General features: G+C 41.6%; 2 protein-coding genes, 1 long non-coding RNA gene and 1 other non-coding gene across 4 annotated transcripts; 2 read left to right on the forward strand and 2 right to left on the reverse strand.

The window, feature by feature from the left end:
• Positions 1-20,233: 20,233 nt before the first annotated feature.
• On the forward strand, positions 20,234-20,772 carry LOC133059194 (mitochondrial import receptor subunit TOM6 homolog). Its single transcript, XM_061146216.1, has one exon. It carries the CDS (start codon positions 20,239-20,241, stop codon positions 20,461-20,463), a length of 225 nt encoding a protein of 74 aa, XP_061002199.1. The 5' UTR covers positions 20,234-20,238; the 3' UTR covers positions 20,464-20,772.
• Positions 20,773-22,191: 1,419 nt separating this feature from the next.
• LOC133059893 (uncharacterized) lies at positions 22,192-26,775 on the reverse strand. The gene is made up of 3 exons (XR_009693642.1): positions 25,513-26,775; positions 24,436-24,590; positions 22,192-24,257 (listed from the first exon to the last, which is right to left on the reverse strand). It is a non-coding gene; the product is annotated as an uncharacterized LOC133059893 (long non-coding RNA).
• On the forward strand, positions 22,565-22,636 carry TRNAC-ACA (transfer RNA cysteine (anticodon ACA)). Its single transcript has one exon. It is a non-coding gene; the product is annotated as a tRNA-Cys (tRNA).
• Positions 26,776-28,697: 1,922 nt separating the features above from the next.
• Positions 28,698-49,361, reverse strand: MYLIP (myosin regulatory light chain interacting protein). Its single transcript, XM_061147583.1, has 7 exons — positions 49,064-49,361; positions 47,809-47,999; positions 36,659-36,844; positions 35,182-35,379; positions 34,544-34,708; positions 33,211-33,631; positions 28,698-30,276 (listed from the first exon to the last, which is right to left on the reverse strand). The coding sequence occupies exons 1-7, from the start codon at positions 49,148-49,150 to the stop codon at positions 30,187-30,189; spliced, it is 1,338 nt and encodes a 445-aa protein (XP_061003566.1). The 5' UTR covers positions 49,151-49,361; the 3' UTR covers positions 28,698-30,186.
• Between the last annotated feature and the right edge of the window lie 94,818 nt (positions 49,362-144,179).

Here is a 144,179-nt window from a genome sequence, read left to right on the forward strand (position 1 = left end):
CCCCGTCCCTGGAATTCTCCAGGCAAGAACACTGGAGTGGGTTGCCATTTCCTTCTCCAGTGCATGAAAGTGAAAAGTGAAAGTGAAGTCGCTCAGTCGTGTCCGACTCTTAGCGACCCCATGGACTGCAGCCCATCAGGCTCCTCTGTCCATGGGATTTTCCAGGCAAGAGGACTAAATGCCTGCTAACAATTTTCTGGTATGTTGTTCATTTGTGTCACTGCAGCAAAAGGAGCATGGACTTTGGAACTGGCACACTGGAGTTGGACTGCTGATTAAGCTGCCTACTAACCTACTGACCTCAGGCAAGTTGCTCTTGGACATAGGATTCCTTGGCTGAAATATGGGATTCTTACCACAATCTAATTCCATACTGTTGTATGAAGAATCGAGTGCTTAAGAGGCATTCAATTTTGTTTTTATTTCCTTTTGCTGATGAGGAAATAGAGGATGTGTTATAGGTTCCATATGTATGTTTTATACAACCAATCTACAGCTCTAATGAGACTACATAAACTAAATGGTAGATTGCAACCATTACAGTAAACTCGATCCCAACATATTTCTACTTTCATGGAAATAAACTTGGGTTAGTTCCCTTCTCCCCTATTTGCTTGAAGGGTGCAACTTTACATATCCTCAGGTTTGGACTGGCTCCTTCTCAAAGATGGGTCCTTTGGAGAGTTAACTTGTTTTTTCCCCTGGAGAAAACCAGGTACAGTTATCCCAATTCAAGCCATAAGATTTTGATATTGCCATTTGTTATATGAAAGATTCATTTGCCTAGGAAAATTAGCTGAAAGCATTAAACATCTATTTTAAGTTGTCTTTATGGCAATATGTCAACTAGAGTATTTTTTCTTTCTGGCTCATGTGTAATTTTTAAAGACTCCAAAAAGTAGGCATGCGGTATGAATTCAACTTTTGAGAGGTAAATGTGCCCAAAGTAGGAAAGGTCATAAATAGCAGAGGTAGAATTTGATTTCAGGTTTTTAAGATTCCAGATCACCATTGTACTGTGTGAGGCGTTAACACAGTACAAAAGTAGTCAGGGCTTTTGATCACAAAGGTCTTGGAATCCCAAGCACAAGAGGGCAGGCTAGAGTGGGGATCACACCCCTCACTGAATAATTCCCCTGAACTAGCAGATCTTAGTAGAAACCCATTTCTTTTATCTCCCCTATTCTAATTCAAGAGCTGCTCTCTGTTTTAGAAGAAACACCAGGGGGACAGGTTTCTTGACCAGCTACTATTTTCCTTCAACTAACCAGGAATCTTTCATCCAAAGTGCAGCCCAGTGGGGAGGGAGAGTAGAGACAATGGGTGTTGAGGAAGGTGGGGAGGAAGAGGGCACAGAAGCCCCCAGGTGGGGCTCCTTGGAGAGGATGTAGTTAAGCCTGCTTTGCAGTGGGCATAACTAAAGGCTATGCCAAGTGCTCTAGAAAAGCTCCTCTTCCAGCCAGACCCAGGAAGAAAAAAATCATTCCCTGGAGTTTGAGAGAACTGAACTGATGATAATCAGTCTGTAATGAAACAGGAAACCTCAGGTGCTTGGACGGCAGTCCTAATTTTTTGAGGTCAGTGTTCTATCAGGTCAGGGAGTGTAGAACAGGTATCTGAATCAAATCTCAAGTTGGGAAAGAGCTCGGCATTTCCTTCTCAACAGTGCTGGTCCACTGCTTTTCCACGAAACCATTTGGGGATTGAGGGGCAGATGGGACAGGAAGGGAAAGGAAAAGAGAGGCATGGAGTCTGGAAGGAGCCTGTTGTGCTGTTTTAAAATCAACATTGCAGGTTGTTTGTGTTAAGTTTGTGTGATGTAACTAAAATGGACTCAGGTGGCAACATACTAAATATTTCAACTTTTTTTTCTCTCCTTCCCCCCCCCACCCCCTTTGTGTCTGGATGGATGGCAAGCAGTAGAGGGGTGGAGGAGTTAAAACAGGTTATTTTAAAAAACCAAATGCTGCCATAAAGAAGAGTACACTTTGTGTAGACAAATGCTGATTGCTTGAAACTCAGGACCTGAGTGCTTCTATTTAAAACTCTGGAAAATAAATAGATTTGCTTGTGTTCTGGGATTTACTGCTCTCCTTTCAACCCTCCAGGCAAATTAAGGGATGACCTGGTAGACCGGTGGGGTCTGTGGGAAAAAAGTGAAACAGTTTTTCAAAACTGAAAGTGGCTCAGTTGTGTCTCTTTGCGATCCCAAGGACTGTATAGTCCATGGAATTCTCCAGGCCAGAATACTGTAGTGGGTAGCCTTTCCCTTCTCCAGGGGATCTTCCCAACCCAGGAATCGAATTGGGGTCTCCTGCATTGCAGGCAGGTTCTTTACCAGCTGAGCTACCAAGGAAGCCCTGCCTTTTTCAAAAGGAGAACGTATTCAGTGCAATCTGTTGTCCTTGAGTTTAAGCTCAAAAGCTTTACTTCACTGAATCCAAGTTAAAAGAGAAGAAACAGGTATGTGGGGGTTGGGGGGCGTAGGGGTGGGAAGTCTGCAAGGGGAAGGAGTAAAACGTTAAATAATGTCAGGATGTAGACAGCAAAATCTAGACTGTAGAAAAATTCCAGCTAGTCCAGACTGCGAAGAAATGATCAGGTTTCACTTAGAAAAAAAAAGTTGTGCCCAGTGCAAGAGAGGTACAAAGAGAGAATTTTGTACATCAGAGAGACTGGAGACATACCAAACAATTGCAAAGTATAGATCTTATCCTGATCCAGATTAAAATAAATGAGTTAAATAATTAAAAAAATACTTATGAGGCAATGGGCAAAAGTGAGCACTGACAGGATATGTGATCGTATTAAGGAATTACTGTCCATGTGTGAGATGTGATAGCAGAATAGTGGTTATGCTGTGAAAAAGAGCCCTACTCTTTCTAGAAGAGATTACAGTCTAGGATTTGCTTCAGAATACTGGGGCAGGTGGAGAGGGAGGGAGGCTTTCAGGGAGTGGTATATGTTCAATGAGATTGGCCTTAAGAGCATAACTGTTGAGGTTGGGGGTTCTTTATAGGTACAGCTTCCAAAAGGACAGGAGAGCTTTACCTCTATGTTGGCCAGGATAACAGCACAATCAAAACATACATATTTTTGTATATATTTGAAATATTCCATAATAAAATATTAATGGCAAAACCCCGTTATATCATGCTGTGATCTTCTGAACACCAGAGCCATCCTCTCTAAAAGCCTGATGGTATTGGGTAGGTATCCCCAAAGACTAAGAGAACGTTCCCCTTCTAACATCATTTTTGTGTTAACTCAAACAAATTCCCTGTCTCACTCCAGAATCAAACCACAAACAGTCCTCTTTTTTTATTCTATGATAAGAAGGAACTGAATGGAATCTGAATGCAAAGGAAAGGGAACCAAACTACAGTAAGGATATTCTAGGGCCAAGGTTAATATCCGCAGGGGACTGAAATGTACAGCTGGCCTGGGCAGCCGGCTATGCCCCAGGCCCCACAGCTGTCTGGACAACAGCGGTCGTGGGTGATGTCTAGACCTGCCTCATGTTTGTATCTTTTCCCTTGTGTACTTTGATATGTCACAAAACTCAAGATAGGTTTGCTTCCTAGTTAAAATAATGAACTCCTTTGCAATGGATTTTGTCCCAGGTTTCCTGAACAAGCACCATATACCTAAATGGCTATTAGAGCAAAAGTGGCTTGTGTGTCTTTGAAATGCGTCTGAGGAATTGGGCCTGGTTCCTCTTTATGGATATCTTGAGGAAGATGCAGTTACATCTTCTGGGTAGTGACTCCAGCTGCTTCCAAAAGAACAAGAGAGCTTTATCTCCATGTTGGGCAGGATAGAAGGACAATCAGAACTAAGGGTCTTGGAGAATACTAACTCAGAGATCACGGTTAAGGACTGACTGTTTTCTAGGACAGACTGTGGAAAACAAGAGTCAATGATAAACAGGAACGCAGAAAGTGTGTCATGACCTGAAGCCACCAGACTGGCCTCAAGGCAGGCTTCCACATTCTCATGATCATGAGCTAGCAAGTCCTGGAGGGGGACTGTTTCTGTTTTACTTTGCAGGTTTGACCCAACAAGTCCCCAGAATGAAAAAAGAAAGGAGCAGCAGAAAAGGATCAGAGGAAAGAAAAGAGAGAGGGCTGTTGATCAACAAATTCTTGTAAAAGGAAGGAAACGAGTCTGTCCCTCCTGGGACTCTGATTCTGCATTTTGATTTTCTTCCAAATAAACCACTTCCCCATTTCACTCCACCCACCATTCGTCTTCACCATAACAAGCCTAAATTTACTTCTGAGTGAAAAAGCAAACTGCAAATTGAGCTGACACTAGTAAGTAGTTTGAAAAATCTTGTAGAGAATTGGAGAATATGATTCTACATTTTTCCAGGTTTTTTTTAGATATAATGCACATATAAAGCTGTATATGTTTAAGGCATACCACATAATGGTTTGATACCTGTGCATATTGCAAAGTAGTCACTACAGGAAGGCTAGTTAACATCCATTGCTTCACCTGGTGGCCGATTTTCTTATCTTGTGATGAGAACTTTTAAGATGTATCCTCTCAATAACTTTCAAAAATACAAAACAGTATTATTAATTGTAGTCAACAAACTGTACTTTACATCCCTAGAACTTATTTACTTTATGACCGGAAGTTTGTACCTTGTGACCACCTGTATCCATTTCTCTTACCCCAGTCTCCTGCCTCTCCAATCACTAATCTGTTATCTGCTTTGATTCGTTTTTGTTTTTGTTTTTTTTAAGATTCCATATACAAGCAATGTCATTTATTTTGCCTTTCTCTGTCTGGCTTATTTCACTTAGCACATTGCTCTCAAGGTCCATCCATGTTGTTGCAAATGGTAGGATTTCCTTCTTTGTCATGGCTGAATAATAGTCCATTATACAATGGAATATTGCTTCTATGAATATAGAAGTGCAGATACTGCTTTGAGATTTTGTTTTAATTTCCTTTGGATATATAACCCGAAGTGGAATTGCTGGATCATATGGTAATTCTGTCTTTAATTTTTGGAGGAACTTCCTACTGTTATCCATAGTAGCTACACTAATTTGCATTCCTTTTCTCTACATCCTCATCAACATTTATCATTTGTCTTTCTAATGATGGCTGTTCTAAGAGGTGTGAGGCAATATCTCATTGTGGCTTTGATTTGCATTTCCCTGATGATTAGTGATGAGCACCTCTGCATGTACCTGTTGGTCTAATTCTGTACTTTTTGGGCATCAGGAGAAAAGGCACACCTATATTATATTTTAAGCTCCTTTAACCTTAAAAAAATACACTTTTAACTTTAGAATAGTTTTAGCTTTACAGAAAAATTGTGATGACGGTACAGAAAGTTATACATCACACTCATTTTCTTCTATTATTAACATCTTACATTTTTATATCACATTTGTCACAATTAGTGAAGCAATAATATTGTTATTAAATAGAGCCCATAATTTACATGTTTTCTCAGTTTTTACCTAATGTCTTTTTTCTGTTCCCGTAACCCATCTAGGTCACATTTAGTCTTCAGTACTCCTTAGGTACCTCTTGGCTGTAAGAGTGTCTCAGACTTTCCATGTTTCTGATGACTTTGACAGTTTTGAGGAGCGTTGGTCAGGAATTTTGTAGACTGTCCCATAATTAGGATTCAACTGATGCTTTACTTATGTTTAGACTGGGGTTATGGGTTTGGGGGAGGCAGCTCTTTAACTTTGTCATCTTAACTTCTGAACATCAGATGGTTGTTTCTTTAACTCTCTTCAACACCAAACTGTTTTACACAGCAAGAAACTTACCCAGAGCAGCTGCCGATCTGTGCCCTGAACATTTATGATTATTTGCCTTCCAGCACTTTTTGCTGTTTACTCAGCTAAAGAATAAAAGCAGTTTTAGAAATTGGGGATGTGCTTGGTGATAGCTGTTAAAAAAAAAAAAAAGGTGTGTATAGAACTCAGTTCTAATTATAGTTGCTGTGCAGGGAGAGTTAAAAACTTTAAAGTAGCATTGGATTATTTTAGTCACAAACATGAATGGTATATAAATTCTCTTTCCTTGTCAAATATCGGATATGGATTTTTTTCTGAAATAATTTGTGTCATTTTCCATTTTTAATTTTAATTGCTACAGGAATCAGGTTTCATCTTTAACACTGTTTCCCAGTACTGTTTTTGTATCTTCCAGATCTGGAAAGACTATACTAATAAGTACACTAGATTGCATCAAAAAGAAAACTCCAGACCAATATCACTTATGAATATCATAGGAAAAAATCTTAAATGAAATATTAAAACACACAATATATCAGCTCATTAAAAATATATAACAAGCAACTGGGATTTATTCTGAGAAAGCAGGGGTGATTCATTATTAGAAAATTCAATAATATAATTCTTTATCTTAAGAGACCTAAAAAGAAAGATTATATAAAATCATCTCCACAGAGGTAGATAAGGCATCTGATTATGTGAAATTTCACTCCTGTTAAAAGTATTCAATAGAATAGAAATTGATGACTACTTCCTTTTTATGATAGAAAGCCAAAATTTTAGTAATGTGGTAACACTAAAAACTTTTCAATAACATGATTAACAAGACAAGGAGGCATTATCTTTACTACTATTTTACATTGGGATGGCGGTACTAGCCTATACAATCAGATAAGAAAAAGCAGTCAGAAGGGTAAAAATTGGAAAGGAAGAGGCAAAACTCTCTGCAGGTGATGATTTTACCTATGTGCAAATTCCAAAGATCCAGTGAAAAACTACCCTAAACAATAAAAATAGAGTTTCAGGTTATAAAATTAACATATAAAACCAATAACCACCTCATATGCTAATTAAAATCCAATATAAGACACAATGGAAGAGAGAACACTATTTTTGACAGTAAAAAGACAAAAAGAACTAGGTATGAACCTACAGTTAGAACTTATGTGAGGTCATCTCTAAACCTCTGCTCAGGATATAAAAGAAGACCTGAAAAAGTAGAAAGGCACACTATGGTCTTGGGTGGGAAGACTCAACAGCATAAACATGCTAATTTTCCCTAAGTTAGTTTATAAATTTAATGTAATCCCAATAAAGTTAACATTAGGGCTTTCCCCTAGAACAAGACAACTTGCTTATAAATTCATCTAGAAGGGGAAAAATACAAAAACAAGAATAGTAGGCAAACCTCATAATGCAGAGCATGGGGCTAGCCCTTTCAGAAATAACTATTATGAAGCTTCTGTCTTAAAGCAATGTGATATTGCACAAGAATGGACAGATAGACCAGTGGAAGAAAATAGAAAATATAGAAATAGACCTAATTGCATACACAAATGTAGGATGTAATGAGGGTGGCCTCTCAAATCAGAGAAGAAAAGTTGGATTTTTTATTGGTGGTACTGGGATAATTGAATGACTACTTAGAAAGAGTTAATGTCTTTTTCATACCACATATCTGGATATATTCCAACTGAATCAAAGATCTAAATGTAAAAAGTGAAATCATACAGGTACTAGAAGCAAAAACGGATAAATATCTTTATAGCTTGGGGGTGGGGAAATTTTCCTTTGCTATGATTCAGAATCCAGAGCATTTAAAATTATTTTTTACTTCTTAGAAATACAGACTTGCATAGTGAAAAAGATGACTTTGGTAAAGTAAAATGGAAAATGACGAACTGGGGAAAATATCAGCAACTGAAATCACAAAATGTAATCAATACCTTCCAGCCAGAGACCACCAAACACACACCTGCAGATGAATGAGTTAGGATTTAAGCCCCTTGTAACAATGGAGACTGTATGCCAGGGGCCACCACAGTGGGATTCAGGAAGACTGTCTTCAAAGTGACTTTTTGTAGGAGTTGGGCTTTGGTTAGGCACCTTTGGAGAACATTCAAGAAAGTGGAGCTTTGCTCTGCATTGGATCCTGTCAGGAAACAGTAGCAAATCTATTATTGAATATCCTATTAAACCTTATCTCTAGGACAGGAGAAATGAATCAAGGCTAAAGCCATAATTGTTAGAGAAGCAGCAGTTACTCGTGTTAGCCAGTATAGGAAGATGTCCATGGGTTTTGGTTTTTGTTTTGTTTCTGTGGTTTACACAGGAATTGTGTTTTTGTCTGTGCTTAAACAAGATTCTCAAATGGTGTTTTGTTTTGGTTTGCTTTGTCTGTCGTGGTTGCAAAGTGACCCTATCTGATGCTAATGTTCTTTGTGATTTTTATATCCAATAGGGGGGACACCCATCTAGCCATCAGTACCAGGCAAACTCCTGGTAACTCTGAGGTCCAGCTGTGGCAGGCCACTTCTCAAATGTCAGGGACTGCTTCTCTTTCTTATAGAACTAATACCCCTAAAGTCTTCTTTTTATCGTTACAATTTTAGTATATGTGCTGCCTAGGCGAGCACGCTTGCTCCTTGGAAGAAAAGCTATGACAAATCTAGACAGCATATTAAAAAGCAGAGATATCACTTTGCCGACAAAGGTCTGTATAATCAAAGCTATGGTTTTTCTAGTAGTCATGTACGTATGTGAGAGATGGACCATAAAGACAGCTGAGCACTGAAGAACTGATGCTTTCAAATTGTGGTGCTGGAGAAGACTCTCGAGAGTCCCTTGGACAGCAAGATCAAGCCAGTCAATTCTAAAGGAAATCAACCCTGAATATTCATTGGAAGGACTGATGCTGAAGTTGACACTCCAATGCCTTGGACATCTGATGCTAACAGCTGACTCATTGGAAAAGACCCTGATGCTGGGAAAGATTGAGAGCAAGGGAAGAAGGGGGCGATAGAAGATGAGATGGTTGGATGGCATCACTGACTCAAATGGACATGAGTTTGAGCAAACTCCGGGAGACAGTGAAGGACAGGGAAGCCTGGTTTGGTGCAGTCCAAGGGGTCGCAAACAGTTGGACGCAACTGAACAACAACAATCTCTGGAGAGTCATATCACATGAATTTATGTGGGAGGGTGCAGCAGCATTAAGGAAGGCATATTGTATGTTACTTTCAGTTGTTAATTACTCTTCAATATTCATATGCTTTTGAAATAAACACTTAAAAAAGTGATGACTAAAAGGCCAAATTTCTAAAGGGAAGATAAGTGTGTTTCAGAATCAGACCAAGCACATTTATTAAGCATTCATTCATTTATTCATTAAAAATATATATATATTTAAAGCACCTACTATGTTTCTAATTGTGCTATCAGGTTCTATCCTAAGATTACCCAAAGGACAAGGTAGCCACTTATAAGGAGAGACATTGTGTTAGAATATGCTCAGTTTTGCCTTCACTAAATTAAATTAAAAACCCATTGTTATTTAAACATTGATATAATTACAGGCAGTCATTATCCTGGTTGTTTTCCAAAGGCCAAGTCTGACTCAGCGTGCCTTTGATTACTGGCAGAAGGCACTGCAGCAATATGAAACGTCTCTGCAGAACAAAGCACGCTGAAGAAGCTATCACACAGGGGGTTTAGCTCGGGAGAAAGGAACAGAGAAACAACTCCCCGTACAAAGCTCTTTATCTCGGTTTCCAAAGTGCAGTGGTTTAACATTTAAAAAGGCTGCTTTGGGGAACATCTTCTCCTGAAGGTTTCTTTCACACATTTACAGTCAGGAAGTACAATAGAACCGTGAACCTCTTCCACTCTCTGGCGAGGATTTTCCTGCTTTTACTTATGTGTTAGATTAAAATAGCGTTTTACTTCCTTTCAAGCCTGAAGACAGGATTACGTTTGAGTCTAGGTCGTCTGATTCAAAATGTGAATTGTTAGCCAGGAGATAATAAGACCTGACTTTTAACCGGGAGGTCCTGACTGTTGTTGAGTATTGGCATCTGCTGTCCATAAAGTTCCCGGAGGTAAAATGAGCACGAGAGGTCTGTAAATAGCAACATTGTTCCCTCCTCCCCTGCCCACACTGACCCCTGCACTGACAAACATTTAATGGTGGTTTTTCCGGATCAGAAACAGCTGCCTTAAGAAATTTGAATGTTTATCTCTTCACTTATTTTTCTCCTGAGTTTTCTGAACTTTTTTATCCCTTAAAATAACAGAGCAAGCGGAAGTAGACAAGATCAGAACCCCTTTAGACAGGTCTCTGGTTTAGTTAGTTGACAATCCAAACCCCAAAGGAAGACATATCCCCAGTATTGGGTATCTTGCCAATATGCCTGAATCCTGTTTTCTATGTCATGAAAATGCTAGGGTAGTACCAACTTGTCATTACACAGTTTACAAAACAAAGTGATCGCAAAGATAAAGTCATTAAAAGAGTATTGGCCACTTAGATTTCTGATACTGAAAAAGTAATGAGATGGATTTCTTGTGTGTGTTCTGTGGGAACAAAGTGTTATTATTTCAGAGCTGCAAATAGGCTCTGGATGATCCAGGCTCCTTATTTTGCTATCATGGGACCAGAGAATATCATATCACTAGACTTCAGTCTTTCTATTCCTTGCTGCAAGATACTTGTAATAGAAACAAAAGAAGGGATTATCAAAAGAGTGTCCAAAAAACAAGAAATCTCTTAAAATCAGGCCTTAGTTCAAACGGCACCTCTTTAGAGAGGCCATCGCTCCATTCCTTACTCAGCCTCATTTATCCGAAAAGAACAGGGCACTTCATGAGTTTATGGTTGTGTTACATTCTACTGTCTCCAAAACTAGAATGTAAGCTCCAGTGGTGCTGGGGTTCCGTCTATTCTCTTCACTGTTATATACTCAGCACCCAGAACTGTGATTAGTCCCCCAGGTGATGCACAAAAATAATTGTTGAATGAATGGACAAAAATGAATGAATGAAATGAAATCCAGCTGCCATCAGAGGTAAGAAGGAATAAAAACCAAGAGATGAAAAGGCTATATGATATTGTTAGGTAGTTAGAATAGGGAAAAAGAGTCCAAAATGGCGGTGGCTAAAAGACCTGGAAGGAAAAGCCCGCGAAAATAGAACAAAGGAAGGTCCGAGGACCAGAGTGAGAACCTCAGGTAAAACAAACAACGCTCCTGCCTAAGCCCAATTTACATAAGGCAGGCCCAGGGACAGAGAAACATATAAAAAGAGGAGCCAAAGCCCTCTTCTCCCCTTTTTTTGCTCCCTCCCTCTCCCCCCGCGCGATGGGGTGATCGTCTTTTCGAGTCTTTGGATCAACGTGCCCTCATGCCTCAAAGATGGATTTTCCTGCTATTATCTAAATAAATAGAGCTGTAACACTGAGCTGTAACACTGGTTTATTTAAGAGCTATAACACGGTCTGTCCTCCGAGAGCTGTAACCCGCCAAGGGGCTTTAATGTCCGTCACTCCAAACTTTTGTTGTAACGAGACAAAGAGCCGAGGAACATACACTCACGTGACAATATCATATTGCAATAACAAAATATAATAAACTGAGTCAACATTTTGAGAACCTTCATACAAATTTCATCCTGCCTCCTTCCACATGAAGACTAAGATCCTAGGTATTGCAATTCCAACATTTGCAAACCTTTACTATTAGGGTCAAACTCCTGGCATCTAACTAATTAATTTATACATTCTAGATATTTTATAATAATTAAAAAAAATAATTTTTACTACTTTTTGGCTGTACCACATGGCATGTGGGATCTTCGTTTTCCAACCAGAGATCAAACCTGTGACCCCTGTAGTGGAAGCACGAAGTCTTAACCGGTGGGCCACCAGGGAAGTCCAGATGATATTTTAAATATTAGAATAAAATGTGCTAGAGGTGTCAGCAACAGAAGGTGAAGTAACTAGAACTAGATAATTCACATCATAAATATTCAGACCTTGATGGTCCTGAATTGCTTGAATTATATTGGGGTCTCAAGATGCTGCCAGGGTTGAGATCCTTTTACTATGCGTTCCAAAACAGCCAAAATTCACGCGTGTTGTTTGTCATCTAGTAGTGACTATAAACATTCAACTTTGTTTTATTAAAAAAATTTAAGTTATTGAGCATCTACTCAACAAATTATTACACTAGGCATTTTATGGAGAGATATATGAAATAGTTCTGATGAAATAGTTCTGAGTTCTGATGAAAAATCCTGGCTGCCTGATGAATCGCTTGCTTGGCACACTGCTTGAAAGACGCCAGCAGCAGATAATTTTTTATCTTGCAATTGTGGAGCTGGAAGGATATGGGAGGAACCCTTTCTGCTGGATTAATAAGGCAATCATCAAATCTGAGTTAATTAAGGACAAAGGTGTCAAATCTGAAAGAGTTCAAGAGGAATAAAAAGGCTTCCTGGATGATAAACATTTTCAACCAAGAGAAGAATATGAAAAACAAAAATAATGTGATGAATAAAGTGGTTTTAAAAAAGACATCAAGGATTTAAAGACTGCTTTCTTCACATTATTCTTAAACATTACTTTCAGTGGACAACCTTGATTTTATGTAAAGTTGAGAAAAGAGGGAAAGGAAGAATATAGAATTTTTAGATTAATGAATGCTAAAGAAAGATGAAGCTTTAGACAGAAGACAACAAAAAGTCCTCAGAAAGTCTCATTAAGAGCAGACTCACAGCCACTATGGAGAACAGTATGGAGATTTCTTAAAAAACTGGAAATAGAACTGCCATATGACCCAGCAATCCCACTTCTGGGCATACACACTGAGGAAACCAGATCTGAAAGAGACACGTGCACCCCAATGTTCATCGCAGCACTGTTTATAATAGCCAGGACATGGAAGCAACCTAGATGCCCATCAGCAGACGAATGGATAAGGAAGCTGTGGTACATATACACCATGGAATATTACTCAGCCGTTAAAAAGAATTCATTTGAACCAGTTCTAATGAGATGGATGAAACTGGAGCCCATTATACAGAGTGAAGTAAGCCAGAAAGATAAAGAACATTACAGCATACTAACACATATATATGGAATTTAGAAAGATGGTAACGACAACCCTATATGCAAAACAGAAAAAGACACACAGAAGTACAGAACAGACTTTTGAACTCTGTGGGAGAAGGTGAGGGTGGGATGTTGCGAAAGAACAGCATGTATATTATCTATGGTGAAACAGATCACCAGCCCAGGTGGGATGCATGAGACAAGTACTCGGGCCTGGTGCACTGGGAAGACCCAGAGGAATCGGGTGGAGAGGGAGGTGGGAGGGGGGATCGGGATGGGGAATACGTGTAAATCTATTGCTGATTCATGTCAATGTATGACAAAACCCACTGAAAAAAAAAAATATATCAATAAATGAAAAACATAAAAAAAAAAAAAGAGCAGACTCAGTCAGACACTGTGCATGTGAAGGGCTGAAAATGCTCTATCCAGCAGGAAAGAGCCCCAAAAAAAGAAGAAAAAGATCATCATAGAAATGAAGACAAATTTCGACAGCTTTAAAGGTGATTTTGGCTTTAGTTTCTAGCATTTGTCATTGGTTGAATTAGGTTACAAGTGGCTCCTTAGGTAGCAGAAGTCAACTTGTAATCAAGAGACAATTCTGCAACAAAACAAACAAGGCATCTTGGCGATGGTGTAATAGACACCTGACGTGTGTATATTGTTGGATACAACCCACAGGAGAACTCCTGACCCATTTCTAGCAGCATGGCACCAGTGTATTAATCATTATGTTTTTGGCTGTAGGTAACAGAAAAACCAAATAAAGCAGCTTTAACAATAAGAAAAAAAAATGTATTACTTTCCATAGTGGTTAAGTCAGGGGGCAGTAGGGGTGGGCTGGGTCTCAGGAGCAGTGAACTCAACTGCTCAGTGCTGTCAGATGGACCTAGATTCTTTCCATCTGTCCGATTTGCCATCCTTTGCCTGTGTGCTAGTTCTCCTCATCTTCACAGGATTGCAGTAGCAGCTCCAGACATCACATCCTCACACAACTGGAAGTCACAAAAGAAGAGGGTACAGGACCCTAAACCCCTTTTTAAAGAAAAGGCAGAACTCAAGCAGAAGCTTAGAGCTTCACGTATTAGATTGGTAAGAATTATGTCAAATGCCACAGTATTTTCCTTTCTCTGTCTGGTTTATTTCACTTAGCATATTGCTCTCAAGGTCCATCCATGTTGTCACAAATAGCAAGATATTATTCTTTTTTATGGCGGAACTCATCTTCTTCGTCCATTCATCTGTTGCTGGACACTTAGGCTGCTCCCATGTCTAGGCCATCGTAAATAATGCTGCAGTAAATGTGGAGGTGCAAATATCTCTTTGACATAGTGTTTTCATTCTCAAAGGTCATTCTTAAACCAACAAATGACAAGAGGAATTAGATTCCCAGTTGTTTTAGGTTAATCACAATTTATCTCCAAGGGAGGTTGGGAGGGTCCAGTCTCCCCTAAATCCAATAGATACCTGAATACAATCAGGGTATTTTAGTAAGGGAAGCCTGGAGTGCTGCAGTCCATGGGGCCTCAAAGAGTCAGACACGACTGAGAGACTGAATAACAAAATTAGTAAGGGAGCAGGGCGTGGGAGAAAGGTTACTGGGTAGGCAACAATGGTGTCTGTCATCACCTCTCCTCATTTACACACAGTAACAGTCATTCTTTGTGATGTACAGTTCAATGGGTTTTCACAAGTGCATCGAGTTGTGTAACCAGCACCATGACAATCAAGGTATAGAAAAGTGCATTAGAAAAGTGGGTTGACCAACCAGCATGGACTTGCTCTCGTGGTAGCAGCAAGGAGAAGGAGGAGTCATGGTTCTTCCCACCTTTGTCCTTCGTGAACACACTTCCAAGAAGATGACCAGGCCATGTACAAGTCTGATATAAGGAGGTACAAATAGCGTGTCATGGGGGCTTAAAGAAGGGAGAGACTCCTGGTTCTGGAGCTATAGCCTGTCCTGTCCTTGTGACTTTCTGATTCCCAGGACACCTTGCTCAGGTAGCCACTCAGAAGGCCATCTCTGGTTGCTGCCCTGTGGTTGTCCTGAGGGTTAACTTTGCTTCCCAGAACTCACAACCCTTGTTTAATTTTGCCCATCCTTCTTGTCATTTATGGATGTGAGAGTTGGACTATAAAGAAAGCTGAGTGCAGAAAAATTGATGCTTTTGAACTGTGGTGTTGGAGAAGACTCTTGAGAGTCCCTTGGGCTGCAAGGAGATCCAACCAGTCCATCCTAAAGGAGATCAGTCCTGGGTGTTCATTGGAAGGCCTGATGTTGAAGCTGAAACTCCAATACTTTGACTACCTGATGTAAAGAGCTGACTCTTTTGAAAAGACCCTAATGCTGGGAAAGATTGAGGGCAGGAGGAGAAGGGGACAACAGAGGATGAGATGGTTGGATGGCATCACCGACTCAATGGACAACTCCAGGAGCTGGTGATGGACAGGGAGGCCTGGCGTGCTGTGGTTCACGGGGTTGCAAAGAGTCAGACATGACTGAGTGACTGAACTGAACTGAACTTGTCATCAACCAGTAAGGCAGCTGGGGGTAGTTCAAGTACTCTGTCCAGACTCAGGACCTGTTTTCAGCTCAAAGAGGGAAGTGGATCTGCAGAGGGTATGATTCCAGGGAGGAATGGCTGGTTTCAGGACAACATGATGCCGACTTGGGTTTGCCTTTTGATCTTCAATATGGCAGGTAGATGATGCTGGCAGACTATTTTAGAAGAGAAGCATGGCCTCTGTGATGAATTTGAACATAATAAATCACACAGTAAGATGCTATGATGATTATAATAAGGACAGCAAACACAGTAGCTAACATTTACAAACCAAATGACTAACCAGCAAGAGCAGCTTTTCAGCTCTTCTCAACAATACTTACAGTGTTTAGAGTCCTGTGAATGAGCCCAACTGTGGCTAAAACCAGTCATCTAACCCGGCTTGCTTTCATCCAGGGAGCTGGCGCCACTGCTTGTCTCTACTATCCAGGGCCAGCCCTTGTCCCTACAGTGCCTTTGTGCAAAGTAGAAAAAGTCTCCTCTTCCTCACAATACTTCCCCATCTATTAGAAAAGCACTGTAATATGCAGTAAACTTGTAACAGTCAATATACAAATCCTTGGGGTGTGAACCTTGAATGGTGTCCCTTAAGTTACCAGTAGCACAGCTGTAAAGAGAAGCCTTGGGATCTACTTGGTTTGGGATATGAGAATAAGTCTTGTTTCAGAAACAAAGCAGGTCTGGATCAGTGGTTTGAAGGATACCTGGAAGTTTATTAATTTATTCATTCAGCTCTAATGGACCAGTTACTATATTCCAGGTGCAGTGCTAAGTGCTATATGAGTGTCATCTCATTTAATCTTTGCAGAAAAACTGTGAACAGGTATTATTTTTATCCCTGCTTTACATATGACAAACTCAGAGTTATTGCTTGCCCTAATTCATACCATTAGTGATAAAGCTTAGCTAGAGTCTTGATGGAGCTGATATCAAGGTTACCATTCTGCTTCTGACTACATATATTTACATAAAATAATTCTGTTGGAATTGATGTTGGTAATTCTTACATTCATCTAATCTTATCTCTTTATTTTAATGTATTTCCATTGGATTTCTCAGGAAAAAAGGAATAGAGTCTGTGATTCTTAAGGTGCTACAGAAGATGAGGATATAAACACTATACTTGCAAATATTAAGGGGGGAAAAAATCTGTCTTTTCAGACCAGTGACTGAAGAAGACAAATTACTGTTTTAGCAATAGAGGTGAATTGCATGGGGCTTCTGTGTTGCCTGCTTCAGTGGAGATGGGTGTGATTGTGACCAATTAGGAGGATTAGTTCTTCAAATGGGAAGCATGCTGGCAGAGACTCAACCATGAGAGCCTTGGCTTTCACAGTGATAATCCTTTCGATCTTAGGAGAGGCGACATGGCAGCTTCCTCCTGAGCACATGCCAAAGAGGAATCTGGTGACCAAAGGCCAGGTTTTCTTTTCTTCTTAGTTTCTGTAGTCATGAGAGCATAGTTTTTGGGCCAATAAAATCCTCTTGCAGAAGTCCTGCTGTCTTGCCATCTTCTCTGAGGAAGCTCATTGACGTGAACGAGGAATGAAAAATTTTGCCCAACAGCTTATTTGGTTCTCTTACATGAAGGATTCTTAATTTAACTGATTTCCTCTTCCTAATTAGATTTTGCAATTAGGGTTGCCCATTAACCTAGAATTTTCCTATAAAAGACTCGTCCTCCATCGTGTTTGCCTGCCTCATGGCACCACAGCTGTATAATTGCAGTTAAATCCACATCCTCTCTTCAAAGCAGAGGAGATATACATAGCCAGATCCAGGTGGCTGGCTCTTGAATGCAGTTGGATTTGAGAAGCATGTGCAAAGCACTTTGCCAGCCACTCTGAGGTGACAGAAAGATGAGGGCACTCTGGGACCTCTAGTCTCCCATGAGTCATTCCCTTATTAACTTAATAAATGTTTATTGAGCACCTACTACCTGTTAGGCCCTGTTCAGGCAATGGGGACACATCATTTTAAAAAGCCAATAAAGTCCCAGTACTTTCTGGTGATGCAGACAAAATATATAGCATGCTAGATAATGATAAGTACAAAGGAGGAACTATTGTAATCCAGGCGTTTATACTGGAAAGCAACCAAAACCCCCTGATGCTATGTGTTGGTGCACAGTGCTCTCAATTACAATGGAAGAAGAAATTCACTTTGACAGAGGAGGGGAGAATTGTGGAAGATTTTGTGCAAGTAAGGAGATCTAAGCTGGACTCAGAAGAAAGTTTGGATCAGGTGAATATAGCCACAATGCAAACAGGCAAGAAGAAAAAGCTTTCAGACATTATGAAACATTTCAGCAAAGGTCCAGGAGTGAGAAGACAGGGGATGCAAACCACATTCAGAAGAGCTGAATAGTTTAGTCCAGTCTCCGCACTGGTGGGATAATAGGTGGGACAGGAACGCAGTCTGGAAAGGTATGTAGAGGCCAAGTGATGAAGCATTTTGACTTTCAGGGAGTATAGGTGGAGCTCTGCTGGCAGTGGAGAGTACCCCGAGCTAATATGTTTATAGATAGCAATGTGTCAGGCAGTGATATATCAGCTAGATGCACTGACCAGGTGCAGGAGACCTGGGCTGGTGCCTGCCGGGTGGCTGATACCCAGTAACATTGAAATAAGCAGTCTTTGTTGTTTAGTTGCTAAGTCGTGTCTGATTCTTTGCAACTCCATGGACTGTAGACCACCAGGATCTTCTCATGGGATTTCCCAGGCAAGCATACTGGAGTGGGTTGCCATTTTCTTCTCCAGGGAATCTTCCCCACCCAGGAATCGAACCCATATCTCCTGCATTGGCAAGCAGATTATTTACCACTGAGCCACCAGGGAAGCACAAGCAGTCTTTGGTTTTCCTTAAAAAACAGATGACATTATCTTATGACTCAGATGGTTCAGGATAACAAGTTAGACATTTACATTCAAACATGATCTTTCCTTCATTCCTAAGCCACGGATATTCAAGTTTAAGGGAAGTACACACTGAGGCCCTGACAGATTCACAGCTTCTTCTTTTAAAGGGCAGTTGAGCATCTAGGGAGCTGAAAAGCTGAGATCTACTGATAGCCTACTGATTTCTTACACCAAGCCTCTGAGGTGGCCTGCAATAAAAGGTGTGGCTTCTCTTGACAAACTGCATATACAGTCAGTTCTCTGTATCTGTGGGTTCCGTATTCGTAAGATTCAACCAACTGTGAATCAAAAATATTTGCTATGTGGCAGCCTGGATGGGAAGGGAGTTTGGGGGGAAATGTATATACGTATATGTATGGCTGAGTCCCTTTGCCGTTCACCTGAAACTATCACATTGTTAATTGGCTATACTCCCAATATAAAACATTTAAAAATTTTGAAAAAAAAATTCCAGGAAACTCCAAAGAGTAAAATTGAAATTTGTTGTATGCTGACAACTATTTACATGACATTTACATCATATTAGGTATTATAAGTATCTAGAGAGGATTTAAAGCACACAGGAAGGTGTGCTTAAAAGTGAAGGTGGCTCAGTTGCACCCGACTCTTTGCAACCCCATGGACTATAGCCTGCCAGGCTCCTCTGTCCATGGAATTCTCGAGGCAAGAATACTGGAGTGGGTAGCCATTCCCTTCTTTGGGATCTTCCCAAACCCAGGGATCAAACCCGGGTCTCCTGCATTGCAGGCAGATTCTTTACCATCTGAGCCACCATAACAAACATGAGTATGTGCAGACTTTGGAATCTGTGGAGGGTCCTGGAACCAATTCCTGTGGATACTGAGGGATGGCTGTCGATGGTCAGAGACATATGATAAGGAGTGAATTCTACCATCTTTCCTCTCCTGACATTGCACTTGACCCTCATGGTTCATAAGTAATAAGGAGCCCTAAAGAGAAGAGAGGGCTTCCCAGGTGGTGCTAGAGGTAAAGGACCTGCCTGCCAATGCAGGAGCCATAAGAGACTCAGAGTCAGACATGACTGAAGTGACTTAGCACGCGCGCGCACGAACAGAAGGAACCAGTACTTCCATTTCATAAGCTTATGTCACTATCACCCGCCCCGCAGCTGACTCTCCTTTGCTAACTCAGACAAACAAATATATTTGGTTCACCTGAGTTTAAAGAAAAATATTTTTCATTTCTTTGTTCTTTCCTCTTCCACAGTTTCCTTCCCTAAATTTATGAGGCTCATTTTCTTGCTTCCTCTCTTTGTTGCTGTTTATGGTATAACGATTGCATGAGGGTTTGTAGACGTTTTTGCCACACTGTATATGTGATGAGAGTCTTTTTCCATTTTTCCTCAGTCTTGAGGGACGTATCCATTTCTCAGGAATGCTTTGTGGAGTTGGCTCTAGTATGCTGGCTTTTTTCCTGGTGGGTGTGGATTTGGAGTAGGGGCGACCCTCCGGAGGTCCACTGTGCTAGTTCCAGAAAGAGGATGCAATGTACACATTCTCCCCTCCAACTGGAAGGCCTAACACGCCCAGGCTCTTATTCTTTCCTCGGGATTAGTGGTGGTAACATGAAGCCAGTAGAGAAAGGCTAGCAAAGAAATGGGTATTAACACTGATATTTTGAAAGGGAAAAAGCCAGCCAAGATTTAAGTCCTTCAGTTGTTTTCAACAGTCCTTTTGGTTGGTCAAAAAACACAGTGCTAGAAATCCTAGACTCCTAATCCCATTTGATTTTATCTGTATACTTTCTAAAATTTTTTTATTTCCTAGAAAACACAGGATTGTTAAAAAAAAAAAAAAAAAAAATTGTGGGCGCCCGCCCGGTGCGTGGTGAGCGTTCCTACAGAGCTCAGAGCTGCTGCCATGGCTTCCAGTGGGGCAGGCGCGACCGCTGCGGGCTCAGCAAATGAAGCTCCCGAAATTCCAGACAACGTGGGGGACTGGCTCCGGGGCATCTACTGCTTCGCCACGGACAGGAATGACTTCCGGAGGAACTTGATTCTCAATTTGGGACTCTTTGCTGCTGGAGTTTGGTTGGCCAGAAATTTGAGTGACATTGACCTAATGGCACTTCAGCCTGGGGTCTAGCCTGTGAAGACACATGGAACCCCTGTGCTGTACTTGACCCCTTCAAAAACAGCCTGCAATCTGTGACCATCACAAGATTTGCCCTGCTGGTGGCTGAAGTTTGATCCAGAGGGCACCTTCCCTTCCCTGCCTGCCTTCCTTCTCTTTGCTGAGTCCACTCAGAACACCCTTCTCTGGTCAGCAGGCAGCCTTCAGCTAAAGTGTTGTCTTCTGTCCTGTAAAATGCTGTACATAGTTCCTAAGTTTCTGCAGGGGATTATCTTTGCTCTTGTCCTGAGGAATAATCTAATGGTATTTTAACAAATAAAGCATGCACACACACACACACACACACACACACAAATTGTTTCTGTTACATGGCAGCCTAGATGGGAGTGGGGTTTAGGGGAGAATGGATACATGTATATGTATGGCTGAGTCCCTTCGCTATTCATCTCAAAGCATTACAATATTGCTAATTGGCTATACCCCAATACAAAGTAAGTTGAAAAGAAAAAAAAAATTGCTTCATAGGGTGGAACTAGGCTGCTTCAAAGCATAAGAATCATTAACAGTGAGGATTCTTGTAATCAACAGCTGTACCCTCAAACTTAAGGGGGCGGAGAGAATCTGGACTGTTAGTCACGCTCATTAAAAAACAAAAACAGAGACACAAAACCATTTATTTGCCCATTAAGTCCCTTCAGATGTTCTGGGAGAGCATCGGAGGCCCTGTGTGCCTTTGCAGCCGTGTTGGGTGGGGCTTCAGAACTCCCCTGGCCTGCATCTGTGCACCAATTCCAAGGTGGGAGTTGGGGATGGAGGAAAGCTTCCCACACCACATCAAGAAATTCTCAGATACCAGCAGAGTGTCCAAGAATCCAACTCAGTTCTCACACTATCTACCCCGAGACAGCGTCAGATCCCCCAAGGTAAGACTTCAGTCCCACAAGACTGCTCTCCCCAACTTGAGATGCAAGTTGAAAGCCCAGGTTGTTTCCTGTGCTTCTAACTGGCTACAAACCAGAGGCTCCCATCACCCCCTCCTCAGGTTTGGTTAATTTGCTAGAGAAGCTCATACAACTCTGAGAAACATTTCACTTACCAGAACACTGGTTTATTATAAAAAAAAGAATACATAGCTCAGGAACAAGACGATGGAAGAGGTGCATAGGGCCAGGTGTGTGAGAAGGGGTGCCAAGCTTCCATGCCCTCTCTAGGCACTGTGAATCTCCCTTATCTCCACGTTCACCACCAGAAGTCTCCTTTTGGCATTATATCAGCAAGATTGACCAATTCATTGGCTATTGGTAACTGATACCAGCTCCAGTCTCTCTCCCCTCCCCAGAGGCTGGCGGATGGGACTGAAAGTTCTGACCCTCTAATCTCAGGCTTGGGGCCCCTGGCAAGGTGTGGTTCCAACGTTACCTCATTAACAAAACCGAAGACATCTTTATTGCTCTCATCACTGAAGAAATCCCAAGGGCTTTGGGGGCTCTGTGCCAGAAATGGTGACAAAGACCAAATATATACTTTTATTATGAATCACAACATCACACTTTGACTCCTGGCTCTCTTGTCTTTCTAGCTCTGTGAACTTGAGAAGTCACTTCCTTTTTCTGGGCCTCAGGTTCTCATCTATAAATTAGGCCAAAAAGAGTACCTACTCACAGGCACGTTGTGAGGAAGAAACGAGTTGATTCCCCTAAAAGCCGTTAGGACAGTCTAGCATCGGACACCGGACCGCTGCTGACACCCGTGCTAAGACCCTCCGAAGAGTCTTAGGTGATACTGTATATAAACTGAGGTTAAATACCAGCGGGGAGATGGGGAGCTTGGTGGTTGCTCCAAAGGATAAACACCTTTCAAATATCGGGGTGATATGAAGAGGGAAAAGCTTTCCAGAATCAATGACCGAAATGGGGGTGGGGCTCACAGCTCCCACAGACTGGAGTGTAGGGCGTACCTTACACTTTCCCCTGCAAAGATGCAGAGGGCAGAAGAGGGGGGCACTGAGAAACTTTTGTAATGCTGCTTTAAGTTTCCTTTTCCAGCATAATGGGTTATTTGTATACACCTACTCTTGGCAGAACTTACATAATATCTAAACCCAGGAAGGGCTTCCCTGGTGGCTCAGACGGTAAAGCGTCTGCCTACAATGCAGGAGACCTGGGTTCGATCCCTGGGTTGGGAAGATCCCCTGGAGAAGGAAATGGCAACCCACTCCAGTATTCTTGCCTGGAAAATCCCATGGATGGAGGAGCGTGGTAGGCTACAGTCCATGGGGTCGCAGAGAGTCGGACACAACTGAGCAACTTCAGTTTCAGTTTCAAACCCAGGAAAGTCATGGTTATACACTAGTAGAGATTTGGGCTTGAACAGATAACCTGAGGGTCATTCAGAAGACAATGCCTGACCCTAGAGGTGTCATACACGCCCCCCTATAAGCATCAGGCAGTATGGGCAGGAATGGCCTTTGGAGAATCTTAGAAATGGTGGCTCCCCTAACCAGAACTAGATGGTACCCCTAACTCTCTCCCACATACTCCCTCCTGGCCCGTATCAGCGGCAGCCTCCAGTTTTGAACACAAAGGACATTTGTTCCATGCAATCACTGTATAAAGGTGGTCTCTTTCTATTATGAATAATCATGAAATTGAGGGTGAAGGAGAAAGGTAACTCCACATTTGAAGCTACAAAAAGGCTGTGATTCGTTTTTAGTCTCTTTATTAAGCAGCCTAGTCTCAGTTAGATAATTTGCAGCAAGGTTCTACCCTGGAGCAAGTTTCCTCAGTCATGTTAAATTCATGGGGAAAATCCTCCCAGGATTTAGAACTGAAATATAGACAGCTTTAATAACAGGAACGTTGATGTAAAGAGCAGGGAAAGGCAGTATGTTCTAACCATTTAGGGAAAAAATGGGTAAGATGTTACTAATAAGCTCTGCTATATTTTTATCCTACCATTTTCTTCATCTGAAGGAATATTGAGACGAGCTTTTAAATTCTGAATGATTATCTGACAGATTCCATCTTTAGGGCAAATTACTAGCAAGGGTTTTATTTCTCTATTACTTTTACTCAAAACTCAGAGGACACACGCTTACCAGAGCCCAGATGAGGAAATAAAATTTACAGACAAGAGTGCCGTGAGGAGAACTGTGGAACCCAGCACGTTCTAGGTTACCTTACGTGACCTTGGTGGACACTGGAGAAGAGAGGCACAGGGCCTGCAGCACCCTCCTTGATGTAGCCCCAACCTAACTGCCCAGCCCCATCACTCACCATCACCTCCAACTATACACCTTGTATTCCAGTTACGCCACACCAGCCACTGGTCGCAAATGTGCCACATGTTTGAATACTCTCCTTCCACCCACGCTTCCTATCTTCCAAACTTCCTGATAAGTTTCAACTTATCTTTTAAGACTGATCTCCAATGTGGCTTTCTTCCAAAAATCATTTCAACCCCGAGCACAGTCAGTGACATCTTCTTCTGCTCTGCCATAGCACCCAGCACCCACTTCACTGTGGTGCTTAGGACAGCGGGATTATCATGAATATTTCACAGTGTCAGCTCTCCCTGTGATCCTGAAAGGGCAAGGACCTTCCCTGGGATGTCTGAACTCTCCAGCCCAGTGTTTCCCAACAGCAGCGATATTGACATTTTGGGCCAGAAAACGCCTTGGTGTGGGGGCTGTCCTGTGCACTGTAGGATGTTTAGCATCATCCCTGGTCTCCATCCACTAAATACCAGTAGCACGTGATCCTCAATGTGATGACAAAAAACCGTCTCCAGAGACTGCTCAACGCCTCCTGAGGGAGAAAGTCAGTCCGGATGAGAAGCACAGCTCCGGCCCTAACAGAGAGCCTGATATATACCAAGTGCTTAATACATATTTGTCGAGTTAATAAATCAACGTCCAAATTAATGAATAGAAACCGAGTGAACCATAGATAAGGAAGGCTTTCTCAGTATCTTTGACACACTCACCAAATCAAACTTAAGATCTTTGTTCCGGAAGTCTCTGCATGAACTGGTTCTACTTTCTTCCTATTTCATCTCTCACATCCTCTGTCCCTCACCTGCAGACACTTCCAGATCCTCACGTTTTGCTTTCCTTCCCGCCAATCCAAATTCTGTACTGACTGCAAGACAGAGAACAACTTATCTACTTCAAAAAGCCTCCCCAAGTGCACTCAATCCACAGTGACTCTATTTCACTGATGAAAAATTATATGCATATGCATATATATGCTTACATATATATACATACTTCTATGTGCAGTATTTTTGGTCTTAGAGTTATTATCATCTTTTTGTTTCACACACATGTACAGGAAATTTCCTCTCAACTAGAAGAATGTCTCGCTTGCTTCTGCCTTTGAGATTTTCCTTCCCCTTAGCATTAGCCCAAGTTTATGAGCAAAAGATGTTTAGCATATGTTTGAAGTGAATTTTTTTCCATAAACCTCTGGCAGGTGTGTTAACTTTGTATAATTGGTGTGGTCTTGACATAGTTTTGCTTTTAAAAGGCATAGGGCTCCATCTCTAACATCTTGTAGTTTTGGTTTTTTTTTAAGTTTTTTTTTTTTTATCTTGTAGTTTTAAAACTCATTTCAAGGAGATTCTGCAAATATGAATAAAAGTAATTTGCAATGCTGTAGGATTTCTGTCAGAAGGCACTAAATACGATAAAGCAATGAGAAAGGCAACAATGGCTGCATTTGTCTTAAATTCTGACTGTGCTCAGACTCCATCTAGGCTTCGTTTCCCATTGCTTGATAAAACTACCTTAAAAATGTTGACTTCCTGGTTTATTCTGGGCTCTCTCAACCCCTGAGTATCCTCTGCACCTTCCTGCTTTAGGCATACTTGCAGCAACTTATATACGCACTTTCCCCATGCTTGAGTTTGGAAATTGCTCAAACTTCCAGTCTACAGGGCATTTCTTTCTCACGTTTTTCTTGAAATATAGTTCATGCCTTGCCCAGCAGTTGGAACCTGTGAGGCTTCTGATACTTAGTGTTCAATGGCAGGGTTAAGGGGACAACCCCAGAATGTACCCACCTTGCATCTAAGCTCCACATCTGCAACAGGATCTGTGTAGACCTACCGGAATGGGGTCAGGTGGGGTCTAGCTTCTCCGCTAATTTTTGTGGCCCTTAATAAAAAGATGAAAGAATGCTATTTTTCCAACACCTCATAAACTGTGACTTTTGGCAGAACAGCCACAGCTTCTCCAGAGTTCCAAAGTTGATTTCTGTTGTACCTTCTGACTCACCCTCTCCAGGGCTCCCTCCTCTATGCCTTCCACACCCTCCCATTTAAAATGCAAAACCCAAACGCTTCTCTGGAGCCTGCCTCCTCCTATGGTAACATTTTTTTTTAATGTCCAGAACTGCACAGTTCCTTATTTTGGGAAAACTGTTTCAGACATAAATATTTAAAATTTTCTAAGCAAGGTGCTTTAACAATAAAAAAAAACTTAAAAGTTGGAAAGAGGCAGTAACTTGGCTCTTAGCTCACATAGAATTCCAAATTAAAGTGGACCCTTCCTAGATTTTGTAAAAAGTGCTTTCTATAATGCTTTATAACACTAAAGGAAATAGCATGGTGAAACTTTTTTCAAAGAACACAACCCAGTGAAGCATGAATGGTATGCTGCTTTTGCATTACTGGGAGTGTCAAATAGCAGTGACAGGATAGAAACCTATGAACAACCATCCTCTCATGTGGCATCGCTGATTCATACTCCCTTATAAAGTTTTACGTCCTATGGTACCACCTTGACTGACTCTACCTCTCCATCAATGCATGTCGGCCCCGCTGTATTGTTGCCATGTCTCTATCTTTCATTTGTACTCAGCTCACCACAACTTAGCAACCTTGGAGCATCCCCTCAGTCTCACAATGCACCAATTCTTTCCTGGGACCCGGGACCACCTAATGCTGCCACATCTGTATGGACCTTTCTCGGTCCCCCAGCTCCTTGACTCTGCTGGCCTGTTTGGATGGATGCAGCAGACCTGACTGAAGTTGTCTCCAGGCGTGGCTTTCAATCTCTTGATTTTTCCTCTTCCCTTTGTCTTTCTCAGACTCCTTCCTAGTCTCACTGTTCACCTTAGATCTGGGTCATTTCAGGGTCCTCTCCAGCGTTATTCTTTCCTCCCTTTAAGGCTCTCCTACGCACAACTTTTAAAATTGTCACGTCTTCAAATAGCAATTAAATGTAATGGCCATCAAATGCTTCTCCTTACCATTTTCATCCTCTGGAAGTGCCAACCCAGGTTTTTATACAAATTAGAATTGGTGTATGACTCATCTGTCTCACTAAATACTGATCATACTTCTGAAGTCTCTTGATCTGTCTCATTTCCATGTCAACTGTTGTTCAGCCGCTCAGTCATGTCCAACTCTTTTTGACCCCACGGACTGCACCATGCCAGGCTTCCCTGTCTTTCACCATCTCCTGGAGCTTGTTTAAACTCATGTCCATCAAATCGGTGATGCCATCCAACCATCTCATCCTCTGTCGTCCCCTTCTCCTCCTGCCTTTAATCTTTCTAATGAGTCGGCTCTTTGCATCAGGTGGCCAAAGTATTGGAGCTTCAGCATCAGTCTTTCCAATGAATATTCAGGACTGATTTCCTTTAGGATTGATGAGTTGGATCTCCATGCAGTCCAAGGGACTCTCAAGAGTCTTCTCCAACACCACAGTTCAAAAACATCAATTCTTCGATGCTTAGTCTTCTATATGATCCAACTCTCACATCCATACATGACTACTGAATAAACCTCAGCTTTGACTATATGGAACTTTGTTGGCAAAGTAATGTTAACAGATGATCAAAACTGAGTTTTCTGTTCTCTTCCTGCTCTTATGCATCCTTTCCTCTGAGGCAGGAGTTCCCTGTGCAAGAACCAGAGCTGACTGCCACCCTCTCATCCCCAAAAGTTCTCAGTTCTGAACACAGTGGAGAACCAAGTCCAAATGAAGCCTAGAATTCAAGGTTGTCCACTATTGTAACTCTAACCACATTCCCTTCTGAGCTTCTTTTCTTACCACATCATTGACAACCGTGGATGGTCCAGACCCCCAAACTGCACTCTAACCCCGTGTGCACCATATACTTTCTTTACCACGTAGTAAAATTCCACTATAATGTTGAGGCTTAGCTTAAAGGGTTTCTGGCTCCTAAAGAGAATTAACCATCAACTTCTGTGCCTCCATGGCACTTTTCTTATAGCTCTATTAAGTCACCTTGTAATAACAGTGGTTTTCATGTTAGTCATTAAACTTTAGGAGTCCATGGTCTACAGGAGTGAACAATATCTCATCCATTTGTTGGCCTGTCATCCATCCATCTATCCATTATTTTGGCCACCATTTTGAGACTACCACCCTTAGGATTCCCTCCGGTGTTAACAGTCTATGATTCTGAATATTATTTAATTTCTATATAGAGAGAAAACAGTGTAAATTATAAGTTAAGTCCTATATCATTCATGTCGTGATCATTATTAAATTTCCAGTGATGCATAATAACCTAGCAGGTGCTCAATAAATATATTGATTGAACAAATGAGTTAATGCCTAGAAATTGATGGGGGGTTGACTTGTGGAAAACAAATCTTGCTTTTCTTGACTTTTAGAAAATTATTTACTTGAAGTCACTGCACTTGTACTGAACTTCTGCAGCAGCTGAAATTACTCAACTGCCATAGATAGTTCTGAGTTCTTTATATTACGTGTGCTGTTCTCTGCTCCACAACGTACTTCGTGAGCACACACTGGCGCACGTAGGGCAGCAAGGCTCTGGCAGAAGCAGGCAAGCTGTCCTACGGAAGGCAGCCGTTGTGTCTGCAGCCTGGGGCTGTCTCTGCTGGGACTCAGGAAGACACTCACCTGTCCTGACTAGGCCACACACTAGTGGTATCACCCGGCTTTACATTTTTAACTTCCGACTTTGCCACTCCCTTCCTTCTCCAATATTTTATAGTCCTTTTCCCAACTTCTCTTCTGCTTGTGCATATGACCCCACTGTCACCTACATTCCAATCCTATAAACCAGAAAACATAGATGAATGAGTAACTGGTAAACAGTCTCCTCAGTTAGAGCCAATACCCTGAACATTTTCAAACTTTCCACGAAGGACCACAGTAGATACCAACCAGGATATTATCCACGTTCTTTTTAAATGATTAAAAACGGGCTTAAATGACAATCACTATGATGATACAAGCACCCATGTTTGCTTTAAAGTCTTTATTATCCTGAATATAAAAGACAGAAGTCCTCTAGGATATAACAGAGTTCTTTACGTGGAAACATTATTTTTTTACAAGTGAAAAAATAAATACCTCTTGGAATAAAGGCTTATATGCTAATATGTGCCATAAAAAAGTAGAGTTTTAATATTGACAAAATGTCTGTGCAAAGAAACAAATGCATAAACACATTACTGCTACATTAAGGCAATATGGAAAGTATACTCAGAAATCTCAGTAAAGTGACAGTGTAGGTTTCTAGCTTTAACGAAGCTAGTATTGCACCCGATAAGGTCATCTAGGTTTCCCAACATCCTAGAAAACCCACAAGCTGACCAGCGTCCAAAATTCCCAAGTGGGAGTGGAAAAACATGATTAAGAATACAGAAACAAACAAACAAACAAAAAACCCGAAACCCCTCTATAAGATAGAGGGTCAACAAAAAGTTAATACTTAAGCATTTACTACCAAAAAAGAAAAAAGCATACAATATCTAGGACATCTATGATAAGGCTGTAAAAGGCTTGATGGCTCAAGCAAAAGCAACCCCACTGGGTGAAGCTGGAGCAGGGTGCGTGGGAGAACTCACAAACCACTCCTAGTTTGTATGCCACGAAGCTTTGTCTCGGTGAGCAATGCTCTCCCTTCCAAGGAACATGTGCTCCCTTTTCAACCTTAAATTAAAATGTTCCCCCAACTCAAGAGGCCCAAGGAGTGCCAACTACTACACAGAAATCATCTAACTAAACTGGTAGTATTTTATCACTGAAAGGCTTGGGGACGCGGTAAGAAGGGAGGGAGAAGGGATAGGAAACCATCCATGTGGAGTGATCTGTTTTCCACTGGCCAAACTGGTTTAAATCTGACAATGCTGTTGCCCACTTTAAAAAAAAGTCCCCGAATCGATTTTCAAATCTGTTTGCCTCCCAATCATTCTTGAACAAGTTAGAAAAAACAGAAATGACATTAAAACGATGACTATCTCTTTAAGAAAAATTTTCCTATTAAAAATGTCCGGAGCTCCATGACCCGTATAAAAAGAACCAAGTAAATCCTTAAAATGAATTCTTACAAAATTGGCTGCAGGTAGGAAACTTACCTTGGGATACATTAAGGAGACTTAAAACATCATTTTCTAAAAGGTACCCACTTTAGGGTTAGGCTGCCACTTAACTGATGTCAAAGATTTTTCCTGATTCCTTACTTGATCATAAAAAGTAGGAAAGTCCAAGGAATGTGTCTGGGTCCCAGAGCTCCTCCTGGTCGCCACCCAACAGGTGCTGATTCTACACATGGTACATTTTGGCGGTGAGTCGTAGTTATATTCTTTCTATTCTTCCTTTTTTTTCCCCTATACGTTGCATGGCAGATGGGTGTTGGAGTAGTTTTCTCTCTCCACAGTCTATCATTTTTATAGCTTATACTAGTGCAGTTCATGGAGACATGGCATGTCCGGTAAGTGCACAGCAGATCAGATCACAGTCAGGTTGAGAAGACTGGTGTGCGTTGGCAGGTAGACGTGCTGGATGTGGTCCACCCGTGATCTGCAGACGGGACACGACTAGAAAAGAAGCCGGCACTACAGGTTAGGACCCCCTCACAGATCTGGGTCTTCAGTGTTTACCTGTGGTACCTGTTACAGTGCATTTCCTAAATACACTGTGGTCACAATTATTTCTAGCTTTTCACTGGGAGAGATCTTTTCTTTCTAACCAGTTTGTAAGTTTGCACTTGACAAAGGATTGAAAATAAAGATTATGGTACACATATACAATGGAATATTACCCAGCCATTAAAAGAATGAAATAATGCCATATGCAGCAACATGGATGGGCCTAGAGATTGTCATACACAGTAAGTCAGGCAGAGAAGAAATATCGTATGACATCCCTTATGAAAGTGAAAGTGTGATTGCTCAGTCGTGTCTGGCTCTTTGCGACCCATGGACTGTAGCTCACCAGGGCTCCTCTGTCCATGGAATTCTCTAGGCAAGAATACTGGAGTGGGTTGCCATTCCCTTCTCCAGGGGATCTTCCTGGCTCAGGGATCGAACCTGGGTCTCCTGCATTGCAGGTGGATTCTCTACCATCTGAGTCACAAGGGAAGTCTGACATCCTATACAGGTAAAAAGTTAAAAGAAATGATACAAATGAACTTACTTATAAAACAGAAAGAGACAGACTTAGACAATGAACTTATGATTGCCAGGGGGGAAAATGGGGAGAAGGGATAGTCAGGGAGTTTGGGATGGACAGGTACACACTGTTACATTTAAAATGGATAGCCAACAAGGACCTACTGTATAGCACAGGGAACGCTGTTCAATGTTATGTGGCAGCCTGGATGGGAGGCGAGTTTGGGGGAGAAAGGATACATATCTATGGATGGCTGAGTTCCTTCACTGTTCACCTGAAACTATCACAACATTATTAACTGGCTACACCCCAACACTAAATAAAAAGTTTAAAAAGTAAATAAAACTAAAGATTATGAAAAAGTATAAACTGAAGGAAATTAATCACGCTTTCAGTCAGACCCTTCCAGAGACTGTGTCCTTGGCTAGTTGGCTTGGGCAACATCACTGGGCAGATGCCATGTGGCCAGGGAGCATGGCTGCTCCAGTCACAGGACAGTCACACCCCCCCGCCCCCGCCACCCCCACCCCAAGGCTGGCCTCTCAGCAAGCAGATCCCCTTCTCAACCACAGGGGAGCCTTAGGTGTGAGGGTCAGACTAGGTGGACAGAAAAAGGCAAATTTATGACCACTCCTGAAGAAAGAGTGTGTTGCATAGCCTAAGGAAGGATGCAGGCATCCTCTTGGCTCATGTGTAGCCCTAAAAATAGTTCTGAAATTAGCAGCTTCTTAAGGACTAGAAGTTATTTAGGGCTAATTTTACATAAAACCACAGCGACATGTAGCTAACAGTTCTGGGGGAAGAAAACAAACTGAAAAAATTATTGTAAAAGGAAACGCAAGGTGCAAGAAAGGAAAACCTACTATGTAAGAGGTACTTTTATTTTGTGTACAAATTTTAAAAGTAGTTTGACTTGCTAACAGAGCCAATCCAAGGGGATCTGAGAGGCACAGTTGGTAATAAAAGGAAATGAATCATAAATAATCAGGCAACAACCTATTGAGAGTTAACCATCACCCAAAACTCTAAGAATTCTTCCCCAAATAATAAGTAAGTAAAAGACACCATCCTCCTAAATGTCAGGAAGCAGAGAAAACATGAAACAGAAAAGGAGTTGACCAGCCCAACAGGCCTGGATCCCAGTACCCAGCTCAGCCAACCAACTAAATCTGAGCCTCGTTTCCAGGACTGGAAAGAAGCCTGTGGTTTAGTAATTACATTGTCGAGAAGACTGTCCTAACCTATACTGTTTCCTAAGGGCCACACCTTCCTAGTCACCAAATACAAAGACCTTCCCCGGGTGGACATGGACATTCTCCATCAGTGCCTCCACAAGTCAGCACCTGGCCCGTGGCAGCCAGCTAAGCAGCAGCCCCTCATCTGGAGCCATGTGGACCCTCACCTGGAGCCAGGCAGCCCCCTCACCTGGAACCAGGGAGACCCTCACCTGGAACCAGGCGGCCCCCTCACCTAGAGCCGGGTGGACCCTCACTTAGAGCTGGGCGGCCCCTTCACCTATAATCAGGTAGACCCCCTCACCTGGAGCCAGGCAGCGCCCCTCACTTGGAGCCAGGCGGCCCCCCTCACCTGGAGCCAGGCAGCCCCCTCACTTGGAGCCAGGCGGCCCCCCTCACCTGGAGCCAGACGGCCTCCTCACCTGGAGCCAGGCGGCCCCCCTCACCTGGAGCCAGGCGGCCACTCACCTGGAGCCAGGCGGCCCCTCACCTGGAGCCAGGCGGCCCCCCTCACCTGGAGCCAGGCGGCCCCCTCACTTGGAGCCGGTGGACTCTCACCTGGAGCCAGGTAGACCCCCTCTCCTGGAGCCAGGCAGCCCCCTCACTTGGAGCCGGTGGACTCTCACCTGGAGCCAGGCGGCCCCCTCACTTGGAGGCGGTGGACCCTCACCTGGAGCCAGGTAGACCCCCTCACCTGGAGCTGGGCGGCCCCCTCACTTGGAGCCGGTGGACCCTCACCTGGAGCCAGGCAGCCCCCTCACCTGGAGCCAGGCGGCCCCCTCACCTGGAGCCAGGTAGACCCCCTCACCTGCAGCTGGGCAGCCCCCTCACTTGGAGCCGGTGGACCCTCACCTGGAGCCAGGTAGACCCCCTCTCCTGGAGCCAGGCAGCCCCCTCACTTGGAGCCAATGGACCCTCACCTGGAGCCAGGTAGACCCCCTCTCCTGGAGCTGGGCGGCCCCCTCACTTGGAGCCGGTGGACTCTCACCTGGAGCCAGGTAGACCCCCTCTCCTGGAGCCAGGCGGCCCCCTCACTTGGAGCCGGTGGACTCTCACCTGGAGCCAGGCGGACCCTCACCTGGAGCCAGGCGGCCCCCTCACCTATAACCAGGTAGACCCGCTCACCTGGAGCTGGGCGGCGCAGCTCTCGCAGCACACGGTGTGGCCGCAGGGGCAGAAGGCCGAGTTGATCTCGCCCTCGCAGCAGAGCACGCACAGCATGGCCTCCTTGAGCTTGCGCAGCTTCTCCTGGAGGGCACGGGTCTGCTGGCAGCCGAGGCCCTCACAGCTGCTGCAGCTGGTACTGCTCTCCGAGGACTTCAGGGGAGAGTTCGGGGGGCTGGGGTCGCTTCTGGGCAGGAGGTCCACCACACCCGCGTTATACAGAGCCCTCCTGGCGTGGTCGTACGCCTCCTTGGAGGTTCTTTTAATATCGAAGACATACTTCTTGCCCAGGTTGATGTTTTCATTCAGAAAGAGAGAAGCCAGGTGGCCCTTCAGGTCTCGGCTGTACTGCATCATGACGGCACTGGTCACCGTGTCACACCTACAGACAGAGACGCAACACCCAACTCAGTGCTGACAGGCCTGGGGGTCCCCACAAGCCGGACCTTAAATGCTGCAGTGAACAGGGAGGCTCATGTCCTCAGACATTTAACATGCTTGTCTGCATGCTTGAAAATAAATCCTTCCACTCTCGTATGTGTTAAGCATCTCAATGATGCCACCTCTATGTCTCCTCAAATGTCTCCTGAGGAAGGACCTCTGGTCCGGCAGCGGTGAACACAGAGGGCACCTTCCCCTCCAGGGACAGTAGCTACAGTCGAAAGCAGCTTATGGTGAGAAAAGGGGCGTTTTTCTTTGTAACCTTGGATTTATGCTACAAATTTTCCATTCTGCTTCACAGTGTGTCTATTTTAACATAAAAAAGTTCATTTGCTTGTCAATTACATTTTGTAGCTTTTGATTTTCCAAGTATTTGAGTCAAATCACAACGCTAAAGCACCCTCAGAAATGAGGGAATCAATATGGTTATTGAGGGATCCTCACCACACACCGAGGACTCAGGGCAGCTACTCTCCCAGGGAGGAAAAACAACTTGGGTCTTCCTGCAGGGAAAGGGCAAAAAGAGCGGCTGAACAAGCCCTCGCTCAGGGTTACCTCGGCGGGGCGGGCGCGGGGTGAGGAAATGGGCTGAGAGCTGAGCAGTGGAGCGAGTCTGTGCAGCTCACACTCACACCCTCCACGCCACACGCACACGTCCTGAAGGAAAGCAGGATGATGCTGAGAAGGACCCCTGCTAGGGCAGAAACAAAGGGCTCACAAATAGCCGATTTCTTAAACTCTGTACACAGTTCACTGACACAATGATCCCAGGAACTATAGGAGGCTTGCTGTCACCTGGAAACCTCAGCCCCAAGGCAGACACTGGGGTCATGGAACACAGAGGGGTACGTGCCTGTAAAACGCGTGCGTCTCTGTGATGGCTCGGTAGAGCCCACTGGCCGCCCTGGTGCTGATCATCTTGAACAAGAGCACGATGCTATTCCCAGACTCCTTGGTGACGGTCAGGTACACGTTCTTCCCTGACTGGGTGGCCATCTGCACCACGGGGTAAGCGATCCTGAAAGGGGGTAAGAGAAAAGTGAGCGAGCTCAGGGGAGGTCCGCCACTGCATAGGCACCTAGTGAGGTTCCCATGTGCTGTGGCCCAGCCATAAAACCAGATGTTCAAATAAGACCGTCAGATAAGCACTCTGCTTGCAAGTTATAAAGGATCATTGAAAAGCACTTGGGGTAAGTGAAGAGGAGCGTTGGAGTGAGTTTTGGGGGACTGTGTGTAGGTGAAATGAGATTTTTATAGCCGTGAATGACATTTGAGAAATATTAACTCTGCCACATCAGTACACTTAAGCCTGCATTTAAAAAAAATAATGGAATGGTTATCAAGGCCTGAATAAAATGAACGCACCTACCCCAAATGAAACATGTTATCCCTAAAGGATGACTGTCTAATAAATTCCTCTCCATTTCCTATTTTCACGATCACAAGAGTATATACACACTTAGGTCTAAACAAATTTAAGACTTGGGATACCTATTAATTGGGCTGAAGTCATCTTTACAAATGGAGATTCCTTCAGGTCCAACCCCAATGAGGAGCTTCTGCCCCTCGCTGTCCCTCACAGAATGCCATTCAATGCCGTAGTTTTCCATCGCCGACACAATCTGCAAAACTTGGTATTCGGCCGAAGCCTGGCTGGTCCCCTCCAACTCCTTATGCTTTGCCACAATGCTGTAAGACACCAAAAGGCCAGAGTGTACAGAGGGGTTAACTGATGCAGTCTTCAGAGAGAAATCTATTATTTTCACTAGTGAATTAGACTGACACTGTCATTTATGAATCATAAAAACTTAAAGCTATATATCATTGATGTTTCATCTATTTAGCAAACTTATTGTAAAATACTTTTAAGGCACCATTCAAGATCTCAACTACTAAATATTTAGTAGAAAAAACTACTGGGGATGCCAGATGAGGATGAATTTAAAGAACTATGGAGAATCTCTAAAAATATGTGTAAGAAATTTATAGGTAGGAATGTCTCATGCAATTGTCTAGGTTTACTTTCTAAGTTTCATTATAACATAGCATTATATGGCATTGATTAAGTCATTTGCAACTTAACTATGCAGGATTTATTTTATTTATTGGGGTGAACAGCCTCCAATATAGTCCTTAAAGATCCCCACCCCCTGGTATCCACGCCCCTGTGTAACTTCCTTGAGTATAGGCTGGATTAATGACCTGCTTCTAATGAACAGATTATGGCAGAAGGGATGGGCTGTCACTCAATTCTGAGATTAATTTATAAAGACTCCATCTTGGGTGTTCGCTCTTGCTCTGACCCGATTGCCTGTCCTGGGGGAAGCAAGTCACCATGTTATCAAACAGCCCCTGGAAAGAGGCCCATGTGGTGAGGGCACAGGCCAGGCAACAACAAACCACCTGAGCCCAACTGGAAGCAGATCCTTCCCTCAACTGAGCCCTCAGATGAGGCTGAACCCCACAGTCAGCTTGACTGCAGCCTCCTGAGAGATCTGAAGCCAGAGAACCCAGGCAGGCCACGGCTAGACTCCTGACCCAGGGGACTGTGAGATGATGTTTCTTGTTTGAAAACACTAAGTTTTGGAGGGCAACTGATTATCCAGGAATAGATAATTAAAACACCTATGTTAGTCTCTTGGTTTAATCCTTTCTGGGAGGAAGGAAAGGTTAACATACCTGATAGACTTTTTAAGAGACTTACATTCTTAAAAGGCCAGAGACTTTATAATTTCTGTTATACAGCATTTTGTATAATGGCATTTATTTTTGTGGATTATATTTTGTGTTTATTAGTTTCTCAAAGAAAAGGATAAGAATCTTTTAAAAACAGTTGGTTAGAGTGGGCAATGGTCTAGTCTCAACCTCACAAAATACCTTATCTATCATAGTTTGATGTTTCTCCTGGAGATTCTTATAAATCTGCTAGATCCATGACAACAAACAGAGGCCTGAAGTGGGGCCTCACCTGTTCAAGGTGGCACTGGAGAGCTCCTTGGCACACAGCTCCTCGTAGCTGTACTTGGCTGTGTTCTGGTTGTAGTCCCCAAACTTGGTCTGGGCCAGGAGGGCGCTGAGTTCCACTGCCTGCTCTGGGGAACACTGGAGGTGGCCTGCCAGGAGGGCTTCCTTGATATGCAAGAAAAAGATATGCCTACAAAGTAATATGAGAATGAGGTTATGCTGGGGGACTAACATGGTTATCAGACCCACTGCTTGGCAATTCCATAATCCCTTTTAAGTAAGGAAAACAGAGCAGGGGAGAAAGCTACCTGGGAAATGCTTACACTTACAGACTTTTTATTAAAATCATGAATAGTCAGGCAAAATAAGTCTAAAGATTACATTCACACATAATAACTATATACACGTCTCTGCATTATACATTTCAAAAGAAATGATCTTAATCAGAAAAACTTTATCTTGATGTATAACTGATATCTTATTCAAATGACACTCAAATCTCTCATTTTCACCCTAACTTCTTTCCTAAGGATCATACTCAAATGTGCAAGAGCTTACAGACTTCTCCCCTAGATGCTCTTCAGTATCCCAATTTCACCTTGTTCGAAGCCAAACTGTCTTCCTCCTCAAACCCACTTTTTCTCCCAGTGGAAACCAGAGACTGATTTGCTACTTCTACGACAGACTCAATTTTTGATTCTTCATTTTCTTTCTGCCTAATCTGTCTCTGAAAATTCTTTAAATCCAGTTCCATTTTCCCCATTTTTACTTCCTCTGTCCTATTGTAGCTCTCAACTGTCAGAGAGTTTACAGTATCCCCTAAGCTGATCTCTCTTCTAGATTCTGCATGAATCCATCTTCCAAGCTGCTTGCTTCTGATATAGACTTGCCACTCCTCTGCTCAGAAACCTTCAAAACATCCCCATTGTTTGCCAAGGAAGCACACTGTCAGCATGAACCCAGAGTTCTCAACGTCTTGCCCCAGATTTCCAGCCACCTCATGTGGTACTAGTGATAAAAGAACACACTTGCCAATGCAGGAGACATCAGAGACGCGGGTTCGATTCCTGGGTCAGGAAGATCCCATGGAGGAGGGCATGGCAATCCACTCCTGTATTCTTGCCTGGAGAGTCCATGGACAGAGGAGCCTGGCAGGCTACAGTCCGTAGGGTCACAGAGAGTCAGACAGAATTGAAGCGACTGAGCAAACACACGTGCACTCCTGTCATTCCCTCCAGCCACTATGCCCCAGGAAAGGGACACCTCTTTTTTTCTGGAAAAACCAAGCTCATTCACACTCCCACGTCTCTGGTCTTGCTGTTCCCTCTGTCCTGAAAGGCCACTCTTCCTATCCCCTCATCTGGATACCTGTTTGTCTAATTCACACACAAACCATTTAGCTGCATGTAAACTGACTTTCTAAGTGTGTCTAACATCAGAGAGTTCTATAAATGTACATAAAACTACACACTGTCTGCAATTAGTTCATATTCCCATCCTAGTTTCATTCCATCTGACCCTGTCCTAATTGTACAACACTGCATTCCACATTTACCAAAAAGTAAGTGAAACTTAGAATCCTTGAAAACTTCAGATGTTGTTACCTGACAGTTTGTATTGCCTAAGACTCTGAACAGAGTGTTTAAACTGTCATAGACAGATTGGCCAGGGTTATGAAATTTGTCTCTGGCAAATGTAGAAGTATAACTTTCCCTGATGACTCAATACATCCTCTCAAACATGCTGAAATACCACACTACTCCCTCCATTAACAAATGAATTATGATCATCATTGTAAATCTCTGAACAGGGCTCCTACACTCAGCTTCCCCCTTCAGCTGGATATCCTTATTCTAGTCCTCAAGTCACTTTTATTTATGTTAGTTTTGTTGTCTGACATCCACGTAGAAGGGATAATGAGAACAATGCAAGAAAAGGAGGTAGGAGAACCTGAGGCTAGAACAAACAAGGAGGGGCACTGTTGAGTGTCTCAAAACTTTGGGTTGACAAGAGCCATTAATCCTCCTTTAAAAAATGCTTAAACTCAACGTTTTGTGCCTTCTACAATGATAAAGAAATGTTTAAAATTATCGGACTCTGCCAAACACTGCAGTTTTTTTTTTCATCCAAAGCCCCCTGTGAAGAAACCACAGTAAGAAAGCATAATAGCAGTGAGAGAAGATAAGCATGGTTTTTATTAAACCAAACATGTGCTTGTCTTTAAAGTATTTCTGACATACTGCTAAACTGAGAAGGGGGGCCCTACTGGGGGAAAGAAATGACTACAAAAATAACTTGTTCTGAAATATCCAAAGACTGAGATCTAGCAGTCCCACAAAATCTTGGTGTTGCGACACTTCTTCAGTCCCCAGAAGGCTTTTTAGACAATCATTCACTAAACTTCATCTTGGTTTATGTACTTCTGTCTCTGCAGTCATCAGAGGACATGCTAGCAGCGAACAAAAACCTCAGTATATGCTTACATTAAACAAGAAAGTATGTGCTGAAAGATTTTTAAGGGTATTACCCAAACTAAGTCTTCTCAATTTAATCACTGCTTATGTGAAAGTGTCTTTTAACTGATTTCCTAGGTATTAAGTTAGTGACTAGTATAGCCGGCAAAAGAAGAGGCTCAAAATCAATCCAATTTCTTTTTCTAAACTATCCATGCCAACTGCTAGACAGACAGCTGCCAAAATCAAAGGCAGAGAAGCAATAACAAAATACTAACAGGTGGTCAGCGGCCTGAGAGTAACACTGATCCTTTCTCGGCATGTGAGTTGGAATTTTTAAAAAGGGGGTGGAGGGCAATAGCCTTTTCTACATACTCCACATTTTAGGTTGTACTGCAACTGCTACCCTCTTAAGTACAAAAATCCTCCTCTGTACAGAAACATTCTGGTAGGGCGCTTCCTGCATTTTGCCATTTCATGGCTATCAAGCAACTTTTCAAGTCAACAAGTCCGTCATGCATCATCTCTGTGCCAAGTCCTATGCTGGAGTTCTGGGGTTCCAGGGTGAATATATCTGATAGTTCCTTTTTCGATGGAACTTACAGCCTTTTGGTGTGAAGGAAAGTATCCTATCAAAATAACTCTGGCTGCAAACTGGCACTTAGGTGACAAGTTTATGCTCTCCAGGAGTGGAGCAGCAACAGCAAAGGTCACAGTGGCAGCAGGCCGTCTGCAGACTTTATTTAATGTGCTCTTCCCAAGAAGGAGGATGACAGAGCATGCAGAACCATTGCCAGCAAGGAATCCAGGGATGGCTCAATAGTTAGGTGTGGTTCTAAGTCAAGTATTTTCTTCTATTATTTTCCCTTGAATCATCTGGCCTGTAACTGACTGGTTCATGGATTTCACCCTCTCCTTTTCTGTAGGCTGGGTTAAAGGTTACCAATAGTATCAGAATAAGTAGATGTGTTCAAAGGAGTCAGACCTGCAGTGAATTGCTTTTTTTTTTAACTAAAGATCAAACGTGATTGGCATATTTGATTCAATTTAGGCTACATGCCAGAAGCATAAACAGAAAGAAAGCCTTTGAAAAAATAATTTGTCTTAATGTCTATGACTACATCCTAACAGACATAAGCTCATTTTCTAAACATTCCTTTAGCTGAACCTTGAAATTCATGATTCTTTGAGTTTTACTCAGTTACTAAGAAATTGGATACTTTCAGCACAGGATGGGGCTTGGAAGCCCAAAGTGAAAAGTTCTAGCTAACTCATGTCTTTGCATTCATGAATTCACACTTACTGCAGCATTAGGGAAGATTAAAAAAAAAAAAGAAAATACGAATAAATATGAGGATATATCATATTTTAATTTAAAAGAAAGAGCCACACATCCTTTATATGTTTGGTTTTGAAGTACGTATTTAGAATTTCCTCTATGTTTAAAATGAACTCCTTTCCACAATTTTAAGCCATAAAATCAGGTCTTTTATCTTTTAAGAACTGTAATCAGAGTACTCTCCTCTAAACTTTGGCTTGTCTCACAAAGAAATCATCTAATAATCAAAGCAGAATCTTCTGCAAACCAATCGGGAGTTGTGGATCTGCTCATCACAGACAGCTACTCTCTATTACTGCCCTCCAGTTATCTTGCCGGTTATGTAATTTTGAAAAGCTTTTCATGACACAAACATAAGACAAGTATATCCACATTCACTATTACACTCCAGATGAAGTAACCAACTAACACATCTCTAAAATGGCTGAAAGTGAAAGTGTTAGTTGCTCAGTTGCATCCGACTCTCTGCAGATATGGACTGTAGCCCACCAGGTTCCTCTGTCCATGGAATTCTCCAGGCAAGAATACTGGAGTGGGTTGACATTTCCTTCTCCAGTGGATATTCCAGACCCAGAGACTGAACCCACGTCTCCTGCATTGCAGGCAAATTGCTAAACAGTTATTTTTTTAAACTCTCCAGTCCCAATAACTGAAGTGAATCTCTCCCCAAGAGACTGACTGAACCTGGTTCTCCATTTTAACAGCTGGTTAGTTCCTCACAGAGTGAGACACCCACTGCGGTCACCTGAACGCCTGCCTCAGTTCAATGAGTCATTAAACCACAAGCTCTAACTGCAAGGTTATATTTAAAAATTATCAAACCAGAACAGAATTGCTATACGTTTGTTTTGTATCTTAAACTCCAGTGCAACAAAAATCAGTTCAAGATGGATCCAGGCCTAAATATAAAAGCTAAAATGGTAATGCTTTTAGAACAAAACACAGGAGAGTTATCTTTATGACTTAGAGACAGGCAAAGGTTTCTCAGGACGAAGTCAGCAAAAATCATAAAAGAAAAAAGTGCATTAAGTGAAACTTCACCAAAATTAAAAACTTCTTCCAGTCAAAAGGCATAAAAAAAAAAAAAAAAAAAAAAAGACCATGCAAATCACGGAAAAAAGTACACTTATAAAACAAATATCTGACAAAAAACTGGTATATACAAAGAATGTGTGCAGCTCAAAAATAAAGGCAACAACTCAATAAATACGGGCAAATGACCCAAACAGGTATTTCACAAAAGATGTTTGAAAGGCCAATAAGCAGATGAGAAAGTGTTATTAATCAATAGAGATGTAGAAATTAAAACCACAACGTGCCAGCACTGCAAACCCAGCAGAAGGCTGGGAGGAATGTGGAGGAACTGGCCCCCCATACACTGCTGACAGGAGCACAGAATGGGACAACTGCTTCTGGAAAAGGTCTGGCAGTTACTTATAAGTTAAACAATTACCTCCTCTATGACCCAGCTTTTCAATCTTATTTACTCAAGAGAAATGAAAACATGTGTCTACAAAAAAAGACTTGTGCGTGAATGTTTATAGCCGCTTTCTTCATGACAGCTGGAAAACAGGTGTTCATCAATGGACTATGGATAAATAGCAGTACATACAATGGGATACTATTCAGCAATAAACAGCAATAAGTCACTGATGTATAAAACAAAATGATGGGTCTCAAAAAATTTATGATGAACAAAACGAGCCAGACACAAAAGAATACCTACTGTGTGTTTCCACTGACAAGAGGTAGAACAGGCATAACTAATCTACGCTGGAAAAACATACAACCTGGTTGTGGAGTGGGGTGGGTGGAGAAGTGGGGAATGACTGCAGAAGGTCATGAGGGAACTTTCTGGAGTGATGGTAATATTCTAAATCTTAATAAGGGTTTCATTTAAACAGGTACATCTATTTGCCAAAACTCATTAAGTGGAATATTACGATTTATACATTTCATCATATATAGATTTTATATCAAAAGAAAAAAAGAACTGGAGGCAAAGACTGAGTTCTAGTTAATGGTATGCATAGTGACATATTTAGGGGGATATGTACTTATAATTTATTTTGAAAGGCATAAAAAATAGACTGATAGATGGGTAGAGGGACCAATAAGTGGATAAATATGCACTAAAACAAGTATATTAAACTGTTAATAGCAGAATCTAGGTGTTTTTGGTGTTCAATGTAAAAATCTTCAACTGATCTGTACATTTGAAAATCTTTATAGTAAGAGGTTGAGAACATAATACTAGTAAAAATCCTAGTAAAATAAAACTAGTAAAAATACTAGTAAAAATCAAGGTTCAGAATTCAAATGAGGAGCCATAACTAAAATGAACCATCAAATCTAACACACTTCATGGAAAGCTAGCAACTGAGAAACCTGTCACAGCCAATAATTACCAAGTCAGGTTTCTATTCAGGCTTAAGGAAATCTTTCTCAAAGCCCAAAATGTAAAATGGGAATCACTGATAAATTTGCTTCCTCCTCAGTCTCCAAAGCAGTTAAACGGTAAGGAGGGTACAGGTGAGAGAAATTCCTAACTTCAAATTGATTACAACTCACTCCAGAAAAATACCTGGAAGCATAAAATCTCATTTCTAAAAGGTATGATTACTCACTCACTGGGGATAGCTGTCCCTGGGCAAATAACAATCCAGGCAATCGCAGAGTTTCATAGTGTCAACTATGATCTCTTTCTCAGCAATCTAGATTAGAGGCCTGGAATCAGGGAAACGACTCAGAGAATAAATATACCTGGAACCCAATCCCACTGGTCACCCTGGGTCTGAGCCCCAGTGCCCTCTAAATAGTCAGATTTTATTTATAATGACATTCAAAATGAAAAGTTCATTTTGGCTACATAAAAATCAATTTCTCAATGTTCTCTAATCTTTTATATGTATATATAAGTATCAGAAGTTCAAAAAGAGACTGAAGGTGCCCAGGTGGGCATCCTGTGGCTAAAATAAACATAAAACCACACAAACATCCCATATACTGAGCAGAAAGACTTAATAAATTAGAATTCAGAAATGTAATTAATACTTTCTTTGAAAATAATATACATGTCTGTTTTTAACCTTTTTTACTTTCCTGGGGCCTATGTTATACTTGTGCATAAAAAGAAAAAAAAAAAAAAAGAATGTGTTGTTTCACTCTCAGACATGCAGTTGATATGAAGAACATAATATTCCTACAATGCATCTTATGGAATTTACCCATCCTGAATCACACAAAGCTAAGTTCTGTAATCAACATTTACCCTCGTCACAATGTTTTATAAGATTCTGAACATGATTACAGGCATGGGCTAGGGTCAATGTGATTTAGCTGTGGACCAATTTGAGATTATCATCTCATCTCTGCCTATAGTTTACATGTGGTATTTGCTTTGTGGGTTTCAGTGATGCCATCATTCCTGAACTTTCACATGTCTAAGTGATTTTTGTTGGGAGACAGGGAAAAACTGAATTTAATAAGTACCAAGGACCTACAAATTGGCTGAAATTAGATAAAGCCAGCCTGCAGCTTGAAAACTATCTGAACTTCCTAAAAGGTCCAAGTGGGTGGTAGTTCATCCTTGATAAGAACAAATAGCCATAATGAACAAATGGCTTTGAATGGAGTAGAGGGGGCAAACGAAGGAAGCAAGCAAACAGAAGAATGCCAAGCACTGAGCAAATTATTAACCGAGAAGAAACACTAGAAAACGTTTAATGGTGAGATTTCTTTTAGATCGTCTCAAATTTCTCAGGTTATAGAAGTGAACTGGCAAAACCCGTCAATTTCTACAAGAAAATCTATATTATCAGTATCAGTTAACCCCATTTTTACTGACTTACAAGTTCTTAATTCATTGATTCAACAAATATTTATGCACCAGGTACTTGCCAGACTCTGGGGATACAAGGTTAATCAGGTCCTTCTTAATAGAATTCAGATTATTAAGAGTGGCTGACGATAAGCAAACGATCACAAAAGTAAATGAGTGCTACACATTCATTAAATGTAAAGGAAAGCGGCACAATATATTCAGAGTTCAGTCTCCTAAGTGGGCCTAGAGCAGATTTTTCCAAGGAGTGATGAGTGAGCTGGGGTCTGCAGTCACACTCATCACTGCTCACAACTTTAAGACCCTAATGGGATGCGACGCTCAGGATTATGGCATTTCCTTGAACATGTACTTCAGCACTCACAAAGCACTTGTATTAGGATTGTTCTCTGGGATAAAGGATTCAGGTGTTGGTGAATCTTAACTAAAAAGGGTGCCCCCTAGCAAAGAACACAGAGTTCTGCTAACACACGGCAAAGTCAGGAGAAACAGAAAGATTTTATTGGCAGTGGATGGTATAAATACCATTCCTGAAGATGAAGCATATAATTCTCTAATCTCTGGTTTTGAAAATGTTGACAAAATCTGGTCTGAATTGCTGTGAATAACCAAGAGCCTCTGAAAGGTAAGAATTTCAAAGATCACTGTGATTTCAGATCCACTTTCAGAATATATTAGTCTCACGTTTCGTTTTAATCCACAGCATGGCAAACATCTGCTGAAAATACCTGTTGTCCTCCTCTCTGAAATGTTCCAGCTGAGTCTAAACAAAACTCTCGGGTTACTTTTCAGAATTCCTCATTCAAGAGCAAACAAAATAGTCTGGGTAAAGAATCAAATCTAAAATTAGGCCACATCAGAGACCAGACTAACTCTATCTACCAATCTAAGCAGACACTGGAAATGTTTTTTCTGTCTTCAGAGAAATGTTATCTAGAAAAAGCATTAGGAAAGTGATATAAAGAGAAGTAGAAGCTAAGAAAAAAAAATCTGCTAGAAGGGATCAAAGAAACTCTTTCAGGGTTTTCAGCCGGGCTCAAGTTTTAGAAGGCTGTTTACAATTGGTGGTTGGTGGCTGAGTTGAACCTAGAATGCAGGGCTTCCGTGTGGCCCCTAGGACTCTCCTGTTACAGACAGGCCCTCCCGCTTGTCATTCTCTAGCAGCCTCCCTAATCTGATGCAAACTAATGTATGAACTGCCCCCAGTTAGGCCAGCTCTACTGTAAGCAGGCTGCTTTAATTGTCCACAGAGGACAACTTGGCCAGGATATTTCAGCACCATTTAATAAACTGTCCAGACACTTTCAGTATACCAAGTGTACCCTCATGACTCAACTGAGAGATGCTAAAATATCACCTCTCATAACTGGACTGCGAAAGTTGAGCTTACTCACTATGTAAATAGATCTATTTTACTTCCATGGCATCTTATATCAGTATTTTATAACAAATGATTAAACATCAAAAACATTAATCAACCAGCTTTATCTTGTTAACATAACATTAGGAAAAATGAGTGTTCCTGTTTGGTACATAAACACAATGCTAATTGTAGCAAAACTGGGCCCAGTACAACTTATGTTCCTAATGAAAAGGTACAAAGCTAATTATAAATCACTTTATCTATTTATTAAAGCTGAATGCTATATAAACTTTAGGTGGCATTTTCTTAAAATTCTGTTACTTCAGACAACCCCACAGAAAAGTAAAATACAGCAATATTTTAAAATCAAAATTTTAGATCACCTGAATTTTTTGGTATGATTTCAAATCAATTAAAATTACCCAGTCTAACCAGGTATGTACACTCTTTGAGTGCTATTAGGCTTGAATCTCAAGAGTTAAAGTCAATTGAGTCAATAAAGTAGGAAATTTGATTCCAATTCTAATTCATAAAATGTCTGTATTTCTTGCATGAATAAAATGGATTTGATAATAGTTATTAACTTTATTAAAAAGAAAGCACAGGTAAATAATGTCTAGTAGCAAACTGTAAAATCTGTAAGCATTTATAATACAAATGCACGTTATACTGTTATGACTGCTGCCATTTAATGATGTATTTAGTCCTCCAAACTTCTGCAGATTTAAAAAATAAATTTGTATCATCAAAACAGATTTGTAAATGGATGCCCTGAAATAACTGCAAAATCAGGATAAAACTAAACAATGAAAATTCCAAGATGCTGTGTTTTATATATATACAAATAATTTTTTCTTACTCAATTGCAAGGTATCAAACTGAACTGTAAAGTAGAAGCATTCACAAATCAGCTTTAAAAAACAAAAAGTGCAACCTATCCTGATATCATACAGACAGCTAAGACATTCTTAAACATGGAATTACTTGAATATTTTGCAAGACATTTTTAGAAGCAATAAGAATTCAATATACTAGCTTCTCTCAGATACAAAATTGAACATTTCCCTCACCCTTTAAAGCTCCATGACAAGGCAAAGCAGAGATTTCAAATTCAAATAAACAGTATTTCAAAATGTGTCTAGCCATCCTCTGGTAAACAACCAAAAAAATAAAATGACACGCTAAAAAATGTTAAAGAATATGGCTCACTCATCATTACTCAAAACTGTCACACTCACATTTTTTATGGGCATGGCAAATTTCCAAGCCAAAGTAGGAAAACATTAAAATTAAGATCCAAAGTTTGCTGTGTTTAAAAGTAGTCATTTTCCTTTTTTTTTTTTTTAAATAAATATGCCACTCTAAGATTTAGTTCTCCTGCATTTCAGCAATAAATATTAAACACCAGTTTCCTAGCTTAGCTCATCCTTGAGAAAAGTATTACATCTAGTCCAGGGGAGAATCCATTTTCTGTTTGAAAAAGGAAACCACACACTCCAATTGTCTTGCACTACTGGTAGCTTTCTAGAAGTAGAGAGAGAAATTTAACAATCTAAACTCAACAATCATGTGTAATGTATTTGTGGGGTAGCATGTTACTACTGGCATTAGATGAGTTTCTTAACTGAATTTGCAAGAAACTGAAAAACTTAAAAAATTTGGAAAGAGCTCTTTGCTACACACTGTAATCTGACACTAGGCTGAAGAAGTTGACCAAGTTTAAGTAACCCAAGAGGAACTGTTTCCTGCTTTCTGTTAGAACAGTTTGCAATGACCTATAGTAACACTGCTGAGGCAGAGGTTACTAGCGGGCAATAGACGCTGTTATCAGGAAGTCAGTTGGGTCTTTTTTCTTTCTTTTCAAAATTTTTTTGAATTGTGGCGCTGATCTCAAATGTTTTTAAGAATTCAGCTTTGCTCTCCCATTGTTTATAAAGACAAGAAAAATACCGCAAGAGCTGGAACATGTACCCCTGGCCAACTATGCTGCTCTCTTTTCACCTCAACAAAAGAACTGTGCTATGGAAAATTTCTAAGTTATGAACCACCTCTGTATCAAAACAAACGTGCCCGTGAGCATCTCCGGGAAGGCGCAGTGGCTCTCCCTAAAGGGAATCAAAGGTCTATTGGACATTGGTTTATTTTAGCATCGTTTTACCTAGTCTGCTCCTGTAAGATGAGATGAGGCTCCACGAAGAACTTGACTCTCAGTTTAAGCCGGTAAGGGGCTAGCCCATCCATCTGCTGGGAGATCCGGTTTCTCAGATTTAGCCATAAACTTTCACCTTTGCTACCCGTAAACTGCAGTCCAAAATAATCAACTTCTATAATTCCCAATCTCCTGCACACCTAAAACAAAAATGAATGCAGCATAGATAAGCAAGCGGTCCATGTGGTCAAAGCAAACCAAGACTCCATCTAAGATTCCTGCATATGTTTTGTTTTTAAAAAAAAAAACAAAAACACAACACAAAGTTCAACAATGGTGTTACAATTCCTGTTGTAGGCTATAAGAACAAAGTTCTAAGGATCCAGTGATGCTAAACCACTAGATGTGGTATAGAGGCAGGCACAAAAGGAGTTCTCAAAATGTAGCGTTCCAGAAAGCCTGAGGAAGGGAATCCACGGCGTATTTTCCTTCTTATTCCAATCACTGGAATTCCCTCCACCAGCACAATCTGCACAGCTGATTTGGCAGCTTATTATTTGGACAGTTTTAACCATCTGGGTTCCAAAAAAAAATAAACACAGTGAGGAAACACGCCACAAGTGTCTGCTAAGCTTTACAGAAGGCTTTCCAAACACCTCAGGTCGAGGGGGGTTAGGGCACACTTGAGAGCAAATCCTGCCGTCTGCCACACCACGAGGCGCTGTTTGGAACGGTTTTTTACTCCTAAGGAAACGCGCGTGCTGACAGACAACCAAGGAGTTTATGACCCAAACTCACGTCCCCAGCAAATCCGGAGAGGCAGGGCGGGGAACCGTCCGCTTGAGAAGCAGCGAGAGGCAAGGGGCCCGGTTTGTCTGCCCAGCAACCCGAGGGACCTGCGACCGCCTCCGGCCACCACATCCCGGGACGCAGGTGGCGCCGCCGGGCCCCGCGGGGACGACAGGCGGCCTCGTGCACACACCACCTGCAGCAGGTGTGCCGGGCCGCTTTCTTCGGGCAAAGAGCCGGGCTGGGGGACCGGCTGGCGGGCCCGCGGCCCGTCCTCGGCGCCCCCGCCCCACCCCCACCAACGGGCCGCCCTCGCGCGCGCCAGGAAGGGGGCCGCGCGCCCCTACGGCCTCGGGAAGGAGGGGGCGCAGGCCGGGCGCCGGAGGCGCACTCCCCACCGCCGCCGTCTCCCGGCCCCACCGCGAGCCCCCCCCGCCGCGGCCTCAGGGGACCGGCAGGGGGCCGCGGTCCTCACCTGGTTGAGGCAGTCCTCGCCGTTGGCTTTCGCCTCCACCTCCACCTCCATCAGCACTGCGTCCGGCCTCGTCACATAGCACAGCATGGCTGGGGCCGCCGCTGCTGCCACAGCCGCGTCGTCTTTGGTGTGCGCGGGGCTCAGACCCAGCTCCGGGATCGGCGAGGCTGGCCCCCGGGAGACGGCAGCCCTGCAGACCCCTGCCCTACGCCCCGCAGCAGCCGCGCCCCGCGCACCAACCCCCCTCTGCCTCGCCAGCCCGCGCGTCGGCCGGCTTCCCGGGTCCCGCGGCGGCGCCGCACTCCAGCAGCCCGACTGCCTGCGCCGCGACGGGGACTCCTCAGATATAACGGCCCCGCCCACCTCGGCTGGGGCCCCCGCCAATCACGGCGGCCCCGCCCCTCCGCCGCCGCCCGGCCAGCCAATAGCGGCGCCCGCTCGGCCGCCGCCCGCCCTCCCATCGCCGGCGGAGTGTGCCCCCCACCCACACGCCGGCCGCCCGGGAGGAGAGCGGGCGCCGGAACGCTGAGGAGAGGAGGGAGGCCCCGGAGCGCAGCCGCTGTGTCTGCCCGCTGGGCGACGCTGCTCCGAGCCCGCGACCGCCCGGAGCTCGCAAGCCTTTTTGACAGGCTTGAATTTACAGTGATTTAACCGTCTGCAAGCTGCTGCTATTCTTTTGAAGCCTTGGGTCGCTCCAATAGCACGTTTCGGGGGGTGAAGGCAGAGCAGCTCCAAAGCTTGAAAAAACTCTTGTCTCTGGGGTTTGCCACAGTGACTGGTTATTAGGCGGAATTCTTGTTTATTATTTTAGATCTCGTCGTTGAAAAAAAAAAATCTGAGTGTAAAAGTTTGTGCAGTTGTTCTTCAGTAAGGCAGGGAGTTTCTCATCTATTGCTTTCTCTATGAACCCTCTCCAAAGGCTTCTGTTTACCTGTTGTGCTGAATCAAAACACTGTTCAGGGCACTAAGGCCCTCTCTCAGGTTGCCCATCGTTGTCTCTGCCCTGTCTCATTTGTTCATTAGACATTAATTGAGCACCTGCCCCAGTGCCAGCCCTTTCTCTCAGACAACCAGGTGTTATCCTCAACTTGAGGGTAAGGGACTCCTTTCAGAACCGCTATAGAAGCTATTAATAATTAAAGGTCTCCAGCTCGTCCCTCATTTACCACTTGTTTCTCTTAGCCAACACATTACTCAGCCTACATCTTTGGTTTCTTTATAGGAGAAGCCAGAGATGTGGCTTTCAGCCTTGGACCCTTGAAAGCTGACTTCTCTCTGCAGCTCAGTGTTTCATCAGGCAGATGGAAACTATAGTGTCTGTCCTGCCTTTCCCCAGCATTGCTGGAAAGAGCAGCAGAGGTAGTTTTCAAGAAAGCATTTGAATGACCTGGTTTATGGTATATGTAAGGACATCTATATCACCAGCTCTGTCACTGCCTGCTGATGACTTCCGTCATTTTCCCTTTCTCGGAGTTCCAATTCTTTCTGTCCCACTGACATTTATTTACAAAGAAGTAAGAATATCAGAGGAGAAGGCTACTGGTTAGGATCCTACCACAGTCTTCCACTAAAGCCCACGATGGGCTAAAACTAAACCACGTCCCAACCTCCAGTGCTGCAGAAGGGCATGCACACGCATCTTTCCTTGTGTCTCTTAAGAATACACCTCACAGGCCTTCCCTGGTGGTCCAGTGGTTAAGAATCTGCTTTGCAATGCAGGGGACATGGGTTCTATCCCTGGTGGGGGAACTAAGATCCCACTTGCTGGTGAGCTAAGAAGCCAGTGCACCTCAACTGCCTAGCCCTGTAAGTACTGAGCCCCAGCGCTAAAACGAGAGAGTCCCTGCTCCACAAGGAAAGATCCCACGTGATGCAAGGAAGATTCCCCTGTGCCGCAACTAAGACCAAACACAGCCAGGTATGTATATATATAATACATCTCAAGATAAGCTGCTGAAATAGTCCTGTCTTGTATCAACTCTTGTTCCTGATTCACTTAATTTCAGTTTAGTGATCTGGGAAATTTATCTAGGAGATAACATTTGGGTAATTGTCATCTAATCTGTGTTTAATCTATAGAAATTTTAGAACTGGGAGAAGAGGTGAGGGGCAAGACAGAGGCCAAGTGTATTGGTAAATATTTTTGCTTATTGAGTGACCACGCTGGCTAAACCAATGCCAGTGAACCAACAGTTGTCTAATTAAAGCAAAAGAGAATTTAGTGCAAAAATTTGGGGGAGCTCACAGAATCAGTGGGGACGAGGCTTGAAAATGAATGGAAAGGGAGACGTATCAATTGGCCAAGAACAAAAATAAAAAACCAAAACCTAAACACAAAACAACCAAACACTGTAACCAAATACTCATGCTGTGGAGAAACTGCTTTAAAAATAGCGTATTTTTGGTTTGCCAGGGATATTTCTTAATATAAACCCAGACCATGCTTTGACTGTGGGATGGTTGGTAAAGATGTCAGTGGGTTTTGAAATTGAATCATCAGATAAGACTGAAGAGAAGGATTTCTTAAAACAAAACAAAGCTAAAAATAGGAAAAACAGCACTTGGGGTGGGGGTAGAAATCATGATGACCAAGAAGAAAAAGAACACTGGCTTCTATTAGCATGTCCAGGAAATAGGAGACCTTAATCGTTTCCTCTCTTCCTCTCTCTCTCCCTGGTTTTTCTCTTTCCTCATTTCTTCGTTGAGTAGAGATATAGAGAGCAGATTAGTTAGGAATGAGAAGGCTGAGTTTGCTGGTGCCTGGGTGAGAAAGCAGATTATGTTCAAAGACCTGGTTAGGGAGTAAAAAGCCCACAGTAGAACTGCTTCCTAGAGGATCCCACCATCTGGCAATGCTATGAAACGTCTGGAGCCGGTTTCAAGCCCCAGCTGGGTCTAACTCCAAAATAAGCCTGCACACCCGGGCCTGGGGGTGGTAACTGTATTGGATTGAGCTGTGACTGGCAGTTCCGGATTAGCCAGAGAAGTGCTACATTTTACTTGTGTCTGCTCTCTTATGCTCTCCATTAGCTATCACCTCTTAAAGATGGTGTTAAAATTAACCAGCAAAGTAAAAGGATTGGTTGCAGGAAGGTAGATTTTAAAAAATACTAATAGGAACCATAGCTTAAATGGCTGTTCAGATACACCCAGCATCCACACCTTTTCTTTCTGTCACAGGTACGAAGGCTAAAGACAGAGCACTAGATAAGATTCGTAAGATGCGATACGATGGTCATCTGGCTTCAGAATGTTTCTTCGGGCTGATCACGAGGTTTGATCTGGCTGGCTGGGTACCTCTCCGTGTGCATTCCTCTCTAAACACTGTACACACTGCTGCAGAGATCCTGTGCTGGGTCAAGGCAAAGGCCCTTCTCCCTCTTTACCTCTCGAACGTTCGTTTGTAAGGGCACAGAGCGACTGCCTAAAAAGCTGTCTGTACCCTCTCACACATTATTCAAGCGAATTTTTCTATCAGCAATGCTTTATCCAGCACAAGCGTGTTAAACTGTGTGGAGTGAGCTGAAATCTCTCATTTGAAATGTTAGACTTGTGAAATTCAGGAGTAGTTTAATTTGATGTTTGCCTGCCATCAAAGTAGAGCGTCTCATTTCCAAACCTGGCTGTCTGAAGAGTGGAAGAAGGAGAGGAGAAGCAACGACCATATTACAGACTCTGGAACATATAAAATGGCATTGTCTTAACTAGCAGGTGGTTTAAATGGTTTTTTCCCCTAGTTGTGAGAGCAGTTTATGTTTATGGTGGTCTCCTTAGAAAAGACTGAAAAGTACAAGGGAAGAACGAAGTAGCTGTATTTTATCAGGCATTTCCAGTTAGTGTTGATGTTTTACTTTTGTACTTTGCATGCAATGTGCTCTAAATTTTGATTGTTGCATAATCAAATACTGCATATGAAGTTCTGGAGAAAGATCAAGAAACACTTGTGGTGGGGAGTTTCAAATCTAAACCTAGTGTTATGAATATTAGGAAAATTATAAATAATTATAAGTGGCTCAAATGGTAAAGAATCTGCCTGAAATGTGGGAGACCTGGGTTTGATCCCTGGGTGGGGAAGATCCCCTGGAGAAGGGCATGGCTACCCACTCCAGTATTCTTGCCTGGGAAATTCCATGGACAGAGGAGCCCGGTGGGCTACAGTCCATGGAGTCGCAAAGAGTTAGATACAATTGAGCGACTGACAGTTTCACTTTCATAAACAGAAAGAATAACCTCCACAAAAAATTCCAATTATTACTCTTTCTCAGCTTTCTTCTTTTAAAATTTTTTTTCTGAAATATTACCCTTCCTTCTGTTTTCCTTCTTACTCCTAGTATACCCGGAAATGCATGTATCATTTAGTTGAGAGATGCTTAGAACTGGGAAATAATTTCCAATTTGGCAAGTTTTGTGTAACAACAAAAATAGTTTGTTCATTCTTTGGATACCTGTCTTTATTTATGGAGATGATCGATGATTAGGCAACTGCTTCTCAAGTCTGATGATATGCAAGGGCTGATCCACCCACAATAAGGTATATAGCCGTTCTGATCGTGATTGAGTGTGTAAGTAGATGCCAGGGATGCAGTTGGGAGCCATGGAACAGAGAACAGATCCAGTGTGCTTGAGGCTCATACTCACAAACCTGCCCTAACTGGTAGGTGTTCCAACCAGCTGATCTGTAATGACACCCGTCTTCCTGTCCTTCCTGTCCTTCACACCGTGTCTGGACATGCCCTTCTGTGAAAAAAAAAAAAAGGGGAGCTAACATGATATATTGTGTGGATGGGTTTGACATAGAACTTGGTGGGGGTGAAAGTGAAAGTGTAAGTCACTCAGTCGTGCCCAACTCTTTGTGACCCAATGGACTATAGCCCACCAGGCTCCTCTGTCCATGGGGATTTTCCAGGCAAGAATACTGGAGAGGGTCACCATGCCCTCCTCCAGGGGATTTTCCCACCCCAGGGATCGAACCCAGGTCTCCCACTTTGCAATCGGATTCTTTACTGTCTGAGCCACCAGAGAAGCCCATTCTTTTCATGACTAAAAATTATTTATCATAGACAGACTGCCCAAGGCAAGTGCTAGATTTCAGCATTGTGATATAGACTGAGAATAAGCAACATCAAATTTCCAGGTGTTTTGAGAATAATAAAATCCCCTTCTTCCTTTTCTAGCTCCAGTCAATAAGAGGTCTTTCTCAGATTATAGTTGTTTTTAACCAGCTTCAAATATACATAGATTTTTAAAAAATCCCATCTAGCTGTGAAAATGGCCACTTGAAAAATGGCAAGTTTTAAATATAAGGCAGGGTATACAATGAGATAATATGGGCAAAAATACTTAGAAAAAAAAAGTGATATTCAAATATACAGTGGTAAAAATGATAGTATTCCTTTAAATTGCTCTCCAATATTCTGTGCCTTTATCATCTATTTGATGTCCTGCTGTGTAAATCAGCTCTCTTAGGGGACAATTCCTGCTGTTGGATGACTGGCAGGATTTGCTGCTCCTGGTGATATATATTTATAATAGTAAGACTAGTTAGCTCATTTCTTATTATAAATGCAAAATCATCTTTCACCATTAGGATTTTAGTGTATGTCATGAAAAGGAAAACACATATTATCAGTAATTAAATGAACTTATTTACAAAACAGAAACAGGATGACAGACTTAGAGAATGAACTTCTGGTTGCTGAGGGGGTAGTGGTGGTGGGGAAGACGGAGGGAAAGGATAGTTAGGGAGTTTGGGATGGACATGTACACACTGTTGTATTTGAAATGGATAACCACCAAGGACCTACTGTATAGCACAGGGAACTCTGCTCAATGTTATATGGCAGCCTGGATGGGAGGGGAGTTTGAGGGAGAATGGAGACATGACTGTGTATGCTAAGTCCCTTCATTGTTCACCTGAATCTATGACAACATTGCTAATTAGATTTACCCCAATACAAAATAAAAGGCTTTGGAAAAAACACTATCCTAAGTGTTTATGGTGGTGCCTTGCAATATTTATATAATGTTAATAAGACCATGTTAAACATGTTTTAAGATTTAAAAGCTATCTTTCATTACTTGAATTTTTTACTTGACATAATTTTCAACTTACAGGAAAGAATAATACAATGATTTCCAAACAGTTTCACACCAGATCCTCAAATATTGATCACACTGCTTTATTCTTCTTTCTCTTTGTGTATGTAATCTTTTCCTGAACTATTGGAGGGTAAGTTGCATACATGATGCTACCTTTAACCCTAAATACTTCAAGGATAAGTATTAATTGAAATGAATATCCACATAGTCCCAAATTAGGATATTATCTTACAGAATCACACACAATTATCATAATTGGCAAATTAATATTGATGTGATACTATTATCTAACACCCAGGCCTTATTCATATCTCACCACTTTTTCCATTAGTGTCTTTTATAGCAAAAGAGAAACCCGGGGTTGCTTTTTGCATTCATTTGTCACTCTACCCATTTTTGACCTGAAATACTTCATCAGCTTTTATTTGTCTTTTATGACATTGATATTTTGAAGAGCATAGATGTTGTAGATGATGCCTCAAGTTGAGAATAATCATTTTAAAAGTAAAAGCAAAGATAACACAATGTAACACACTTATTCCAAAGAAGGGTAAAAGGTTTACTGAAGGCCAGACCTTCTTTTTAATGCCCCTCACACAATTTTCGGTTTTCTAAATCAATTGTCGTCATAGACAGGGCTTTCAGACATAGATCTTATTTGAAGGTCATAAAAAGAAAAGACTGACATGTGCCTTTAATTGTCATGATCAAATTCCAGTTAGATGGGTTAATAGCTTTGTGAGGGGTTGGCCATCCCTTGCCAGACTAACCTTCATTTCGAGGTTTTTCAAAACTATAAAGCCTTCACTGGATGCTGTTATCAAAAGAAATCAAACGATGAAAAAGGGTTCAGTGTTCACCAGTGCCTCCCTCATCATTGGGTCTATTCAGTTCCCGTGGCCTGGCCACGAGTTTCAGTAACCGTTTCACATTTCCTAATAACGAGACTCCGGTCACTCGATGACATTGTGTCCTGCCCTGCAGCTCTCCTGCCGGCACTCCTGTTTTCAGCTCTCCTTCCCGTCGTTGTGGCAATGGAAAATGAGTGTCACATCCACCTGGGAGAAGGAAAAGTATGCACGTGTCAAGTGGCACATAGCAGGCAAGTCCTGTGTGAATGGTTTATCACACACCTCAGTCCAGTTTAGCCCTTAGGTGCTTAACCTTCAAGGTACTCTCAACTTCTGTCTGCATGTTTCACCCCAGGGGAAGATTCTCCTGCAGGCCTCTGAGGGTGACCAACAATTGGGGGCTCAGCATCCACCATACCCAGCAAAAATTAATAGGTGAACAAAGGGCAGACAGAATCTGTCCGGGTAGCAGAGCCTTTAGGATCACCCCTCCCTCCTTACTTCACTGCTGAGTAAAGTGTAAGAAGCACTGGGGAGGGACTTCCCTCGTGGTCCAGTGGTTAAGAATCTGCCTGCCAATGCAGGGGACATGGGTTCAATCCCTGGTCCAGGAGGATTCCACGTGCCTCAAGGCAACAAAGCCCCTAAGTCACAACCACTGAAGCCTGAATGCTCCAGAGCCCATTCCCCACAAGAGAAGCCACCACGACGAGGAGCCACTGTTCTCTGCAACTAGAGAAAAGCCCCCCCTCCCCCCGTGCAGCCATGAAGACCTAGCCCTGCCAAAAACATACATACATAAATAAGGAACCCATGGGGTAATATAACTAGAACGTAAAACACACACCCAATCTACTAACTGAAATAACCTGGAAGGAAATATACCAAAGTGTTGGCTGCAATTGTTTCAGTTAGCAAGAATTTATAAAAAGAAATGTGAAAGAACCACCTAGTTTTCTTTAGTTTAGAACTTTATATAAATGAGTCGCCACTGTTTTTGTTATCTAAAAATAGTATTAGAAATAGTCTTGTAGTTCCTCAGCATTACTCAAAATATTAATGAGGTATTTTAAACTAACCAAAGAAATGGAACTTTGATATGGAGCTCCGCTATGAATACACTGAAGCTCCATTAGTTACACTTCAAAGGATAAATATTTATATTATTCTACCCACTCTGTCAATTCAAGGTACTCATTAACTATTCAGGTTATTTCCCCAAATACTGTTTAGCAGGTATTTATGCTTGGACAAGTAGGTTACTGGAAAAGTAGGAGGGAGTTTTTGTAGTCTTTAAATTCTGTTAAGCCCATGTTTCTTATTTTTTAAAACATTGTACATTCTCATTACCTGGAAGTCCTTTGAACCGTGTTAATTATAATAATATTATCTCATTGCTCCAGGACAACTATTAAGGCAGACCTTTTTGATGGTGCTTCCTGTAACACCAACATGTAGTTTCAGATACAAAGGAAGCAGCCAATTTAACTTGAGAAACAAGCTGTTCCACACCAAAGAGATTTTCATATGGAAGGAGGTATCTTTATGTGTATATATATACACCAAGTACATATTTTAATATGATAATGTCTGAGATACTTCCAGAGAGAAATAAAGCGATGCTTTCTCTAAAAGCTTATGAGCTAAGTTAAGCAGTAGGTCATTTGTTACCAACTTCCAATATTTCCTCTTCCTCCCTGTAAGTTCATTCTGCTATAAGTTCTCATTCAGAGTCCTTCATGCAACATCCACACAGGCAAAATGGAAACATGGTCAGTGAAGATCACCAGCCTTCAGACTGATAGGTTAGAAAATGATACTCATGCGAATTTTAATGCTGACCTTGTAAATCACATCAAAGCCATATCCCAAGGATGTGTTCAGAGCTGTAAAGTTGGGGTAAGACCTGTCATTGGGTACAGTGGGTTGTTATATGATTTAAATGAGATCAATTACATAAAAGCACTATCAAAATATGAAGTAAAATATATTTTCCTTTATGCACAATGGGAGATATACTTAATTTTCTGTTTCTTAAAGTTCGAAGGATTAAAGTACATAACATAATGGAAATAAAATTATAAAAACAATGTGTTATGCAATGATATCACAAGCCACATATGTTTTCTTTCAAGAGTCATGTAGAATATGGGATCCTTGCTGCCAGATCTCTGTGTGATGACCATTGAAGCATCAGTGGCTTTTGAAGGAAACTCTGCCATCTCCCTTGCTGATCTGCACAAGAGAGAAATGAAATTTTCCTTTTGGAGGAGAGAGTTACATTTCTGATTCTGCATCTGCCAAACCTGCTCCTTCCTCGGTTTTCCCATCTCAATACACAGTAACTTCACCAACTGAAGCCCGAGAATCATGGGTTCCTCTCTTTTTCACACACTCTGCATCTAAGTCACCCACAAATTCTGGGCTATTGCAGTAATCTACAGTGTATCCTCCACAAAGAGCCACAATGATGCTTTAAAATCAAATCATTCCTCTGCTCATAACCCTCTGATGGTTTCCTCAGAAATAAAAGCCAGAAAGTTGGTAATGGCCCATCTGGTCTGGCCTCCATGTTCCCCACCCCATCTCCTACCCCTCCTGGGGGTTGCTCACTGCCCTGCATCTACACCGCCCCCCTTGCTATTCCTGAACTGAACATGCTTGTGCCTCAGGGCCTTTGCACCAGTGGTTCCCTCTACTTAGAAAGCTCTGTCCCTGGATATTGCCATGACTCACTCCATACCTCCTTCCATTCTTAACTCAAAGCCTTCCATGACTAAACTCCATACCTTCTTTCTTGTTTGCTTCCTTTATTAAACTTGTTTTTGGCTGCATTGGGTCTTCCTTGCTGCTCAGGGGTTTTCTCTAGTTGCAGTGAGCTGGGGCTACTCTCTATTTCCAGTTTGCAGACTTCCCATTATGGTGGGTTTTCTCGTTGAAGAACACAGACTCTAGGGCGTGTGGGCTTCAGTAGTTCTGGCACTCGGGCTTAGTTGCCTTGTGGTGGGTGGGATCCTCCTGAACCAAGGAGTAAACTCGTGTACCCTGCATTGGCAGGCAGATTCTGTGTCACTGGACCCCCACAGAAGCTCTTTCTCACTTTCTTATTTGGCATAGCACCTCTTGCCATCAAGCATATTTTCTTAATATAATTTGTTTGTTTTCTTAGTTGCCTGACTCCTTCTTCCTCTCCCTGTCTTCCCTCTAACTGTTCCAAATAGAATGTAAGCTCCCTGGAGCAGGTGCTTTTGTTTTGCTCACTGAAATATCCTCAGCTGTTAGAAAGTACTTGGCGGAGAGGAGACACTCATTAATTACATGTGTGTTGGGGGCCCTCAAGACCACTCCCAGGTCTGTGATTTTCTAGAAGGACTGGCAGCTGTCACTCACAGCTAAGACTGCTTATGGAGAAAGGCTACCTGGTACATTCAGTAAGAGAAAAAACACAGGGGGTGAAGTTTAGGGAAACCAGATATGAGCTTCCCAGGGTTTGTTCCTAGTGGAGTCGCACAGAACACAATTCAACCAGCAGTGAGTCAACCAGCACACGCACAGTACTGTCTACCAGGAAACTTCATTAGAGACTCGGGGCCCAGGGTTTTTATTGTAAGTCGGTCACATAAGCAGAGGCTGTCCTGGTGGCGCAGTAATAAAGAATCCGCCTGCCAATCAAGGAGACTCAGGTTTGATCCCTGAGTTGGGAGGATCCCCTGGGGGAAGAGACGGCAGTCCACGCCAGTATTCTTGCCTGGGAAATTCCATTGAGAGAGGAGCCTGGCAGGCTCCAGTCTGTGGGATCACAAAAGAGTTGGACACGACTTAGTGACTAAACAAGAGCAACACATAAGCACTCTCTGCCTGGCAGGTGCCAAAGACTTAGAACTTCCATCGTGGTCCATTGGTTAAGACTCTGTCCTTCCCATGTAGGGGAGTGGGTTTGATCCCTGGTTGAAGAACTAAGATCCCACATGCTGTGTGGCATAGCAAAAAAATTTAAAATCTCAGACTCCCCAAAGCAAAGCAGGTATGCAGCATAAGCCATGTTTTACCCAGACAGCCTAGGTACCATGAATTATTCCTGTCAGTTCTAGTACTGGTGAGTTGTTGTTTAGTCACTGTTGTGTCCAACTCTTTGTGGCCCTATGGACTGTAGCCCACCAGGGTCCTCTGTCCATGGGATTTCCCAGGCAAGAATACTGGAGTGGGTCTCCATTTCCTTCTCCAGGAGATCTTCCCCACCTAGGGATTGAACCTGCGTCTCCTGCATTGGCAGGCAGATTCTTTACCGCTGAGCCACCGGGGAAGCCCAGGACTGGTGAGAACCCTCCTGAAATCCAAATTCCCAGACCCCATGCAAGGGCTAGCCTTGCAAACTATCCTTTCTAAAGAGCAGTCTCAGGCCTGCCACATTAACTCTTCCTGAACAGTATGTTCCAATGATCTGTCACTTTTTAATTGACCAAACATGGAGCACTTTTGAGCTCAAGAGCAAGATAATATCCATTAAAGAAAATAAATTTTCTAGTTTTGCAAATTGGAATCCCATTGAATAGATTGTGAGCTTATTTATATTCCTCAACACAGTTCACATATTTTTAAAGTAGCCTGGCATGGAAAGAAGATATGGTTAGAACTTCAAGCGTTGCTTAGATTCTATACACTTAAAGATCTGTTTCTGAATGGGATGAGAAGTAAGCTCTAGATGAAATGAGCATCTATGAGATGATGCTTTAGTGTGTGTGTGCTTAGTCACTCAGTCGTGTCCGACTCTTTTTGACCCCACGGATTATAGCCTGCCAGGCTCCTCTGTCCATGGGATTCTCCAGGCAAGAATACTGGAGTGGGTTGCCATTCCCTTCTCCAGAGGATCTTCCTGAGCCGGGGATCCAGGGTCAGGAAGTGTAACATCTTTAGTGTATTATCTTTATTTTATTTTATTTTTGTTTTTTGAGTGCTCAATGCTTAGCAAAGTACCTAGCATAAATGAAGAGCTACATAAATATTTGCCTAGTGCATAAGTATACTACCATAAATATTTTAAATTGTTCTGTTTTATGGGCATGTAAATAAAATTCAACTCCTATTTGAGATAATTTGTGACAGATGCTAAATACAACTTGAAGACTGGTTATTATAGCTATTGTGATAAAACAGGTTAAAATATTTTTATTGAATCTTATTTAGGTATGTTGGAATTGTAAATAAATAGTTGGCATGTATTGTTTTTGTTTCCTCGAGTTAAAAGGAGAGGGGGAAACACATGTGTGCGCACACTGCTGCTGCTGCTAAGTCATGTCAGTCGTGTCCGACTCTGTGGGACCCCATAGACGGCAGCCCAACAGGCTCCCCCGTCCCTGGGATTCTCCAGGCAAGAATAGTGGGTTGCCATTTCCTTCTCCAATGCATGAAAGTGAAAAGTGAAAGTGAAGTCGCTCAGTCATGTCTGACTCTTAGCGACCCCATGGACTGCAGCCTACCAGGCTCCTCCATCCATGGGATTCTCCAGGCAAGAGTACCGGAGTGGGTTGCCATTGCCTTACACACACACCCTTAAAAACTGTCTGGAGTTGTGTAAGGTTGGGGTAAGGAGACTTGCTTGCATCAGCCTTCTAAAATGTGAGACTTTCACAGTAATGGTGAGACCGTGGAGAGATTTCTCAGGACAGAATCCCCAAGGAAACTCAAGCCAAATCATTTTGCAAGTTGTAAAGACCAGTGACAGTAAGGCTGGTTTACTGTGATCTGAAATGAGACAAGTAGAGATTTAAATGTACTTCTAGTCTTTATTTGAATATTGTATCTTGTGGTTTATGAACTTTGTCCAATAAAGCTTCTTTTCATAAAAATTGTATGTTTTGCCTGATAGATATTTCTAAAGCATTATTTAAGTGAAATCTGGTAATTAACTTTTAAATTCTGATGAAAATTAGCATGGTTTTATACATACATAGGCATATTGGTTTGGCCAAAACATTCATTTGGGTTTTTCTGTAAGATGTTACTGAAAAACTTGAACAACAGTTTCAGCCAACCCAATATATACTTCGGTGCCCATATACATACATGTGCATGTATGTATGTGTGTATTTTAACACACATTAAATGTTTACTTAATCCTACCTTGTTGAAAAATCCAAATATTATGACTGCAGAGAGTAAAACACTCTCTCCTGAGGGGTAACACTAACCCTTTCTCATGCAGGTAAACTCCACTCTGGTTCACAGTTGTGCCTTGTGGCTGACACAGTTATTAATATTTAATCTTCAAGAGTGAAAAGAAGACACAGTCTTGTGAAAAATGTAATGCAAACACACAAAAATGTAATGTGAAGAAACACTTAAGAGTTCTGCAGTTTTTCATAGAGTGACTATCTCTGAAATATTATTGTGGAAGCTCTCCTATGCAAATATTGATTCAACAAGTAAAGGAAACTTGGAAAGTGTATTTCTAGATATAAGACTTGAAAATGAATGCTGAACAGTTTTTCTAGGCTATAGCACAACTAGACATTCCTAGTTTTAGCACTGAGTCTGATCTTAGAGACCCAGACATAATTTTCACCATGCAGACTGGGTCCAGAGATTTAAAGCCGTTTGCCTAAGATCACACAACAAATTTGGGGGCCAGCAGAACTCTTGGCTTCCACTCCTAGAATTTTCTCCAGGATATTCTACTGCTTCCTTTAGTCTCTATGGAAAGGAATTCAAACATTAATTATCTACTATGTATACAATAGCATAGGAAGTTCTAAATTAGTGTAGCTTTCATCAGAAAGTGAACTTATGCCTCTTACATAAGTGGGTTAGGCTTTCCTATGTGCTGCCATTTTTAGGTTGTACTCAAAGAGTAAACAGTTGGGGAAACTATATATTCCTTGGATTTACCATGGAAACTGGTACTCTCCAAATGTCCACTGAAACTCAGACGACGTGGATGTAAAGGCTGCCTTTTGGCAGAAGAATCCTGGAACTCTGGTGGGGGGATCTGTATTTTTCTCAAACAAATACCACTTTGTAACAGACTTCCTTCCCTCCTTACTTGGCTGACTTTCCTGAGTTAGCTGAAGCTGGTGACCCTCACATAAACAGCTGGTCCAGGCAACTTGAATTTAGAATGGTAGTTTTAATTTACTTGCAAATGCTATATTAAAGCCTAAAGGACGTTAGCGGCATATTACAATATATTCTTAAAAACTGGTTGCTTGTGCTTGGGGATTCTCAGTGACTCCATAAGCAGAAACTGGCGGCCCCCTCTCTCTGGAGCAGACCAATGTGATGCAGCAGTTACCCAGTCAGAGCCATGCTCGGGCCTGCTGCAGGAGTGCTGTGTGTCCCCTGAGATGCACCTGCAGTGATATTTCCCTCTCTCACCGCCTTGCATGTTCAGTGCCCCCCTACAGAGCAGTGAAAAACAGAATCTCTAGTCCACTCCATGCTGGGGACCTAATGGCTGGTGGCATTCAAAGTTTGCTTGTGTTTCCCTTGTACCTGGTGAGTATAAGTCCACTCTTTGAGCACAACCTTAGCAGCGTAGCAGAATGTGAACCTATTCCTAGCTTCAGCTGTAAATGAGAAAATGAGTCTCCTTTTAAAAAATATCTATTTATTTATATATTTGACTGTGCTGGGTCTTAGCTGTGGCTCGCAGGATCCTCTCTCTTCACTGAGGCATGTGGGATCTTCGGTTGCAGCATGTGGGATCCAGTTCCTTGACCAGGGATTGAACCTGTGCCCCTGCATTGGGAGTGCAGTGCGTTAGCCACTGGTTCACCAGGGAAATCCCAGAAAATGACCCTTTCTTTAAAAAGGTTCAGTGTGTTTCAGAACAAACCTCTGGTTTCATGTTAGGATCAATCCCATTCCTCCTCCTACCCCATCAGCTCAGACTAGTACCTTTCCAACAAAAAATTGTTATAATCCAATCATGGAGAAGGAAATGGCAACCCACTCCGGTATTCTTGCTTGGAAACCCCATGGACAGAGGAGTCTGGTGGGCTATAGTCCATGGGGTCGCAAAGAGTTGGACACGACTAAGCAACTCAGCAACAGTAAACAATACTTCATCAACTTGATGTTCATCTAGGAGCAGCAATAAGGCAGAAATTAGCATGAATTTTTTTTGCTTCTTCAGGAAGAACAAGCACTGATTGAGGACACAATAGGAGTTTTCGCTCATTGGATTTCCTTACCACGATCCAAAGGAGTCAACAAAGTTCTTCTATCATTGCTGCTGCCACCCATAACCAGTGATTCCCAGTCTGCTGAAGGAAATGAATGCTTATAGATGCTGGAATAAACAGTGGTTGGAATGAGGAGGAAGCTCCTTGCCAGTGATTATCGCATCGATCTGTTTTCAATTTGCCAACAATAAACTCAGTCCTTGTTGGGGAAGACTGAACCATGTACTGTCTGCTATGGCAATTCACAAAACCTCTAGTTTGGGACACTCCCAGCATCCACCAGTTGAAATAGGGTCACAGTGTCATCAGATTCAGAGACCCAGGGCCACAAACAAAGGGAAATACTGAACACCAGAAAGATGCTAACCCCTAGGTAACATATTTGATGCTTTCAAACTGTGGTGCTGGGGAAGACTCTTGAGAGTCCCTTGGACAGCAAGGAGATCAAACCAGTCAATCCTAAACAAAATCAACCCTGAATATTCACTGGAAGGACTGTTGCTGAAGCTGAAGCTCCAATACTTTATTTAGCCACCTGATGTGAAGAGCCGACTCACTGGAAAAGCCTCTGATGCTGGGAAAGATTGAAAGTGAAAGGAGAAGGGGACAGAAGGATGAAATGGTTAGATAGTAACACCAACTCAATGGTCATGAATCTGAGCAAACTCCAGGAAATAGTGGAGGACAGAGGAACGAGGCATGCTGCAGTCCTTGGGATCACAGAGTCAGAGATGACTTAGTGACCGAACAACAACATAGGTAGCAAATCTACCGTGTGTTTCTCAGACATCTATAGCAGAGCATCTGTGGGGGTAAAGGCCAGACCGTCTAGTCTGTTATTTTCCATTTACAACACAAAATAAAAATAGAAGAGACCACACACTGTGTGTCAATGATCTGTATACTTCTACCACAACAAGTTTTGACTGTAGATACTATTTGGCATTTTAGGCCTGCCAAAAAAAGATGTTCTTCCACCGTTCCCTGGACTATAATGGAAAATATTTTCATGATGAAAACAAATGAATGGAAAAAATTTGTCCTTATACATCACATGTTTGCTTAAAACCAATGAGGAAATAAGATATCACCTAGAACTTACCTTGGAATGTTTTCCTCTCATTGCCTACTGTCTAACTACCTAACCATAGTGAAATATCTGACTCAGAAACTTCTGAGTGCCTAGATTTTTAAATGCTTAGTTTAAAAATCTTTATACTTTTTCTACATGTTAAATTTTAATCAGTCCCACTTTAGGATAAAGCTGTACATTTCAATAATATGTTAGACTAAAAGAAGGAGCAGTTCAGTTTTGACAAAACAGCATCAAGTCTCCTAACTTAGAAGGATGTTTATAAAAGGCAAGAGAGTCTGTGCTTTTAGTGCATGCGTGCTAAATTGTTTTAGCTGTGTTCGACTCTTTGCAACCCCGTGGACTAAAGCCTGACAGGCTCCTCTGTCTACAGTTTCTCCAGGCAAGACTACTGGAGTGGGTTGCCATGCCATCCTCCATTGGATCTTCCCAACCCAGGGATCTAACCTGCGTCTCCTGCATTGCAGGCAGATTTTTTACTGCTGAGCCATGGGGGAGGTCCTGTGCTTTAAGATGTTGTATTATTTGTTCTTTTCAAAGTCTTGCTGTCATTGTTTGAGTAAATTTTATTATACAAAACAACCGCATGTTCTCCAGTACATTATTCCTGATATGAAAATGCCCTTTCTTGATCTAATCTACATAGACACGTCCCTTTATGTGTCAGCCATACTGATACTCTCTTAAAGATCTCTGAGCATTAGAAAAAACAAAGTGACTTCTTAGAATATGCTTGGGACATGTTATGGACTGAATGTTTATGTGCCTTCAAAATTCTTTTTTTGTTTGTTTGTTTTTTAATTTTTTTATTAGTTGGAGGCTAATTACTTCACAACATTTCAGTGGGTTTTGTCATACATTGATATGAATCAGCCATGGATTTACACGTATTCCCCATCCTGATCCCCCCTCCCACCTCCCTCTCCACCCGATTCCTCTGGGTCTTCCCAGTGCACCAGGCCCGAACGCTTGTCTCATACATCCCACCTGGGCTGGCGATCTGTTTCACCATAGATAGTATACATGCTGTTCTTTTGAAATATCCCACCCTCACCTTCTCCCACAGAGTTCAAAAGTCTGTTCTGTATTTCTGTGTCTCTTTTTCTGTTTTGCATATAGGGTTATCGTTACCATCTTTCTAAATTCCATATATATGTGTTAGTATGCTGTAATGTTCTTTATCTTTCTGGCTTACTTCACTCTGTATAATGGGCTCCAGTTTCATCCATCTCATTAGGACTGGGTCAAATGAATTCTTTTTAATGGCTGAGTAATATTCCATGGTGTATATGTACCACAGCTTCCTTATCCATTCATCTGCTGATGGGCATCTAGGTTGTTTCCATGTCCTGGCTATTATAAACAGTGCTGCGATGAACATTGGGGTGCACGTGTCTCTTTCAGATCTGGTTTCCTCAGTGTGTATGCCCAGAAGTGGGATTGCTGGGTCATATGGCAGTTCTATTTCCAGTTTTTTAAGGAATCTCCACACTGTTTTCCATAGTGGCTGTACTAGTTTGCATTCCCACCAACAGTGTAAGAGGGTTCCCTTTTCTCCACACCCTCTCCAGCATTTATTGCTTGTAGACTTTTGGGTAGCAGCCATCCTGACTGGCGTGTAATGGTACCTCATTGTGGTTTTGATTTGCATTTCTCTAATAATGAGTAATGTTGAGCATCTTTTCATGTGTTTGTTAGCCATCTGTATGTCTTCTTTGGAGAAATGTCTGTTTAGTTCTTTGGCCCATTTTTTGATTGGGTCATTTATTTTTCTGGAATTGAGCTGCAGGAGTTGCTTGTATATTTTTGAGATTAATCCTTTGTCTGTTGCTTCGTTTGCTATTATTTTCTCCCAATCTGAGGGCTGTCTTTTCACCTTACTTATAGTTTCCTTTGTAGTGCAAAAGCTTTTAAGTTTCATTAGGTCCCATTTGTTTAGTTTTGCTTTTATTTCCAATATTCTGGGAGGTGGGTCATAGAGGATCTTGCTGTGATTTATGTCGGAGAGTGTTTTGCCTATGTTCTCCTCTAGGAGTTTTATAGTTTCTGGTCTTACATTTAGATTTTTAATCCATTTTAAGTTTATTTTTGTGTATGGTGTTAGAAAGTGTTCTAGTTTCATTCTTTTACAAGTGGTTGACCAGTTTTCCCAGCACCACTTGGTAAAGAGGTTGTCTTTTTTCCATTGTATATCCTTGCCTCCTTTGTCAAAGATAAGGTGTCCATAGGTTCGTGGATTTATCTCTGGGCTTTCTATTCTGTTCCACTGATCTATATTTCTGTCTTTGTGCCAGTACCATACTGTCTTGATGACTGTGGCTTTGTAGTAGAGTCTGAAGTCAGGCAGGTTGATTCCTCCAGTTCCATTCTTCTTTCTCAAGATTACTTTGGCTATTCGAGGTTTTTTGTATTTCCATACAAATTGTGAAATTCTTTGGTCTAGTTCTGTGAAAAATACCGTTGGTAGCTTGATAGGGATTGCATTGAATCTATAGATTGCTTTGGGTAGAATAGCCATTTTGACAATATTGATTCTTCCAATCCATCAAAATTCTTATTTTGAGATCTTAATCCCCATGGTATTAGGAGATGGGGATGGTATTAGGAGATGGGGCCTTTGGAAGGTGCTCAGGTCATGAGGTTGGAACCCTCATGAATGGGATTAGTGTCTGTAAGAGAGATGCCAGAGACATTCCTGTGCCTTCTGCCATGTGAGGTGGCAGCGAACAAACACTGGATCTGCCAGCACTTTGGTTTTTAGTTTTGGACTTCCCACCCTTCAGAATTGGGAGAAATTAATTTCTGAGCTTACAAGTTACCTAGTCTATGGAATTAACATTTTTGTTTTAGTACCCTGAAAAGACTAAGACAGTACAACAACATCATAAATCAACTCTTACTTCTTATTGTCTTAACTAACAAGTCTGAACCACAGCTTTGGCTATGACATTTTCAATACTATATTTACTGTAAGATCTTTAACCTACCAGGCTTTAAAAACCTGTTGGTCTTTTGTTGGACAAGGTCTCAGGTGTAAAGCAAGATTGTGCATTGGCTTTAATCCTTTGTAGGCTGACCTCATACTCAGAATTTAGATCAGATATTATTGTCAAACTGGGCTGAAAGATTAGTATTCATTATACTTTCATTTGGTCAAACTGATTTGATGTGGATGTTGCCCCTCTTAGGACTCCCCTGGTGGCTCAGACGGTAAAGAATCTACCTGCAATGCAGGAGACCTAGGTTCCATCCCTGTGCTGGGAAGATCCCCTGGAGAAGGGAATGACTACCCACACCAGCATTCTTGCCTGGAGGATTCCATGGACAGAGGAGCCTGGCCGGCTACAGTCCATGGGGTCGCAGTCAGACATGACTGAGGGATTTTCACTTTCACTTTCACTTTGCGCCTCTTGAGGGTTCTGAGCAGTTTAAAAGAATCCAATAAGCTACATGGGGCTTCCCTGGTGGCTCTGTCAGTAAAGAATTCACCTACAATAATGCAGGAGACTGCCTGCAATGTGGGAGACCTGGGTTTGATCCCTGTCTTGGGAAGATTCCCAGGAGAAGGAAATGGCAACCCACTCCAGTATTCTTGCCTGGGAAATCCTATGGACAGAGGAGCCTGGTGGGCTACAGTTCATGCGGGAGCAAGAGTCAGACACTAATAAGATACATATGGGAAAGAGAAGCGACTAAACCACCACCAATAAGATACAATAGAAGTGCACTGCTGCTTCAGAGAATTCTGTGCTATATGCCTTTCATTCTCCTTTCATAATTACAAAGAAAAGCCGGACAATTACATTCAACAAGCCACTAATGCAGACCCCATGGTCTACTTTCTTTGATTATCTGTAATGTAAGATCAGCTTAACCTCAATTAAAATAGTGCCCAAGATGAATTTGGGGAGGTAAAGTCCCTTAAATGTCATATATTTTAAGACATGTCAGCAAGGGTTACTACCACAGGCTTTTGGGTCATTGCTGATCACAACAAAATTCAGACAGCTGCTACAGGCGCTGGTCTTCATCCCTAGGGATGCTGAGGATTACCAGCCACTTCCAGAAGGTAGGAGTGAAGCATGAAACAGATTGTCTCTCAGAGGCTCTGGTAGGAAGCAACCTGTCAATACCTCAGACTCAGACTTGCAGCTTCCAGAATAGCAGAGAATAAATTCTTATTTTAAGCCACCCAGTTTGTGGTGTTTTGTTACAACCCAGTTGTTGTTTAGTTGCTCAGTTGTGTCCAACTCTTTGCGACCCCAAGCTCCTCTGTCCATGGATTTCCCAGGCAAGAATACTGGAGTGGGTTGCCATTTCTTCCTCCAGGGTCTCTTCCTGACCCAGGGATCGAACCTGCATCTCCTGTGTTGCAGGCAATTTCTTTACCACTGAGTGTAGCTGCAGGAAATGAATATTCCCTGCCATACAGCAAGGGAGTAACCACATTCAGCTTGCTCCCTTTCTTTCATGGGAGCAGCCATATTGCTTTGTTATTTAAGGATTGCAGAGTGGGGCTTGGGTTGTCAAATCTATGTTGGCATGTAGTCCTACCCCAAGGCTACAGCCACAGTGCTTGCTCCATGCCTGGCTCTGTCTGAGGGTTCTATGTGTTATTTAAGACAACAAGCCTGTGAGACAGCCTGGATCTCACAGAACAGGAAACTGGGGTTCAGATTCAGTAACTTACTCTGGTCACAGAGCTCATAGATGGAGAAGCTTGGGACAGGCCCTCTGACTCAGCACTTCCGAAGAAGACTGCCATCACCTTAGCAATCCTGCTGGAATATTTGATGGTGTGTCACACAGAGACACAGGGAGGTGGTTTCTGAGGGTAGCAGGTGGCAATGTTTTCCTTACATGTTTGAATTTAAACCAATGACCCTTAAAAACATTTTCTTTGACTTAATTTTTTAGGGAATTGCAGAGAAAATGGAAAGGTAATAAAGGAAACTAGTTGTTAAATTCAGTAAAAAAAAAAAAAAAGAATAAAGAGGAGACAGAGAGTAGTGGTGATATTTTTGCATATCTTTTTTCTGGTGACATTTTAAATGACACATTACATTTTCTGTGAAATGTAAATGATTTAGCTGGAGCACTTAAAAGTAATGAGCCAAGAGGCTCCCTTGTCAGTGAATGCATGCAAAACAAGTAAGTCTAAAACTACATTGAACATTTTGGGGGGCTCTGTGCTTTTGCTGTAGTGAAATGCTCTGGTACTTCTCAGGGAACTCCTAGTTTGGCCTTAAAGAGCCATCAACTTGACTCATGCTAAAACATAGGCTTTTGACCCTTGCAGGATGGCCAGTGAAGCCAAGAAGTAGAAGCCATGTGTATAGATATAAAGATTGTACACCTGTGGGCTTGTCTAAGCAGCAGCCAGCCCTGAACAGTGAGAAGCAGAACAGTGTGTCTCTGAGTGGCCCTGCACATGCGGGAGACCCCCTGCATATTTAATCAGGCATGCACTTATGCATGGATGTGCATAAGTAGATCCTCCATGTAGGGAAAAGCAAACCACAGATGTAAGCAAGACTTGTGCGTCCACCACTGGTATCAGCTTGGTGATTTTCCTGTTCATGCTAATAGCCCTGAGATCATGCCTTCTGCCTTCTTACCCAGTTCTTCAAAGTTTGGTTGTAGTCTTTACTCAGTCACTTTGCCTCTTATCTGAAGCTGCCACAAGGCTGTGGAAGATCCTCTGGGACTTTTCTGAGGTCTTAAATGACCTCCAAAATTTGTATAAATCAGCCTCATCTTTTTTTTCCCTACAAGAATAATGAAAAAAGCCTTAACAAAATTATTTCTCATCTATTTCAAAATCAATAGTTGATGTGCAGGACATTCTAGATCCAGTTGGTATGGACCTCACAGATTACTGAGAAATGTTCTAAGCACATATTACAAATTTAGGAGGGTTTGTCAACCCCTTAATGGTATCACGTGTGTCAGTTTATCTTCTCAACTGAAATAAAATAAATAAGCCTATTTATACCAAAGACCAGATTGTTCTTTTTTTTTTGAATATTTTGTGATACTAGCCTCATCTAGTTTTGATGGTAAATTGGATGTGGTTGGGGCTTATCATTCAAGTGTCTCTGAAAGTGGCATAGAAATAGCTCACAATGACATGTTTGTGTCTTTGAGGATGGTCAAGATAATTTCACAGGTCTCAGTTCACTGGGACCAAGACAATCTTTCCCCAGAATCTTTGTAGTCATATCTCCTGGCTGGTTGGTGGACTTCCTGGGTGGCTCAGTGGTAAAGAATCTGACTGCCAAAGCAGGAGACGCAGGTTCAATTCCTGGCCCAGGAAGATCCCCTAGAGTAGGAAATGGGAACCTGCTCCAGTATTCTTGCCTGGAAAATTGCATGGACAGAAGAGCCTGGCAGATCAGTTGGGCTAGTCCATGGGGTTGCAAAGAGCTGGAGAAGACAGCACACACGCGCTCCTGGCCCGTAAGGCTGTGTTGGTGAGAGTCCACTCTTGGCCTGGCAGTCCACACTTTTGCATAGAAAAGACTTGGAATAGAAGTGATGCTGATGATAACATCATGTGCTTCCAGGTGTTGGAAAGCATCAGCTAAAAAAGAATCGAAACCTTCCGGGCTGAGCTCCAGAGTTCTTTGAAAGGTAGCCCTCTTGATCATCATACATGAAAGTGCCTCAGGCTGCTAACAGTTGGTTTTGTTGCAACTGATGATATCTGCTAATAGAGATTTAGGTGGAAGGCTGACTGGATTCTCTTGTGACACCAAGGTAAGGTGCCTAAACCTATTTACAGTTGTTTTGTCAATAGTACCTTAAATTTGTGGGGGGGGGGGGGGTGATCACCTGCCCCTCCCCTGGATTCGTTAAGCACACAAAATGTTCTTCTGCCAACCCTAAGAGCCTTCAGCTCCCACTCAAGTTGGTAAGTCCTTAAGACAAATAAGGGTCATTCTCCTTCTAACTCTACACCTTAAACTTAATGCGATCACAAGAAATGTCATTTTAAAGATCTTGGAAATTGATGAAGTCTTTCCATCTTTTATGTTTTAGGACCATACGACACTGTATTTGACTGAACAGATTCTTTGTATGGCTTTGTCTGACTTTAAAATTACAACTTATAAGGTCATTCTACTAATAATTCCCTTGAGTCAGAAACATCCTCTAACTCAGGGGTCCCCAACCTCTGGGATCTAGTGCCTGGTGATCTGAGGTGGAGCTGACATAATAAAAATATAAATAAAGTGCACAATAAATGTAATGAGCTTGAATTATCCTGAAAACATCCCTACCACCCCACTCCATGAAAAAATTGTCTTTCTGGAGACCGGTTCCTGGTATCCAAAAGGTTGGGGACCATTGCATCTGATGTGTTTACATTTACTAGTTTCTGTTTCTTTCATTGATGCCGTAAGTAATACCAATATGATTAAACAACACTCAATAGGAATATTGACTTCGCTGGTGGCTCAGATGGTAAAGAAACTGCCTGCATTGCAGCAGACCTGGTTTCGATCCCTGGGTCAGAAAGATCCCCTAGAGGAGGGCATGGCAACCCACTCCAGTATTCTTGCCTGGAGAACCCCATGGACAGAGGAGCCTGGAAGGCTACAGTCCATAGGGTCTCAAAGAGTCAAACACGACTGAGTGACTAAACATGATGATGAATAGGAATATTAGTTTGAGTAATACGAATCTGTTAAGGTCACAGATGATAATTTCACATGGTTTAATCAAGTTCATTTATTCTACAAGGTGAAAAAAAATTTTTTAATTGTATGGTTAAGGTCAGTTTTTTTCCCAGCCTCAGAATACATATAAAGGTGTCTACCTTTGCCTGAAAGCAAAGGAAATGCAATTTTTTTTTTTTTTTTTTTTTTTAGGGCCATCCACACCCAGACCCTTTAGATCCAAGGTCAAATTGTGAAATGGACAAAAATGATTCTTCCTGATGGCCAGGGTCACTTAAAGTCCAGCACTCCTCTGACCTTGTGTTGAGTGCTTGACCTCAGCCTTGCCCGGACACACAGACCTTTGGCCTACCTTGGACTGGCGTTATCGATATCCACTAGACAGTTCTGTGGGTGATTTTCCATTCACATCAGCTGCTTCTCATATCTGCCCTGTTGAGGGACTTTGGTCTGTGTTTATGAAATTGATTGAGACACAAATTCAGAAAATCCTGGAAGGAAAACCTTATTTCTATTCAATAAAGTTCTGGTCCCAGGTTCTAGTCAGCCATATAAAGAGAACAATTCCTATACTAATCTGGACAATTGCTTCTGTTTGCCCAGGGTATCTGGCCAGCGTTCATCTGTTGCCTGTGAATTGCCTCACGGTGGAAGCCTCTGCGCGAGCCTAAAGCCACAGAAGTCAGTTAAAATGGCCACAGAAGGTTCTGCTAAGTCCGCACAGGCCTCTCTATGACAGGTCCAGGCTCACTCCTCCGGTTCCTCCTCCTGGGCTGTGGTCCCTCAAAAGGCTCTGGGAGGGCCCCCGGAGGCGGCCTCGCTTGATCCGTCATGGCTACTAATAGAGATGGCTTCTGCTCATGACATTGCCGCCATGGTTGCAGGTGACCTTGGATCCTAGTGACCAAGCCAGCAGACCCAGAACTGGCCTCTGCCTATTCCCAGGGTGCCAAGATCTGATATGGTTACAAAGTTGTGACATCTCTGTCACACTGCTCTCACTCAGATTCCTTCAAGAGTGGCTCGCTCCTCAGTCCCTGCTGCAAATGCAGAAAGAAACTCGAGGTAGGTATCAGTGTGCGGGATAGGAATACAGTATAGTAAGTACTTCAGAAATAACAATGACACAAGAACAGCAGTAACCTTCCCCTTCCCCCATCACAAAGGGACTGAATAGTTTCCAAAATCAATGGACCTAGTTTATTCATGAGAACTACACTCCCCCTCCCCCAACACACAGAATTGCTTTTGTTTCTTTAGTTTAGGGAAGAATTTTAAATAAAGGAAAACTTTATTGTAATAGTCTACACTTGCCCCTGGAACTTTCCATTTCTTATTTTAGAAAATTTGCCATTTCCAAAAGCAAGTGGAATGGAGACTAACATTAATTTCCTAATCACTTTCCATTTAAGGGAATTTTGAGCTCTCTACCAGCAACAAGTTATTATGTATAATAAGAAGACACACTGTTTATAATGTATTTTCCACTGAAAAGCTCAAAACAGTGTACAGACATGATCTCATTTGGTTTTGTAACAGTCTACAAGATAAGACTGAAACAGACTCTATTTCTTTTTGAGATATTTAGGTAACAGATAATGAAGTAATCAAATTGACACCCCCACACCGAATCACTCTATTGCCTACATAATGGAAACAAGAATCTTCATTTTGACTCCAAACTTCTTAGTTTACATTGGCTAACCAAATTTGCAAGTGGCTGAACATCAAACTACCACGGCAGCCAACTTAAATTACAATAATTCAGTGTAAATAAAGGGGCCATGAGTAATATGTGTGGAGCAGCAAACATTTGTACTCAGTTTGAAAACATCACCATATTATGTTGAGTACAGGATATATAGAAAAGCAACATTGACATTATAAATTAATTCTTTATCACTTAAGAGGGAGGTCTCCGAGCCACTGCCACAAGGGTTGGAGCTCTCTCCCCTTTGTATCTAATAATGGCTTGCTGTTTCGCTAAGTACTTTCTGAGCACCTACTACAGACTATGGGGCTTCCCTGGTGGCTCAGCAGTAAAGAATCTGCCTGCAGTGCCGAAGATGCAGGTGACTCAGTTTCCATCCTTGGGTTGGGAAGATCCCCTGGAGAAGGAAATGACAATCCACTGCAGTATACTTGCCTGAAAAATCCCATAGACACAGGAGCCTCACGGGCTACAGTCTGTGGGGTCGCAAAGAGTTGGCCTCGACTGAGCACTCACCATCAGAGGTCTGCTACAGACTATAGTCCTATCTTGGGCTACACCTGAATACAGTGCTCATACTAGGCATCACGGTTGTACAACAGAAGTGAGGACTCCCTCTAGGTTTACAGATTAACTAGATGATACCCCAGAGTCACGGGAGTGTTCAAAGGGCTTCTCCACGTGCATATGCAGCCCCTGTCTGTGTATAGATTAAGCTCTGAATGTAGCTGACCTGCAGTGTTCGTTGAACCCTCTGATAGTAGAGCCTGGTGGGTATGGGCACCGATTCTGATAGGCTGCCTGGGTTCAGATTCCAGCTCCACCGCCTCCCAGATACAGGGCTTTGAGCGAGTTACTTCATTTCAGGTTTCTCGTCTGCAAAATGGGGAGAGTAATGCCTACCTGAGAGGATGAATGTGAGTTATTAAGTACAAAGCAGTTAGAATGACGCCCTGTACAGAGTAAGTGCTGTGTATGTGTTAGCCATACTCTTGTGATTGTTATTATTACTACTACTATTTATCGTTTGGGACAAAGGGCAGTTTCAATAGCAAGTTAAGTTATTCTCTCAGATGACGCAATGCAAGGACGGTCTGGAGTGAACAAGTTGAGAGAGACCGGGCAAGATTGAAAAGCAGACAGTAAAGGTATGTGGCAAACAGAGTGATGAAAATAGCAGAGGAGTGTTCTGAGTTCCGCAAGGCAAAGAAAACGAAGGACGAATTTTTTAAAAACTGAAAATTTCAACTAAAGCTGACTGGGGTTTCTACATGAGAGGGTCCTGGTTTAAAAAAATAAAAGGGTACATATATAGATGAAAAGTGAAAGTGAAGTTGCTCAGTCGTGTCCAACTCTTTGCGACCCCATGGACTGTAGCCTACCAGGCTCCTCTGTCCATGGAATTTTCCAGGCAAGAGTACTGGAGTGGGTTGCCATTTCCTTCTTCAGGGGATCTTCCTGACCCAGGGATCGAACCTGGGTCTCCTGCATTGCAGGCAGACGCTTTACCATCTGAGCCACTAGGGAAGCTTTAGAGGTGGCTCAGTGGTAAAGAACCCGCCTGCCAATGCAGGAGACACAGAAGACTCGGGTTCAATCCCCGGGTCGGGAAGATCCCCTGAAGGAGGACATGGCAACCCACTCCAGTATTCTCACTGGGATAATCTCATGGACAGAGGCGCCTGATGGGCTACAGTCCATGGGGTCACAGAGTCGGGCCCTGAAGCACACACACACACACAGTATAGATAGTTGTGTTTTGCAGTAAGAAGGCCTTCAAATAGCTGAATTACCTTAGATGAGTCATTAAAATGCTATGTTTATTTTTCCTCATGGGCACAATGGAAGGTTTCTATATACTTGAAGCATTACAGCTGATAAGAGAAGCTTGGAGATATTTCACACAAAAAACACTTAATACAATTTGAGGCATGTATGAATACATAAATTCGTCTATACTCAGATTTGAGGAGAAACAACCTTCTGGAGGGTTCTATGTCTACTTTATATTTCATTTTAGCATACCCATGTGAAACAACTACATGTTGTTAAGATGGTGGCCATACAAAGATGACACTGACAAAATCCATACCTTAAGGAATTCACAGTCCAGAGGGATAGAGAAAGGGCGTCTGTCAAACAAAAAGCTCACTTCTATTTGGTTCTCCTTGAGGCAAGGTGTGGAGGGCTGGTTGGAATGGAAGGAACAGGATATAGATAAGCCCTATCAAGTTAGCACTTGACTGTGCACCTTAGGTAAATAAATACTCTGATTTGACTCAGTGTATCAACTCAGCTCACAACAAACTGTGGAAAATTCTTGAAGAGATGGGAATACCAGACTACCTTACCTGCCTCCTGAGAAATCTGTATGCAGATCAAGAAGCAACAGTTAGAACTGAACATGGAACAACAGACTGGTTCCAAATTGGGAAAGGAGTACATCAAGGCTGTGTATTGTCACCCTGCTTATTTAACTTATACGCAGAGTAAGTACATCATGCGAAATGCTGGGCTAGATGAAGCACAAGCCGGAATCAAGATTGCCAGGAGAAATATCAATAACCTCAAATATATAGATGACACTACCCTAATGGCAGAAAATGAAGAAGAATTAAAGAGCCTCTTGATGAAAGTGAAAAAAGAGAGTGAAAAAGCTGGTTTAAAACTCAACATTCAGAAAACTAAGATAATGGCATCTGGTCCCATTGCTTCATGGCAAATAGATGGGGAAACAATGGCAACAGTGACAGACTTTATTTTTGGGGGCTCCAAAATCACTGCAGATGGTGACTGCCACCATGAAATTAAAAGATGCTTGCTCCTTGGAAGAAAAGCTATGACCAAACTAGACAGCATATTAAAAAGCAGAGACATTACTTTACCAACAAAGGTCCATCTAGTCAAAGCTATGGTTCTTCCAGTAGTCATGTATGGATATAAGAGTTGGACTATAAAGAAAGCCAAGCACCAAAGAATTGATGCTTTTGAACTGTGGTGTTGGAGGAGACTCTTGAGAATCCCTTGGACTGCAAGGAGATCCAATCAGTCAATCCTGAAGGAAATCAGTCCAGAATATTCATTGGAAGGACTGATGCTGATGCTGAAACTCCAATACTTTGGCCACCTGATGTGAAGAACTGACTCCTTGGAAAAGACCCTGATGCTGGGAAAGATTGAAGGCAGGGGGAGAAGGGGATGACAGAGAATGAGATTGTTGGATGGCATCACCGAGTCAATGGACTTGAGTTTGAGCAAGCTCCGGGAGTTGGCGATAGACAGGGAAGCCTGGCACGCTGCAGTCCATAGGGTTGCAAAGAGTTGGACATGACTGAAGGACTAAACTGAACTGAACTGATCAACTTGGCAATCACTGGGCTTATCACTGACTACGTTTTAGAGTGGGGACACTGGCAGTTCAGAAAAGGTAGCTCTGTTGGCCTTGATCAGGTAGCTAGCAATGGGCAAACCATTGTGACTCCTTTCTGTTCTACCCAGAGCCCTTTGGCATCCTCCCCTCTGTCCCCCCACTGTCATATCAATGCCTCCAGGATATAATCCTTCCCAGCCATGCCAGTTCATCTGGATAACCTAGATTCAATACACTTGCGCTAACAAAACCACAAAGCCATCACCTGACCAGTAATTCAGAAAATATTTTGGGGTGGGAGTAAGGAAAAGATGGGGCTTCCCAGGTCGCTCAGTGATAAAGAATCTGTCTGTCAAGGCAGGAGCCTCAAGAGATGCGGGTTTGATCCCTGGGTCGAGAAAAATTCCCTGGAGTAGGAAATGGCAAGCCACTCCAGTATTCTTGCCAGGATAATCCCGTGGACAGAGGAGCCTAGAGGGTTACAGTCCATGGGGTGGAGAAGAGTTGGACATGCATGAGCATGCATGCAAGGAAAGACAAAGACTGGGGATTGACTATTGTGTCCCAATGAATACTCATTTGTACTCAATGGTTTTCATAAACACATGTGAACAAATAGGTAAAATCCAGCCACCTATTTTGGTAATACAAAATTCTTGGTAAAAGAGTAGATAGGATGTTTTGAGTATGCAAATATCAAGGTGATGCTTTATAATTTTTGTCTTTGATACTCAGAAATCCTTGAAGTAAATACAACATTCACATTTTTAAATAGGAGGAGATGAAATCAATTAATTAGTAGGCAGTTTTTCCTGCCAAAAAATAGCCTAGTCATTCTAAACAGAAGAGAATTGCTATTTTCTGGAGCAGGCATACTCAATACCAGGATGGTGCAATGTCCTTCTTAACCCTCCTCACAACTGCTAGCTCTAGTTTTTAAGTTATATTCATTTGCTTCTTGGTTTTATTGCATGCACACATATGTGTGTGTGATCAGTCGTGTCCAACTCTTTGTGACCCCATGGACTGCAGCCCACTAGGCTCCTCTGTCCATGGAATTCTCCAGGCAAGAATACTGGAGTGGGTTGCCATTTCCTGCTCCAGGGAATCTTCCTGACCCAGGGATGGAAGCTGCATCTCCTTCACTGGCAGGTGGCTTTTTTATCCCTTGTGTCACTTGGGAAGTAAGTACCAAGCTATTAAGAAAGTCAACCATCCTAACATAGCCTGCGGCTGCTGCTCAGTCATGTCTGACTCCTTGTGACCCTATGGACTGTAGCCCACCAGGCTCCTCTGTCCATAGGATTCTCCAGGCAAGAATATTGGAGTGGGTTGCCATTTCCTCCTCCAACATAGCCTGAATTGTAAGTAAAGAGATTTAATTAAAAAATAAATTTATTTTTTTAGAATAGATATTTATTTATAATAAAAATTATGAGCATACAAAATCAGGTCATGAAGGAGGTACAGAAGAAAGGGAGCTTACATCTATGCAAAATTCAAATTTGTGTCTACATAGCACTAAAATCTCATAAGCCAAGTGAAACCAGTAATTTGATCATGATCACTATACAGTCAATTGATGTATTGGGCTGTTAAGGTAGATTATTCAGGTAAGAAATCCTTTCCAGAGTTAGAATAATTTTGACTGGCACTCTTCATTGACTCAAGAAACTGATTAATCAACTAGACCTTTATTTCACATGGGGTTGTTGAAACATAAATTTAAACTCTCCAAAGGCATGCCTTCCAGTCTCCATCCTAGTTGGCAGAATAGGCCTGCTGTAAAGCTATTTTCCGATGCATCATCCAGTCTGGGAGGAATTGAGAAGAGGTACTTCTATCTGCAGCACACCACTACTATGCTGCCTGAAACAAAGGAGCAAGAGAAGGCCAATATTGACTCAGATTTCTCTAACCCCCCTTTTTCTTAGGAGTGCAAACCAATGTATGTTAATTAAACTAGAGATTATCCCAATATTTAAGCCATGCTTTTAGAGTACTACAAGGCACATTCACCTTTTAAAATACCCAGCAACCAGAACAGTGGCAGACACACAGTTGGCATTGGGTAAATAGCTACGGAACAAACAGTTAAAAGAATGAATGAATGTACAAATATTTAAACCCACAGTTTTAAATATTTCATTAGAAACTACAGTTGTGTCCAATTCTTTGCAACCCTGGACTGTAGACCTCCAGGTTCCTCTGTCCATGGGACTGGAGTGGGTTGCCGTTTCCTCTTCAAACACCTTAGAATATTTTACTTTCTAGAGCTTCTGTACAAAATGAGTCCATTATATCTGCTATCTTTTTGTTCAGATGGTAAAGAATCTGCCTGCAATGCAACAGATCCAGGTTCAATCCCTGGGTTGGGAAGATCTGCTGGAGAAGGGAATGGCTGCCCACTCCAGTATTCTTGCCTGGAGAATTCCATGGACAGAGGAGCCTGGTGGGCTATAGTCCATGGGGTTGTGAAGTCAGACACAACTGAGCAACCAATACTTTTACTTTTTTCAAAAATGCAATACACAGAAAATAAATACAACTATTCTTTTCATTTTTTTTAAACTTTCTACAATGAAGTGAAGTGACTGGTCAGAGTAAATCCAGAGTAAACAGTCTGAAATAGAACCTGTATCTTAGGTTAGTATTTCACAACTCACTTCTCCATGGCTCATTAATTTGCAGTTTGCTAAACTAGCAATATAAAAGCCTAAAGAAAAGGCAGAAAGAAAATGCAGGATTTATTTGACTTACCTCTGTGTTCTCTACTGCAGGAATATCATTGATTCTTGATTAGCTGAGTTCAATTAGGCAAGAAATAAATAAATCTCAGGTAATAGTATTTTCATTGTAGTCAACTAATGAAGCTCTTCGTCAATATTTGACCAGAGCTGATAATTGTTAAATTGACCTCTTTGCGCCTCATCTCCTAACTCCTAAGGTAATGGGGCAGAAAAAAGAGAAATGGAGAAGAAAAGCAAAAGCCCAAATAATCTACACACTAGATAATCACCCCATTAATATTAATAATATAGGGTCTCTGGGGTTGGTCATAAGACCCTCTCCATGATAGGCTGAAAAGTGGTCCATAGAAGATATCCATGTCTTAATCAATGGGACCTGTGAACATTATCCTATATGGAAAAAATATTTTGCAAATATGATTAAATTAAGCTTCTCTAGATTGGGAGACTATCCTGGATTATCCAGATAAGCCCTAAATGCAGTCACACATACCCTTATAAGAGGGAGACAGAAGGAGTTTTAACACACAGAAGAGAAGGTGATGTGAAGACAAAGCAGAGAGATTTGAGGATGTTGACCCTGAGGACTGGAGTGAGGCAGCCACAAGCCAAGGAATGTCAGAGCCACTAAAACCAAAAGAGGCCAGGAAGGCATCTTAGAACCTAGAGCCTCTGGGAGGAGCGAGCCCTGTTGAGCCTTGATTCTAGCCCAGCGATAGTAATCTCAGACTTCTGGCCTCCAAAAGCATGAGAGAATACAGTTCTATTTTTACAGGCCTACAAGTTTGTAGTAATTTGCTATAGCAGCCCTAGGAAGCTCATAGAGCCTCTATTTAGTGTTCTAGTCAGCTTTCTAACCTCTTCCCCAGATCCCAAACATTTTTAAAGGTGTGGCTAGAATCCCATCTCCTCTTGGAACCCTTTCTAGACATTCCCAGTCCTAATCAATCTCTCCTTTGTATACACATTTTATATCTCTATTTTGCATTTATCCCTACTTGCCTGATAGGGTATGAATGTCCAACTAGTGTCTGTCCGCAGACTGTGAATTCTTGAGGACCAGGCCGGTGGACTGCGGGCTCTACCCTTGAGCCCTCTCTCCATCTCAGATCTTACCACCCTCACCCCCTACCCCGGCACCCAACAAAGTGACCTTTTCCCTAGAAGGTTATCAGTAATTGTTGAATTGAATCTAATGGCAGGCTCTAGTCATTCTGAGGCAGAGAGATAACGTAGATGAAGTTATCCCAGGAGGTTTTTGGAGGAGACAGACCTTAATCTGGCTGCCCCAGGAGAGGCGAGTTTGTTTTTCTGAACACCCCCCTCCTCGATAACACTTTGCAAACAGGGTAGCCCTCTGGACTCCTGGAAATGGTAGAGGAGTTCCTGATACGCTTCCATACTCACAGGGAGCTCTTCACCCTTGTAAACAGGTTCTTTCCATGCATTGGGAAAAAAAACAACAACCCGTCTCTTATTAACTTGAACTTCAGCAATCCAGATTTTGAAATAGTGATAATACCCAACATTTGAATAGTGCTTTTCTGTATAAAGAGCAATTTCACAAACCTATTTCATCCTAACACAATCTCTGCAGGTATGGATCGGTCCCAAACAGATGAACACATACAGTCAGAGAGGGTTCATAATTTGTTTCCCACCCAAATCTTTTAATTTTTTCCTCTACTAAATCACACTTGGCTGAAGGGCACCATCAAAGTAGAGTCAAAGATTATTTAGCCGCAGATCCCTCTTATGCATAGATTCCCTCTGAACCAGGGATCCCCAAGTTTCAGGATCTGATGCCTGATGATCTGAGATGGAGCTGATGTAGTAAAAGTAGAACTAAAGTACACACTAAATGTAATGTGCTTGAATCACCCTGAAACCATCCCCACCCCATCTGTGGAAAAATTGTCTTCCATGAAAGTGGTCCCTGGTGCCACAAAGGTTGAGGACCCCTGCTCTAAACCTTGACTATAAAGTGGTAAGGTTGAAATCATGCTTTATTAAACAAATTAACAGTGTAAAAAAGAATATATAGAGACTAGTTTAATTACTTAAGTAAATAAACTTGAGAAGTTTTCTCCTACAGAAGCAGGATGGTTGTGAAATAAAAATAAACCAGGGGTATTGAAGAATACTAATTAGTCAATGAATTGTGATAATTGCACTTCATCCTTGTTTATTTGCTAAAGCAAGTCCTCAAAGAACCTATATCAGACACCATTTGATTAACCTAACATGAGTTTATATGTGCTTGAAAGCAAGTAAAATTGTATTTAAGTGGAATCAATAACTCAAACTTTTTATTGATTTAGTTTGCTTTCTTATCCAGTTAGGTTTAAAAACTGTGACAGTGGATTATATTTTTTTTGTTAGACTTTGCTCTGAAACAGCAGGATATCGGTACCGTACTTTATCAGGAAAAGTCTAAATTCTCAGGTTTCATAGAAAAATAAAGACTCTCTGCTCCAATAGAACTGAACTGTATAATCACTTTCCTTGTCTAAAGAAAATTCAAGGGCCAAAAACATCACATGCCATGAATTATAAAAGAACGAAATCTTGGTTTTATAAGATTTCAGGACAAAGCAAAGAAGGGCATAGGGTATTGTAAAAGCTGAAATAAAAGCTTTGCTTGTGTGAAAGAGGTTTTTTTTTTTAATGAAGGAAGAGTTTTTGGTTTTTTAGAAATCTGTCTTTTCTGGAAGTTTTTGTGAAGCATAAAAATGAAACATAATTCATTGTGTGAATTCACAAAAGGTAGGTGAGCAGAAATGATAGCTTCTCTAGCCTTTGGTTCTCTGGTGTATAGCAGCCCCTCCCTGACCAAAGATTGCTCTGCCAGCATTACAACAGGGCAATGATTAAAATCCAGTTTTCTTCAAAGACTTCATTTCTATGGTGAGCATTAAGCGTAGCACACTTTGCATGCTGGGTTAACTTTTGTTTTCTTGGAAAGAGACATAAATGTACTCATCTTGCTTTGGGAAATGGTGAAGCCAGGTCTTAATTGTTATCATTTCTGTGGAAGGAAATACTCTTGCTTCTCCTTTCACATAAGTGATGAAAGAGAAAATGGAAAAAAGTCTCCTTAGCAGTTGCTTGGAGTTTGCCCTTGCAGTTTGCAAAAGTTTTTCCAATCACAGTAATAGGCTTTGCATGAGCAAAGGTGCAAACTGGGGTCATTCTGAGCAAGTGACAAGCCGTTCTTGCACCAACAAAAATAGGTCAAGAGCCATCTCCCATGGATGCTTTGTTAGTCTAGACAACGCAAAAGTGTCCTGGACACTGAGGGGTGTGTGTGTGTGTGTGTGTGTGTGTGTGTGTGTGTGCACGCATGCATGGGTGTGCGCGTGTGTGTTAGTCACTCAGTCATGTCTGACTCTTTTCGACCACATGGACTGTAGCCCACCAGGCTCCTCTGTCTGTGGAATTCTCCAGAGCATATGGACACAGAGGTAGATGAATTCTGAGCTCATATTTTAGCAGAATAGACCAAAGAGTAAATAGGTAATTGCCATCCATTGAGGTAAATATAAGCAGAGGATACAAGAAGAGCATGTCAGCTCTGGTTGAACTATTGTGACTGAGCATGTATGGATGCTAAGTCGCTGCAGTTGTGTCTGACTCTTTTCGATCCTGTGGACTGTAGCCTTCCAGGCTCCTCTGTCCATGGGATTCTCCAGGCAAGAATCCTGGAGTGGGTTACCTTGCCCTCCTCTAGGGGGAATCTTCCCAATCTAGAGCTCGAACCCACATCTCTAATGTCTCCTGCAATGGCAGGCAGGTTCTTTACCACTAGCACCACATGGGAAGCTTGAGCAAATAGGCCTTAATTGAGGGTGGGTGTTTGGGGCTTCAGAGATATCAGATGAGGAATAATTGATTCAGTAGTGCCTAGGGAAGGTTTGCTCACTGTAACACCAATCAATCCCCATTTCCCTCCAAGTTATTGCAATAGGGGGAGGAGGCAGAGGCCAGTGGAAAATCTGCTGGACTCCAATATATGTAGCCAGTCCCTCAGCCCTTGTGCTGCCCCATCGTGCTCTCCTGAGTCATATTTCGGTCCTAAATTCTGCAATAGAATCCAAGTACCTATCACTTTTCATGGTCTCATGTGCATGTGTGCATGTGTGCTCGGTCGCTCAGTTCTGTCCGACTCTTTGAACCCATAGACTGTTAACCGCCCGGCTCTTCCGTCCATGGGATGTCCCAGGCAAGAGTGCTGGAGTGGGTTGCCATTTCCTCTTCCAGGGGATCTTCCCTGACCCAGGGATTGAAACTTGGCAGGCAGATTCTTTACCACTGAGCCACATCATTTCACACTGAAGTTCTTTAATTCCTTCTCAGGAAACATCTTAAGTGGGAAATATATATATATATATATATATATATGTTATATATATAGCCATGTGCAGACAGAAGAAACAAGCTTTGAACTTCTAAAAAGTTTCGTAAACATAAAGAATGTTTCTTTTCACTAGCACTTATTAATAGTGTTATCTTATTAAAAATTCTTGATCATGCCACACATGAGCGATATTAGAAATCAAACTACTGGAAAAACATAGACTTAGGCACCTGGATACATGTACAGTGATTACAAGGAGAACATTAAATAGTCACACTGAATGTTTTTTAAAAAATACTTAATATGTTGTAATAAGGAGAGGCTTATGACCAAATTATTTTGCCAATGTCATGAAAACATGGAAAATAATTTCTAGCTCTCTGTTCCTCTTTAGGAGTCCAGAGGACTTCAATAATCCCTTGGTTGCTCTCAATGCATGAGTCCTTAGGTGACAAGAGCTTTATTATCTGATTGCTTATCACCTTACTCCCCTTAACATCTCACAGCATTGGAGCAAGAAGTAAGTAGAACAAAGCTTCTTATAATAGATACTTTTGGTTCTGAAAAGACTTGTTCCAGAAATGCTATTTTTACTGACTTGAATTTTGACTTCTAAGAGATTTCATAATGATGTGAATTTTATCTGCTTCAAAATATTTTCATGTTACAACTTTCCAAATACTCAGGAATCATGGAAGATGTAGAAAAAATTTTAAAAGCCCAGTTTTCCCAGTCATAACGGATTGTTCAGCCTAAAACATTTGCCTTGTGTAGACACAGCTGAAATTATCTACCATCATTCTTTGCCTCAAGTAAACCATAATATATAGAAGAATGTGAATTGTAAAAATATCTTTGATTCACAGCTGAATTCACATCATTGTTGATTAGAGCCTGACAATCTGAGATGACTGTCAAAGGAATAAGAATCTGTAACATTACTTTTAATGTGACTACATAGCTTTATCCCCTCTATCTTTATTAATACATCCACATTTTATGTCATATTTTTCACACAGAGTATCAGGAACACTTACTGTCAAAACGGAGGTTTTAACAGAGGTTCTGTTTTAAGAGTTGAGCTTTTGTCATTAGGTCAAGATTAACTTATGAATCTTTTGACAATATGGTTAAATTCTTTTCTTCTTTTAGTTCACTTTTCTTCTTTTAGCACTGATTTTTGTGCTCCTCATATACTCATGGGTTGTTTAAGGTGAAAAGGAAGCAAGAGAGAATGTTTTTTCCCGTCTGGCCGTTGAATTCATTTTCTTCTCCAGCTACAGACTTCAGAAGCCCTTTGAGCTACACATGGAGTTTCTGTGTAGTTTAAAGGTACCAGATGTTCAGTCACTTAGGAAACACAGGGCCTGGTGACAGGGAGGCTGGTGTGACAGCTCTGGACGTGCTGGTGCCGAGCGTCAGCTGCCTGGTTCCTGTGCGTCCTGGGCTAAGTTACACACGTTCTCTGTATCTTTGTACCAACTTCTTTGCTTTTAGGTTTAAAAGGGATCTTAATACTGGGACAAAGCAGACAACAAAGCGGGTGTGAACGTAAGTGGCTTATACTCCTTCCTAGAGATAAGGACCCTCTCTCTCAGCTGAAGGGGAGGTGAGCATTGGAGAAGAAATCAAGAGAGCTTAGATGGGTCTCCATGTCCTACCAAGAGAAAGTCTGAGAGCACAGGAAAAGAGCTCCTATTTGAAGTTTGGGGGATGTGAGAGCAGAAAAAACCCCTCCCGAGTCCCCCAGAAGCCCCAGAGACCTTTGGCTGAAGGGCAGTGAGGGACAGGATGAGCGATTACTGACCATCCCAAGATGCTAGCGTCTTCCAGATGAGCGGTGGGGCTGCAGCTCATCTCAAAGGTCCCAGGGTCCCCAAGTGGGAGGAAAACATTATTTGGTGCCAGACTGAGAGCAAACAGCAATGAGGGGCTGCTTTAGAGTGGGAACAAGGATGAGGTGGGGTAGACCCTCAGCACCAGCGCCCGGGCAGCAGTCAGCATCAGCAGGTTGCTAGGTGAGTTACTCAGAGTTCTCCGGAGAAACAAACCAGGATGTGTATTTCTATGTAGAAAGAGATTTACTATAAGATGTTGGCTCATGTGATTATGGAGGCTGAGGAGCCCCATGGTCTACCATCCGCAAGCTGGAGACCCAAGGAGGTTGGTGGTGTAGTTCAAAAGCCAGAGAACCGGAGAGCCAATGGCACAGGCTCCAGCCAGAGATGGAAGCCCTGAGAACCAGGAGTGGGCGGGCAGGAGACAATTGATGCCCCAGCTGCATAGTCAGGCAGAGGGCGAGCCCATCCTCCCGTCCTCCCAGTTTTTGTTCTATACAAGCCCCCAAAGGATTGGAAGAGGTCCACACACACTGGGGGGAGTGGGTCATTGTGCTTCATTCATTCTAGCAATTCAAATGCTAATCTCTTCTGAAACATCCCCACGGGCACATTCAGAAACGTTTAACCAGATATCTGGGCATCCTGTGATCCAGCTAATTTAACACAAAATTTACCGTCACCCTAGGTTATTATTGGGCTTCCCTGGTGGCTCAGCTGGGAAAGAACCCGCCCGCAATGCGGGAGACCTGCGTTCAATCCCAGTGTTGGGAAGATCCCCTGGAGAAGGGAACAGGCTACACACACCAGTATTCTGGCATGGAGAATTCCATGGACGTCACAAAGAGTCGGACACAGCTGAACGATTTTCACTTTCACATAGGTCATTATTTGGGGCTTGCCAGGGGGCACTTGGAAGACGGCATGGCAACCCACTCCAGTATTCTTGCCTGGAGAATCCCATGGACAGAGGAGCCTGGTGGGCTACAGTCCACAGGGTCTCAAAGATTCAGACACAACTGAAGATGACCTAGCATGCACACTCTCAATCTTGGGGGCTTCTAAACTTCTCAATGCCTGGACCACATCCCAGTATAATTAATCACAATCTTGAACACACAATGATATCCAGGCACGACTAGGTTTTAAAGTTTCCTGTGTAATTTCCACATGGACTCAAGGTTGAGAAGCATTGATTCAGTTTGTTCTGTACACTCTTGCTAACTCTAAGTGGGGTCCACGGACCAGCCGCCTCAACATCACCTGGGTGTGTGTTAGAAATGTGGAGTTTCAGGCCCAAGACCTTCTGTACTGGAATCTACAACTAAAAAAACAGTCTCAGGGATCACATATACACATTAAGTTTGGAGAAGGCTGCTGTTCAGTCAGGGCTGAGAATGAAGCTGATCTGCAGTAGAGGATCCCCACAGGGCTTAGATTAGTGACTTCTAGCCGTGTGGATGACAGACTTGGGCTTTGCCATATTTCAAAAGCACATTGGTCGATGGTAACGAGCAACCAGGGTTGAGAACTGCTGACTTCGATCAAGAAGCTGACAGCTCCCACCCTACAGACAGATTCCACCAGGAGAGCAAGGGCAGGGGAACAGTGAGAAGAGGATTTCAATAAGTCACTTCAACAGAGGGAGTTCATGTAGAAGCCACTGGATTAAATGTCTGCATCACACAGAATAGGGCTTAGAGATGGAACACAGCATCGAGTTTTACAAAGATAAAGATACATTTTTGGAAGCCTCAGTCTGTGACTGTAAAATTACTCCACATATAAAATGCTATTACAGTGCTTACACTCAATGGTAATTATTTTAAAGAAGCTAATATATGACCACTATACCTCCTTTGGATCTCTGAATATGAAGATTGGTATCTTGCAACAATTGTAGAAAGTCTCTTTGACTATCCCCTCTGCCTCATTCTCTTTTATAAATAAACTGCCAGTCAATGTATCTGATCTCATTCTGTTCTTTATCTTATTAATCTTTCATATGATCCCTCTTTTTGTCTCTCAATGCTGCATTTTGAGCAATTTCTTCAAATCCATTTTCTTCTTCACTTTTTCTTGAATTGGGTCTCTTCTGCCATCAGTAAGTCCTTTAAGCTTTCCTTTTTAACTATTATATTTTTACTAGTAAAGTGAATAGTTTTTCTTTCCCTAACTCTATTATTTTTCTCATCTCTTATTTATACTTTTGTTCTCTCTTTTATAGTTTCAAACAATTAAATCATGCTTAATTTTTAGCCTCTGTCCAATATCTAAAATTTTTGCAGCTTTAATTTTGCTGTGTGGTATTTCTGATAACTCTTGCATGTGGTGACTTATAATCTGCCTCTGCGTGTGTGTGTGTGTATTTGTGCACATGTATGTGACTGACCATAGGCTCACACTTCATTTGTATAAATTCTTTGAGGGTTGATATATAATTCCTTTTGGCTTATCCAACAAGGATTTGTGTTGGCTTTATCTAGGCTACTGCAGGCGTTACTGACCCATGACGCTTTAAATTAACTTACTTCACTGAGGTTTGTAGGACGCGGTGTGTGCATGCTCAGTTGCTTCAGCCGTGTCCGACTCTGCGACCCTATGAACTGTAGCCCACCAGCCTCTTCAGTCCATGGGATTCTCCAGGCAAGAATACTAGAGTGGGTTACCACGCCCTCCTCCAGGGGATCTTCCCAACCCAAGGACTGAACCCATGTCTCCTGCATCTCCTGCATTGCAGGCGGATTCTTCACCATTGAGCTACCCAGGAAGCCCACAGGACAACATAAGTAGGGAGAATTTGGACAGGGAATCTTCAGAAGAGACAGCTGTTGGCTGTGATCGTCTGGAATTGAATTGTTCTCCTTTCCACCTAGAGCCATGCTGGAAGCTGCCTTTTTCCTTGCTGTCTCCATCTGTGAGGCGGGTGTATTTCTGGTAGACCTTTACAATGAGCATTATCCTTTGGTGTCCCAGCTTTCTGCAGGGTCTCTTAGTTTAGATGTCCACCTTGGGAGGGCTCTTGTCTTTGTCTTTCTGTCCCAGCAACCCCCACAGCTGTCAAAGCAGAAACTTCAAGGGGCCAGAGTCAACCCCTACCCCCAGGGTGAAAGCCGGTTTCCGCGACTCCTTCCCTTCTCCATGTTCCTGCTCTCACTGATGTCTGCTCTCTGTGGATGCCTTTCTTTATCGCCAGTTCAGTGATGCATTGTCAATGATTTTTAAAAACCTTATCCAGCATGTTTAGTCATTTCAGAGGGAAGGTTGCCTGGAGTAACTTAGCTGCAATATTGCCAGAAACAGAAGAAACTCTTAGTAATTTCTGTCCTAGCAGATTTTTTGCAGGTTTTCAAGGCTCAAAAAGGGAAGCTGCAAAATGAACGCATCTTTCAGAACAGGGAACTCTGTTCAGAGAATTGACATTTAAACTTACATTCCTTGTCACCATTATTGGAAGTGTTGGAGAGACTAAAATAGACAAAATTTTGTGACGTTCTTGGCTTTTTGAGGAGTGTGGGTCATTTAAATTTCTACAAAACTGCGAATATCTCCGTGAGCCAGAGGGCCAGATGAAAGTAGAAACAGTTATCCTATCTCGATGCTGATTTAGATATTGACAGAAAGCTGAGTGCATATCACAGGGATGAGAAATCACTTAACTTTGCTGAGGCCTATAATGAAAATTTGAAAAGCCATCTAATAGAGGAGAGTCATCTCACTCACCCAAAATAATTGCTTCAGTAGGGATCATCTTATGAGACTACTGTTATGCAAATGAGTCTCTTTTTCTTTTGGCCATGCCTCATGGAATGTTGGACCTTGGCTCCTCGACGAGGGACTGAACCTGCACCCCTTGCATTGGAAGTGCAGAGTCTACTGGATGGACAATAGACAATCCAGGGAAGTCCACACAATTGTATTCTTTCAGTCTCTTCATTTCTTGGGCCCAAAGATGACAGGTTATAGACTTTCCAGCTCAGTTACTCAGATAGCCACAGGGAGGTCTGTGGCAATGCGTGAAACAGTCATCTAGCTGGATCAAGAGATGATAACGATAGGTTCCTCAAACCAGGTAAAACACGCTCTAGACCTGCGTTAGGTAAGAAGCTACAGGTGTCTGCATAAAATAAATGAGTCATCCTGCTTGAAAGCATTCACTTTTTGATTCACACAACTATGGAGATTTTCAGGGACTGGAGTTTTTAACAAGAGTTGTTACCCAGGTTTAACATTTTTCCCCCCGTTTTAAAAATTGTTCATTATATTTAAGAAATAAGGGTAAGGGATACATTTGCTTTAAACCTGATTTGACAAACACCACCTGGACTAGCCTCTTCAAAGCAAGAAGAAGGCAAAGCAGCAGGAAGCAACTGGTTAGAAATAACAAACCCATTCCTGGGGTGTTGGCCTGACAAGTCTGGACCATGGCCCGGGTACACACTAACCCTGCCCTGGCTCTCTTCCACTCACCTGCTCTTGGAATCCTTGATGGTGAGTTCGATGCTGGTGCATCCTCCGTGTGGTGCCTCTAGCGGTGGCTCTACCCCACTTGGCATATGATGGGGTCCCCTTCCCAAGCGTTCCATTACTGCACTGTCCTCAGGGGAGACAGTTGCTGTGGGCTCTGCCAATAAAACAAGCAAAAAAATTTATCTAGGTTAGCTGTGAAATTATATAATTTCCTTTGATGTTCTGAATTCCTGAACATTCTTATCTGATTTTATGATAAGATTTGATACCACAAATACTTTCTTTGAAGACTTTTCAGCCAGTAGAAATAAAGGACAAGCTAAGTTTTGACTTAAGGAACAAGCAAAAACAATTTTCAGTGTAATTTTCCTCTTTGTGAAAGGAATGAATCTTACTGAAGCCCACCCTGCCTCTTGGCTCACATTTGCTCTTTTAAAAAAAAATTGCAGTGAAATATGCACAACATAACACGTCTGATTTTAACCATTTTTACGAGTACAATTCGCTGCAAGAAGTACATTAACATGGTTGTGCAATCATTGTATAGACACAGCTCCAGAGCCCTTCCATCCTCCCAAACTGAAGCTCTGTTCCCATTAAACCATAGCCTCCCATTACCGCTTCCCAGCCCCTGGCAACCATCACTGCACTTTCTGTCTCTGTGAGCTTGACTATTCCAGGTACCTCATGTAAATGGAATCATATAATGTTTGTCATTTACTACTTGGCTTCTTTCCCTGAAGTATGTCTTCAGTGTTCATCCGTATTGCAGCATGTGTCTGAATTTTACTTCTTTTTAAGACTGACTAATATTCCATTGTATATATGTACTGCATTTGTTTATCCATTCATCTGCTGATGCATGTTGGGTTGTTTCTACATTTGGGGCTAATGAGAATAACACTGTTAAAAACACTGATCCAAATATCTGAGTCCCTCCTTTCAGTTCTTTTGGGTAAATGCCCAGAGGTGGCATTGGGTCATAAAGTAGTTTCATTTTCTGAGAAAACTCCATATTGTTTTCCACAACACCTGCATCATTTTATACTCCCACCAGCAATGCATAAGGGTTCCAGTTTCTCCACATCCTCACTATACTTAGGATTCTCTCTTTTTTATACAATAGTCACTGTAATGAGTGTAAAGTGATATTTCATTATGGCTTAGATTTGCATTTTCCTGATGATTAGTGATATCGTGGCCCTGTATGTTTTTGTTTACGATGTGTCTCTCTGTATCTGTTTGTCTTTTTTTTTTTTTTTTAAGAGCTCCTTCTACAATGATTTTGTTATAAGTATGTTCTTTTGGAATAAATAAATATTGTGTTCAAGACTATCGGCAAACTTGTTCTAAAGCATCAAGAGAGTATAAAACAGATAACTAATGAGAACCTACTGCATGGCACAAGGAGCCCCACTCAGTGATCTGTGATGACCTAAATGGGACGGAAATCCACAAAAGAGGGGATATGGGCATAAGTACAGCTGATTCACTTTGTTGGACAGTAGAAACTAACAGAACACTGTAAAGCAATCATACTCCAATAAAATTAATTTTTAAAAAAAAACTTTGAAAAAAATAAAGTATAATGGAGGAAAAGATGGATCCGAGAACCACTTAGAGGTAGAGATAAATAGCAAAGACTCCTGCATGTCATGCTGAGTGCCTTTCCCCTAAAAAAGGGGAAGCGTTAACAGGAGGCTAACAGTGAATATGATATTTCTCATTAGCCTATTAGTTAAGTTTTGATTTTTGCTAATTTGCACTTGTTCTGTAAACTGAACTGCTCCTGTCCTCAGGACTAAGAAGGAGAAGACACTCAGTCCCAGCATGGTCCCAGCACGAACAAGAAAGATCTTGACTCTTAACTCTATATTCTAGGACAAGACCGTTCACCACTCTCAGTGTAGTCCACTCACCAGGGGGTGTTTTTGACTTGGTGGGCAGGTAAAGCTCAGTGCTCCCCTGTTCCTTTCCAGGAGGATTTCATGAACCTCAGTTATTTTTTGACAGTTTTGAGGAGGCAACTCAGCTATAGGCACATCATTCCATCCCTTTATTTATTTATTTAAATTTAATTTTCATTTTATATTGGGGTATAGTTGGTTTATACGGGCTTACCAGGTGACTCAGTAGTAAAGAATCTGCCTGCCAAGCAGGAGATGCAGATGCAATTCCTGGGTTAGGAAGATCCCCTGGAGGAGGGCATGGCAACCCTCTCCAGTAATTTGTCTGGAGAATCCCACGGACAGAGGAGCCTGGCAGTTTATAGTTCATGGGGTCTCAAAGAGTCAGACATAACTTAGTGACTAAGGGATGATGATGAGCTTGCTTACGATGTGTTAATTTCAGGTTACAGCAAAGTGATTCAGTTATAAATGATCCTATATCCACTCTTTTTCACATTCTTTTCCTATGTAGGTTACAACAGAATATTGAGTAGAGTTCCCTATGCTATACGGTAATTCCCAAAGAAAACACGTACCAGCCATTTCCTGCCCTTTGCTCCTTCTCTTTAAATACGATCATTAGGGTGGGCCTCCACCTGGTTCAGCCAGCAAGAAAGATGGTGAGGAGGGCTGACCAGCTTCTGACAGGTAGACAATTAACTCCCAAACTCAGCTCCAAGATACACCTGCGTATTACCATTAAGCGAAGAAGCTCAAATGTGTGTCTGGGCAACATCGAACACAGCAGACCAAACCACACGGCAGATTTATGACAAGGACAAATGCCTGCATTTAGGCTGTGCTCGGGAAAAAGGATGAGTTGGAGTACGACGGTGGAGCTGGAGAAATCACTTATTAGTGGAAGAGGGCAGAGTTGGTTAAAAATAGTTTCAGATGTCCAGGGAGCCAGAATTCGGGTGGGAGCTTGACAGTTGCCACATGTCAGCTCTTTAGAAGTTGCTTTCTAAGATGTGTTGCAGAACAGAGACTTCTTTCCTATGGCAAGTTAGCTCAAGGAGAAATTTCTAGACAGAACTGTGATTTGTATTAACCCGAAGACAACCCTTACTAACAATTAAATTCTCTTTTGTGGGAGCCTCAGCCAGAACTAGAATCTGCCTGACACAATATACAGTTCATTCTTTTAAAATAAAGTATGATCTGAATTACTCAACACCGTGTTTTGAAATAAGTGAAGTTTCTAAACGGATTAAAAACCTAAATGTAAGACTGGATACTGGATATATAAAACTCTTAGAGGAAAACATAGGCAGAACACTCTTTGACATAAACTGCAGTAATATCTTTTTGGATCTACCTCCTAAAGTAATGAAAATAAAAATAAACAAATGGGGCCTAGTTCAAGCTTTTGCACAAAAAAGGAAGCCATAAACAAAATGAAAAGAACTCACAGAAAGGGAGAAAATATTCACAAACAATGCAACTGACAAGGGATTAATCTTCAAAATATACAAACAACTCATGCAGTTCAATATCAAAGAAAACAAACAACTCTATCAAAAAACTGGGCAGATGATCTAAATAGATGTTTCTCCAAAGAAGGCAAACAGATAACCAAAAAGTTCATGGAAAATGCTCAACACTGTTAACTATTATAGAACTGCAAATCAAAACTACAACGAGGTATCACCTCACACAAGTAGGAATGACTATCATCAAAAAGTCTATAAATGATAAATACTGGAGAGGGTGTGGACAAAAGGGAACCTTCCCATGCTGTTGGTGGGAATGTAAATTGGTGCAGCTACTATGGAGAACAGTATGGAGGTTTCTTTAAAATTTAAAAATAGAGCTACCATATGATCCAGTAATCCCACTCCTAGGTATATATCTGGAAAAAAACATAATTCAAAAAGATACATGCACCTCAGTGTTCATTGTAGCACTATTTACAAGACATGAAAGCAACCTAAATGTCTACCAACAAAGGTAGATAAAGGATAAAGATGTGGTACATACATACAATGGAATATTAGTCAGCCATAAAAAAACAAAATAATGTTGTTTGCAACAACATGTGTGGACCTGCAAATTATCATACTACCTGAAGTCAGAGAAAAACAAATGTCATATGGTATCACTTATATGTGGAATCTAAAAAAAAATGATACAAATGAACTTATTTACAAAACAGAAACAGACTCACAGACTTAGAAAACAAATTTAAGGTTGCCAAAGGGAAAAGGTTAGGGGGAGGGATAAATTAGGAGGTTGGGATTAACATATACATACCACTATAAATAAAACAGATAATTAACAAGGATCTGCTATATAGCACAGGGAACTCTACTCAATATTCTGTAATAATCCATATGGGAAAAGAATAGATACATGTAAATGTATAACTGAATCACTTTGCTGCACATCTGAAACTAATACAACATTGTAAATCAGCTATGAACCTTTGTGTTAGTTGCTCAGTCCTGTCAGAGTCTTTAGATCCCACAGACTGTAGCCCGCCAGGCTCCTCTGTCCATGGAATTCTTCAGGCAAGAATGCTGGAGTGGGTTGCCATTGCCTTGTCCAGGACATCTTTCCAACGCAGGGATCGAACCTGGGTCTCCTGCATTGCAGGCAGATTCTTTACACTCTGAGCCACCAGGGAAGACCTATATTCTAATATAAAATAAAATTTAAAAAAAATAGGTGAAGTTTAAGCCAGTAATGTACACTAATACAATTTTTAATTTTTACAGTAATTAGTACATTGAAGGCAAATAGTGCTGCTAAAGAGTGTTTTGCTGTCTTGATAAATTAAATAGCCCATCTAAATCCTTATTCATATTTAATTTGGCAGAGCAATCTGTTTCCTCACAGACGGTACCAAGGTAAAGTTCAGCTCAATTCTTGTGTGCATTAGCAGGATTTAAATTACTGAGATTTTACTGTGGAGACTGAATCAGCATGCTGGGTTGAAATTTCTGTTGTGAACATCTAATTATCCCAGTTACAAGGATATTGCCTTTAGAATGTTAAATAACATTTACTTCATGGTTTCTTTTACTTTTGTTCAGCAAAAGATTCAAAACTGACTCCATTATATTGGGGATTGAAGTTATATTTTAAACAATTCATGATTGACAATTTGCCCACGGGTATCTCTTTTATCTTAAGGATAGACTTTTCCCTGAGGCCACACAAAAGCGTCAAGTGGTGTAAATAGTATTTCATCACTGTATGTGTCTCTTTCTTTTTTCCTCTCCCCTTCTTTTCTCTCTCCCTCCTCTCCTCTTTGCTTTCTTTCTTGCCACTTGGCCTTCTTGAATAGGAATTGTAGCTTGTTTTGGATACATTCTATAAATGTTGCTTTATAGAACATCCAGCCTAGATACCAGGATTGGGGTGGTAATTGCCAGTTTGGGTTTTTTGGTTCAGATCTTAATTATACCTTGATCAGAGCAGATTCCCACTCTAAATAAACTCACAGAAATTCCTGAATTGTTTACAATGCAAAACCCACCATATAGCACACAGAATAGACACAGAGCGACCCTGATCCTTATGAACCACCCTCCACCATCAACAAGGTGAAAGCCTTTCCCAGGTCTGGCTGAGAAGAACACCTCAGTCCAGGTTCTGATCTTGGTCCTCTCTCCTCAGCTGCTCTTCCACAATCCATCCTGGCTCAATTAATTGTACTCAATTAATTGTATACTTTGATTCACAAGAAATTGTTCTCTTGGTTATCTGAATAATATCTGTAAGAATTTTTCTGTCTCTGTCTTTATGCCTCAAAGTGAAACTTCAAGAAAATGAGAGATTTCACTAACTGGGTGCTATCAGATAAATTCACGCAAATACTTGAGTTGCAACCCATAACCATGTAAAAATGTTTTAGCAATTGCAGATTACACAGTATTTCCTCACTGTTGTGGAGGAGTACTGCTGGTAGATGGTTCTGGACGTCTCTTGTCTTTTGCTGGGATGGACCTAACTTTAGCAGAGGCTCTGCCTTTAAGGCTAATACTTTGGCCACCTGATGGGAAGAGCCAATTCATTGGAAAAGACCCGGATGCTGGGAAAGACTGAAAGCAGGAAGAGAAGGGGACGAAAGAGGATGAGATGGTTGGATGGCATCACTGATTCAATGGACAAGAGTGTGAGCAAGCTTCAGGACGTGGTGAAGGACAGGGAAGCCTGGCGGGCTACAGTCCACAGGGTCACAACGAGTTGGACATGACTAAGCAACTGAACAACTGCCTTTAAGCATGCCCCCTCCCCCCATTATTTGAGAAACACCTCCAGAATATTTTCCCCTAGATATCCATCTTGGAGAGGGCAATGGCAACCCACTCCAGTACTCTTGCCTGGAGAATCCCATGGACGGAGGAGCCTGGTGGGCTGTAGTCCATGGGGTTGCGAAGAGTCAGACATGATTGAGCGGCTTCACTTTCACTTTTCACTTTCATGCACTGGAGAAGGAAATGGCAACCCGCCCCAGTATTCTTGCCTGGAGAATCCCAGGGACAGAGGAGCCTGGGGGGGCTGCCATCTATGGGGTTGCACAGAGTCGGACACTGATGCAACTTAGCAACAGTAGCAGCAGATAGCCATTTAGTGCACTCTTTTAGCTCCTTCAAGTCTGTTCAAATCTTGTCTTTTCACTGCAACTTCCCACTAGATGCTACAACCCTCCCTATCTCCCCTGCCCTGTTTATCCTGCTGTATTTTTTCTTTTATCCATAGCTCTTCCCTCCTTCTAACCTACTATGTGTACACATGGGCTCACTCAGTTGTGTCCGACTCTTTGAGGCCCCATGGACTGTAGCCCCCTAGATGCCTCTGTCCATGGGATTTTTCCGAGCAAGAATACTGGAGTTGGTAGCTATTCCCTTCTCCAGGGGATCTTCCCCACCCAGGGATCGAACCTAGGTCTCCGGTTGCTCCTGCATTGGCAGGCGGGTTCTTTACCACTGAAACACTTGAAGCCTCTAACTTACTATAGCATCAGTTATATTCATTGTGCTCATTGTCAAACTCCTCTCTTACCCTGAAAAACATAAGTTCTAGGAAGATGAGACTCTTTTTCTATTTTATTCTCAGGCATAGCTCAAGTGCCCAGGATAGTCTAGGACATAGTAGGTAGTCAATAAATATTTTGTTGAATGAATTTAACAAATGAAACCTAGCAAATCATAATTGCTAATATTTGTGTATAATTCCTGGTATTTTGAGTGTTGCACTAAGTCTTTTTTTAATGCATTACTTTATTGGATTCTTCCAACTACTCTGAGATGTTGGTATCACTTTTTGCTGTTGTTTAGTAACTTAGTCATGTCCAACTCTTTTGCGACCCCATGGACTGTGGCCTGCCAGGCTCCTCTGTTCATGGAAATTTCCAGTCAAGAATACTAGAGCAGTTTGCCATTTCCTCCTCCAGAGGATCTTCCTGACTGAGGGATGGAACCTGCATTTCCTGCATTGGCAGGTGGATATATATATATATATATATATATATATATATATTTTTTTTTTTTTTACTGCTGAGTCACCTGGGAAGCCCTTGGTATCACTTTACCTGTGGTAAAACTGAAGTTTAGAGATAGATTCATGTATGAACAATTACTCAGCTAGTCAACAATAGACCAGGGATTGGGGCCAGACATGCTTACTCTGCATTTGGGTCCTTTATTATTCTTCTATAACAACCTATAGCAGGACCAGCTGTGCAGTTGGTGGGGCTCAATGCAAAAGGAAAATTCAGGGCCCCTTGTTCAAAAGCTGTTAGGATTTCAAGACTGCAGCAGTGGAGCATTGAACCAAATATGGGGCCCGGTGTGGCTGCAGACGCTATATGTTCATGAAGCTAGCAGGAGTCTAACAGGTGTACACACCCTAGCAGCAAGGGGCAGGCACTGCCTTTTTAACCCCTCTGGGCCCATTTCAGGGTGGGTGACATTCATTCCGTTACTGACCCTTTCCAGTCGGGTCCCAGCTAGGGTCCTCCTGCCCACTGTCATTTGTGACAATAGAATGAGACGGGGTTTGGTTCAGAAGCAAAGATCTTTGATCTCTATTCTTTCATCAGAGATCGGAGCCGTGCGAGCTCAGAGCAAATGCTCTTCACATAGGCGGTGGGCGGGGCTGTTTTATGGGGATCTCATTAGTGGGGAGGGGGCTGCAGCTGTGCTGCTCCTGCTCGGGGTCCAGGTCAGGGTGCGGGGCGTTTCTGCACACGGCCCGCTGCCACCGTCTTGTACTGAGGTGTCGTGTGCGGCGTCTCTGCACACGGCCCGCTGCCACCGTCTTGTACTGAGGTGTCGTGTGCGGCGTCTCTGCACACGGCCCGCTGCCACCGTCTTGTACTGAGGTGTCGTGTGCGGCGTCTCTGCACACGGCCCGCTGCCACCGTCTTGTACTGAGGTGTCGTGTGCGGCGTCTCTGCACACGGCCCGCTGCCACCGTCTTGTACTGAGGTGTCGTGTGCGGCGTCTCTGCACACGGCCCGCTGCAGCATCTCTGAATACGGCTCGCTGCCACCATCTTGAGTCCCAGTGTCGAGCGCGGCTCTTGAGGTGAGGTTTCCGTTGCTGACAGTCGGCACTAGGAACTCGGGTCTGAGGTGCCGGGTGTGGGACCTCTGCCCGTGGCACCCTGTGAGCCAGTGAAACTCACTAAGCACAAGGGAAATGAAAAGAAAAAAAAATTAGACTCTGTTACCCAGGCTCTATTTTAGTTTCCTAGGGATTGTTAATGGGCTTTGCCGTGACAATTCCAGTTTTAAATTTCGAACCAGAAGGAACATCAGAGCTTGGTTCACTGCTATCATTTGACAGGTGAGGAAACTGAGTCTCACAGAAGTGCTGTTTATAAAGGCAAAAACTTTATTTATAAGAGACTTTAAAGGTAAAGCAGGTGCCGCAAGCAGCCCACGTGGTATTTAAAGAGACCAGAGCAACTGAAAGGAGGCTTTTAAAATTTTTTTACTGTAATCAACAGTCATTGGTAAGATTTCAATGATTGATATTTGTCAGTGACTTATTTAAAAAAAAACTAAAGAGAATTTGACAGTATCCTTATGATGATGTTGCTCTCAATTTTCTGAAGGAAAAAAGTGGAGTGCCTCACATTTATAAATATTATTTGTCTGGTGTATTTGGTGGGACAAAAAAATGAGCATACAGATTCAGATGGTTGTCCCAGGTTGAAATATCTGCCCCTCCCCCTTCTGTACACTTCCCTACCCAGCCCTTCTCAGGTTTCAGGGTCTGCTTGAAATTAGACCTCCTCTATCAGACCTTCATTTCAATTCAATCTTCATTAAATGGTACTTTGCCCAAGGCACAGTCTACAGATGTGATGCTTAAATTTTTTGGTCTCGGGACCTTAAAAATTATAGAGAAGACTGAAAAGCCTTCATTGCAGCACCCAGCATCTTTAGCTGGGGCTTGCAGGATCTAGTTCCCTGACTGTTACCTAAAGGAGTGTGGGGTCCAGCTGGTTGCTGTTCACAAGCCAATAAACAAGCCAGTTTGGTGGAAAGGAAAGTTTGCTTTATTTCAGATGCTGGCAACTGTGGGGGGAGGGTGCGGACATCTGTCTAAAGGCTGACTTCCCCACCCCACCACCACCCGGCCCCTGACAACCAGTGGGGCAAGAATTTTTATAGACAGAAGGACAGGGTTACCTGCAGAAACAGCATAGTTAGCTCTGACAGTCATCTTCAAATTGGTCAATGGTGGTTTGACCAGAGTCATCTTGGTTGTTTCAGGTACAGTTAATCTTCAGTTCCAGGGTCCATTTATCCCCATTTCTTTGAGGCCAGTTCTTGGAATTATAGCAGCTTATGTCATGGTACAGTCTGGTCATCATGTCGTTAACTACTCCCACCTGAAGAAAGTGAATGTGTTTATTAGTCGCTCAGTCGTGTCTGACTCTTTGCAACCCCACGGACTATATAGCCTGCCAGGCTCCTACATCCATGGGATTCTCCAGGCAAGAATACTGGAGTGGTAGCCATTCCCTTCTCAAGGGGATTTTCCTGATCCAGGGATTGAACCCAGGTCGCCCACACTGCAGGCAGATTCACAGATTCTTTAACGTCTGAGCCATCAGGGAATCTTTAGTATCTGTAAGACAGCTCACAGTATAGGCCTCAGATTATTATCTATAGTTCTTGAGAAGGAACTAAAGAACTATGCTTAATGACTACATTATTATCATTTTGTCTCCTTTGTCTGTTTTCCTTTGTTTTTGTATGTTCTCATTTCCCTGATTAAACTTATTCTTTGACTCAAGTTTTCCACAGGCAAAGGCAGGCAGAGGACGTGGTGCTGGGGTGGGGGGTAGTATCAAGGACTTGTTTCATGACCAAGGATCAAACCCAGCCCCCTCACCCCCATTGGAGCAGTAGCCCCTGGACCACCAGGGAAGTCCCAAACTTATACATTTTTTCTTTTCTTTATAAAAAATCTCTTGGCTGTGCCGCTTGTGGGGTCATAGTTCTCTGACCAGTGATCAATTGAACCCATGCCTCTTGCAGTGGAAGCACAATTTTAACCACTGGCCCACCAGGGAAGTCCCTTATTGTGGTTTTGATTTGCATTTCCCTAGTGACAATGGTGTCGAACATCTTTTCATGTGGAAAATAGTTTTGACCTTGCAGTTTCCTACTGTAGATAGTCAAGTCTTAGGGCATCCCTGACCTTTCCGGAGCTTCCCATAGTGTTTATACAGTAAGTAATGTGATTGTCTTAACCTCTGTTTGGTGCAACACCTTGTATATTCTTGATTAATTACTTTCTTGTCCAAGTTCATTCCTTCTTTTCTACAAAGAGAAATGCAGATTTATTTAAGAGGATGATGTGTCTCATTAAAAATAGTCACCTCCTTAGGGGGTCTCTTCAGCTAAGAGTGACCATGTGACCCAGGCTTGGTGGCATAATCAAAGTCTACAGGGAAGGACCTCGAGGAAAGTTTTTGTTTATCTGATAAGAAGGGATAGTTTCAGCTAGGCTATGCCCTTTCCCTTCTTTTCCATTTTCTTCCAGCTTGGGATGTAGACACATTTCTGTATGTGGGGTATGCATCCTGCAACCCTTGGGATGAGAACCCACAGTAAGGACAGAGGAGCAAGAAACCAGAAGGAGCCTGGGCCCTTGATGACTTCCTCAAGTATCTGCCCTACTCTGCTGATACTTAGACTTCCGGTTCAGCTTATAAAGCCTGATTTGGTTAAGCTGATATAGTTGGCTTTTGTTACATATGACCCAGAGGGATACTAACTGACATGTTATAGAAGCGTAAAAAGCCCTGACAGATGAGATTCTAGAACCAAGTCAACCTAAGGAGAGAAAAGAAGACAGGGAAGAAAAGAAACTGGGTGTGTCACAGACCCTACAGCATGGGGAAACATCTCTAGATAAACTCGGGGCAGAGGCTAAGCTGCCTTTCACTTCTCATCTCATTTACTGCCTATTCCTGCTTGTGCAGCCTCCTCCTGCACCAGTGAGCACCTCTACTCTTAGGGGCCCATTAGCTATGAGGGACTGCAATGCTGGAGACCCTGGTTTGATTCCTAAGTCGGGAAGATCTGCTGGAGAAGGGATAGGCTACCCACTCAAGTTTTCTTGGGCTTCCCTTGTGGCTCAGCTGGTAAAGAATCTGCCTGCAATGCGGGAGACCTGGGTTCAATCCCTGGGTCGGGAAGATCCCCTGGAGAAGGAAATGGCAACCCACTCCAGTACTCTGCCTGGAAAATTCCATCAATGGAGGAGTCTGGTGGGCTTCAGTCCAAGGGGTCGCAAAGACTCAGACACGACTGGGCGACTTCACTTCATTTCTTCTCTTAGAAGTTTGGGGCATGGTGCTTGGATAGTCAGTCTTCCTTGGGGAATTGTTTTAAACATCGTGAATTTGAGGCTAATTGACAAAACACAGTCCCCGAATCATTAGCCTAAGCATCTGTCCTTGCAGAATGTGGTTGCCCTAGCAGTGAGAAATGACCTTGACTGTCCTTAAAGGGTAAGGGCAGAATATGGGGAATAAAATCTTTTTGATACTTTTTTGAATAATGAGGTTCTCAAAATAACTAGCTCCTTTAAATTTCTTGATTTATTGTGTAATAAGATAAATAGGAAATAAAAGGAATTTACTTTCATGAAAAATCTAATCATATAAATACTTAGGTCCATGTAGCAAACTTGGGCTCCTTTGTTCATTAATCCTATGCTGTGGATGAATGTTGCCATGTATTTGCTTTCTTTTCAGGTCATTTAAGCTTATTGATTCTTCCTTCTGTACTGTAGAACTCAACTCTCTAAGGACTGGTTAGAAAAACATTTCCCACTCACACAGTGCCATTTAAAAATGATTATGCTCAGTGTCTTCAGCTTAAAGTTTCTCTTCTTGGCTTCCATATGCTAGCAGTTTGTACACCTCTCTTTTATGCTTTATTTTTTTAGGGCCCATTCCAAGATGTTCAGCCCTTTCGGTAACATTCCTTCTGCCTTCTCCTGGTGCAAAACAGCAAGAGAGACAAGGGCTATACCAGATGAGCTGCAGAGAGGTTTTTTCCAGCAACTGAAAGTTTCTGGGGGACATATATTCAACTGTAAGTAATCATGTGTTGTCTTTTGGCTCAAAAGTAAAATGCTAAGTTACGCATTAGTTGTTGCATAAATTTGCATATTGATCTATACAATCCTGATGACTTTAATAGCATCACAGATTAGCAGACACAGATGCTCACACACACACACACAGGCTGACATTCAGAGACTCCCACCCAGAGACAAACCAAGCCTGGGAATGAGCTGGGGATGGTTCCATGAGATCAAGGAGGATTGGGAGGGCTCTAAAGGAAAAACAGAGGGCCTGGGAGGACAGAACTTGCACACTGGTTCTCCCTCCTTGGCCAACAGATCACTATAAGTTACCAGCCCTAGTTTCCAACTTTCTTGTCATCTCCTTTGACCTTTAGGGGAGTGTGGAGAGGGCAGGAGAGATGGCTTATAAAGGCTTGGCATGAATCAGAAGGCCCAAAACTAGTCTGAGATTCAAAGGAGCATTTGAACTTGTAATAGGTGGGCTCTTACAGGATGTTTCTTGGTTTGCTTTTGTTCTTTCTTCTAAGGCCTTGAGTGGGGCATCAAAGACAGGACCAAACCTTTGCTGCTTGAACATCTAGAGCCCTTTGCCACTTCACCAGCAATGATCCGGCCTTGAATTAAGATCCCACACTGCATTAATTTGTAAACAGAAGCAGTGGCTTATTAATTTTCTATGGAAAATGTGTGTCATGAAGATCTAGGTGTTTGCCACTGAATAGTCTATTCTCTCCTAGGAACCCAGACACCTGAAAAACCTCATTAAATGTTAGGACAAAGGGCAAAGAATTCCTTAAGGAATATCTTCCATGTGCTTCAAGAGGCTGCATGGTGCCGCCTCCACAATAATTATACACTTGCCAAATGGCCTCTGTTCAGTGATGGAAATATATTTTCAAATTTTTAGTCTCAGCTTCTCATGGTTAGTTATTCCAATCATCTCTTTGTGTGTGTGTGTTTATATTGGTCATTGCAAAATCAACAACTTTCAATTGCAATGCACGTCTTTTATTTCATAAACATTTAGTGAGCTCTCAATACAGGCTAGATGCTACCAAAGACGTTAGGTACTGCAGTGGAGACAAAGTAAGACATGGGCCAGGCCCTGAACAAGCTCACAATGACAAAAGGAGGATTACACATGACTGTGCCCCAGGAGGGAAGGGGGATTACTTTAGAGAAATATTCAGAAAGTGCTACAAGGATTCAAGGATGAGCCATTAAATCTGTTTGCTGAGATGGAGGGAGGCTGGTTCATTGATGAGGTAGCATTTAAGCTCAAACATGAAGACTGGGTGTGATCTTAATAAGCAGAGACATTCAGATGGGGTGGGAGGGAGTAGGGGAGAGAGAAGAGGAAGGACAGCTGAGATGTAGCCCACACCTAACACAGGAGACAGTGCAGGGCATTGTCACCCAGCATTTTGTTCAGATGTGTGCCTCATGCTTAGGTTTGCTGTATAGTGGGGAGACCTGCTGGGGGCCACGGGCTGCACAGTCTTAGCGCCTGGAGCTTCATTCTGTGGGCACAGGGCACACCCAGCTGTTTGCACAATAGAGACCTGTGATCCATGGTTCTGACAGTTACTTTGGTCTCAGTGTACACAAGGGACCAGAGAGAAAGTTGAGGGTGAGGAGGTCAATGTGGAGGTTTACTGCAGGATTTCAGATCAGAGATAATGAGGTCCTGCCTGAACAGGAAAGCAGCAGTGAAAATAAAAAAAGGTAGAGGCAATGCAAGAGGTATTGTGAACATAAAATCTGTAAGTCTTGGTAATGAACTGGATGCAGTAGGTAGAAGGATGAGCTAACATTTATTGAAAGCTGTGCTAAGCCCTTTACATGTGTTAACTTACTTGATCCTTCTAATAACTCCATGAAGTAGATACTATTAGTATTCCCATTTAACAGATAAGAAAACTGAGGCATTTCTGGAGATTATATATCTTCTCCAGGATTTCAACCCATGTCTCACCAGCCATTCATCCTGCCTTCTGTGGTGCTCTGCTCATTCCTACCCCACGTGTGTGCGTGCTATGTGACTTCAATTGTGTTTGACTCTGTGCATTGGCAGGCAGGTTCTTTACCACTAGCACCACCTGGGAAGCCCTCCAACCCCATACCTTTCACCATGTATTTCCCAGCTGGATGGTTTCTCCTCTGCCCATTCAATAAACACATGCCAATTGAATCCCCTCTTGTCCTGACTCACAGAAGCAAAGGGAAAGTAACCACAGTCCCTGGAAACAACTTTGTTATTGTCACTGAAACAAAATAGGTAGTGGTTTTAAAAAGCAACACAAAACTCTGCCATTGTATTCAATTAAAAAAAAATTCCATAACAGCAGTTGGTATCATGATTAAGGTTTCCATTTTATTTATTACTTTGTTATGGTAAAACAAAACAAAACAAATCCTGCCTGAATTATCTTCCATGTGTCAGTAGAAAGGCATTTTTCATATCAGTATTCTTCCTGCAACGTGGATAGTTTTTTAATCAATCTGATCTTAATTCAGTGGCTTTGGTCTCTTGGACTTTGGGCTCAGTTCGAGCTGTTCTAGGATAACTAAAGATCATCTTCCTTTCTCTAGAATAGCTTATGGGCTCTCTCTAGCTCTATTCATTTCTCAGGATTAGACTTTTGCTTCAACTGTTCTTTCTGTTTTCTTTTTCGTGCTGAAACTACAGCACTGAAAATTCTTGATTCGAATTCAGGTACTCTGAGGGTAATCATAGTGTCACGTTCTTAAACACGTGGTAAGCCAGGAGCTTTCAGAGTGACAAAATGCAGGTTTATTGTGTAATTACAGTTTGTCCTCTATAAGTAAGGAACTAATTTTGCCAAAAAACAAAACGCTGGCCTTGTTTTTGAAAATTAAAGGGTCTTTATGACTTACAGGAAACCTATTTCATTGTCCTAATAATTGCAGTAGTCACTGTAGTTATCAGTTAACTGCTTCCGTATATTACAAACAAGAGCAGAAATTGCAGAATCAGCAAAACGTGTGAGTGCATGTGTGCACACGCGTGTGAGCATGCTTATGCATATGTCTAAGATATCATGTGTGTATGTGTATAAATCTGTATGTGCTGTGCTTAGTTGCTCAGTCGTGTCTGACTCTTCTGTGACCCCATGGACTGTAGCCCACCAGGCTCCTCTGTCCATGGGACTCTCCAGGCAAGAATACTGGAGTGGGTTGCCATGCCCTCCTCTAGGGGATTTTCCCAACACAGGGATCAACCCAGGTCTCCCTCATTGCGGACAGATTCTCTACCATCTGAGCCACCAGGGAAGCCCAAGAATGCTGGAGTAGGTAGCCTATCCCTTCTCCAGGGAATCTTCCCGACCCAGGAATCAAATCAGGGTCTCCTGCATTGCAGGTGGATTCCTAACCAGTTGAGCTGCCAGGGAAGCCCATAAATCTGTGTAATTCTGTATAAATCTGAGCCCCAAACACCTATATTCTGATAGTGGTCCATGCCCCCTGCCGCTGTGTGGTGAGTTATTCGGAAGCTATTTTGCTGCGAAACAAAAGCCTTCATGATATTACGAGGTACCAGTGTGGAAAGGCCTCAGCTCTTCTAAAGGTGCTCTTCTTTTTATTTTACCCCATATCACTGTAAGCCAGAGTTCCCATCATTTGCTTACCACCTGGAATTCTTTTTTAATAAGAAGCCAATCTTAAAGGGCTAATTATTTAAACAAAACAGGGTTTGTGTTGGATGTTTTCTTTCAGTCCAAACATCTTGCTCCTTTTTCATCCAGAGGATAGTTTCAATGTCGGTTAGGTTCTTACTTTTTTTTTTTTCCACTTATTTGGCATAGAAATAAAATGTTGATAGTTTTTGAGGATGAGACACCAAGGGCAGGGATCTAGTTGCATGCTCAGTTGCTCAGTCATATCTGACTCTTTGTGACCCCATGGACTGTGGCCACCAGTTTCCTCTATCCATAGGATTCTGCCTCTATCCATAGGATTCTATCATAGGGCTGCCATTTCCTCCTCCAGGGGATCTTCCCCATGCAAGGATCAAACCCTCATCTCCTGTGTTAGCAGGCAGATTCTTTGCTATTGTGCCACCTGGGAAGCCAGGGAACTAGTTATTTAGTTAGTGCCAATAATAAGCAGTATATATGGCTTCTTAATGGATTCATCTTGCCTAAATCCTGCCTAAATAGATTCATTTAGGCTCTAGTATATAATTTCCTTCTATAGCCAGTGGCTTTGCAGCTTCATGTTGCATCAGAATTGCCTGGAAATTAAAAGAAAAGTGTAATGCCCAGAGAGTCAGACTTAATGGGTGTAAGGGGGCCCAGTGCATCCATATTGCTTAAAAGCTCACCAGATAATTCTGATGATTGGAATATTGAAAACAATTCCAGACCCTTGACTACTGGTTTCAAAATCACATTAGATCACCTTGAGACCTTTTTAAAAAATACTGGTGCTGAGGCCCCATTTTGAGACCAAATATATCAGACTATCTGGGATGGGGCTAACACTCTGGGTATTTATTAGAAGTTCTTCAGGCAATTAGAATGTATTCACAAGATTGAAAACTGTTTGTCTACACTGGATTATGCCAATCTTCATGATGTAGATTTTACTAAAGCATCAGTAAGAAAGTACTATAAAGCCTTCTGTTGCATGTCGTGCAATTTAGCTTCTAAAATATTCCTTTTTATTTAACACCTTTGCTTTTCTCCAAAGTTCATTTTGCTAAAGATTCATCTCTCTCTTCTTTCTTTCTACCTCTCCCAGAAGTCCTTTTCCCCTAGTAGCATTTCAAGACACTCTCTCCCATAGCCATGCCTTTTTTTCTCTAAACTGCTTCTCAAATCAAACTCAAGAAAACATCTTGTATTCCTCACTTATACATCAGGAGCTTCAAGTTATCCTCCCCATATTAGGACTAAATTATTTATGTATTACATTTCAGAAAGCTATAAGGCTAGAAGGAAAATGGAACCCTTACACCAGGAGAGATAACTTGTAGATAAAGCTAAAAATACCTGGGGATGGAAGAGGATCCCTCATCCATGAAAACCCATCCAGGAAAAAGCACAGGAGGATGGAACTGACTGTCTAAAAGATGCCTTTTGCATTTACTCTTGCCTTTCTGTTTTCACTGTCATCCTCAGATCAGGCCCTCTTAATGCTTCCTTCAACAACTCTTAATATCTTTTTAGCTAGATTCCTATTCCTGCACACCTTTGGGCCCTATTCCTGTCATTGCGTTAAGTAAGTACAAATCCAGTGGGTTTTCCAGGTGCAATTAAACTTGAATAGTAACTCTTAAATGTTTTTGGTCATTAATCTCTTTGAGGGTTTGAAAACTGCAATCTCTCTTCTTGAATGCATATTCATATAATTTTACATAGACTTCCAGAGACTCTTAGAAACTCCAGTATCCCATGGCCCATTGATGAACCTGTGATTCATGGACTCCACACTAAGGATGTCTGCAATAAAGGCCGGTTAGGTCAATTGATTTGAAATGAACTTTGTGTTCAAAAACTTGTATTAAAAAATTCACAGAAAAGGAAAGGTGGGTGATATCAGTATCACATTGTGATACAAATGTGATATACTGCCTGTGACTGTCTAGACTTTAGTTCATAGATGTCTGCAAATGTTAAAAACTCAAAGTGGTTGACGTAGTTATTTGAGCTATCTATATTTGGATTGGTAGATTTTCCACTTTCTTCTTGATTGTCATAATGATAATATGACAATATTATTGTCATATAATGAACAATAATGACTGATATTAAATTTGACATTGCAATTCACTTACCAGTTTACAAAGCACACACACATACATATTCCATTTGATTTACATAAGAAAAGTGAGCATCAAAGAAATTAAATGACTTTACTAGAGGTGACACAGTGAGGAGGTGGTTGAACAAGGGCTGGAACTCTGGAATCCTGGCACCTAGACCAATGCTGATCATTCTCATCCTGTTGTTTAGTATGTTCTCGCTTCACATAACTGAAGCGAGAAGTCTGAAGTTTATTCTTTCTGATTAAATCAAACTTTCACCACTATTATTTGTTCATTTATCCATTCAATAACCTTTATATGAGTGACTTGCACAGGGCAAGGAGTGTACATCATGACAGATATCAGTATAAGGAACTAAGTTAAAGTGTGATAATGAGGTGCCACAGGGTTTAAGGCAGGCCTGATCACACCCAGTAAAAAGTCTCAGGAGAAACTTTATGGAGGTGGGTGACATTTGGTCTTAGATGCAAATAGTGGAGAGGTGTTGACAAATCTAGGAGGAATACAGCAATCCAGACAATGGGGAAACCATGGGAAAGGCTCAGAGGTGGCAATCCCAGGGGAAGAGATCACATTTGTTGCGACAGAAGTGGTCTTTGGGAACCCTAGGCAATAAGGTAGGAGAGTAGACTAGATCCTGCAGGTCATGCTGAGCAGTGTGCCTTCAATTCAAGGGCACTGGGGGCTGCAGAGGATAGGAACAGGAAGAAATGTATCCTGCCTTTGCTGTAAGACTTGTTTTGTGATAGTCTAAAATATGGTTTAAGTTGAGGAAGATTCTTTTTTATAGTCTTGTTTTATATTCATTCATTATCTTGTTTACATTTTCATTCTTAAGGATGGAATCTGAAAGTTAACATTTAGTCCAGGGTTTAAAAAAACTGGAACCTGTGCCCCTTTACAAAGTCCATTGACAGGCTTCAGGAGAAAGCCTGAAGAATCTTCTAAAATCTTAATGAATTTAGATTTGAATAATGAATAATGAATCTTCTAAAATCATATGTAATATGTTGTATATTTGTGTATAGATTCCTCTTTTTTTCCCAAATTGAGATGTTTCATATCTACCAGCTTCTCAAAAGGATCTGTGATCCCCAAAAGGACCCCAAAATGGATCCCAAAAGGATCCCCAAAATGAAAGTAGAAGAGCAATCTTGAATTTGTCCAACATAAGAATAGCACAGAGGCCTAAAGGTGTATGAGTTATTCACTGAAACAGACTGTATTGCTAGTCCTACTGAAAAGATTTTTTTTCGTCAAAAGGGTCGGAAAGCAATGGAGAGATCTAGATGTAGTAATTCCTTCATTTGACAAACATTAAAACCAGGGACCCTACTGGATAGTATGTTCCTCAGTACACCAAGATAGTCCTGGAGCTAAGGAGAATCCTTACAGAAATATTTAAGCCATATCTTTTGAATTGACATCATCAATACATCATATCAGTAAAACTTTGTAATTGGCTCATTCCCTGTTAAAATGGCCGTCAGTCCACTAGCCTTATCTCTCTCTCCTCATAGCTAGATGATTGTTGAATGACTGTTTAAAAGCTTTTTTTCCTTTAGAAATAAGCATGCCTATCCAGTCTGTTTCCAGGTGACACAAGTCTCTGTTCTGCAGTTGGTACATCCAGTTTTGGCACATGTAAAGTCTTACATTTTGAATTCAAAAACTGAAAACATAATTTCTTCAGGGCTACCTTCAATAGAAAGTGCTAATTATTGTCAAGGACAAGCAGAGCCTGTTGCCTTGTCTGAGAGATTTAACAAGAAACCAACCTAATTTTACCAAGAAACATCTAGGGCACCAGGGGCTACTAACTATTATCATAAAAATGCACTAACCAGAACTCTCAGCGACATATGGGTTCTGGTTCCAATTTTAAAAAAAATATATTTTAGGGTTAATGAGAAAAATATCTTCCCACTCCCTGCTTTTTCTCCCCACTACACTGGCCTTCCTTGTAATAAACAACATGCATTGGCAAGGTTGCTAGCAGGAGGGAGGAGAAAGAACTGCCACCTGGGACCAGCACAAAGCTAACTAGTACTCAGGAGGATTTAACCCCAGGCCAGCCTCATTAACACCTGATTGCAACTGACAGCTGCCCTCCAAAGAGGAAGGGAGTAAAAAATACCACTGTGGTCAGACTGTGGTTAATATTAAAGCAATTTCACTAGAGCTAAGTAACAATATGGCACAGGGAGAGAAAAACCGTTGGTTTAAGAGCTAGTAGCAGAATTTTTTTCTTGAAGGAGAAATATCTCTGTATTTAAAATCCACTGATGGTTCATTCTAGCTTGGATGGGGTAGGGGGTGGTGGCAGGGCTGGGAGAGTGTTGCTCTCCAAGTGTGGTTGGGATGAGCTTGACTGAGATAAAAGAACAGCTCCAATGCTTTGCAGAAATGATGCCCATGAAGTGGAAGTCTCAGACGGTGAACAGGGAGGAGAGGGAAGAAAGCTCAAACAAAGTTGGATCCACACGGAGGGAGGTGTGGCCTGAATAGAAGAGAGGGAGGTGGGGAGGGGGTTGACTGAAGGGTTTTTTAGAATAAAGCTACTCAATATTTAGCTTTAAGAAATCAGTTGTATAATCATCTTGCTCACTGTTCTTCCTCATGTCCCTCAATTGACTACCTAATTGCTTTTTATACATAGTGTTTTGGGGAATTCACATGGGCATGAATAGTAAAAGTGTCAGTCAGTCACGTCCAACTCTTCGTGACCTCATGGACTGTAGGCCAAAGGCTCCTCTGTCTGTGGAATTCTCCAAGAGAGAATATTGGAGTGAGTTGCCATTCTTTTCAACAGGGGATCTTCCTGACCCAGGGATGGAACCCAGGTCTCCTGCACTGCAGGCAGATTCTTTACCATCTGAGCCACCATATTCATATATGAATCAATAGTCATATATTTATTCTCACATTTTCTCCTTCCCTCCATTGAAGCAGGTAGCAGCCTTTGCAGTGATTGGACTCAGAGATGTGGGGACAGTAGATGATTGTAAGGCCTCCCTGGTGGCTCAGACAGTAAAGAATCTGCCTGTAATGCAGAGTCAGTGGCTCTTCCTATCTTTAGGTGAGCTAAAGCCATTAGAAATGACTGAGAGAGAAGACCAGAGGCCAGCCGTGGACTCATAGTTATAGAGGACCTGGGCCCAGCTGGCGGCAGGACCATAGTGGGCATGTAGGAAAATACACAGTAGATTTGGGAGTGAGTAGATAAGAGCATGATGATTTTAAGGTGACAGAATTTGTCCGAATTAATCAGGCAGTTGATATTTCAGGCCTTAAACCCCGGAAAAAGATCTGGGCTGGAGACTGAGACTCATGACCATATTGTTCAGTGTTTTTCAAATTGTGATTCAAGAGCCATCTGTGTACAGTTGTACCTCCCTTCCCCGAGTCCTCTGGGATTGGGACCTCAAATCCCATTTTAATCCTGCTTCTCAGATAATTATCAAGCACACTGAAGTTTGATCATCACGGGGTGGTGGTTCAGTCACTAAGCCATGTTCGACTCTTTGCAACCCCATGGACTCTAGACTGCCAGGCTCCTGTGTCCATGAGATTTCCAAGGCAAGAATACCAGAGTGGGTTGCCATTTCCTTCTCCAGGGGATCTTCCTGACCCAGGAATCGAACCCGGGTCTTCTGCATTGCAGGCAGATTCTTTACCAACTGAGCTAGAAAATGATCACTTAGTAAGATGCTAATTGATGCAGTGGGATCGGGTGGTAGAATTCCAAGAAGATGGCAGAAGGAAAGGGCTAAAAAGAAACCAAGTAGGAAAATGAATGAAGTTTTCCATTAGATTGGTAATAAGCTTGTCTCTGAGGACCTGGGTAAATGCTGTTCAAGTAAGGTGAATATGGGAGCTATCAAGTTTATGTGGATTACTTACAGGTAGGCGTGTGTGTGTGTGTGTGTGTGTGTGTGTGTGTGTGTGTATTAGCCAGGCCATCCTGCTGAGTTGAGATACCTGGTTTTTAAGTCCTAAGGGTCATATAATCATCAGTAAGCTATTGCTTGTCTGCCCCTTTCTGACTCTTTAAACCAACCTACAATACTTCTTTAAGCCATCACTGAAGCCTCAGAAAAGCAGCAGCTGATCTTTGCATTCTCTCCCTGCCTTCTGACCACTCAAGGTGCCAGTATGGTTTTGTCTCTTGGCTTTGCCCTCTCACAGTCCTTTGGGACATGTTTTCCTTTTGTACCTTTGACTTCATACCTTGAATAGTGATAAGAAGCCCCTGGCCACAGACTCCTGAGTGTGTCATGGGGAGCTTCTCTTATCTGACCTTTGGTTATAAGCAATCAGCCCCTCCCCTCTGCAGATCTCTTCATCTGGAAAATGATGGTTTTCAAGTAGATTTCCATAAAGTTAAGCATCTTGATGGAGAGTTTGTTTTCAAATGAAGCTTGTTTCTCCTGGATATTAGGAGTTCATCTATGTTTTCATTTAAAAACATTGGAAGGATTTATTGCTGCAATCAAACATGAAATCAGGCTAAATGTCCAGAATTTAGCTTTTACTTCCAGGATTCTGAGATCAAGCCCACACTAAGGATTTTACAAACATATTTTTCTCCCCCAATCCAGGGCTTAGTTCTTAAAGTATTCTTTTTTTATACTATGTTAGAAAACAAATTCTAGGGTTGTAGAATAATGACACTAGACTATTTTAGACTTGTTTGGAACGTATTTAGACAAAACACATTCATTAGCTATTCCATTTTCTTGTATAATATTTTTATAAAGTAATGCTAACCGTTAAAATGACATAGTCCAATTTTTGGAAAAATAAAAGGAAAAATATTGTCATTTGTAGTTCTAATTGGCTTTTAGCAGTTTGATATGCTTCCTTTCAGTATATGAGTGTGTACACATGTGTGCACATGTGTGCATATACCTATACACTAGTTAAAAATGCATATATGCTCTTGTATAACCCCCTTTTCACTCAGTGTAACAGTCAGCACATCCTCACACCATTCAGTATTCTTTGCAAACACAATTTTTATTGACTGCAAAGGTTTGTGTTTGGCAGTCTTTGTGGGATGATGTGTGTCCTCTTACACTTATTTTTGAGGAGATTGAAAGGCCATTTTTACAAAAGGACATGTTTCCTACCCCTTCAGACTCAAAGGCTTCTTTGTACACCCCATGTACATTCCTAATCCATTCACCTATCTTATACATGAGCATAAGCTCAGTCTTTTCTCCAGATTCACAGAAAACGTTCTTTCCTCTCGTAAGGTTCTCACCTATTGGACTTGGCATCCATTCCAACCTCTTCCTGTTATCACAGGACATAGAAAACTAAACATGACATTTCCCAGATTCCCTTGCAGCTAGTGTTCTAGATAGGAAACTGGCTTTGACAGTGAGCCTGGGGTGAAGGTGGGAGGTCCTGCTGTTGGAGTGGGATTCCCGAATGTAGTGAGGATGGTTAGATCCCAGAGCAACAGAGGCCAAGTTAACCACAAGAGCAATAGGCTTGTGGTCACGGCAATAGGAAGCAGAGCCAGGGAGGTGATCAAAATGGTTTTCCCTTCAGAGATCTTTGGTAGTAGATAACAGATCATTTATCTCTAGTATTGAAATATACGGGCAACTTTCTAAGGCCTGATTTGTATACTTGATGAAACTTTAGGCCTGGTGACTGTTCATCAGAGGATGCTCAAATCCCCACCAAAGTTTTCCCTATCTGAGCCACTTCATGGTCTCTAAACCCCTAACTGCAGGAGAGACTGCATTCCTTGAAAAAAGCTCCTACATGGGAATTCCCTGGTTGTCCTGTGGTTAGGGCTTCGCACTTTCATTGCCTGGGCCTGGGTTAGATCCCTGGTTGGGGAACAAAGATCCCACAGGCTGCACAGCATGGCCGAAAATAAATAAATATATATTTTAAAAATAATCTCCCACAACATTACCACCTATATGTATCGTAAATTTTCTTAGCCACCCTTAAAGAGTTCTGCCGTGACCTACCAAGGTGCTTGTGCAACAGGGAAAGAAGGATACCGGATTTGAAAGTGATTCTAGATATTGTCTTTGAGTAGAATCCCATAAGTGTGAGCTCATTACTTTTCTTCTTCCAGTAAGAGGAGTTTCTTGGTTGGAAGCAATGTTGTAGGGCACCACAAGCATCTCAGTGTACGGAGTTTCCTGGGGACCCTGGCAACAGGCCCACTGGTCAGACTGGGAGATGTGGGATTTTAGTGACATAAGAGAGTTTTCATTGGAGATCCTGAGTTTATTTTTCTAGTTCCTGAATGCATAATCTGGCAATTGAAAACAATCCCACATTTATTCTCTGACTTCTGGGATGAGGGCTACTAGGGAAAGAGGGTCTACATGGGAGCCCCACTCCAAAGCAGTACCACATCCTAGGAGGAGTTACAGAATTAATGACCCTATCAAGGACCTGGAAAATAAGTGGGAATTGATTGCAATCATTTCCCTATTTACCCTCTTCTATTTGGCCTGAGCAGAAGTGCTGGAGGTTGAGGAGGAGAGCTGGATTTTAGGAAACTTAACTGGTAGTGGCTCTAACTGCAGTTGCTGTTATAGATGTGATCTGTTTTTATGGAGCAAATCTACATAGTCCCTGGAGCTTCATCTGTAGATGTCAATCTGGCAAACACTTTTTTCCTAACTAATAAGCAGACACCACTCAACACAGTTTGCTTTAATCCAGCAGCTATATACCCTTATAACATCCTGTTGGCTGCCTTAATCTAGTATGTAGAGATCTTGATAACTGCCTCATCCCATAGGACACTCTGTACCACTATACTGATATGGCCAAAAGTACCAAGTACCCCAAATATCTTGACAAAACACATACGTGCCAGAGAATGAGTGATAAATCTCATGAAAATTCAGAGACCTCAGTGAATATCAGTGAAGATTCTAAGGATTTGTGAGACATTCAAGATATCTCCTTCAAGGTGAAAAATAATCTGTAGCATGTTACATTCTCTGACATTAAGAAAGAGGCACAATGCTCCAACCTCCTGCCAAGTAACCCTTAAAGTTTCTGGTCTTGAGTGTGACTCAAAGCCAGAGAAGTTCTGTAACTGGCACTGGTTCAAGTTGGAATTCAAGCAGCTCTTCTACCTGGACATCATGGCCTAATGGTCCAAAGGTGGTCTTGCTTCTGAACAGGGAACTCATTTTGCTGCAGAAGATAGGCAATAAGCACATACATGTGGGGTTCACTGGTCTTACTGTGAACCCTTTTACCCAGGAAAAGCTGACCTTAAAAATGGTAGGATGTTCTTTAGAAAATCCAGCTATGGTGAAAGCTGCAAACCAATACTTTTACAGTTTGGAGGGCTGTCTTCCAAGATGTTCCATATACTTTGAATGAGCAATTAATATTTGGTGCTGTCCACTCATAACCAGACTTCATGAGTATAGAACCAAGGCAAGGAAGTAGGAGAGTTCTCACTATTCACCTAATGAATGACACACACAACATTTTAAATTTTTTTTCAATTGAAGGATCTTTGAAGGATCTATGTTTAATTAAAGGATCATTGCTTTACAATATTGTGTTGGTTTCTGCCATACATCAGCATGAATCAGCCGTAGGTATACATATGTCCCCTCCCTCTTGAACCTCCCTCCCACCTCCCTCCCCATCCCAGCCCTCTAGGTTGTTACAGAGCCATGGGCTGAGATCCCTGAGTGATACAGCAAATTTCCACTGGCCGTCTATTTTACATATGGTAGTGTATATGTTTCCATGCCACTCTCTCTACCCGTCCCACACTCCCCTTCCTCCTACCATACACAAAGGTAAGCTCAAAATGAATTTAAGACCTAAATGTAAGACCAGAATCTATAAAACTCTTAGAGGAAAACATAGGCAGAACACTGTATGACATAAATCACAACAAGATCCTCTATGATTCACCTCCTAGAATAATGGAAATAAAAACACACAGACAACATTTTTTTATTTCCCATATTTTTTCAGACACCATCGGTGCCTTCACATCCCCTTGGCCTGCTGTGGAGGTTGCTGGCAATAACCACAAGTGCCGGAAATTAATGCCCCAGGAGCTCTGGATAAATAATTTGGCCTCCTCACTCCTCGGTGGGATAATTCTGAGATATGTTCCACAGTCCCTCCACTGGCTTGCAGTGGGATTTGGGTTTTATGTCAAACCTAAGAAATCTTTTTTCACTTTGCATATATTTAAAACATATTCTTGTGTTTTGTTTGCATGCTATTACTGTTTCATTTCACTTTTACATCTTTGATAGGTGTGAAATTTTTATAGTATAAAATGTTGGAGATATATAATAAAATTTTCAGATGACTATTCAGTTACCACAGCACCATTTATCAAGTAACCCATCATTTCCTCACTGATCTGAATCACTACCTTTATCATAGTCTCAGTTCCTCTGTGGGTTCTGGCCTGTTTCTGTGCTTTCTGGTCTGTCTGATTTGTCTGTCAATTCATGTGATAGTACTTTAAAAAATTATTGTTACTTTTAAATGTGTTGCAATATCTATAAAGACAAATGACTTTCTAGTGCTCTCACTTTTCAAAATGTTCTTGGCTATTGTTATTTATTAGTTTTCCATATTTTTTTTTTCTTTTTGAGTCATTTCGATTGGTTGCCTCCCAAAAATCTAGTTGGTGTTCTCCTTGGGTGTCAATTAACTCAGTAAGATTCTTTTTCTTTTCTTTTGTATTCTATTTGGATATAACTTACATATACTAAATCCATTCCTTTTGGAAAGGATTCATGAGAATGAATTGGAAAGGATTCATTCATGAGAATGGAATAAGGCAACTAGGTTCTTTGGTTCATAATTTTGCCAAATCGCTCTCTGCCATAATTTTCATATTTTTGGTTTCATAATAAAGGTTCAAGAAACTTAGAAATGTGTGGAGCCACAAGATCACATATTAGAACAGAAGAAGTTAGTAGCTGTGTCAGTTTCTAGCTAGTTGGCCTTTTCCTCTCTTGTTGTTATTTAGTCGTTAAGTCATGTCCAACTCTTTGTGACCCCATGGACTGTAGCCCACGAGGCTCCTCTGTCTGTGGAATTTTCCAGGTAAGAATACTGGAGTGTGTTGCCAGTTCCTTCTCCAGGGGATCGACCCAACTCAGGGGTAAAACCTGTGTCTCCTGCATTGTCAGGTAGATTCTGTACCACTAAGCCATGGGGGAAGCCCCTCTTATCCTTAGTATTCACATTTATTAAATGGGGATAATAGTAATAACTTCTTAGAGTTATTATGAAGTTAAATGAGATGAAGTCAATTAAATTAGTACAGGGTCTCTGGGGAGACAGCATTTATGGCTCCAGTTCTTTATTTCTTCACATATTCAGATTCTTTCCTTTGAGCACCTATCTCCTGCTCTGCACCTCGATTCAGCCATACAACTTACTTTGGCCAATAGGATGTTAGCAGACATGATGAAAGCAGAGGCTTGTAAAGCACCTGGACATTGGGACTTGCTCCTGACACACAGGAGGTGCTTAAAAGTTGTTTACATAGTAGCCCTTTGGTTATCAAAATTCATTTTTATTTAAATCACAGAGGTAGTTTTCCATCTGTCTACTCTTCCCTGCCTTTATAGCTTACTCTTTAAAGTGCCTGTCAAATGTAACGTGCTTATTTGGTAATTTAACATATTTCAAATTGCTTCTATACTGTATCTTGTCCTTTTCATGGCATAGAATTTTAGTTATATTTAGTATACAGGTTGTTTGCATTTCATTTGGGCTTCTGGTGGAGGGTGTAGAAGAGAAACACGGCACAGAGCCCTCCCTTCAATAACACAAATTCAAAGTGTAAGAACAAATTTAATGATATGTGGTATATATAGAGGTGTTGAGAGGAAACTGGGGATTCAAGGAGTTGGAGTCAAGTAGGTTGAGTCTGTGATATTTTAAGCATGCTGTTAAGACTTTCCTATGGAAAAGGATAGCATAGGAAAAAATAAATAATAATCTATTTGCTTCACTTTTAAAGTGGCCTCACAATATGGTGTTTGGGTTGTGAAATGAATATTGTATCTTGACCTCTTTATTCGCCTCTTTAGCAAACAGTTTCATGGTTTCTTACCTTGTGATGCAGTGATGTCAGAGATGAGTTGCAGAGTTTTTGTTGTGTATCTTGAAATAATGGGTTGGGTGGAGCAGTAGAGAAACATCTGCTCTAACTTTGCTCTGATTCCATTTAGAACTCTCTAGCAGTTCTCAATTTTGTTTTTTCACCTGAGTCAAAGAAAAGGCCACCCAATTGTCAAAATTTACCCAGCTTACAGAATGAATGGAGCCGACCCTGAACGCAGGCCCTCAGTTTCATGGGCATTGAGAGTGAAAATCAGGCCCTGACTCCTCCAGCAGCTGCTGATTAAGAGCTGGTGCTGGTTTCTGGTTTGACCTTTAACTGGGAAGCCTGAATTACAACTCCCTGATGAATGCATTCTCAGGGCTCTCTACCAACTATTATTTCTGAACAGAGTATGTTCATAAGCAAAAGCAAAACCATCGTGCCGGGAGCAACACCAACTGACCTGGTGGCCGTTTGAAGAAAGAGGGGAGGAAGAATCCCACTTTCCGCCAGCCATCCACGTTGCCCCTTGTTTCCTGACACACACATGTTGGTCTTTCTCATTCACCTCCATCACAGCCTGTACAGTTCAACTTTATGTTCTGGGAAAAAATAAAGAAGTTCTGGCCTGATGTCCAGGGAGAGAGGCAGCTCCAGGCTGAGATAATTGAAGGATTGACTAAAAGGTCTGCATTCCTGACCAGAGCCTTCATTTCATAGATTCACAAAGTCTTTGTTCTGGAAGGAGCCTTAAAAGAATCTCTTCTGGATATTTTCAAATGACTTTTGCTCAGAAATCAGACCAAATCTTAGGTAAATAAATGAAGAATTAAAACAAAGAGAAACAGAATTGCTTTAGTTGAAAAGCAGAGTGGTGGACTGTAGATGAGTGTGGAGAGGAGCCACGGGTCAGTGGGAAGCAGAGTTAGAAAACAACAAATGGTGCCCAGATTTTGTTTTTCAGAGAAAGACAGAGGTGAATGACTGGTCTGCAAAGAGATAACATATTTCCCCACCATCTGAAAGTTGGGCACCCCCGTTAAACTTTTTATTAACAGCAACCAAAGTGGTGTAAAGTGAAGAAGTGGTTACCTTTGGATATGTCTTGCTAACAGATGCCAAAAGTAAGAGGAGATAAAGCACAGATGCCCACACAGTTCAAAGCTCTCGTGGCTTGATGCTGAGATGCTGAGCCTGGAGAAGGAGCTTGACGGGTGTTGTTCCTGCTTGGGAGGTGGAGGGTGGGGTGCACACTGCCTCTGTAACGGCTGCTGCAAAACCAAAGCTGAAACTATTTTCACTTTTCACCTGTTTGCCTGAAAGTGAAAATTCTCTTTGGATTTCTTTCCCGTAGCAAAAGCAGGTGCTAATGTAGGCCTTTTGTAAAAGTAAAGTGGTGTGTAGTGAACTTTGAAAAGCAGGGGATACCTGTATTGAGGAGGGAGTGACAGAACAGAAACTAGAACTTGAATATCCTGACTTTCAGCGCAGTGCACTTTGAAGAAGTCCAAAGAATCAGTGAGAAATTTGGTGCCCAGCATTATCAAAACGAGCATTACCAATGGGAGCGTGTAAAGAGATAATATGTGAATTCTGGAATGTAACAGCACTATAGTGGGATCTGAGTCATTTGGCACATTATTTTATAAGAAAATTCTAGAACTTTTCTTTGGTGTGTTAATAATATAAGTAAATTTTAAATACAACTTAGAAATTAAAAAAAAAAAAAAAAAAATCCTTTGCCCCAGTCCCAAGCTCCTCACTGGAGATCACTGCCAACAGTTGGATCATCCAGGCATTTTTTTTATGACCACACGTCCACATTTATACCCACATATATGACTATGGTGTTTGTTGTTATTTACATAGAAATAGTGCACATACTGCTATGGAACTTTAGATAATAAAGCAGCTAACATCCTTGCAGGTGAGTACACTCTCACTTATGTTTCAGCTGCTTTGTTTGTGTGGTGTGACTGTTGTTGTTTAGTTGCTCAGTCATGTCTCTTTGCTACCCGTGAACTGTAACCCACCACCTCTTCTGTCCATGGGATTTCCCAGGCAAGAATACTGGAGAGAGTTGCCATTTCCTTCCCCAGGGGATCTTCCCGAGCCAGGAATGGAGCTCGTGTCTCCAGCTTGGCAGGCAGGTTCTTTACCGCTGAACCATCTGGGAAGCCCCATGGTGTGGCTGTACCCTGATGCATTTATCCATTCTTCTGCTGGTGAACATTGAGATTGTTTCTAAGACTTCATCATTAGAATGCTACAATTAAGATTTTTGAACATAACAGGCTTTCCACTTTTGTACATTTTTGTGCCAGATAGATCCTTGGGAGAATTGTTATGTTCAAAAGACTTAAATTTTTTTTTTTTTCTTCATTCAACAAATATTTATTGGTGGCTGAATGGGAATACAATGATAAGTCAAAATAGATAATTCCTATTCTTTTTTTTTTTTTTTTTTTTACTGAAAACTAAAGACAAATAAACACTTTATTTATTTTTTTTGTGTGCAAAAACTACTTGAATTTATTTTACCATTTGCAAAAGTAAGTAAACTTTTTTTTTTTTTATTAGTTGGAGGCCAATCACTTCACAACATTTCAGTGGGTTTTGTCATACATTCATATGAATCAGCCATGGATTTACACGTATTCCCCATCCCGATCCCCACTCCCACCTCCCTCTCCACCCGATTCCCCCGGGTCCTCCCAGTGCACCAGGCTGGAGCACTTGTCTCATGCATCCCACCTGGGCTGGTGATCTGTTTCACCATAGATAGTAAGTTTTTGATAAGTGTTGCCAAATAACTCTACAGAGAACTGAGGCCAGTTGACTCTCCTCATTTATACTGACAACTGGCAGTACCCTTTGCCAGCAATAACCCTAAATATTAATCTTATTAGCCTTGCCAATCTGATAAAGAGAATGTCCGCACATTTTTGGTTTGTAAGGTTAAGCTTCCCCTGTGCTTGTTTGTCATTTGTGCTTTTCTCTGAGGGATTTTTTTTTCCCCATATAAATTAGGTTGTTTGCCATTTGCTTATTCAGTGCCAGGAGCTTCTCATGCAGTCGTAATACTAACCCCTTGATTATGTATGTTCCAAGTATTTTCTCCAGGTCTGCTGTTTGTCACATAATTGCGTTTAGGCAGTTTCTTGTCATATAGTGGTTTTAAAATATGAAGTCAAGGGTGCCAATCTTTTCCTTTATAGGGAAGCTCACATTTCTAATACTCTTTCAGTATAAATTATTTGTCCCCTAGTCACTCCTGGAATAACTGCAGCAGTGATACACTTTTCATTGGAAATAAATCATTCTAAATTTAAAATGCAAATTTAAACTTGCTGCTGATGTCTTTGACTAACAAAATCAATCTTTACAGCAGAAAATAAAATTCTCCTCTTAAATTATATACAGATCAGAGAAATCTCTAGAAGGCTCAGATAAATGGCGAGTATTTAAAATTGGAAACTGTGACATGATTGGAAATCTCCTGTTAAAAAGCCCAAGCAGACAGTTTTAAAAATTTCAGCCTCTTAACAGGATGTTCATGTCTCTCAGTATCTATTGTTTTTGTCAGCTCAAGTCTTGCTCCTAGGATTCAAGATATTATAGGTGATTGCTAACATATAAATGATTGTTAAGACTTAATAAGCAATTAACACCTTTGGATGAGCCTATCAGTCATTTGAGGAAGTAGGACTCAGGAAGATTAAATTTTGTTATATGTGATAAAGCTGGTACAGGTTTATCTTTGCTGCTATAGAAAAATTGAGGTCTTCATGGGATTTCCTATGCCCTGAAAGCCAGCATTAACTCTAAAGATTCAGGGCACACAAAGGAGATGTGTGTGTGGAGGAGGAAGGGGGTAGTAGGTGGTGGGGGAAAGAGAAGGGAAAAAGATGAAGACTGAGAAAAAACCTTGAGAAATTATTTTGCACTTGTAGATGATGTTGCATGGTTACTTTCTTATTTCTCTGCAGCACTGTGAGGGTCAGTATCCCATCTCTAATGACACATGATAAGTATTCAGCGATTATTTGCTGCTTATTTTCACATAAATTTTGCTTCTGTATTCCCTGTATTACCAGTAATAGTGGTGAACTTGGTTCTTTGAGGCTGAAACAATGATACTCACTAGGGTGATCAACATTAACAATTATCTTTGAATTTGAGCATTACTGTGCTCAGGTACTATACAACGGTTTGGCCTAAAAATGGAAGGAAGGTTTGCTATTTGTGCTTGGACCCCAATGCCCTTTTAAAAACTTAATTCAGAGATTTTGAGAACAGTGAGGGTTTTCTGTCCCTGTGGAGCTTATCAGTTATGACAGGGATCAGCAGGGACTCTCTCTCCATCTTGTTGCCTCAAGAAAGATGGAAATGAAGACTGTATCAGGACTAAAAGTGTTGTCTAAAATCAGGTGTAATAAATTGGCAGACAAATAAGTAGCATGTTGTCACCTTTCCTTTGCAGTGTATCCTAGAAGGATGCAAGGATGCATACATAAAGATACAATATATAATTAGCAAGCCTGGGCATTTAGAGTCTTTATGTGAAAAGGATCCAGAAAGCTGAAAAGGGATTCAGTAGGAAATAACAGCTCAATGCTATGCTGAAATTGATGTGGTAACTCCAGTGAGGTCATAATATTTCAGAGTATTTACTTGGGAGCCAGACCACCTCGCTAACTCTGCCTCTTGCCAGCTTTGACTGTGGCCATGTATTGGTATCACTTTTAGCTGTTGTTTAGTCACTCAATTGTGTCTGACTCATTGCAACCTCATGGACTGTAGCCCACCAGGCAGCTCCTTCCGTGAGACTTTCCAGGCAAGAATACTGGAGTGGGTTGCCATTTCCTTCTGATTATAGGTGGGTGCTTTAGAGCCAAAAATGTCTTGAGTGTCAAAGAATCCCTTCTCTCCAGTAGAGCTCCCAGTGAAGAAACATTCTTGGTCCCTAACTTGCAGCTCTGAAGTAGACACCTCAAAAGTCAGATGTCAGGGACTTCCCTGGCAGTCTAGTGGTTAAGACTCCAAGTTTCCAGTTCAGTAGTTGCAGGTTTGATCCCTTGTCTGGGGAACTAAGATCCCACATGCCGCACAAGGCCGGAAACAAAGGTCGGGTGTCTACAGGACACAGGAGAAGACAAACCAATGATTTGTGCTCAGATGGTTTTTGTCTTGTGCCTGCTCACTGCATCGGGCACTGCTGTGGTATAACTGTGCCCCACACTGTTAGCTGTGCTGTGCTCAGTTGTGTTTGACTCTTTGCGACCCCATGGATTGTAGCCTGTCAGGCTCCTCTGTCCATGGGATTTTGGGGGCAAGAATACTGGAGTGGTTGCCACTTCCTACTCCAAGGGATCTTCCCAACCCAGGGACAGAACTCACATCTCTTGCCTCTCTCCCATTGGCAGGCAAATTCTTTACTACTGCATCACCTGGGTTGCACCCTCTCCCACACTATTAGAGCTAAGTATAAGAAAAACATTCCCTGATTTGCAGTCATTCAGGTCTGCCATCGTGGCTTAAATACCCCCAGAGAAGCAAGAATAAGGGGCGATAACCACAAGCCAAAATTTAACGTCTTTTATCTAACAGTAATCAACTCCTTGGTATATACAACTTTCAGGAAAATCAAAATTGTAAAACAATTTAGAATGCAGAGAGACCTACAGGAGATTTTCTTGTATTACAAAAATACTTGTTACAGAATTCCTTTAAGTAGCAAGTTATTCTAGCCCATCAAAAAGTGTTAACTTACCCAAATTTATTATTATAGCTTTCTTTAATATTCCTGAGCTTATGTGAAATTTTTCTTCATTTTTATTACTAAAGAATAACTCAAATTTCAGATCTTTTAATCTAGAATAAATAATGGCAATGTTCATATATAGTATATATTTACAGTGCTTTATATTCTCCTTTCCATGCCTATGGACCAATTTCCAAATAAATATGTGACATAAAGACAAGGCTTCTGGTTACCTCTGACCCAGCCCATTTGTGCTCTCTGCATGACTGACAGATTCATTGCCAAGTATCTGCAGCCCCTCACAGACATGTCAGTAGAGATGGCTGTGATCACCTAATTAGAGTAGGATCAAGGTGGGGAAGCCCATGCTGGTCACCCAGGAGTCCTGTGATCAGCTATTATCAAAGTCCCCAGGCTTTCTCTTCTGATGAAAATGTCAACCTCAGTAAGAAGTGTCTGCTATAACTTCTCAAAACACAGAGGACAGAGAAATTTAGAGGAAGGCTTTTTAAAAATTTAAACAAGGATGATCCATTATGAGCATCACTAAGGATCTTGCATGGGTCTATGAACTTTTATATCTATTCCTCTTCACTTCTCTCACCTCTTATGCCCAGAGGTCATCCAATGAGACAATTACCAGTTCTATTACCACTCCTGCCACATCTCCCCTATCAAAAGTGTGTACAGAATCCAGAAAATAGTTGCATAGATTTCAGAGTATGGCTACCTTTTCCTACTAGCCTTCCTCAATAGATACTATTAAGCTCATTTCTATTCTTCCTTATCTAAACCATTCTCCACTGGTACATGCAGTCAGATAAACCTCATGTTGGCATATAAATGACTCACATTATGATGGAGGATGCATCATGAAACTGCAGCATCCTATTTTCCTGGGAAGGAAAGTGTTCTGGATATACCACCGCAGGTGAGAAGAAGAGGCAGTAGGGAAGTCTGACTGCTTGACAAACAATTTGATGAGAAAATTTGTCTTGAAATGTCTCGTTGGAACTAAGTAAGAAAAGAGGTATCCAAGATTTGAAAGGGATTTATTAAATTTTATTATATCTGATCATATATGTTCAATATTTTCCCAAGCAGAGCTCATCTTAGGCTTTATAGCTTACAGTAAATGCATCTCAATACAGATTCATTCATTCTGCACTGAAAAATAGACGTCATGTGTGTTGGATGGCCATTTCATTTCATTGTTTATTGCATTCATGTCATTCACCTATTCGTTCATTCAAAGAATGTTCTATCCATGAATCAGGTTTGTTATGGCAATAATACAGAGCAAAAGCAGCAGGAGAAAGGTTTGCATCATTGGTGTCTAGAAAGCTCAGGTACAAGCTTTTGTGTCATTTCCCTTCTGTGGCTACACTGGCATACTCTCACTAGCAGTGAAACATAGGGACACATGTGTGGTAGCCCAAGGTCAAGGTCAAGGCACTGGCCAATTTGGTGTCTGGTGAGAATTTCCTGGTTCTGAAACAACCATCTTCTTTCTGTGTCTTCACATGGCAGAGGGGCAAGAGAGCTCTCTTGGGTCTCCTTTTTAAGGGCACTAATCCAGATCATTAGGGCTCTACCCATATGCCCTAATCACCTCCCAAAAGCTCCACTCTTTATTACCATTCCATTAGCAATTAGGATTTCAGCATATGGATTTGTGGTGGGTGACACAAACATTCAGTCCATAGTCCTGATTCAAGTGTCTGGCCATTAGTATTAAAAAATTCTCTCCAAGTGACTGTAACATGCCGTTAGAGCTAAGAACCACTGTACAGGAACTGAGGGGCCATTGGCAGTTTTTGCACAGTGGAGAAACATATTAGAACTGATGCTCCAGGGAGCTGATGCCCAGGAGCCTGGGTGACCTGGAAGGAGGAGTCTGTTGGGAGTCTCTCTCAATAGTACAGTCATGAGGATGTGATGAAGGTCTGCACTGACATCTGTTTCAATTTGAGCCTAAACTGTGGTGAAGAACACAATTCTCTGTGTCTGTGCTCACCATGTGCCCCAGGGGACATCCTGCACCCTGCTTCCTGAAGAGTGACCTGCTCCCTAACCTAAATAGCACAGAAAACCAGGAGTGGGAAAACAACAAGCCTTGAAAAATGATCTTTTCTCTACTTAGCAATGCTGATGTTATTTTTAACAACTACTAGTGCTCATTTGGGAAGAATAACTCAACCAAGGCCCTGAACTTTTCCAGTACAGATCCAACCTAATCATTAGTTTCCTCCTTCCAAATTCACTCTCAGCCTGAGTGCACAAAAGGAAAATTCCCAGCCAAGTGAAACAGAGTTAATTCCAAAGCCACGTCAGCCACTACCCACTCGTTCTTTGTGCTGTTCATCAGCTCAGAGGGTGCCCCTTCATCAAGCAACTTTCCAATGACAGCCCCACAGGACTCCTGTGGGATGGACATGGAACAGTCACCAATTCACAGAACTCATCCTGTGATTCTGTGTTCTGTTCCTCTGAAGCCAGCTCTGGTATTAGAACTGTACCTGCCAAAAAACTACCAGTGTTTTTCTACCTATTACACAGATAAACCCAAAGTCTTTACCTCAGCTTTGTTGTTGCTTAGTCACTAAGTCTTGTCTGACTCTTATGTGACCTCATAGACTGTAACCCACCAGGCTTCTCTGTCCTTGGGATTTCCCAGGCAAGAATACCAGAGCACGTTGCCATTTCCTTCTCCAAGAGATCTTCCTAACCCAGGGATTGAATCCACATCTCCTGCATTGGTAGGTGGAGGCTTTACCAGTGATCCACTAGGGAAGCCCTTTATTTCAGCATACAAGGTCCTTAAAAAAACTGCCCCTCCAACTCCTGCATTCTCTCTGGCCTCATCTTGGCACACTGCCCTCACCTCCAATCCACACTCCCCTGGAATCCACACTCCAAGTGAAGTAACTAATATTCTCCTTTGGGTTTATTTTTTGCCTTCCTGATTTTTATTCATTGTTTATGTCTCTGTTTAGCTATTATTTCTTTCAGGCAGTCTTCTCTGATTCCTTAAAATTTGATCAAGTAACCCACCAATATTATCTTGTGCTTTTGTAACACTTGGGACATGAACTTTTCTGGGTTGACATGAGCTTGTGTCTCCTATGAGGGCAGGGTGTCTTTTCCGTATTATATCCTTGGTCCCTAGCCTGGTGCCTGGCTAATGGTGTTCTGTGCTTAGTCGCTCAGTCGTGTCTAACTCTGCAACTCCATAGACTGTAGCCCATCAGGCTCCTCTGTCCTTGGGGATTCTCCAGGCAAGAATACTGGAGTGGGTTGCCATGTCCTCCTCCAGGGGATCTTCCCAGCCCAGGGATCAAACCCAGGTCTCCCACATTGCAGGCAGATTCTTTACCATCTGAGCCCCCAGAGAAGCCTGGCTACTGGTAGAAAATGACAAATATTTGTAGAATAAATTAATACAATATACTCTTACTAGTTTTGTTACAGCATTCCTACATACTCTGTAGGGATCACTATCTGAATTTAAGAAAACGATACCTAAGTGGCACTATACAAATTCACCTCAAAGCTATTCTTCATTCCAGTGGAAATGGATTGTAGAAATGGTGAAATTGTTGCTTACCAGTGAAATTACTGTTCTCCAAAATAACTGGGTTGGCTTGGTATTGGGGAGACCTTTTTCTTTTTCATGATTAAGGCCTGTGGTGGTCATCATGAGAGATGTAGGCAGTATAGAGCTCCTCATTTAAAAATTCAAAAGCAAAAGAACATTAAGCAAAATTTCATTATTTTTGTGATAGCAATAGCCTAGAAATCTTGAGGGGGCAAAAAGTCACACACAGTAACATGAAAAGGCAATCTGCTGGGTTTTTTAAAGAAATGGCAGAAAAATAATAGTGATGAAAAATGACCACACTATATCAAATCCTTGGAGAGTGACTTTTTATCGTTCATTACAACTGCTATGGGGCTTGAGCTCATACTTTTTAAACCTAACTAAAATATTTAGCTTTCCAAGGAGAAACAGTCTCTCATTTTCTTCCCTGTACTATACGTTTTCTTCCCTTACTATACCAAAAGAGTATGTGTCAACTGAAAACTGGATTAAAATGAAACATCAAACAGTGAGTTATACTTGCCTATACACTGTGGTCATTTACTAAACCATGAACATTAACTATTTCGGAATTTTTAAATTCCTGTTATGAAATGTCATTCTTCCCATGCAGAGGGAGTACATTTTGATATGGAAAAATAAAAGAATACCTTTTTTATTTATAGGAAAATGCAAATATTTCTAATAAGATGAACTAAAAACTGATATGCAGTATTTAAGATGATTTATATAGACTTTTATTATAGCACACACATTTTCAGATAAAGTAATTGCTTATACTACATTTTCTTGACTCTTTCAGAATGTAAATAACAATATTAGACTATATACATAATAATGACTAAATTATGCATTCAACTAATAGAAATGAGAATCAATTTCTAAAATGCTCCAGCAATGTGACTTTCCAATGTGAGTACTTTCCTTAAGTAAAATATTTTGCTTTTTTTTTTGTAACTTCATGAGCTAATATTTTTAAAGGACACCTAGTCAAGATCAAGATATCTAACCCATTAGACCAGAATACTTGCATCCTATGCATGATTCATATGTCATATTAGGACCTGCACATAAAGCATCTTTGTGGTTGCATGGTTTCAATTACATTGGACAGAACTTCTGCACCTCTCTTTGGTGGGTGGTGTAAACATTCCCATCTGATCATAATGTCCTCCAAATCATCTATGTTTTCACAAGTGGCTGGATTTCCTTCTGTTTTTAAGGCTGAGCAGTATTCCATTGTATGTATATACCACATTTTCTTTATCCAGTCATAAAACTAGGCTTTATTAATACATTTGCCTATTTTTTTTGCCTATTCTTTTAAAGCTTTATATAAATGGAAATCTTCATTGTGCTTTATTTTGTTCAATGTTTTGTTTCTTAATTTTATGTTTGTTAATTATATATTTGTTTCTTAATGATATATTTTGGATGAGTTAGTTGTCAGTATTTCAAATACTTTTCTCACTCTATAGCTTGTTTTTTACTCTGTTAATAGTCACTTTTGGAAAGCACATATTCTAATTTTAAAGTATTGAAATTTATTTGTATTCTTTTATGTCTCATTTTAAAAATTGGAGGGATGTTGATTTGATTTTGTAATACACAGTTTAAAAAGAAGAATTCCATGGACAGAGGAGCATGGTGGGCTACAGTCCATGGGGTCGCAAAAAGTCGGACACAACTGAGTGACTAACACACATGTACACACACAATATATTTACAATAATTGTCTTTCAATCCTTCAACAAAATATACCCTTCTGCTTATCTATATCTTTAATATCTCCCAATAACATTTTATAGTTTTTTGAGTAGAAGTCTTACACATCTTTTGAGTCCAAGGCATCAGAATATAAGAGGATTTGACACCTGAATAGGCATCTATAACACTTTGGAAGCAGTTAACATAATTATCAGTAAAAATAATTTTTCTGATTTATTCTTAGTTTTAAAATAAACACAATTAAAAATAGTTAACTTAAATCTTAAAAATATTATTCAAATGCTATAAAAGATTTCATGCATGAGGTAAAACTTTTCATCGCCAAACAAAATTACACCTTGCAGTCTGCACTGTTTCATTGTTTTTTAAATTTTAAAAACAGATTAAAAACTCTGGAAGTTTACACGAAATAACAGATTCAAAGCAACTCAAGTTCTATTTCTTTGTCTTTACTATCACGGGGCTCTCATATTCTTTATTTTGAATCTACTGCTTAAATCAAGGAGTGGGTGGTTTCCTAAGGGTAGCAAACTCTATGCCCAAAGAGAGCTCAATAGATTCTGAGAAGGAACGGACTTATTCCCAAAATGAAATATGTCTAGCTGAATATTCATGTAGAGTTCTTATCTTTTTCTCATTCAGTTGTAGGAATTCTGTTTATATGCTGAATATAGCACAGATCTACTTTTTCAGCTGCCTTTAACTCTTTTAATTGTATCTTTCAAAGGACATATGCTCCTATTTTTGATGAAGCCCAACTTAGTCCCCTTTTTGCGGTTATACTATTGGCATTTAGTTTAAGAAATCTCTGTATCTAGCATCTTCTAAAAACTTTATTGTTGTACTTTTACCTTAAGTTTAGTTCAGTCACTCAGTCATGTCCGACTCTTTGTGACCCCATGGACTGCAGCACGCCACACCTCCCTGTCCATCACTAACTCCTGGAGCTTGCTCAAACTCATGTCCGTTGAGTCAGTGATGCCATCCAACCATCATTCTCTGTTGTCCCCTTCTCCTCCTGCCTTAAGTCTTTCCCAGCTTCAGGGTCTTTTCTAATGAGTCAGTTCTTTGCATCAGGTGGCCAGTGTTGGAGTTTCAGCTTCAGCTGAGAAAAAAAAAACACAAAAACACCTTTTACTTTTACTTTAGTTAACAATCTATCTGGAATGGGTTTTTGTCTGTGACATGAGATAGAGGTCACATTTTTTTTCCTGTGTGGACCTCAACTGACCCAGCATTATTTATTGAAAAGATCATCCTTTTTCCACTCTTCCGTGGTGTCAGCATTGTGAAAAATCAAGTGAATGGTCACATATACACATGAACTGTTACAGGACTCTCCTCTGTTCCATTGGGTTGTCTACCACTGTAACAATTCCACACCGTCTCTCATCATTTTACATTAAGTTTTGATGTCTGGTAGAGACAGTTATTCTATTTTGTACTTCTTTAGGCTTTCCTTGACTGCTTGTGGCCCTCAACATTCATGAGTGATAGTTGCTCTGTCATGCCTGACTCTTTGCAACCCCATGGACTGTAGCCTACCAGGCTCCTCTGTCCATGGAATTTTCCAGGCAAGATTACTGGAGTGGGTTGCCGTTTCCTTCTCCATCAACATTCATAAATAAACTTCAGAATCAGTGGGTTAGTTTTTTCTTTTAATAAAAACAAAAGGAAATGAAACAAGCCTTGTAAGGCTTTTGACTGGAATTGCTTTGAATCTTCTTTCTTTTCATGAATTTTCTTTCATGAAAAGAACAAGTGAATTTTACCTCTGGGTTTGGGAAGAAAGACATTTATTTTGTTTTTCCAAAATCCTGAGAGCTGTACAGCAATGACAAATAGTAATCCAATGATCTCTTATTTTAAATATTTATTTTTTAAGCAAAACAGTTTATTCACACAGATAATATCTCAGGTTTGAAAGGTTTCTGGTAAACTTCTTAAATGAATTGTTTTCCTAAAACAAATAAGAGGCTTTATTATCTAAGCAGCTGGGTATTTCCTATTGCTTTGAATGTGAAGGGAAACCAACCACTCAGGATCTGTTAGAACAAGTCTGATTCCTGGGGAGAGGAAAGAAGATTTGTGTAATAATACGTTTTGAAGTGTATATCCTTGATGATGATTATAAGACAAATCATGTAATTTTATAAGCATTAATTATAATGTTTATTTAAATGTTTTTAAAAATAATGTTTATATAATCAATTAAGTGATATAATGACAGTTCATGAGAATTACTGAATTATCAAGAGAACTAGATGTGATTTTGACAAGTCATGAACACTCTCCAGGCTTCAGTTTCTGACCTGTAAAATAGGAGGGTTGAGATGATCTCTGAGGTTCCTTCTAGAACCAACACCCTATTTTTCTACCTATCTTAAATCTCCCTTCATAGTGCTAAAAACCACAGCCTCATTATTATATTATGGATATATTTTATGATTTGACTTCCAGCCTTTTATTATTTCAAGAAAAGTTTAATGTTTTATATTTTAAAATGTCTAAGGGAATCATCAAAAAGATCTTCACCAGTATTGAAAAATTCATATGCTATTTAAAAAAATCACAAAAAATGTAGCATAGTACAAAATTTCAGTTACAAAAATTAATAAGATCTCATGATCTAAAAGTACAGTATGATGACTATAATTAACAGTACTGTATCGTATGTTTGAAATTTACTAAAAGAATAGGTCTTAAAACTTCTCATCACAAAAAAAGTTAACTTTGTGAGGTGATGGTTGTGTTAACTAACCTAATTGTGCATATCATTGAAATTATATCTATATCTACATCAAATTAAATCATCACATTGTACACCTTAAATTTACACAATGGTGTATGTTAATTATATCTCAGTAAAGCTGGCAGAGGAATAAGGTAACATAATGTTGAAACTGAACAGATGACTTTTCTATAATAAGACATACATATACATAGTCTTGGGGATCACTAGAGTAGAAACAAAGATGTGTGAAAATAAAAGGCATCCATGCTTAGACACTCAAGAATTAAGTGCACATCAGTGAGATGGAAGTATCCCTAAAACGTTGACCTTCAACTCACTTTCCCAGCAGCTATTTTCTTCCAACTGGGAAACATCACATATATTTAATATGACCCAGTCCATCTCCCCAGATTATTTTTATTTCTATCCTTCTCTAGGTACCTGGACATGGATCCTGTATTCTTTTAGCTTCTCATGTCTAAGTCTGCTAATATATTAGTTATAAATATGACAAAAGGCTATACTCTCAACTAAATTAACCACCCCCCATTATTTAGGTTTCTGAGTACAAGGTCAAGAGAAAGATCCCATTCAACTGAAATGAAAATATTAGCTGAGTTACAGTTTTGCACTTGGCATAGAAAGATAGAATAAGGCCAATCAACCACCGCTAAATGTAGGTTAAACCAGGTTTTTATTACAACCAAAACACATGGAAATGGCAGCTTACTGATTAAAAGACCCACCCAACACCGAATATGTGACCTAGAAAAAAGTCACAGTAGTGAGGCTCATCTCTTAACTGGCCAGGGACCTGGTGGTGGTTTGCTCCTAGGAAAGCCATGAGGACTCCAACCAAAGAGGGGGAACAGCAAGAGGGAGCCACAGAGCATAGTTTTCTTCCCCCAGATTTTAAAACCAAATCACCAATTCTGAGTTGAGATGTTTCCTTCTGGAAGTCTAATTAAATATTTATAATTGATTTCTGGCTGTTGGGGTTCAATATTTTTGGAACTGAGAAAAGAAATGTATGCCTTGTCTATCAGATTATAACATAAAACCAGAGGTGGCAGAAGGGGTAAACTTTATATCACTTTGATTTCACTTCCATGGGATACTCAAGAAGAAAAAATAAAAACAAAAGAAAATAGATGTTTGTGCTCACACTTAAACTTGGGAGAAAAAACTACTTATGATTAAATGAAATTCAACTAATAATCTGATTATCAAAACCAAGACAGGAGGTGTGTTGATCTTTTTACACATTTTATTTATTCAGATTTCCTCTATTTTAATATAATCTGGTAGTTGACATGATTAGAAAAGCTTTTAGAAGCAGGAATTACTTTTAATTGTACATTTTTTCTAGTTGCATTACTTAATTTTTTTTTTCTTTAAAGAAGGGTTTTATTACATATAATAATTGAATGGTCCTAGCAGCATATCCCCAAATCTCTCATTTCAAGGCCATTTAGTTTTCAGTTATGAACAGCGAAATTTTAGTTGTAACAAAATGCTGTTATTTATTTTTTGCCTTACAATATGAGCAATTATGAGACTGTGGATTTAGAGCCTTATAGAAATCAGGGTGTGTAAAAAAGTGAGTCATATATTATATAAAACTCGTTTCATATGTATTATAGTTATAATATCAAAACTAATTTATACAACTAATATGTATAAAAGTGAAAGTGTTAGTTGCTCAGTTGTTTCTGACTCTTTGTGACACCATGGACTATAGCCCGCGAGGCTCCTCTGTCCATGGAATTCTCCAGGCAAGAATACTGGAGTGGTAGCCATTCCCTTCTCCAGAGGATCTTCCCCCGCCGAGGGACTGAACCTGCATTGAAGGTGGATTCTTTACCATCTGAGCCACCAGGGAAGCCCAATATGTATAAAACTAATTTTAAAAACTATATAGTGGCTTAGAGATGACAAAAGACTTTTACATAAATAATATATTATCTGTGTCAGGCAACGTTCAAGAACTTCAAGTACTTTTATAAGTATTTCATTTTTTTCCTCTACAAAAACCCTGTCAATAGGCATTTTTATCCTCCTCTGCTGGATGGGTAACCTGAGGCTCAGAGAGATGAAGCAAAATTTTCAAGTCTCCCAGCTGGTGTATAGCAGATCTGGATCTCAAACCAAGGCTTCAAACTCCAGGGGCATAACTTAAACTCTGCATTTTCTTCCTCATTTTTTTCTGCTTTTCTTTAGGGGATATGATGGAAGAACTTGAAACAAATTTTCTACGGACAGATAATTGTTTTCTCTGCCCTAAGAGCAAAATGGAAGGCAGAGTGTAGGTGAAGAGAAACTTCTCTGGTGGTTCAGTGGTTAAGACTGTGCTTCCATTGCATGGTGTAGGAATTTGATTCCTGGTTGGGGAACTAAGGTCCTGCAAGCCATGTGGCATGACCAAAAAAAAAAAAAAAAAGAGAGGATGTGAAGAAGTAGGGAGAGTAGAGAAGGAAATGTAGAAGGAAAATACTCTGTGGTGTAATATTATTCTGGATGCACTCAGATCTTTTATAGCTTCAAGCTTGTTTTTTTCAGTAAACACATTTGTTTTATATTTGATCATGAGATTGGTTTTCTTTAAAGTTCTGACGTGAAATTTGGAAATTAGCATTTGAAACCAGGAGAAAATGACATTAGTGTTATTTATGAGCTTTCTGAAACATTACGTTCAAGTTTCTACTGATTAGTTGGTAAGAATAAAAGAGAAGTCAACTACATTGATGGAAGGCAATTCTGTGTGTGCATGTGTTCATGTGTGTGTATTGTGTGTGTGAGTGTGATGCATGCATGTGTGTGATGTGTGTATGTGAGAAGGTATGTGTAGTATGTACATAAGCATATCTGGTGTGTTGGGGTTACTTGGGTCAGAAGGAAGGAAGCGGTCAGTTAACGCCTATAGGAAGTGGATAGTGGTGACCCCAGATTGCAAAAGCTGGCCATTAAGTTGAGGAGGACAGAAGACATGCAGGGGAGAGAACCCAGCAAGGTCAGGAGTGGGCAGCCTGGGTGCCTCCTCTTCCCAGGGAGGAGTGGTCTCATACAGGCCTAGAGGGAAGCCAACTGGAGGAGCTCCACTGATCTGGTGATCACTGGGGGAGACAGAGGTCACAGCTTATGTCCACTAGCCTCTCAGAAATTCACATGCTCTTGGTAGAGGGCCCTGGGGCTGCGTCTTAGAGTCTAGTCAAGTACAAGCTATTTGTAGTAGGAAGCACGGCCACAGGAGCCATTCTGTGCCAGTCCTTCGGTTATCCATTCCGTATATCCACTCTGCAAGTCGGTTCACTATTCTTTATGATAAATGAGAAAGCAAGTCTCAAAGAAGCTGAATGACGTGGCCATGGCCATGGAGCTGTTCTTAGCAGGGCAGGAGTGAGAGGGCCCCCAACTCATTTTCTTTCTCTCCCCGCTCATTCAGAACTCTCTGCAGGAGTTTGTGAATGAGAATTCTATCCAAATCGGGCCTCCCCCAAAGCACAGTTTGTGAGAGCACCTGTCAGTGTAAACAGAAGCGACTTAAATATCCCATTTCTGGAAAGGGCTGAGTGCTCTACCTGGTTCTTCTATGACCTGCGTGAGACAATAGCAAGCAGGTGGGGAAAGGAATGGGGGAGAGTGGAGAGAGAGATCAAGTGAGGGCTCTTGCAGCTCCTCAAATTAAATTGTGCTGGTGGTTGGTTCTGAAGGGAAGTACATCAAAAAGGATGCTGGTTCTCAGGAGGGCTCTGGCTACTCACAGGAGGGTAAGACAGGGCTGCATATGCTGAGGAGTCCAGCCTGGGGTAGCCCATCCAAGCTGGACTACAGGAGCCAATTTATAAGGGAGGCCACTGAGCCAGTAGCCCTCTTTAAGGCTCACACTGAAAATGTTGGCCACAGCTCTATCTGACCTCCCACGTATGTTTTTTAAGGTATCTCTTCTAAATGGTCACTGGGGTATAGTGGAGAATTATCCAGAGGGAATAGTGAGGAGCAGTAGCAAACCTTGAAGGTGCCAAATGCTCCTTTGAGACAAAGAGAACATCTGTAATTCTGACTCAGTTGTATCTCCTGGTGAGGTTCTATAATATAAACCTTCTGCAGGCATGTCTTCCATGACCAGCCCTGACCAAACTGTATTCTAGCCCCTCACCATTCAAAGTGTGGTCCTCAGACTGGCAGCTTCATCTTCACCTGGGAGCTTGTTAAAGTGCAGTATTGCAGCCCCATCCCAGAACCGTCATTTTGACTGAACCAGAATCTTCATTTTAACAAACTCCCAGGTCTCATGTCTGCATCTTTTTTTTTTTTTTCATTTATTTTTATTAGTTGGAGGCTAATTACTTTACAATATTGTAGTGGTTTTTGTCATACATTGACATGAATCAGCCATGGATTTACATGTATTCCCCATCCCGATCCCCCCTCCCACTTCCCTCTCTACCTGATCCCTCTGGGTCTTCCCAGTGCACCAGGCCTGAGTACTTGTCTCATGTATCCCACCTGGGCTGGTGATCTGTTTCACCCTAGATAATATACATGTTTCGATGCTGTTCTCGCAAAACATCCCACCCTCCCCTTCTCCCACAGAGTCCAAAAGTCTGTTCTGTACATCTCTGTCTCTTTTTCTGTTTTGCATATAGGGTTATCATTACCATCTTTCTAAATTCCATATATATGTGTTAGTATACTGTAATGATCTTTATCTTTCTGGCTTACTTCACTCTGTATAATGGGCTCCAGTTTCATCCATCTCATTAGAACTGATTCAAATGAATTCTTTTTAATGGCTGAGTAATATTCCATGGTGTATATGTACCACAGCTTCCTTATCCATTCGTCTGCTGATGGGCATCTAGGTTGCTTCCATGTCCTGGCTTTTATAAACAGTGCTGTGATGAACATTGGGGTGCAAGTGTCTCTTTCAGATCTGGTTTCCTCAGTGTGGATGCCCAGAAGTGGGATTGCTGGGTCGTTTGGCAGTTCTATGTCCAGTTTTTTAAGGAATCTCCACACTGTTCTCCATAGTGGCTGTACTAGTTTGCATTCCCACCAACAGTGTAAGAGGGTTCCCTTTTCTCCACACCCTCTCCAGCATTTATTACTTGTAGACTTTTGGATAGCATCCATCCTGACTGGCGTGTAATGGTACCTCATTGAGGTTTTGATTTGCATTTCTCTGATAATGAGTGATGTTGAGCATCTTTTCATGTGTTTGTTAGCCATCTGTATGTCTTCTTTGGAGAAATGTCTGTTTAGTTCTTTGGCCCATTCATGTCTGCATCTTAAAGTTTAAGATGTGCTCTTGGTTTGATGTGTTCAGTTGTGTCCGACTCTGTATGAGCCCATAGACTGTAGCCCCCCAGATACCTGTGTCCATGGGATTTTTCCCAGCAAGAGTATTGGAGTTGGTTGCCATTCCTGTCTCCAGGGGATCTTCCCAACCCAGGGATCAAACCCTGGTCTCCTGCATTGCAGGCAGATTATTTACCACCTCAGCTACCAGGGAAGTCCCTAAAGTTTGAGAAGCATGGGTTTATTTGTCACTGGTGTTAGTTAGGATTCAGGAAAGAAAAAAAAAGTTTTTGGTGAATATATACATATACATATACGTATATACCTATGTTGTCTCAGAAAAGTACTCTCTCAAATTTTGTCTAACCCAGTGTTTTCCAAATGTATTTAACACAGAACTCTTGTTTTTATGTGGCATCTTTGTCTGGTTTTGGAATTAGCGTGATGGTGGCCTCATAAAGAACTCTTGTTTTTAAATGAAAGAGGTATCAACATCTCATAAGACACCACTGTTGGTTCCTAATACAGATCCCTGACTAGCTATTGATGGGGGCAGTTGGTGAAGAACCTTATTGAATACAACTCTGTTAAAGTTTATTGGAGCTTCTAGATGCCATTTCAGAAATGAACTAAAAGATAGAATATAGAAAAGAATTATATGATGAAGATGAAAAAAATGACTGTGAATCTGCCAGTGACCAGCTGTGTGATGTTACCTAAGGGTTTTAATTTCTGTGAATGTCAGTTTCTCCTCTGTGAAACAGGGATAATCATAGAGCCTACTTCAACTGTGATGTTTGGAAAATGCTCATGAGAGATTAGCACACAGCAGTTGCCCAATAAATCTTGGTTATTTTTGTTGTTAACTATTCTTAATATCCAGAGAGTAAAATGGAAAGGACAGTGTAAGATTATATAATTTAGAACTTCGCTATGTTTTTAGTTTCTGTTTTCCCAGCTCTGCTTCCTAAAGGGATTAGCAACGAAACAAAATGTACACGGTTTGTGTATTAGTCTTCAGGTACAGCAAGAACATGGGATATTTGTGGAAACTACTCTCCTTAGGCAGTCAGTCTTGGGAGAAACAGAACACAAAGGGACAGAGGCTGCTTGTCACACCAGGAGGAGAGGAAAGCAGGCCAAGGCCCTGAACCCACTGCAGGGAAGAGAGAGGGGCCACAAAGAGAAGACTTGACTGTGAGAGGTGGCCCTGGTACAGTAGCACTGGAAAACTCTTTGAAATACCCTGATGCCTTAAAAAAAAACCCCAAAAAACTGCATCTTAAAAATACTTCAGTAAAGAGAACAGAAGCATAATGAGGCATGAATTCTTCTCTAATATAGTTTATAGGTAAACTATAAACTTTAGTGGGAGTCCCAGCTTCAACTTCAGCTTCTTAGAATCTCTTGGATGAAGAAGTAGCTAAGCATTTAAGATAAATTGGTGGGGAGGCCCCATCAGAAGTCTACTAGCATGTAGGGATAAGGAAAGAACTCAATCCAACTCAATAAATTTGATGGAGGAGGGCAAATTAAGGGTAGGGGGTTAACAGATACGAACTACTATACATAAAATAGATAAGCAATGAATACTTACTGTATACCTAGTATATACCCAGTTGTAATAAACTAAAGGAATATAATCTGCCAAAAAAAAAAAAAAGCCACCCTGAGTCACTAGGTTGTACACATGAAACTAACAAAATATTGCAAATCAACTAAACCTCAATAGAAAAAGAATCTCAGGGTAAGAGGGACCTCCACAGGCCAGGTCCAACGGAGGTTTCAGAGAGATTTGGGGTAAAAACTGAAAATTCTGTCGTGTATCAGGGTGAGAGTTTTTGGTACCTCTCCAAGTGTGTGCCCTCTTCACGTTGCTGCCCGCCCTTGAGGGCTTCAGCTCTCTAGCAATGGTGGTAGAAGGGTCCAGTCAGCACGGACCAAAGCCCTCCAAACCCAGCAGAACCCAACAGAAGTCGTACCCATGTTCAGCATTAGCAACTCTCCCTAGTAAAGGCAGATCCACCTAGAAAAAGCCAGGGAGTCCTACAGATGCCACATGGTAACAGCTTGGGAGTGTTAGTTGCTCAGTTGTGTCCAACTCTTTGTGACCCCTGGGCCATAGACTGCCAGGCTCCTCTGTCCATGGGATTCTCCAGGCAAGAACACTGGAGTGGGTTGCCATGCTCTCCTCCAGGGGATCTTCCTGACCCAGGGATCAAATCCGGGTCTTCTGCATTGCAGGCAGATTTTTTTTTTTACCATCTGAGCCTCCAGTCCAGCTCAACAGCTTGGGAGCACATGTGCAATTCCTTTGGGAAAGTTTCCCAAATAGTTGTGGGGAAAACACTGTGGAGAGCTTTGGTTTCCCTGGTGGCTCAGACAGTAAAGAATCTGCCTCCAGTGCAGGAGACATGAGTTCGATCCCTGGGTTGGGAAGATCCCCTGGAGAAGGGAATGGCAACCCACTCCAGTATTCTTGCCTGGAGAATTCCATGGACAAAAGAGCCTAGTGGACTACAGTCCAAGAGATCATAAAGAGTCAGACACAACTGAGTGGCTAACACTACTACTATTATTACTTGGTCCTGCAGCAGCAGGGAGCAGTGAAAGCCAGCAACGTGTGTTCTAACTAACATTTTTAAGCAAAGTTACCCTTAGAAAAGGGCTTTCCTGGTAGCTCAGTGGTAAAGAATCTGCCTGCCAATGCAGGAGACGTAGGTTTGACCCCTGGATTAGGAAGATCCCGTGGAGAAGGAAATGACAAACCACTCTAGTATTCTTGCCTGGGAAATCCCATGGACAGAGAAGTCTGGTGGGTTATAGTCCATGGGGTTGCAAAAGAATCGGACACAACTTAGCAACTAAACAGTAACAACAACACATCCTTAGAAAACTCAAAAATGTCTTCATGCCTTATAATAACATAAAATAGCACACACGTAGGCAACACATTTCTACAAGAGGCTGACTACAAATAAAAAAGAGCCTAGAGGAATAGAACAAAACATTACTTACCCTGCTGAGTCACCTCCCAGTTCATTCAGAGTCTGCCTCAGTGTGCTCCCAGGAGGCCCTAACATTCCTCTCCCTTCATTTTCCCCTTTCTACTCCACTCTTCCCAGTGACCTGGATCCATCTAACAGGTGACCCTTGTCATGAACATTGTGAAGATTGCATTCCTGGCTCTGTTCTGCTGGATGATGGTGGCTTCTTAGAGTCCCATAGGGTGCTTCAGATTCTTTAGGGTGGCTCATCCACAGCGTTGAAACCACGTGGCTTCTTGTTAAAATACAGATTCTGATTCAGTAGGTCTGCGGTATAGGGCCCAAGATTCTGCATTTCTAACTGATACCCAAGTGATACTAGTAGTGTTGGTCTGTAGTTCATACTTTGAGCAGAAATGATCAAAAAGGGAAGAAAATTTGTTTCTTGCTGACACTGATTATCATTCACAGCATAACTTCAGATCATCAGGGATGGAAGGCCCTCCTTCCTCATGAGTAGGTCAGTAATGGAACCTGTAACTAAGAGTGGTGGGAGAAAGGCTATCCTGGTTTTGGCCTGGGCCCTGGCTTCTGTGGTTCTTTTGGGGCTAGATCATCTGAAGCTTGTCTCATTGTAGCTTCCATCAGCCTAATCAAGTTCGTTCTAGTCAATATGCAAATTACAAAGATTTATCTTTCTGTGCTTGCAGTTTTTGAGATGGCAATCTTTGAAGTAAAGCCTTTGCCAACTGTATTTCCATTGATTTATTGTTTTTGTTCATAATTGTTATAAGCTGCACCATTTATTCCATTGCTAAATGTACAACTCCCCTTAGTGTAAAAACACTCACAAAAAGAGAAGAAGAAACCTGATATAAAATGACAGCAACCAAAACCCTTTTAATGACCACATAAGCCCTCTTGTTTTCACAAATCCAGATAATCTCTGGCCTTTCCTTAGAAGCCTTTTACTCTGTGGTTCTTTTGTTGTCTCACCATAAAAATGTAGAGGTTTTCCTGGTGGCTCAGATAGGGGTTCAGTCCCTGGGTCAAGAAGATCCCCTGGAGGAGGGCATGGCAATCCATTGCAGTATTCTTGCCTGGAGAATTCCATGAACAGAGGAGCCTGGTGGGCTACAGTCCGTGGGTCACAAAGAGTTGGACATGACGGAGTGACAAAGCACATGCACTTGCATAAAAATGCTCCTCCCCAAAGTAATTAGTGTTTGAAAATCTACTTGCTGCCTTAGTAGGCTCCTGCTGTTTAACTACACAATAGTACACTTGTTTGATTTATTCACACATAAATTATTTCAACATGGAAGCATGTGAAGTGATGAGAAGAACCCCAGATCCTGGGAAATAATATATAGGATTTTTGTCTTTTAACTTGTATATAATCTGCCAGTGAGCTGTGAGCTGAGGAACAGTTAATGACATTTCACTGATAATAGATATTTAGACGCTAACAGAGTGAAAAAAGAAAACTGGCTTAACTCTGTAAAAGCACTGTTGATGATAGTTATTTAAGCTCAGTTTCTGTACAGCTCAGTAGTAAATAGGTCCACACTTACATACACGTGAACATGTCATTAAACGTTAGTTTTTAGTGTGTGTTTTATTTGACTCACGCAGTCAGCCATGTAATACAAGTGCAAGTTACGAGTCTAAAGTAGTGGGTTTCATGCCACAGACCTCATGAGACATATTTCATGTGTCTAATGTCCTAGGTCTTTTGGCAGTCTTTTCAATTATTGATACCACTTGGATTAATGGTTATTGTCCTGTTGCCCTTAGGATTGTGGCCTGAGTGCCCACATCAACATCTTATTTCACCGTGTGACTCCACCATTGTTTTTGTTTCTTCCTGTCTACAGCCAGTATCTCGGGGCCTTTGTTTAATGGTGGTTCTTTCCCTCTCCCTGGAATGTTCCTGTCCCTGCTTCTGGTTCCCTGCTAAGTCATTCTTCAGGACTTTGCTTTAGATGCCCTCCTCGTCTCTCCCTTTCCTCCCTAAGACTAGGTTTGATGCTACCCTTTAGGTTCCTTACAGTTGATCATTCCCCCATTAAGATTTTTTCACACTCTATAGACATTAATTGTTTATGTATTTGTGTTCCTTTCTAGACATGAGCTCCTTGGGAGGAAGGAATTAGTTTTAGTCATTATTGTATCCTCTGTGCTTAGCACAGCCCATGGCAC

This window comes from Dama dama, chromosome 7 (genome assembly GCF_033118175.1).
Source record: "Dama dama isolate Ldn47 chromosome 7, ASM3311817v1, whole genome shotgun sequence".
Classification (NCBI taxonomy): domain Eukaryota; kingdom Metazoa; phylum Chordata; class Mammalia; order Artiodactyla; family Cervidae; genus Dama; species Dama dama.

Excerpts from the sequence above, each read along its gene's own strand:
- LOC133059194 (XM_061146216.1), top strand. The coding sequence starts at position 20,239 with ATGGCTTCCAGTGGGGCAGGCGCGACCGCTGCGGGCTCAGCAAATGAA.
- MYLIP (XM_061147583.1), bottom strand. The coding sequence starts at position 49,150 with ATGCTGTGCTATGTGACGAGGCCGGACGCAGTGCTGATGGAGGTGGAG. Across the intron at positions 35,380-36,658 it reads TCCAGTGCCACCTTGAACAG|CATTGTGGCAAAGCATAAGG; the intron begins GTGAGGCCCCAC and ends GGTGTCTTACAG. Across the intron at positions 30,277-33,210 it reads GCTGCGCCGCCCAGCTCCAG|TCGTGTCCCGTCTGCAGATC; the intron begins GTGAGCGGGTCT and ends CTTCTTTTCTAG.